Here is a 144179-nt window from a genome sequence, read left to right as displayed (position 1 = left end):
GAAGCCAATGTTTACTATAGGACAGGTTCATTGTTCAAACTAAGTGCAGCCTATGTAACAGCAGCATTAATTGGCAAGACACACTTAGTAGAAAATGCCACTTTAGAAACCTAGTATATTTCAGTTAATTGAGTAAAGTGTTGATTTAGCTAGCTATAATGAGGGCTAGGGAAGTATTTTAACTGAAACACCTTGGTAAAGTGAAACAAGCTGACCTTCATTGTCCTCTAGTACCCAGGAAAAAAGGTAAATGTGTTCTCTGTGTCATCAAGGACTAGTATTTCAGCGGGCATTTCAGTTTTTAACCTAGGGGTAGGTTAAAATAAATCTGTATACAATGTAACATACCTAAAATAGGTGCAATGATGACCAAGTAGTTGTCAGTCTCTACTTTTACTATTACAAGCCCAACAATTTTGGCACACAAGTATAGCCAATCTTTTAAGCTCAAATTCAACCATTCCAAGCCAGAGAGACCCATTTCAGAGATGGCTCTGGGATAGCATTCTGGACTGTAAAAGCATGCATATACCAGCTGCCCAGAAACACACAGCTAAAAGAAGTTGCTAGAAATAGCCACTGAACATACACATGCATGCCAGTGAGTTTCCCAATTAAAACGCTATTTACAAGCCATACTTCAATTTTTTGTAATTTGTAGTTTTCAACCCAACTTACACATATGAGTTCAAGTGAAGGACAAACAATACAACCTTTTGAAATATCCAAAGTGAAAATGAGTGCAAGTTATAAAGCTACAAAGAGGTTAGCAATGATTTCCTGGTCTTTTCAGGTGAAAAATTATTTACTAGATAAGCAACGCCAGAGAGGGGTGGAGTCCATGAAGGACATAACCTTTAGGTAAGCAAACACAGCCTCAACCAACAATACTGACTTTTTGAAAATTCTGAAAGTTTCTTTATACTGAAAACTGAAGTCCTCCACGAAGTTATCTGGTATCTTGCTGCATGTTGTAATGTTATTGCCCTACAAGTTGTGCAGAAACCCACAGCCAAGTATTAATGCACAAGAAATTTAGAAGTTACCGTGCATAAGATATGATTAAGCTGTATCATAATCTCAGGTATTGATTATGGCTTAGACCTGCATTGAAAGTGAACACTTAGACAAATATCCTTGCGTGGATGACATTGTCCATATGAAAGTGAGACAACTTTGCTACACTGAAGACTTACATGGTTAAAGTGACCTTCTGCTTAGAAGAAACAATAGACAATATATTCACAGATAACCATTGCAAGAATTAGCCCTGTAAAAAATTCAACAATACTTTTTACTTAAGTGTATATATTTGCAGATATTTTATAAGCAAGCTGTTTCTTGAACAGCCAGATATTTGATAGTTAATTCTTTATCCTACTTCCTCCCTCAACCAAATTTGCCAAATTCAAGACATTGTTTTAGCAGCATTCATGAAATCAATAGTGCAAAGCTGTTACAAAAACCTCTTTTCCCAAGCTATGACACACGTCAAGTTTTGTATTAGGTCAATAGCACTTCCCATGTATTTAGAGCTCTGGGGAAAGGCAGGAACAATAGATATGCTGAATCTAGCAAACAAACAATTGTTTGCCAAAGGCTTTTTTGTATTTTATTTTTGGGTGGATTTTTTTAAATTTGCTGCTCATACTGGCCCTTGTTACAACTTTGGTAACTAGTTCACTGCATTAAATTCACAATTCCTCATTTTGATATGCACCTATAACATGTGAATTGAACTGCACCACAATAATTGTAATGTCATCTCTATACATTCGAGCCAGCTCTTCAGGAAGACTAAGCATCTTGGACAGTCGCTCATGATCCACTGTTCCAAACTCATTGTTACCCACTGCATGACGTATCAGGTGAGTTGCTGCATTCTGATCTTCGAATACTGAAGAGATTCTTGCTCTCCTTTCTGTTAAGAGACCATGCATCTGTCCCAAAGTTACCTTATAGCCACCAACAGCTATTGGCTGCTGGTGGTGAACACCAGTGAGGTACTCCCCTACAATTCTAGCTACATCTTGCCTGTGCATTGTCTCCCACAGCCCATCTGTGGCCAAAACCAGGAACTTATCCTGTGGCCGTAATTTGTGATGTATGACTTCTGGTTCAGCTGTGAGGTATGGGGGAGTGTAATAGTTTGGAGGAATAAACTTTGTATATTCATTGTCATTCAGCTGATCTGGGCCTGATTCTATTACTCTCTTTTGCAGTTCAATACTCCATTTAAACTTTACGTCACCAAAAGCTCTGAAAGGCATCAGGAGACCCAAGAGACGATCTTGTTTCACAAGACTCTTCTCTTCAGACTTTGGATGCTCCATTTTCACACGTTCCACTTCATGTTCATTTTGTGCATTGTGGTCATAGGACAAATTAACTGCAGACCAAGATCCATCTTCTTCCTGAACGCCAAGCATTGCCCTACTGTCACCTGTGTTTGCAATGTGCAAGTCAACACCATCCACATGAGCTACACAGGCAGTTGCACCAGAAAATGCTACTCGCAGTACCAGGTAGTTGAGAAAAGAATTAGGATCTCCTACTTGAGCTTCCAAAGAAATATCATTATCAAGCCTCTTGAAGGCATTAATTAAAGCTTCTCTCACATCAGTAGTCTCTCCACTGTTGAGATCAATCAGCTCCTGCCAGTAAGTTCTTAGACTGTTGAAGTAAAGCTTGGAAGCCTCTTTGCTAAAATAATCATTGGGATGCTTGTGCCACTGTAAAATGGGCAAGAGAGCTCTGCCACTCTCCACAGCATTTTCTATTTCAAGTAAAGTCTCATGAGGTAACAAAGAGACAGCAATGTAGTAAAATAGTCTTTCACTGACAGCTTGAGCACAAGCACAGCCTGCGTGGCCATCAAACACACCCAGAAGCATCCCTCTTGTCTGTAAACAAGTGGCAGCACTTCTCCGGTCCTCTATCGGAGCATTAGCAGGCAACTGGTTGCTATCGAAGCCAAGAACAGAACTTACATTTTTACCATCAAATTCTGGGACTTTGAAACTGTATTCATTTGCCTTCAGAATGCTGTTGACTTGTGGAGGGGTGAGGTAAAACCTCTGTGGTGTAGAAGCATAATCCCTTGTGTGAATAAAGTGATTAAAGTGCTCCTTTGGCCTATAAAGTGCCGCAAATTTCTTCTGCGGTGCATATCTGAAGTGACTGTGAGCAAAATGAGATGACAAACAACACAGATGTCTATGGTGGCAGTAACACGCAGTACTGCCTATCCTGCTAATCTCACAGTTACGAATCAATGGGAACAGATGAGCTGGTGCTGGCATGGCATCAGACAACAATGGCAGCCTGGAGCTTCGGACTGGAATTGCTGAAAGACAAGAGAACAACTATGCTTAGCGGGACAGCTAACAGATTTTTTTTCCCCAGAATTCTGTTAAGATGTTTACAGCTCCTAACCGAGTTGCTTATTATATAGAGTTCATAGCTTCAAAGGACTTGACAAAAGAAAGGCATTACAAGGTGCTTGTTTATAGACACTACATTGGGCTGTAACCAAAAATCTATACCATACCTCAGCACAGGTATTTTGGCTCTTATACCCACTCAGATAGCAGGCATGAAGTGAAAGCATCACCCAGACAGTCAATGAAGCTTCAAACAACTTAGCACAATGGTTAGCATGGAGCACTCAACATAATTGCCACAGGACTTTTACAGCTATTTGCTTTCCTGGTGATTTCACAGCTGACAGAGACAAACATGGCACGCAAGGAAGAAAACTCTTTCTATAAGGCAGAAGAAGAGAAAGCATCTAACAGGAGGACTCAAGAAACAACTCTGAGATGACATACAGTGAAGACTGTTTAGACAACAGAAGCAAGCAGTAGGTGATAGAGAATGGATATTCTTTACACAATCAGAAGCCAGTAGCAGGTTTTGTTTCTTCTCCCCCCTTTCACATGTAAAACTTCAAACTTGTGTGACATATACTAAATAGCCACAGCAATCTATGCAGCAACTTTCTAGCTTAAGATATAAGTACAAGAGGTAGAAAGGAAATAATATATATTTCCAACAGCTACTCCATCCCAGTAAATTTTAAGATTACAAAGCACTTTAAAAAGCTACTCAATTGAAGGACTGTATGCAAATTATTTGCTTCCGTGTCTAGAACACAGGCTTGCACAATACTCTAATTCAGTGTTAAGATAAACCACTAGTATCTGAAAAAATATTCTACTGCTACTTGCCACATCTAAAAGCTTTCCTTACTTTTCACTTCCCTGAAGAAAGAGTATGCTAGCGTACTCTTTCTTGTCCCCATTTACATACCAAATCACAACGTCAGTGAGAGTGCCTCTCAAAAGCCTTATTCACTATGCCTCATTATCAGGAAGTCTTTCACAATGTAATACTTGAGAAACAATTCCAGAGTGGAATGGAGTTGAACTGTGCCTTGTGTGAAGTACACACATTTAAGGCAAATTCAATTTTCGCTTTTATGATCAAGTTTCATCATAAAAGCTTTTTCTCAGAAAAGACCATTAGAAGGCTTACTGCAATCATAAGTACTAATCTATCAGGACTACTAAATGTCATATTGTTTTACTGAAGAAATGGATATTGCTGTGTTATGCAAGGTGCTTCAGCTACTAAATGGATTTTTCAGCCAAGCAGGCATACCAGTATTTCAGATGAGACTCAACCCCACTAAAATAGGCAGCAAGCCCAAATACTCAGCCTAAAGGATCATACAACACAGGAGAAATTGCATTTTGCAATCACCCCATTCCATAAGCTTTCCATAGCTTCAGCCATAGGATTCTGATCACCTGGACCAGCTAAGAAGTGTCTGGAAACATATGAAGCTTTACCCCATTCTCTCTGTTTCAAAAAAGGGCAGCAAGTCACATTCTTCCCTCCAAGCTTCTTTGTTCTTTTTAAGTAAACCAGATTGGAGCCCATTTCTCTGTTACATGACATGTAAGTGCTGAAAGCAGAGCAGAATTTGTGTTGCTATCACTCCACTGACTTCCCAGTATTAGTGAGTGACTGTTGTATGTTGACAAAGACTCTCCCGAATCTCCCACTGACAGCTGTGAAGACTGAAGTTTTCTGCTGTGCAGGTACCAGGAAGAGCTTGGGCTGTAGTCCAGACACCCAGCAGCAGTGAATTGGCTCAAGCTTCCAGATGCATACTGAATTTATGTTAGCCATTTGCTTCTCCAGTCCAGGCTTCACACACACACACACAGCATGACAGCAATAGACTGCAACTCTAAATATAGATTTTAAATTCTATTCATTGCCTTCTAATTATATGGGAGCTATTTTGGTAACAGTTATGCATATTTCTTCACGTGACATTGAAAAGCAACAATTTTGCTTACAGAACAGTAACCTTAAGGTTCTATGGATGTGCCTGGCCTACAGCAGCACCTCAGTTTCAGTACTGGTCTCCCATTAGACTCCCACTGATCAAGTTCTCCTGACTGCTCAGCATTTGTGTTCAGTGCTGACCCACAGTGGTGCCTCAACTGTTCTGACAGTTTTGTTGGTCCATGATGTAGCAAAAATACAAATGTATTGCTGCTGTAACAGTTCTGCAGTGCCAGCAGAGAATATTTTGCTGATTTTTAATCATTAGTTTATCAAATGTTACATGAAATCCAAGAGAAAGTAGTAAAAAGTTGGCCTCCCATTTTCCCTGGCTCTTATCATTTACAGTAGATCTGTGTCAGTTTAAGAGATCAGTCTGTTTCACATACCAGATTCAATAATTCCAAGTTGATTAAGTAAATGCATAATTCCAAGTGTCCAAACCTGAATGGAAGTTAGTCTCCCCCATTCACCCCCACAACACAGATGCCCCAAATATAACCAGACACTTCAGCTAGCCTTTAAATAATTAAGATCCCAAGATCATTATGGCTGATCAAAAGATGGCAGAGAAGAAAAAGAAGTAGAAATTTTACAGTTCAAGCAAGATTCATTAAGATAGTAGAATCAATCCAGTGTAAACACCTCCCCAAGCCCAGAGCAGGGTACAAGTGTTATTTTTCAAACTGTAAACATATTATGACCAATAATGAGTCAGATGGTCAACTAAGGGGTTTTGTAGTACTACACTAAAAAAATAGAAAAGTGTTCCACTTTTCTTTAATAAAGGCTCGTTATAGCCATTCTATAAGGGCTAGTTGACACTGCACAGACAGGTTCCTCCAAAACACTGCGCCATGGCTTCGGGTAAAAACACTTACTCGGGTGCCTTTCCTACACCTGACAAACCTGAATGAGCCAGCTGGAGAGGACGGGGAGGTGGGGGAGGACGAACAATAAGCATTCAACACAAGCAGCACCGTTAATCCTTCCCTTCGGCTTCGGCCCTCAGACACAGCCCAGCCTAGCAGCCCCTTCCCGGGTCCCATCCGACCCCCGAACCCGTCGCTCCACGAAGGGAGATACATACCGATCCGCCTGGGCCCAGGACATACACACATTCTCCTGTCACAACATGAAGCCGCCAACATCCACAAAGCAGAAGCCCGGGGGGCGGGGGGAGAAGCAAGGCAGAGAGTTTGTTAGAGAAGACGTAGAGCTCCGGCACGGAGGTGGGACGGCAGACAGGAGGAGACACGCACACACAGCCGTTCTGCGGGCGCACGGCGCCGCCACTGCCGCTCGCCCGGCGATGGGACCGAGCCAGCTCCGCAGGGACCGCCCGCACCCGCCGCCCGCCCGGGCACCGAGCCGGCCCCGCTCTCCCTTCCGGCAGGGCGAGGGGCAGGGCCCGCCCGCGCTGCGCGCCGCCGGGCGGACACCGCTACCCGCTCAGGCACTGCGCGGCCCCGACATGGCCGCCCCTCCCCAGCTGCCCGCCCGCCTCCGGCACGACCACCTCCTCCTCCCTCCGCCCGTCCCGGGCACAGACCTGGGCCTTTCCCGGGCGGCTCAGGGAGACGGGTAGAAGGACCGTGCGGCGCAAGAAGAGAAGCGGGTGGAAGGACCGCGCCGCCCCGAACGCAACCACTGCTCCCAAACCCCCGACAGCCACCGCCTCACGCCCGCGGCCGCCGCGCCTTATAAAGGGCCCTGCAGCGCGCGGCGCGCCGCCTATTGGCTGCCGAGGAGGGCAAGGCGGGCACGTGACGCGGAGGCCGAGGGAGAGCGCGGGGGGCGGGAGGAGGAGGGGGCGTTGCGTGCGCGCGCACCGCGCAGGGGCAGGAAGGCGCGAACGCGCGAAGGCGGCGGCGGCGCGCGGTGTGCCCGCCCCATCCCCCGAGGTGTGCGTGAGGAGAGGGAGAGGCCCCCGGTGCGGTTTTCCGAGTGGGAAACGGGGCCGTGGGGGTTTTCCTCTGAAATGCTCGTGAAGGGTCTTTAACAGGTACGAAGCACGTTAACTCCACAAGGGACCGCTAAAGTCTGTTCCCTAAGCCGGGGACCTTTCTGCCCTGAAAAAGCCCCCCACATTCCTTCGGTCAGGAGTCAGAGTCACAAAACTGCTGACTGTTACGGAGACCGAATATGGGAAAATGTCTAAATTTTGTAGGGCGTATTGGCATTTACTCTGAATTCCTTTTAAAGAATGGTGCTCTGGTGTTTTTTTCCCCCCTTGAAATGTTCGAGTTGACTTGAACAGTCACAAAGCATGTTAACTCCGCAAGAGACCACTGAAGCTTGTACTGAAACGTCGGGGTTTGGGGGTTTTTTTTATTAATTTTTTTTATTAATTTTTTTTTATTAATTTGCCCCGTGGAGATTCCCGGTTTTTTTTTTTTATTAATTTGCCCCGGGGATTCTCCAGAATCCCTCCAGGCATAGCAAGCTGCTATGAAGTGCCAAAGACCAGGGACCTCTCTGCCCCGACATCGCCACCCCGCTGCCGGCAGTGCCAGCAATGAGCAGTCTGAGGGCAGTAGCTGCGAAGGAGGAGCAGCCCTTCCCTAGAAGGGCAGCAGCTGCCTGTCGTTCCTGCCGGCGCGGCAGCAGCAGTAGCCTCATTTCTCTCCCCTCTCTTAGTTACTGTCCTGTCCCTGTTCCACATCTCTACGGCAACACTCAATTTTGTACGTGCTTCTGAGATACTCTTATCCAGACTTGCTCGTCATGTACATTTCTGAATATGGAAAGTATATAAATTCGACAATATTTTGATTTCTTTGATCATCTCTCTGTTTATAGATGCCTGTGCTCTCACGCCTTACTATTTTTCACTATGTCCGGGATGCCCACTTTGCTGTGTGTTGTTGGCAGCAGATGTTAGCAAGCCTCGGGGTGTTGCAATTAGCATTCCCTCAGCAGCTGTAACAAAACATAGATTTTGACTATACTTATGTCTTTACCCAGTTGGTAGGATGTGTACAGCTGTGTACCAAAACCAGGAGAAGAAACAAAGGAAAATCTGCACATAGTGCCCAGAAGACTCAAGAGCTCTACTTGAAATTAAGAGTGTGGAAAGTACTGCCCTGTGACCCTCTGTGTGAAAACCAGCTAGAAAGATAAAATGATGCCATCCTTAGAAATGCAAGTCTTTCATGGTAGGAGTTGAAAACACAGAGTATTAAAATTTTCATTTATTGGTGTTCTGGGTGACTTTCGAGACATTTATTTGTTTATCCAGAATGGTAAAACATCATCTTCTCTTTGAGGCTTATTTTAGAAGTAAAAAAAAAAAGGCATCTGACAGACACCACTGTACATTAAAAACTTCATTAAACAGCATTGAAAACAAGTTATTTGCATGCCTTTTTAACGGTAGCACATGGTTAAAAATAGATTTCCAAAATGTGCTGAATCAACAACCATTTACATAATTTTCTATTTGCAGCAAGAATGATTGTAAAGCCCCAAAATTTAGAAAATTTCTTATAGACTATGTAAAGGGGTACTATCACGGCACCTTCTCACCCTGTCAGAAGCAAGAAAGCTGTGGGAGGACAGACCTCTGCCTGGGTGAATTTGAGTGATGGTTGTATGAGTAGATACACAGAAATGGACTGGGATGCAGTCACCACTGATCAGCTCATATTCCTCTAAGTAAGGAGTTTGTAGAGTGGCTTCATGTATGACTTCCACAGAGAATGTTGCTGTCCAGAGTTGCCTACCTAGAGAAAAAATTCCACAAAATAGTTAGCATTTAGCACTTTTGGTCTTCAGAACATCTTGTGCCCATTAGTTCAATTCTCCATAATTTGCTGTGAAATTGAAACGTTAGTGGTACAACTCCTTGTTTATTTATTTAATTATCCCTTTATTCCTGATTTAAGGCCAGGAGAGGAGCTACTTTTAGAGCTGGTCTTGGAAGTTGTAGCTCCCTGTCTCACAGTATCCTGTTGATATCGCTGAACTTTACAAAAAATTTGAATTTTAAAACACTGAGTGAGAAAAGATTTTGGCCTTAGCAGCCACATGTAAATCCCACAAATTAAAGACAAAATGCTAAAATTTGGCTGACATTTTGCTCCTCAAGCTGTGAGTTTGCTGGTGTGCTGCCAGAAGTTGGATGTTGCAATGTAACTGGAAAGTTAGGTTTTCCTTATCTTCATCTTGCTGCTGCCAAGACCTTTTTGTGCACTTTGAGCAACAGTCCAATTTTGCTGATTCTAAAGAATAAAAAATGTTTTAATGAATAAAAACATATTGTTCCACATTTAACATTTTACACCAGAGATTGATGGAAAAGCAATTACTTGTAACTACTTCAAGGTATGCAATTCTCTGTTTCCCTGGATGAAAGGATTATCAACAGAGTGTAAGAAGAGCCATCATTTCTTGTCTTACTGTGCCTGTTGCCAGTAGTGGCTAATTCTGCACTGCAAAACCAACAAGCAGCTATGCATTATCACTGCAGCTGAAGTGCTGCAGTACTTACCCTAACACACATTTCCAAAAAAATACATTTCCAGAGAAACTCTGTTACAAATCATCAAAATCCATTTTCATTTGAAATCAAGTGTTTGTAATAACCTTCTAGTTTAAATAGATTCTTATGCCTAATGTATAAAAATGGATTCATTTTTATTGACTAATTTTTACTGCAAGTTAGTTTGGGAGCACTGGGTAATATTTCACTTGTTTTTATATCCCCTGACTCCTTAACATTCTTCTGATATCCTTGCACACAATGTTCCAGAAATGCTGTGTTTCTCCTGTGCTTGTTGAAAAGAGCAGCTGCTCATTAAACCTGTCTTAAAACTGAGTGCATAGATCAAACACTTCCACTTGGCATGCTGCCATACCGATCTGGAGCGGGGAAAAAAAGGCAGAAGAGTCATGTAAGTTTTGAGAGCAGAAAGAAAAGCCTAACAAGGGAGAAAATAAGGGAGACAAGCATGCCAGGTACTGAATAAACAGGAAGGATTGGGCAGGACTAAACTGCGTTCTTTCCTTTCCTGAGAGCACTACAGAAGCAATGACAGCAGTCTGAGTATGCTGTTCCACAGAGAGCAATTTATTTTTAGCAGAAATCAGGAGCATTATGTGGCAAAAATAAATGTGTCGGTAGAGCTCAAAGCAGATGGAGTACCTGCAAACAGCGGTGGCCTGGGCTCTTCAGTCTGCTTCAAAGGGAGAGTTTGGTTGTGCATTCAGGTGTTCTGCTGCCCTCTCAGGGAGCATTTGCTGTGGGTGGTGTATCTGTCCTCCCTCAACACAGCTGGGTTTCTGAGTATAGTGAACATTTCCGAAGTTTTACAGTGAGCCGTGCAAAAGGTGATTTTTAAAGAACGTCTAAGAGTATCAACTTTAGAGTAAACCAGCAGCACCGAGCCACATGATTCATTTCTCCCCTGCCCTTTCTAAAGGCAATTCCAATGGCGAATCACAGACAAATTGCTTTCAGTGGGTATGCACAGATACCCCATTTCAGTGGGGATGCACAGATAGTTTAATTTATTTTGTCTGCCCTGCAGGCCCTTTGTATCTTCAGTCTTAATTCCTTTCCAAAATGAAGCAGTGGGTCTGACTCATTCAACAGTTCAGATTCAACTTCCTAGACTCAGAGAGTAATTGAGGTCAGACAAGACCTGCTGAAAGCAGGGCCACCTTCAAAGCTAGGTCAGGTTGTTCAGGGACTTGGTCAGTCCTGTTTTGGACATCTCTGAGGACTGAGGTGCTCCAGTCTGCCTGGGCCCCAGTACTTCATCACTTTAATTTTTAAGATTTTTAGTTTTTAGTTAATCAGAATTTTCCTTGTTAAGCTTGTATCTGTTGCTTCTTTCCCTTCAGGACTTCTTTGTACCATCCTATATGTTGATTCTCATCTCATGAGCAGAGAATTAAATGCATTTTTTTCATTTGGTAGTTGTTGTGCACTAGTTTGCACTTTTCACCTTGATTGGTTTATCAGGGTCTGGTGTCCAGTTTGGGGAATAGAGCATTCTAACTTGATGAAGTAAAGGAAATTCTGTAGCAAAATAATTTCTTGGCCAGCTTCAGGAACGATACTTAGGACATTATCAGTGGCTGGCTTTGAGGAAGTAGTTTCAGGATATCAGGAAGTTGGATCCAGCAATTACCTCAGTTCTGAAGGGTCTGATCCCTTTTCCAGCTGTAGTTCATCATGTGCATTTTTCATATTTCTTTGTTACAGTCATTTTAAAAAGTAACTACATTTGCAGTTATAATGGCTGCCATGCAAAAGATTCAATAGATTTCAGGGGAAATAGTGGAGATTAAAACTGGGAGGGGAATCTGCCTGCATTTTTCCATGCAGAGAATAGCTTACACTTTTCAACAGAAAAAATACTGTTTACGTAATGCTGCTGGAACAATGATATCCTGGGTTCATTTTATCAGATATGATACCCTCAAATAAAAGATTGCTCAGAGGCTGGTAACTGGATATAGCCTTTTGTCTTTACTTGAGGTCACTGGAGTCAAGAAATGGAAAGCCAGTGGATGGTCTATAGAAACAGCTGGCTTATTTGAGATCTTTCTATGCAAATGTGAATCTTAAGGACTAATAATTTCTCCAGCAATGAGGAAGAGCAACCAGTGCCAATTACTAGAAATACCGGTGTTACTGTCTTAGCATGAGGGGGTACTTTGAAGTGAAAAGTAGTTATGGAAGATAAAATTAGAAATTTTGATTTAGAACCAAGAGTAGGCTCTGAACAAATCTCTTAGATGTCTTGGGGCGCAGGGTTAGATCAGGTCACATTTCCACTTGTAACAAGGAAGTTTAGACAGAGTATCAAAGTGACCTCTCATTCCTATTTGCTTTCTCAGTTTAGCCTTACCTAAATGCTGGGAAAATAAGACCTTGTATCCTTTGGGGTTTATATTTGATGAAAAAAAATATAAGCATTTGTTATTTTTTTCTGTAGAAAAAAGATGAGTTGGGTTACTGGTTTCCTTGGCTGATAAATAGACTTATTTTCTCAAGTGACCCCATCTACATAAATATTTATGATTTGCTTTATACTGTATGTTTAATTTATCTTTTTAAACAACAAACCAAACATGTATTTGTTCTAACCTCTTCCCTTTCCCTGACTAGATCCAGTATCCTGTTCTTCCAGGCAGGTATCCTAAACAGAAGGTTACAGAGCCTCATTTGCTGCCTCTGAGCCAAGGAGTGGTGGATTCTTGTGTGAGTGACCAGTCTTCACTGCACGGTAAGGCACTGCCCTTGCCTCAGCTGACCTACAGCCAGACAGTAACAGGACTCACCTGGGAAAAGAGGCAGTGGGGAATGAAGGTGACAATTATACCAGCCTTTTACATTAAAAGCTTTAGCCACTAGGCTGTTACATGCTAAAATAAGAACAAGCAGAAGGAGGGCCACTGTGTCATACAAGTGGAGCTGGAGCTTTGTTTATGGTATTCAGGAACTGGAGGCAGCCAACTCCCTCTGAGAGATCTTGGCCATCTCAGCAGAACAAAGCTGTGCTTCTGTGCCAGGCTTTTAATCAAAAGAGAAGGCCTGACTGTGACCAGTTCCAGCAAGGCTGCTTTAGGGGTGTTTCTTGTCTTGGGGAATTTTTTATAATGTTGTTTAGGGATCCCCGCTCTAAGTTTGCCCTGCGTTGGCACTGGGGTGCTTTCCTTGAATCTGGATTCCAGCCCAGGGCTGGATTTGGCTAGCAAGTCTGAATAACCCTCATATTCAGTTGCACAGCTCAATAATGTCCCTGTGGCAGAGGCCAGGGAGGTGGTGCAAGATCACACGTTCCCCCATGGATGGGCTGTGACTCTGAGAAACCTCCATAAAGACCTAGGAGCACTGGGAGGACATTCAGTAAGCACAAGATGACTGCTACCCTGCTGCTTCTCAGGAGCTCAGGACGCACATTTCCTGCGAACCTTTTGGGCTTGCAAATGAGCAGTCCAGGCACCTTACTCCTTCCCCATGATCATTTTACTCAATGTGTTTCAAATGCCCTGGAGGAAATCCAGATTGCAAGCTAAGTGTTTTAGAGTAGTATTTTAAGAAGAAGGATTATTTATTCTATTAGTGTTGACTTTAAACACTGGGGCTAAACACCAGGCACATCAGGCTGTTTCTTTGAAACTTCTTTGAACTTTGGATGCATCTCTGCAGCCTGCAGAGGTTTGTGTAACTGCAGAGGTTTGTTCAGTTTGTCTGGTTGTTATATAAGCCGTCTTTTATTTTCCTTTTGCTTGTGATCATGTTATGTAGGCTGCCTTCTTAAATTTCAGGAACCCTAAGGCAGCCTGAGTCATGTGTATGAGGCTCTTTTTTGCACTGTTGTGTAAGGTAGTGAATTGCAAAGGTCATGGGAATGAGTTATTTAAAAACTGAAACATGCTGGGCTCTATCCAGCTTAGAATAGATGAGCTCAGAAAGGCATTTGCGTTTTAAATTACAGCTTGGGTTATCAAGGACTGATTTACCTAACTCATTATTTCAGTTTCCTTAGCAAACTGCTGTAGCACACTATATTTTTATTTCTTTTAAATGTGCTGCTGATACAATCATGCATTCACATGAGATAATGAATAAAATATTTACTTTCAATACTAGAAAACAAGTGCATTCACAAATATTGTCATCATAGGCACAGTCTTCATGCTCATTTGTTTTCAGTGCTCCCAGCAATTATCTCCCTTACCATGTGATGCCAATGGAAGACGTAAGATGCATGGTCGAAGTGCGCTGAGTGCTTTGATCTACTCAGTGGACGACTGGGTTGTGATGTGTCACTGTGCTCTTGTGTAATTTGGCTCAGTCATACCGATGCCATGCAGGTTAAAGGCACAATAACAGATAACTCTGGAGTCTCTAGGGCAGATCACTATATTTCTGTTCACTCTGTCTGCTGTCTGGTTTAAGCCATCCAACTGTACCCTCATTTGTAGAAAGACCTTTCTTGCTTCCTCTTCCATGTCCTCTTCCAGGCCCTCCAAGTCACCACCCATACAAGAGCGTGTCCAGCCACACTTTAAAGTGAAAGTGCTCTGAACTCTCCCAAAAGCACTTTTAAACTTGGATCATTTCACAGAGCAGTTCAGGGCACAACTCCACCAACTGCTCAGCATGCAGAGCAGGGCAGGCAGCAGTCTCTGGAAGCAGGGAAGGGCATTGAAGCGGGCCAGGGGAACAGGAGGGAATACAGAACTACACCCTGGGAGTGATTTTTGTTCTCTCCATCAGCCTGTGGAGCTATCCCAGTATCATTTTGGCCATTTGAAAAATTCATGTGTGCAATGCTAATTTCACGTAGCAAAATGTAATCAACTTGTGATCACATCAACTCTTGTTGAAAATAGTAAGAAAAAGCTATGTAATGAGAAAAAATACATTAAATTGGTTTGGCATAAGGAAACAGTTAAATGACTGATTACTGAAAACCAAACCAGTACAATCCACCTCCCCAAATATTGCACCAATATCACAAAATTAAGTAACAGCATGTCCCCATACAGGCTTGCAGTGCAATGTACTGGTAAATGATACAGATAGAAAGTGGTTAAGCCAGAAGTTGTGGAGTCATACGTGCATATAGGAGACGAAAAAAAAACCTTTAAAAAAAAGTATAGAAATGCTAAGGGCACAGTAAACTGAGTTCAGGGACGACACTGAAAGGAAGGAGAACACTGGGGCAAAGGGCTTCCTGGAAAGGGCTTGAATGTAAGCACAGGTGGGCTCTTGCTGTTTGCCTGCTTTTTGCTTTGTTCACAAAAACAAGAACATTTTAAATAAAGGAATTGTACATGTGAGTCTATTGCATTATACCCAGCATCATGACTCAAGGTGATTGCTAGGATTAAACAGGAACAGCTGAAGAGTTGGAATAAGGGAGAACAGGGTCTATGAAGATGTAAGGGTTTAAAGATGTTAGCAAAAAAAAAAAAATCCCAGTTCTTTTCCTGTATTCAAGTCATTCTGGTTTGTATTTGCATGTATCAGTGGATAAAATACATGAATCATGGGGTGGGGTTTTTTTCTTGCATGTTAATAATGAAGGGTCACCTTGCCCTGAGTCAAAAGGCAGTGCCTTAGGTTAATCCAGAAAACACTTCTTGGATCTGCCATCATGTGAAGACTGGCAACAAGCTTGCTTTCCCCAGAGAAGAGCTATAAAACCAAGCAAGAGAAATCTGCAAACAGAAAGTCTGTTCACTTCTCTAACACTGCTTTTATCCTCGTGGACTATCTTGGGTCGAGCAGCTGGAAGACAGCATGTTCTGTAGGCAGACAGCTCCTGGCAGGCAGTCAGTACAGCTGCAAATACAACACTGTGTGCCAAACATGAGTCTGTAATTTCTACTACTCTCCAATGGTCAGCTTTTTGAGGATAGCATTTAGTCATTTCCTGGGAAGACAAAGGGTGCCCATCAGAACTAATGATAGTTTACTTGCTCACGCATTGCCATGTGGGAGGTGGCTATAAAACACCCTTGGAAAATGAGCACAACTGATTCAAAATTACAGCAACGGTGTTGATGCAGGAATTTGCTGCCAGGCAGTTCTCAGAATCCCTGCACCCTTTGTCAGACAAGGAGGAATTTTCTTCTGACTTACTTTTCTCAGCTGTCTGAATAGAAGAGCAAATGAGCCTCAGGAGAAATAAGAAGTGTGTTAGTTTTCATTAACTTTTAATTTGAAGTCTGCATAACTGAATGAAACCACTGTAGTAATCTGGAAAGGGTGTCTGAAAACCCTGTTGAATCAGAGATAATTCCTCTCTTCTCTCTGAAAAGTACATATCAATAAGGTGCTTTGTTCAGAGGCACAGTATCCCCACCAGTACTTGCAAAAAACTCAAGCAGTGGAAGCAACTCTGGAAAGTCATTTCAGGCTGCTGCAGCATTCCCAGGGCTGTAGTAAAGGTCAGTGTGTGTGTGTCCTTCAGCCATGTGGAGTTTTGATTAGCAAATCTGCCTCGCTGACAACTCTGAACTGTTTCCAGACAGTGAAATATCAGGGCTCCCATGTGCACAAGAAGTGCACTCCCCATGCTCAGCTTGTGCTCAAAGGCATGGCACTTGCTGCACAGCGTTCAGGCTGTAACACATACTGCAGCAAGGCTCCCACCCAAACATTCCAATCATGTCAGGAAAGAAGTTCAAAAATGTTGTTTTGCTGCCAGGTCTTTCTTAAAAAAAAAAAAAAAAGTTTCAAAGAATACGTAAGTGAAAAGGGACTATAGCATAACTGAGTCTCTTCCCACACTGTACCATTTTCCAGGATCATTCATTAAGGCCATCTTTACAGCACTCAGAACACCAGACCATCATGTTTTCATGATTTTAGCTTGCCTGCAGCAATCATAATTCTGCCAGGTGCCTTGCCACCTTTACCTTTTGTTTTGTTCCTGTGGCCAACCCTGTTTGGTCTTGCTACCAAGGCCGAATCACCAGGTGTAGTGTGATACTGGGAAGCCAGATGTCCCTGACCTGGTTGGGATTCAGTGATGAGTCCCACCAGAAATGTGCCCATCCCTATGAATTAGAAGTATCTTCTTTGTTGCGTCCAAGCACCACTAACCAAACTTGTGTGGCTATGGATTAGCTTAAGTGTTTGTCAAACATATATGGTGCAGTTTCTCCACATGCTGCATTGGTATAGTGAATGCTGAAACAACGACAGCATCCAGAGCATTCTTCGGCTTCTCTTGGACATCAATAAGTAGCAAGCAGAAACTTGTTCACTGGCTGTCTCAAACCAAACACCTCTATTAAGAAAGGTTTGGTTTTGATGTTTGACAATTATTATTTTTTATCCTTTTGCTTTATCTTTTGTCAGTTACAGCCACTTTCTGTACCAGAAGAGTAGAGAAAAATGCTGTATGAAAAAAACAACAACAGGCTTGTGCCACATACTAGGGAGCAGCTGGTGAGTGAACAGCCCAGAACATCAGGGGAGCTGGATGCAGAGAGGAAATGTACTATATTGATCCATTGCTTCTGTTTTGTTTTGTTTTCTGTACCACACTACTCCTTTATTCCAGCTGGGAACTGGGACAATGCAGCAAGCTGAGGCTGCTGATGCCAGTGAAGGTGGGAGGGAAAAACACACATTTAAGGGAGAGAAAAATTTGGCCCAGTGTCCCCTTTTGACTCTATATAAAGCAGGAAAAGTAAAATACTGTTGCTGTCAGTGCCATCTTTTAACAGTAACTGCACAGTAACAGGACATTGTATTAGAATTTATGTTAATACTTAATTTTCTTAATTTTGTTTTTTTTTTTTTTTGCTTGTCCTCTTGAAATGTATCTCCCTGAACACTTGGCTACTCTGAAAAGACAAGTCCCTGTAGTCAACATGAACAGTCAATGCAGAGGTAATGTCAAATGATTTCTGCAAATACAACCTTCTTATAAAGTTTTATTCTTGTAAAAGTTCATGTCTTTGAAATGTTTGTAAGCCAGTGATGTAGTAATTTATTCAAGCTTGCTAGGTGCACTATTTTTCTATAGTCTCAGTTAAATACTGTGAATGAAGATTGCCATAGTTACAGCTGAGTTCAGAAATTGGCACTATTGTATTGCAATTCTGGTTTCCTACCTCGCTTATCTTGCTCTGGTATAGGGGGAAACACATTTCCATCTCTGTAATTAACTGTGATGTGAAAGATCTTGCACATTCATTTAAAAATGCTTGAGCAAATGTGAGGTGAGGGACATTTTCCATTGTCTTGTTTTCCCCCAAACCAGTGAGTGACATGGTACTTCCCACACCCAGTCTGCATACCTTCTGTGCACATCTTCAGCCTAGTCCTTGAAATTCAGTTTGGCATTTTTGGCATTTTCATTCATTGCAAAAATATACACCACCAAGTAAACAGGTACACTGACGGCTTCCTTTTATATAGGATATATTGCATGTAAAGACCTGCATTACGTTGGCATTTATTTTGACAAAAAACCAAAGGTCCCAATGTGACTGGAGCTGGCAGGTCTTAACACTGACTTCTGTGTGGTTTAGATAGGTCTCAGGATGGTGGCTGGTAAGCAGGAATCGTCAAGGACTTCACGTAGTATCCTCTGAAAAGCAAATGCCTTCTCCCCTAGCTGAGTAATAACAAGGTATGTCTTACTGTCAGAACAACTTGTCTCCATGAGCTGCTTTCTAACACATCAAAAATCACACATAGATAATTGGCAATGATTCAGGCGTTTTGTCAGGCTCCTGAGTCATTACAAAGCAGACTGGGATCTGGGTCGTACGGGCCTGCAGGTGAGGACTCGGCATATCTGGCTCTGCCCAGTGCTGACCGGTGAGAGCGACGCCTCCCCTGCTCACGGGCCCGAGCGGGGCAGCGGCTCCGCGGTACAGCAGCGACAGCGCATCCTCACCGCGCTCCCGCATTTCTCACCTGCAGCCCAGCCCCCTTCCTTGTGCCGGCTGTCATATTTCACAGACCCTTTGCCAGGACAACACAGCTTCCAAAGCTGGAAATAGATGACTATTCTTTTTTTTTTTTTTTCCTCACAGCATTGGATACTGCTGGTTCAGTGAATTGAATATGCCCATAGAGGAGGCAGGAGTAAGTGGGCCGGGGCGAGGGGAGCCAGGTCGCAAAGAGGAGCAAGGAGAGCAGGTCTGCTTGTCCTCTTAGCTCTTTTCCATCATCAAGCTGTGGCTTTTGAGCTTAAAAGTGTGTGCGTTACCATAGGATTTGTTAAACAATCAGCACCTCTTACTTAATACAGTAGCGAGAATAAATATGCTTTATTCTCCTGAGATGGTGGGTGGGAGGGAACACTCACAGCACAAGATGGGATAGGGCCAATCTTTGTCCTGTGAATATTTTCCTGGATTTTTTTTCCTAGACAGGATTATGCAGGTATGTGCCGTATAGAAGGGATCTCCTGGTTGTTTGGGACGAACCACCAAAAACTGACATGAACAGAGCTTTGTTTTGAATGTTTGATACAATCCTGGTAGAACTATAAGGAAAACCAGCATTCACCATGCTTTAGTGTTGTAATCAAGCTCTCTGAGGTTATATGCCCAGCACATCTGCATAGTGGACATAATGAAATATGCATTTCATACCCATAGTGAAATAAATCTTCAGTTTGCTTGCTGCCTGTGATTGTGATGCCATATGCTTGGCTGAGCATTGCTCCTGATGGATCACTGTGCAAGGATGCCTTACACTGGGGGCTGAGTTCCTTGGTGAGTCACTGCAGTAGAACGCACGGTGGAAAAAGCTCATTTCCCCAGTTACTCAGAGGTAAAATATTTTTGGATCCATGCCTGGTTTGTGCTAGGATTATTAAGGATGTTTTTGTTTTTCTGATAAAGTTCTGTTATGAGAGAGAGCGATCATTGCTCCAGTTAGCACTGAATTCTCTCAAACTGTAGCTGAGTTTTCCTTTCTAAATCAGTTATGTGGCCGTGTCTGAAACATGCCTTGAAACAGTATGGTTGGCTTCTGTATTGAACACACAGGACTGCATTTACTCTTTCATCTTTGCTTTATCTTTAGTCCCCAGTGGAAAACTGGCATTGAGCCCTCATCTGAAGCATGGACTGTAGCAAATCTATAATTTTTTAAGCTTTGATGCAGTAATTATAAAATGAAAAATCATGTGGGTTGTTTTTTTTTTTAAAGCTCTGTTAAAATTATCGAAGTTCTTAAAAATTATGAGTAGAACTAAAGCTACTTTCTTAATCAACAGTAAAGCAGTGGAAGGAGTGCTGTGGTGGAAATCTGATGAGGCCCAGAGCGAAGTAGTGCTGGAGATGGAGGTCAGTCAGTAAAGGCATGTTCTGTGCACAGGTGTCTGTGCAAAGTGCTGATCATGACATGACAACTGGATGTGAGGACTGAGTGCAGAACTCACTCTGCCAGCAGCAAACACAGCAAAAGCAGACAACCAACGAGAAAGTGGTGAAGGACTGAGCAGTCCTGTGTCTCTGAGTTCAGTAAACCTATGTCATCAGGATGGGAAAAGGACAGGCCATTCCCCAAATCAAAGTGTTTGTCTCTCCATTTATTGAATCCTAACCTCTTCTAAACATTTTTTTTTTTCATCTGTTCTGTTTCTGAGGGTGTGGCCACCTGGATACAGAGGGCAGCATTGTCATCTGAGCTGCCTGCGGTTCTGATGGTTTTTTGACCAAAAAAGGCACCATGCTGAGCATGGTGATGATTTCTGCTGGTTTCTGCTGAAGGCACAATACTACAACCTTGAGGCAGGTGCTTTTAATGCACAAGGTGGTCTGGTAATCAAGTAATTGTAAGGAAAATAGGGTGGTGCATCAGGCCACGATTTATTTGACATCAGAAGTCATTTCATCATCCCTGCTATAGGCACAAAGCCTTTGTGGTGACAATGGGGAAACCTTTTCTCTCCCCATCACCTTTCCTCATATTCTCTTCTGTTGCTCCCTATGTCACTCACTGCTTTTACTTCCCACAAGCAAAAGAAATGGGATGTATTTAGTGCCTTTCCTCAAAACCTTGTGGAACTCTGGGACACCTTCTCTGCTCTCAGCTTGGGTCTGACACCCTTTGTAGCTGGTGCTCCTTTATGCCCTCCAGCACCATGTGAGGCTGAACCAGAGCTCTGGAGGAATGTGTGGATATCTGATATGGTTGTTAATAAGAATTTCAAGCTTAAGCAGATGGTTAGCCACAGGTAATAATCCAGAAACATCAATGGAAGCACTCCAGGTTATAAGGGAGGTTATAAATGTGTGCCTTGTCCCTTTGGAGTCTGGAAAGTGTGTCTGTCAGAGCTAGGCACCTGCATGTCTACAAAATGCCCCTGAATGTCACCTTTCGTGTAAGCCCTGGAGACCAGTTTTCTCTGAGCTGTGGGTTTGAAAGGCATCCAAACAGCTCTGCATGGGTAAGACAATGAGGGCTGTGGGCTTGTCACCTTGCATGAAAAGTCCTTGGACTGCACAGAGTAGCCTTTGCTCCCTCCAGCAGCATTAAATGACCCACCCAACTGGACATCCAGTCACACTCTGGATGGTAGAAGGAAACATCTATCCAGAAGAAGAGACTATCATAGCCAGTATGCCCCTTTTTTGCCCTATCTCTGGATCTTCATACAAGCAATTTCACTCTGGCATACATAAAGGAAGCAACACCTGTTATTAAAACACCTTGGAAATCGTTGGCAAATAGCTCTTATAAACATCAAACACAGGAGAGATAAGTGCTTGGATAAAACGACAAATTGTGTGCCCTCAATACCATGAAGGCAGCACTGAGGTAAATGTATTTTCCCATAAGAAATGTGCAGGAATGCCTGCAGATACTGCAAGAAGTGAGAGAAAAGGATGGAGAATTAGAAAGCACAAGTATTCTCCTTTCTCAGGGCTGGGAGGACAGATGGTGGGTCTGTTCCTCACAGACAACACAGGAGATGTTTAATTTCAAAATCAAGTTTTGATAGTATGAAACATGAATGGAGATCCTGGGGTTTAAATTTAGGTAGTTTAGGGTTTGGTGTTCCTATAAACTTCCTTTAGTCCAGGAATTTAATTTTGTGTTATCCAAGTCCTCTTCAATGTGTCCAGGCTCCTTGTTCCCTGGGCATGGGAACCTTTATGTCCTTGGTGTGATATGATATCCTCCAGGATGCCAGGCTCTGTTCTGTGCTGCAGGGACCCATAAGCCCTATTCCCGCTAGGCATTTCCAGGCTTCTCAGCCCTGGAAAATAAAAAGTCTGAGATATTAGCCACCCTGCAGAGCTGTGGATGGGTGAGTCCTTGGCAAATGTGCAGCTCAAGAAACCAGGAAGGAATTAGGCAGGTTCTGAAAAGAATCTGTTTCTTTTTTTCTTTAAGTTCATTAGAAACTGCTCTGCTGGTTCAAAGATGGCTGAATTTGATGAACTGGCATTTTCTGATAAAAACCTGTTGTTTTGAAGACAATTCCTGCCAGCTGTAGGACATCCATTATTGCCTGGCGGAGCTGCAGTGACCAGTGGGAGCCAGGCCAACAAACTCTGAGCCACCATACCCAGGGAGCATAGCCCTGCTCAGTCTGCACCTCACCAGGCTCCACGAACTAGGTCCTGCCTTCACACCAGGCCAGCAGCAGAGAGGAGCAGCGTTACAGGCAGCCAGGTCCTTCATATCCCTGCAGCCGGTGGCCTTTCACTGTTGACGCAATGGGGCTACCAAAGCTCTGTCTCTCCAGAGCAGTTTCTAATTTGTTTATTGATGTTGACAGAAGCCTATTTTTACTTCTGTCAGCAGAGGTGATGCGGCTGTAAATGAACTGGCTGCTCTGCCTCCCTCATTATCAGCAAAATTGCCAGCTAAGCACTAACTTCTGGACCCTCTGTGGCTGATACACGGAGCAGAGCAGCAAAACACGTGGCCTATTTACATTTCACTACACTGGGGGTGAGAAAAAATGTGGGTTTTAACCCCTGAATTGATTGAGTTCATGACCAGGGAATGTATGTGTATGCAGGTGGCTATATGGCCCCATGGAAGTGTATTCTGATCATAATTGATCTAAAATAACTGAGGCTTTGTTAAGGTCTAGCTATTTTGCCTCAATTCATACTTTCAGAATAAAATTCATAAGATATAGATGGAGATGACAAGAAGCTGATAACCCTGAAGTGATTTGCAGGTTGTTCTTTATAACAATATATATAACATATACATAAAAGAACATTAGCTCAGATTATTGTAGGCATGACATTACAAAATGACCATTAACTTCAGATAATTACAGGGAGATTGGCTTTAATTAAGACTATATTTTCATGTTTATGTCTCTCCCTCACTGAGATCCTATTCCAAGCATGTTGTTTTGAAGTTCCTTTAATATACATTTTATGTTTTTGCTGGGCACTTAATAACTCGACTGGAGTTCAGTGGAGAGATTGTCACAAGCAGAAGTGGAAGGCTGTTCCTTTGGCTTTGGCCCCTTGGCAGCCAGCAGAAGCAGAGTCTGATACACAGCCAATGGATGGGATGGTCAGAGAAGGTCATGGTTTTGTTCACTTTGAAGAAGCCTTAGCATTGAAACCCTGCTGGCAGTGTTGGGATCACTGCTGGAAAGGCAGTATTTGGGCTAGAACTTGTCCTTGTGCAAGAGCAGGCTGCACAGAGAAGGTTTGGGCCAGGGACCTCCAAGTGCTTGGCAGATACTCAATGGCAAAGAGGTGATACAACATTTTGCAAAGTATCTGGGAGTATTCCGGCGTGTTTCAACCACCATTCTCTGTGGGCATCCCCAGCTCTCTGTGCTGCAGTTGCGTCACATAAATTAAATTGCCACACCAAAGCTTTCAGCAATCAGCCCAGTTATTTTTTGAAAACAATAGCTAATTTCATCAAAAGGCATTTCTCCTATGTTCCCAGATGTTTTTACCCTCTTCGTCCCAGTGCTCTCTATCCAAGGAAACAAGATAAAATCCTGTATTGGTCATGGATGGAGAATTTTCCTGGGCCAAGGGTGGTCCTGTAATTCCTTTATGTCCAAGAAGATGCTTGGCTTTGTCTGGCCTGACTTCTGTCAGCAGTTGAGTGTAATGGACAGGATGGTGGTAGCCAGAGCTGCCCAGCAGCACCCGTTCTCAGTGGTCCGCCGTGTCCTTGCAAAGAGACTGCAAGGCAGTGGGACTGTCTGCTGTGGGACACAGGGACAGGAAGACGCTCTGAGCCTTGTAGTATGGGATTTAGGATAGGCAGGTGCATAAAGTGAGCAAGTGTCCTTAGAGAGGCTGAACGAGTGGACTTGGGAGCTTAGGAGGGAAGAGGAGTTTGGGGCAATAGCCAAGCAACCCCCAGCAACATGTCTAAGACCAGCGTGACAGCTGCTCCTTGTCCCTCGGGCGCTGCCCAGAGCCTCTGCGGCTCCTCGTTCTGCAGCTGTGAGGAGTTTCCTGCTGACCAGAGCTCGGCCTGACAGCAGAGCTGCTGCTGCGCAATGGCTTTGATCCTAACGCGGCGCTTCCCTGTCAAAAGGGCCCTTTCGGAGGCAGGTGGGTGGAGCACGGGTGTGCGAGCGCTGCTGCGGCTGCGCTGGAAGCAGCAGCTGGAGAGAGGAAGGGACGGCAGAAAACACCCTTTCTCCTTCATCCTCCAGAGCTTACACAAGTGTGCCTTTTGTCGCACAGTTTTACACGCTCCCAAAGATGCCCCTGCATACATCGCCGCTTTCAGCTCTCTTCCGTGATTTGGGAGTGCAGTCCCCTGACCCAGGAGACAGCCCAACCCCAGCAGGGCTCCAGCACTGGCCCAGCCTTCCAAAAGCACTGCTCTGAAGCTGCATCTCATTTAAACGTGCATGCTCAGGTATAGGTAATTCTACCAGCTACTTTAATTTGTGCTTTTCCAGAGCCCTCCATTTTTTTCCTATGATGAGTCAATGCAGCCTTCCAGGAGAATTAATGGGCACAGCTGGCTGCCTGGGGAGTGCCAACCTCTGCCACTGCTGGGACTGAGAGGCAGAGAGAGGCCTTCACTGAGAGGCCCTCTTTTCTCTCCAGGTTGTGAAAGAAATTTAAACTTTTCCATCAGGTCACCATCAAGACAATACTCTTAAATCAATACTGCTCTGGGACTGAGCAAACAAGAGGGAGGTTGGTTGAAACATTTCTGTTCCAGGTTTGGCTTGAGTACAGCCTTTTTTATGCGTGTGTAAACCCAGAGGAAAATTGTGTTTAACAGTGTAGTCTGTTGGGAGCATGAATACTGTCCTCTGCTCAGTAATTAACCCTAAAAATAAATACCTTGGGAGCAAACTGTGCAAGAGCCTGTGCTATGACACAGCAAGGTTGATCAGGCCACCAGTGGGGTTTCAGCATGTGCTTGGTGCGTTTCTTTGAGAAAAACATTTCCAGCCAAAGTAAATGGGGTGGTTTCCCATTTCCTTTAGTTAAATCACTCCTTGGCAACAAAGGAGACACAGACCTGCAGCATCCCCAGATTTTGGACAGCAATATGAACTTTGGAGCATTTTATATTGCTTACAGCCCTCCTTTAAACTCTTAAGCAATGCCTTGGGGCCAGGAAGGTCACTGGTCTCTGCTGGCTCTTGGGCTAATGATTAGAGACACCTAGGGGCCAGGTACCTTTTACCTGCCAGCATGGCCACCCTGCTGGGAAACATCAGGTTTGTTTGCAGAGGTGGTTTGCAGGAGGAAAGTGCAATTTGGGGTTACCCAGACCCACTGCTGGGAGCCCTAGACGTTTCTCTCCACTCTCCACCTTGCTGATGGCTCCAGTCCTCCCACAGAGTTTAATTTGGTGCATATACCCTTCTGCACCGTGGATCTGCACGTGGAAAATCTTGAAGATGGTAACTTCCTGGACTGTAGGCACCTTTCTCAAGAAATGCCTTTCTCATATACTTGCTGGGACAATGGAATCTGGTAATTCTTGGCTAAGGTCTGAATACAAAACCATGTGAGAAGGCGTCATCACTGGGTGATTGTCCCTGCTGCATTGGCTTGGGACCCTCACTGTAGGCCCAGCTTGCCCACGTTGGGTGTGCGGATTGCTGGCAGCCAGGGATGGGGCGGTACCGTGTGTTCAGCATTCACATTTACTGCACGCTCTCCTCGTGACATCTGCTGAAGAGATGGAGCACACAAGAATGGGCTGCCTTATATTTCCTGTGCAATGCCAAAAAACAGCTGAAAGAGCTCATGATTCTAGGCTGATCCTGTGCTTTGCTCCAGTGTCTCTGGGTAAAACTGAGGCCTGCTGTCCCAGGCATCTCTTCCCAGGCCTGGTTCCTCCACTTTTTCTCCCCTCACCTGGTGCCACCAGCATCATCCTTGCCCTGCAGGACAGCAAACCCTGTCGGGATTCTTTGCTCACAAACAACCCTCTGAGCCACTTGCCCAGTTAGATCCATTTCAGTGCCACTGCACAGATAATATCAGGGGCTGAGGCTTGTTCCCAGCTGTGAGCTGAGTTCTAGCTCATGCTCCTTGCAGATGTCTATTATGCCATCCTTGAGCTGAGAGACTGAAAAGACGTGTGAAGAGCAGCCAGGATTTTACACTCCTGCATACACACAGAGAATGTGAAAACATGCAACTCCTCTAATTATACACTGTGGTTTCCAGTACAGCTTTTGTAACTGTGGATGGCATGGCAATGACTGGCGGGAAGTGAAGCTTCCTGAATTCTCTTAACTTCTGCCCTTACCTACTGCACCCATTTCAAGCTCTCCCAGGTAAAGCAGCTGCAACCAAACAGTGCTGGAGAGAAAGGGGAAGCAGAGAAAGCTAGAAGCCTCAGGAAACAGAAGTCATTCCCCAGAGCAGACCAACTCCTTTCTGTTCCCTCATCTAGATACATTTAAATGTCTCCTACTTAATTGCATTGAAAAGAATCCCAGCCCTTCCCTGGCAATGGTTGCTGAGAAGGCAGCGTTTCCCTTGATGACACGGGATGGGAAATCAGTGTGACCGTGCCAGGGGAGCCAAGAGCCCTGAGTGGCCACCAGGGGAAGCTCCATTACCTCATGGTCTCTTCTGGCTTCTCGTCTGGTGAGCATGGGCAATGAATATTATTATTTCCAAGAAGCACGTCATCAAAGCACTGCTCTGCATTTATTCAGACTGTCAGAAATAAACCACTGGAGAGCAATGCTAAACAGCTAAAGAGATTGAGGAAATTGTGGTTTGGTCACGGTATTTGGGGTGAGGAAGCAAAACTTCCTCACTGACAGCAGCCAACCCTTCCTTACAACCTGTATAACAGGGGTGTCACAGCTGCACATCTGCAGCTGCAAACCAGACAGCATCACTTTAGGATCCTGCTCTTGCTGTTGACAGACCAGATGGTCCTGATCCACAGGTCTCAGACTCAATGCTTTCCCATCACCATGCTCACAAATCCCTGAGACTCATCACAGCATTTGCAGCCTTCAAAGGAATTCAGTTGTGTTGCCTTCCCAACAGCACGGTGCTGGCTTTTCTGCACAAGCAAAGGCATGGTGTCACCTAAGAGAAATAATAGGCAGTAAGATCAGCTGGCAGTGAGAGCTGCAGCTGCCTGTGCAAGCTGGGCAGCCATATTCCTTCTCTGTCTTTTTTTTTTTAAGAACTGTAACCATGTCTACACAGATGAATTTGTCAGGCTTTGCCTCCATCCTTATAAAAAGATATACTTCCCTGTCCCTGTGGGTTTAGGTTGATGTGGGGAGAACCCAGAATCTCATCAAGTTCTGCACTGAGCTTTGGGTGCCCCATGTCACAACACCCTCTGCATTGTAATCCCCACAGAAAGCCATCTGCATATCCTGTCATGTACCTGGCCATGCAGTAATATTTTCCAGTGTTTGTAGAGAGAATAACTTCCACTATGAGGTACAGGAGAGCAATTTTGGTCTTTTCAATAGTGAAGCTCATCACTTAATATCCACATACACAAAAAAAAGAAAATATTGCAAATGAGAAATGCAGCCTTTTCCTTCCCTGTCTCAAACTGTCAAAAAACCAGAAACTAGTTTCTGACTGTATGCTTTTAGGAGAAATGAACACCTGAGGGGTCCCTCTCTCAGCACCATTGCTGCTCTGACCTTCCAGGATAGTGCAATAAATACTGAGCTTTCAGCACAGCTGTTGCTAAACATAAATACTTCAGCTTAACTCCTGCAATCCCCTTGACAAGGTTTCTGGGGCTTGGCTCTCTTGCAGGCCCAGGTGAACCTGAAAAGGAAGAGGTGAGGAGAAGGGCTGGTGCAGGTAGGGCAGCAGCCTGGGGATGTGCCCTAAAGCCAGTGCCCAGATCCATCCTCTGAGAGGCCGCGGAGGGGGGGATGCTGCCCCAACAGCTCCATGGAGTGTGTAGAGGATTCAGGGGGAACTATAGCACATGAAAGTGCAAAATTTATTCATCCCAGGTTGGCTGCTGGTGGCAGGGCATGGATAGGAAAGGGGATCAGGCTCTGGGATGTACTGAGCTGTTTGCTTGGAAGGTCAGTTGGTACAACTCTTCTTGTCCCAGAGATCAGGCAAAGCCAAAAGCAAATATCTCCATTCAGCATTTGCAGGAAGAACTGGAGACGTATTTCTTGTATGGTTTGAAGGGGATTATTTTCCTGCAGCTGTAAATCAGGGTGAGAAGATTATGGAGACCATGGGGTTACAGGTCATTTTACCCATTCCCGTTTCCTCCATACTGCCTGAGCCTTTCTGCCACCCTGACACACAGACCTGTAAAATGGAAATTCAATAATTCTGTAATAAAAGGCACATATGTAAAAAACCCCAAATCTAAACCCAGCCACTGAAAGAAACCATCTAGATCTGTCTCTTATTTGCTGCATGTTTTCTAGGAGTAACAGCTTTAGTACTATGGCAAGTATATTTCCTTCTCTCTGCTCAGATTCAGCCTCTGGTTTGATTCCATGCACACCACAGGTTGTGAGGAGATTGACAGGTGTGGGCTCAGCTTTTGCAGATTAACAAAAGAACAATTCTGAACATTCAAAGGGAAATTCTCCATGTCAGCTAACGCAGTGCTGCCTCCTGATCTCTGCAGAGCTATTCCACAGACAAGCTTTGAAAATCAAGTATTTCCTCACTAACCCCAAGGGCCGCCTTACCTCTCCCCAGCTCCCAGGCTTGGAGCTACTCCTGCTGTGACTGAAGTGACAGGGGAAAACTAAAGGGGTGACAAGTCTTGAGTAGCACCAGTGGTTTGGTAAAGCAGTCTGCAACAGAGAGGGATAAAACTGGTCAGGGCTCTGGACCATCACAGCTTACTGAAGCTCTACCAGGGTAAAATGTAACTCAGCTTGTGGAGAGGCAAATGCATCTCCCATGGAGTTTCCTGGGGGTTGTTCCACAGGCTCCAGGATCCCCAGCCCAACCTGTGGATCCAGGTCCTCCCCATGGGCACTGGAGCCCAGACCTGCCCACACACTTCTGCCCATGGAGGCTGGCACAGCTCAGCCACCTGCAGGATGTCATCCACAGCTCCGCTCCCTTTGGCAGCCAGTGGTGGGCCAGCAAGGACTGTGACTTTCTCAAGCCCCCTATGGCGGGGGTCATCTGTCTGCTGTGTCATGGTAAGAGGCTGGGAAGGAAGGAAAGCGGTGTTCTGGGATGGAGATGGTATGTAGGCAATGCTGGAGGAAGCCAATGCTCAAAGAGCAGGTTTTTTGGAGGCATCTTGGTTTCATACCTTCTTCCTTTTAGACATATGAACCTGGGACTTCATACTTTTAAACTGACTTTTAAGGCTATGTTTGGATTTTCATTCTTCTCACCAAAGAACCTGTGCTGCAACCCTAAGGCACAGCTTGGCGCACAGTGCTGCCCAGCTCGGCAGCAACTGCCCCGGCAGAGCCTGGCTGCCAGACCTGCAGGAAGGGAGGGGCAGGATCTGCATCTCAGCTGACAGTGATGGGGTGAAGAAGGCTGTGTCAGGCACTGCCTGAAGGCAGTGGCTTGGGGCGCAGGAGAGTTGAACAGGGGATTAGGGCTTTTAATTAGTGAAAAGGTACAGGAGAAACGGGCATGGTACTGGATAGAGAAGAAAAGTTAGGAGAAAGCAGGTAGTGTTGAGGGAGACCAGTTTTGAGAGGTTTGGTAGTTACCTCCTTCCACCATCTGTTTACTTGTGATTTTCTTAGGAGTGTGTCACAATGCCATTGTCCCCTTCACCCACTGCTCAAACGCTCCTGCTGAGCCTGAAAACAAACCAAAACCCCTGGAGCTCAGCTTGGCTGGCATCACTGTGCTGCCCACGCTGCAGCAGCTGATGGGAGAGTGGAAGCTGAGCACCCTGCCAGCTCCCCTTCTCACCTCTGGTAGGGTTTGCCTCAGTCACACATCTGCCCCTACCATTCAAGTGAATGTTGCAGTAAAATGGCAAGTCCTCACTAGTAAATGAAACTTGTAAATTTTAACATATTTTTGAAGTTACTGTACCTTTGGTCTCTAACTTGGCAAAAAACATCCATCTCATTCCATTAGTTTTGGCTATCCAAAATCATATCCTTTGTTGTTGCACTGACTGCAAAACCCATTTCTCACTCTTGTTCTGACAGAGCTTCTCTGGACTGTAGAGCCGGCAGCAGCCTCTGGCCAGACTCTCGTGCATGGAAGGAGAAACACGTTGTAGGTTTGGGTCAACTCAATTAACAAGTGGGAAAAAACCCATCTCCAATATTTGACTTTTTTTTTATTGCTCAGAGAAACAGACAGGAGAGACTGAAATACCACGTGGGCAAACAGAACATTTAGAAACCTGAAAGACACTCATCACATGAACAACACATTGTAGATGCATATTAATTAAAAAAACCCAAAACCATTAAGCTGGAAATACAATCACAAGAGATATTTATTGAACAAATACCGAGCTTGGTATTTCCTGAAAAAATATCACGGAATAGGGGAACAAAGCTCAGTCAACCTGTTCCAGGTGTTCACTGGACAGCAAGAATGAAGAAAAGCTTCTATGAATTCCTGGAGCTTTTGACTCCTGTAATTATTTCCTAAATCATGCAGAGTGCCTATGTTAGCTATATTAACATATTAACAAATGATCTGGAAAAATAAAACAGAGTAGTGTGTACACTGAGGAGAAAGAGAGGGCCAAGTGACTGAACTGTTTTGACAGGATGTTTTTAGATTAATTTATCATTTTTCTGTAAGAAGAGTTGCTTTTAGCAGTAGTTCTTGCAAAATTCAAGGTCATTAAAGCTTTCACGTGCCTTTCTGTGCAGCAGATAATTAAAGGCATATCTAAAGCAAACTCAAAGCAGGAGTTTTGTATGGACAAGTGTACCTGGTTAGCACAAGCAATGAGAAGAGAGCCCAGAGTGAGAGCCCACATGGTGAAATGTCTCCATTTCTGCTGGTACAGAACTGATAAAAACCGAATGAATTAAAACCACACATCTACAGATGCCACAACTACATCTTCATTCTGCTTTCAGACATTCTCTGATTCACCCAAGTCTAGTTAGTTTAGTTATTCTGACTGCAGTTGGTCATAAATCTGACCACTCTGGAGAACGTATGGTTGAGGTGTGGTTCTGTTCCCTGGAAAAACTGCATAATCATGAATACATCATCAGAATTCACAGAGAACAAGCCTGTGCCTGTGACCACTGACAGTGACGCACAGTTCTATTGGACCAGTGTTAGGACACTTCATCAGGGTCACCCTCGCTCATTAATGCACCACAGCAATGCCCTACACCCCTTCAGTCACATCTGTTAGCTTGAGTAAATACGGTCACATGACAAAGATTTTATTTTCTCTCGTTCACTGACTTTGCAGTAGAACTTGTAAGGACTTAAGTTCAGTGAAGCTGTGCAAAGATATCCACCAAAGAAATACCTGGACACCAGGTGAGGCTAACTTTGCTTTGTGAATGTCCTACTGCAGACTCTTTTTCAGATGGCTCCTTAGCTTAATTTACAGTTTTGGCTCTCAGTAGATCACTGACAAGAAACCTCACAACTAATGAGGTCATACAGTCATGGTTCCCAGTGGAAATACGATTTTTGGCTGTTTAAACAGATCCAGAACCTAATGGACACTTCAATTACTACATTCACCATAAATGCAACAACCTTATTTTTATTTATCTTGGACAATCCACTCCATTAGAAGCTTTGTATTCACACCTTTTCTGAGGCATAGTATGCACCAACTAATTAAGAATTGTGTCCTTAAGCAGACAAAAGCATGACATGGAAATGCCCATGCTAAACTGCACATTAATAAATGGATGTCCCACTGGAAATCAACTTTTCAGTTATCTCTCTGGTCACAGCCTTACTGGCAGGCACATTCTATCAGTCAATAGCAACTGTATAGGACTAGGAAGTGACACAGGCTTTGCAACACCAAAAGCAAATGCAGTGCAGCAGTAGCGACTGTGAGATTTACGTCCATGTTACTCTAAGTTTCATATGATATGACATGGTACCAACATGAGAACATGTTCCTCTTTATGAAGCCAAAAACCATCTGAAATGCAATGCTGCTCCAACTCAGATAAGCACGTCTGAACTGGAAATCTGCTAAGTTAAACCAACCATGTCCTCAGTCTCTGTTTCAGAATAAACATGAGATGATGTTGACTTGTATTTTTCTGGTATTTTTGCTCATGTAAGTCTCTTGTTGAATCATCTAAAGACAAGTAACAGCTATAAACCCAGCAAACACTATTCACGTTTAACCATTTACTGAAAAGACATTAAGTATAAAAAGGTCGGGAGACTTTTCAGTGATAAATATGGGAGGTAGACATCTCAGTTTAAGGTGGTTTGAAGGCCATTCATAACCTCCCTTAACACTTAGTAGTGGCACTTGAGTAATTATTAACTTGCCTAAATTACAAAAATATGATGATGGTAAAATGATTATGGTCTCTGTTATATCTAAAGATAATAAAGTCAGAAAATTAAGAGACCAAAGGTACATGAGCACCTGTGAAAACAATTCTAAAAAGATTTTAAAAAATTGTTTCCATTTCACTCGTGTGGAAAAAGTGAACAGAATAATTACTGCTGTTTCCCTGAGCATCTTGCATCACATGACAGAAGATCAGGAAAAAATCCGAAATGCTGATGACCATCTCCTCTGCTCCATCATAGCCTCTTTTTCTACATCACTGTAACACCACTGTACCTCAAACACATGGGACATCATGTGTAGGCCACACCCACGAAAAACAATGATAAACTCCAAGAGAAGAGACAGAATCATACAATACTGTATGACACAAGAAAGAAAAGTAAATTTTCAAGTGGGAGTCGCTGCAAATAAGTGATCTTTAAAAAGTCCTCCTAAAATACTACCTTAATTCAGAATAAAAGCCATGCTGTGTAAAACTCGACATATATTTGGTAAACATCACACCTCAAAATTACTTAAAGAAAAAAGATTGAAGGTATTTTCACAGAACTTCAGAGTTGGCAACCTCTGCTGTCAATCAGATGCTCAAATTGTTGCCTCAAAGTCAGTGGTCCATATCTTATCAAAAGCCATAAAATAATTTTTATCTTTTTTTAATAAAAACAGTAGTAAGTTTACTTCTGTCTTGTTCACATGTACCTTTCTTTTTAAAGGCCTATGGCTTAGTGTTCAGAAATTAAAAAAAAAAACCCCTATAAATACAGAAAAATAAAGCTTAATAGCACACAACATGTTATTGTTGAAAAGTGCACTACAATTAATCTGCAGGTCAGAGACGCTTCGATCATGTTCGTATTTTCCATGATTAAATCCTTAACAGTTCTTCATCTTCTTAATTAAATGAGAAATCTTTGATCCACCAAGGTTTTGGATGCCAAATTCTTCTGCCCAAGTGTATTACGAATAAACCTAAATATCTAAGAGCATTTTAGTAAACATGTATTAATGAAGAAATACTTACATCAGTATGTTTCAGTATCTAAGATAAAATAGTAACTTCAGATTGTCTTTAAATTGTGAATAATATGAATGTATTAGGTGCTTAACTTCCTTTAGCATTTTTAAAAAGTTTCCACTACCTTTCCACCCTAAATTACGATAGAATTACGTGTGATTAATTTTAACAGGTATTTGTGTTTTCTACTACAAATTATTTGTAACCTCTTCATTCAGGATCACCATGTGAACAAAATTAATTTCTCACAAGTCTATTTGACAAAATAAATAAAAAAACTATTTTATAAGTTCTCAGTATAATCTTCTGTCACTGCATACTGCTAACTCTATTATCTAGTTAACTATTTAAACTGCCATACTGACTCCCATTTAAAAAATATTACTGTGTTCTTAAATTGAAATTTACCTCTTGTTGCAAGTATGTTAGAATAGCTGCTAAAACAAAACTTTGGGAAGCTAAATCCACAACGGAGAAAAACAGGATATCAAAGATGAGCAGTGTTGTTTCATTGCCATAATAGAGAACATCACTGAAAGAGTGTCCTTCATCTGTGGAAAGAGAATATTCTTTTACAAATTATTATTTTTAAGTTGCAAGTTTGTGGAGTTTCATCAGTCTATGCTGAGAGAGCTGATAAGAAAAAGGAAAATCAGAGATATAGCAATTTATGGCATTCTACGGCAACATAGAGATAGTTCTGTCATTCTATTGAAAAATAACACAAACTTTTCACTTACAAAATGGCATCATACTGATGAACACAACAGGTAAAACCCATGTGTCACACTCAACTCTATTTACTCCTGAAATCTCAATTAGGTTATTTTAAAAAATTGTTTTAAACCGAGAAGCAGATGTAACTTCCTCGTCACTGAAATTTTTAGTAACTATTAGCTCTGGCCCCAACTCAACAAAATCATAAAAACATATACTTAATGCCTTACTATGGAGGAGGTTCAGAGCATTATTTTTGTTTAATGGTTAACAGTGCTCCAAAAAATGGGTCTTTTAAGGTGAAAGTACGTTTTTCATAGGCAAAGTACTCTAGACCATTTATCTACCTCTTTATTTTATCAAAAAGCACCACTTTTAAAAGAGAAAAGAAAATGTAAACAATTAAAGGAAACCTACTCTTTTCCCTCTTCCTACTTTTTCAAAAAATGTCCAATACAGGTTTGATTTGAAACAGTGTATTTTCATTACAAATTGTGTATTTCAGTGCCATGAAATCCTGATTTGTATCTAAACTTCTGGGAACTATGGCAGTCCAGACTATCAAACAATGTATTTCTGTCAGTGCTTATGATTATGAACTTCATAAACACGTGCACATCTGTATATCCTTTCAGCTGCCTTAAATAAAAAACATCACAGTCAAATGACAAATTATAAATAGGATTTCTGTAACCTAAAGAACTTCTCTTAAATACCTCCCTCACAAGCAGTCACTGAATGATCCCTCCTGCTGTAAAGTCCATTTTAGATTGTAAATACTGGGAAAGGAATCTACACAGAAACTGGGATACTTAAAATAATACAAACACCACACGTCTTTTTACCATTATAAAAAATACTTTTGTCTATTGGTTCCATGAACTCCATGCCAAGGATTCGTTCAAGCAGCAACTTATCTTTAACAATATAATCCATTTCTTTGTGAACCTGTAAGAAAAGGCAAAACAACACTTCTTGTTTTATGATTTCAAAATTGCTACGAAGTGAAGTACAGCTACTTATATCTTTATGAATGAAACAAAACCCACTGGTCTATTCCAAGATGAAAATAAGTACATAACAAAAAGGATTTGTCACTTTTAAGTGCAGTCTGCACTGCTGGACAGCATTCCAATTGTTTCTTTTTTTTTTGAATGAAGCACTGTTCTGGTTGCCATAGAACAACAAATCTTAAAGCACATATGCTTGAAGAGGAATTACAGTTCCTTTGGATTTACAATTTTTAGTATCTACTTAGAATAAGTATATTTTCCTTAATACAGTAATGTCAACATACATACGTGATCAATAAAAGAACTGAGAAATTTGTTCATGGCATTGTAGGCCCTTGTACTTTGTTCGAAAGTATTTGCAAACGAGTCCAAAAGCCTGGCAGGACCACGTTTCTGAAATAGAACAAGACCAAGACTTCAGCAGAAAAAAATCGTATTTTAAATAACATTTAAAGAATACCAATATCTCACTTACTCTTGGTAAGGTTTCATGAATCCAGTCATAGTGCAGTCGCATTTTTCTTGAAATGGAAATCTGAAATGTCTGGCCATCTGTGTTTGGTAACAAACCTCTCTGACTACACAGATTTTCCTATACAATTAAAGCAATTGTAAATTAACATTATTAATGCCATTCATAGACCCAAAAATAGTCAAAAAGCTTTTCATTTCCTCTCTTTCATGTATACATAATATTTAATATCTCTAAATATTTGAATCCACTGCACTCTTGTTCTATTGCAGCAAGATTTCCATAGGACATGAAATCCTGACCCCTGCTGTCACAAAGTCATAGTTCTCTTTTCACCTGTGTTCGGTTCATTACCTTCTAATAATACATATTCTGATATTCATTCTCAAGACCTTTCTTTTAGGTCTATAATTTATTCTAGACTTGTCTCGCTTTTTTTGTTTCTTTGTTTTGGATTCCTGACTTTTTCCATATGTTTTTCAGGTCACATTTTAGAAATCTGAGAAACCCCAAGAAAATAAAAAAATTGACATCTTCATAGGGAAAACCCCCTGCTTTTCCCAAAATTATATGAAAATAAGAAATTAGGAAAAAAATTGTAGGAACACACAAGTCAAAAACATTATTAATAAAATTCCTCTATATTTCAGTGTTTGAGATTTAATTTTCACATGGTTATGGTTTTTTTCTGTCCACTTAACATTGAAATAGCAATATCCTTATTTAAGGTACTTTCATAGTTGTCCCTAAAAAGATACAAGATGTCATGAAATTTAGTGCAGTTTCTGATCTTGTATTAGACCTTTTATATTTGCCTGATCTTGAAGCAAAGATACAACATAAGACAAACTAGAAAAAATACTTATGCAAATTAACTTATATAAAGAATGGGTTGTATCACCGCAGTAGAAGAGATGGACTAAAAGAATTAATTGGAAGGTTACGTGTTTCTGCATTAGTTTTTCAGATCTGTCTCTTTACAAAAGCTTTTTGGTATGCACCATTTTGAATGTGGCTGTGACCTTATGAAAAGCTTAAATATTGAAAAGAAGGTTCTTAAATACGTGAAAAAATCTTTCTACAGAAACAGGAATTTTATATCCTTGAAATCTGAAGAAGTAACAAGAAGAAATAGTGAAGAAAAAGAAAGATAAAGAGCTAGTTAAAAGAACTACTGAGTCATATATTTACATACTAACAGCTGCTATCTTTAGGTAACATGGTTCAATGCAGTGCACAACTGCAGATCCATAATGCAAAGGTGCAGGGTCTTTATATAAAATAAATAATTGAGCAGGTATAAACTTGAATACTTTTACTTACTGCTTCTCTCTTCAGGTTCATATTCATTTCTTCCATATTGGTATCTGCATGTCCATGCACTGAGCGACCATGGATATAATGACCAAAGCAGTTGTGTGACAAGAGAAACACTGAAATCTAAGAGATGGGGGAAGAAAAGAACACTTTAATCAACAATTATCATTTTACTTTTGATCTTCTGAATTCACAGTGAAGATCAGTCAAACCAGCCAGCCCTGCTACAAATACACAGTAGGCAGGTACCAAAAAAACATGGGAGAAAAATATTTACCAACTCTTTTACTAATGAGTTTTATCTACATGTAACTAGAAACACATACCAGCTTCAAGTTTAGTTTATCACAGCAAGGATCCCTGCTTAATTCCATTGAGCCAAGAAGTTAAAGTGCTTAGATTTTATTTTGATTCAAAGGTTATTTCTGTGCTACATAATACACAGGCATGATTCCAGCTGAACTCCTAAAAGACTGTACTTAACAGAGCTTCATTCAGTATGATACTATGCTTATCATTCAGTATGATACAATCTTACATCACATGAACTCCAAAAGTAACTCTCTACAACCCAGGTGCTACATGGGTGTTTCACAGAAGAGGAATAACTAAGGCTGGAAAGATTGATAAAAGGGGCGAATCGGTATTTTTAAGAAGTTCTGGACAAATGAGGTAATCCGGTCTGCTCTGACTGCACTCTTCTTTGGTTAAAAGGGAATTTCTGCAGTACAAAGCTTCAAGACCCATATGTAAAGAAGAGAAAGGGAAGTAGTTCAGATATGAGTAAATGAAAATACATGCAAAAGGTGGTAACTGTTAAGAGGGACAAAAGGAAGTTCAGCAGTTGAGGGACAAACACAAGATAGGAGCAGAAAGTGAACACAAGTGTATTAAATAAAACCAAGACAACCTGCAAGTCAGAAGGATTAAAACACAAACCAATATACAGAATGGCAGCAAATGCTTCCACACCTAATTTCTGTTATAACGTGTTATTTTTGAATTCTGTATCAGCACATGCAACCAATTTAAATAAAAAAAAGAAAAACAACCCCTAAAAATCAGAGGTATAAAAGAACATATCGACACCTATGCTTCTGGAATCTTTTTCCAATTAAAGTTTAACTGAAATCTTACAGAGTTCACCAATAAAATGAGCTGTAAGAAACATCAGCTTTGGCTGTCAGCTAGTAATCTAAATTAAATGAATAAATATTATTTATTATTCTTAAAACTATCTTATGTACTATTCTATTTAAAATGCCACTCTACAAATGAGACTAAGAAATACTTACATTGCTCACGCAACACAAATCAACAAATTGGCTTATCTTATCCTCAACAAATCTTTCATAAAACACAGCAAAAAATGTAACCTGAAATAAATCAACCAAATTTTCTTTTATTAGCTCATCAGATTTGACATTATTAAGCAATTAATTTCACCACTTAACACCCACAAATAATAGACTTCTGTAGTGGCCACTGTTGCACTGGACTTAATGAAACAGGATCGACATAATACTTCCTTTAAGAAGGAAAGTTGTAGCAAGAACCCGCTTTTCATTTTGAACTTGTCAGATGCTTCAGAGTAATTTAAAATAAAACAAAGCATTTGCATAAATTCACGTCTTTGAGAGGATCAAAATTCTGATTCCAAACTGAGATGTCTCATATCTCAGAAGATTAATTTTGAGTCCCAAAGGTGTACTATGCTAAAACAACTAAACATAACGGTTAAGAACATACCCAGTGCTATGATAAGCAGTTTGGACAGCCTAGTGACTTATTCTAGCTTCCAAGAACCAGCCTGAAAATGATAATTCAGGATGTCATGTGTTTCACATACTTGTAAGAGGGCAATGGCTACCCAGAGTGCAGCAGACACACCAAATCTTAAAATGCGGCTCCAAGGAGCTACATAGCTCTCACTGCTTCTTGTAAGACTGGAAGAAGCATCCATTAAAGCCAGGTTAGAAAATCCCACCACCTGAAGAGACAAGAAGGTCAATATAACAGCAGGAGACAATGAAAAGTATTAATTAGGATCCTGTTGTTTCCATCACAACAGGAACTAAGAAAAAATAATGAAAAATGGACCTGGGAGTAGTAGCATGCTCACTATGACAGAGGTCAATTGTGTGATCCAGTGTTGTTACTGAGAAACATAATTAAAACATAACCTGTACATATATGGGTTGATACATAAATTAAAAAACATGCAGCTAAATCTCACAGAAAGACAATATTGGTTTTTACTGAAAAACTCCAGAAGATTCTACTGCTGTATTGCATAGGGATATAATTTCTGCAAAATTTCAGCTCTTTAGTCCTATATATTCCAGTGTTAAAGCACTTTAGTAACGTATTTTGCAAGTCTTAAAAGACTTATTTTTTTTTTGCTTTTATTTAATAGAAAAATATCTTCCTCCACCATCTGTATGGTTGAATCTATTTTAAACAAAAAATCTAGAAAAAGTTCCGAACTAAAAAAGATGAGAGGAACACTATGTGTTGAAACACTTAAGAGGAGAAAAATGAGTGAAAATCTTTCAGAACAGAAGTTGCACCAAAATATACTGGTGGTGGGTTGACCATTTCCTCATGTCCTAGTGCTTAATACTTGGGAGAAGAGACACCCACCTCACTACACCCTCCTTTCAGGTAGCTGCAGAATGCAGTAAGAACAGGTGCTCTCTTTTCTCCCATTCCTCTTATGTAACATGGCACTAAGTTGGTCCTGGCTGGTATTTACCAACAGCAAAAATGCTCACGTAGTGAATGAGGAAAGTTTCAGGACTTTCATTATTTAATTTAAAGGACAAATTTAAAAATTGACTATAAAATTGAATAAGAGTATTAAAATATGTATACGAACCTCACAAAAACAGCTATATGCTAAACACTAAGAATACTTCCCAAGATACAAAAAATTACTAAACTATAAAAGAAACAAACCAAAACATTTTTTAAAAGCTAAAGCACAGTTTCTCACATATCCTGAAGCTGTAACTGAAGGCATACTGCCATCAGGAACAGAACTGGCACATTTTATTTCCTGCATTAGAAAAGGGCACTGCAGCAAATTAGCAGGAAGGAATTAGCAAATTCTGCAGCAAATTAGCAGTTCAGACAAATATGAAATCAGAAATAAAGCAATAGACTGTGGCAGGAATGGGCTAGTAGGCAAATAAAGAATTGAGTGTGTACACAGATTTATCAGTCTCTTAAGCCCTTTAAGGTAACTCATTACCTTAAAAGAAACCCCAAACAAAACTAACAAAGGTCTCTAAGGTATTTAAAGGTTGGATTTTTTTTTTTAAGTCTTCCTTAATGAAATATTGCAATGACTTGTAAAATAATTATTTTGATTTTACATGATTTCAAGTGAATTTAAAGGTGATTCCCTATTACCACACAGAATGCAAGAATTAAAAACCAGACCCTTATGTTACACTCTGCTTATGAATTATAAATAATAATAGTAATAATAATAATAGTAATATTACCTCCAGAAAAAAAAGAACTGCAAGCACTTGAAAGAGAGGATTTATTTTCCTCATTGTCTGAATTTCATTCCATTCATTTGCTATAAAGTATGTCCTCCATATGCTCACAGGCGCAGCTGCACTTTTAATAACACCTTCACCTAAAAAGAGTACATACAGTAAAGCTCTAAAATTAAATATCTGAGAGTAATATCTGAATTTCACCAAAGCTGCTTATACAAACAAGTGTAGTTTGAGTTACCTTCAACTGCTTTAAGAACTTTGCCCTTAGGTCTTTCCCAGTCAATAAAGAAAATATCAATAGTAAGTTGTGAAACCAGCAAGTGTAAAAATTGTAGAGCCTAAGAGAGAAAATGGAGAAACACAAGAAGTAAGGACAGAAATGGCATATACACAGTGATGAAGGAATAGTCATTGCATAGATTATTCATTAAACATAACAAGCAATATCTTGACTATACATGAGACTGCAACTTTATTACCAGCTTTTGATAATTTTTATGTTTGTTTAAAAGCTTGGAATATGGTAAGTCATGTGATGATGTCCAAAATTACGAAGAAAATACAGCAAAGTAACAAATTAAAAAAACTGACTAAATATTTCCCCGTAACATGCTAACCTGCACTACGAATTCCAATTCAATACAATACCCATAATTTATACAATATTTGTATGTGCCATGAAGGCAGAACAGTGATCTCAGAATTCTACATATTTGAACATAATTATTTAAATCTGTCTTCTTTCTAATCAGGAACTCACAGCACTTCCATTCTGCTTTAAACAAAAGTACTTGCTTTCTTGACACGATGCTATTTTATTTGGGTTTCTTTATACCTTTATCCTTGAAAGAATGATTTTTCAGTCTTTCTTTTGTAACCATCTTGAGATACTTATTTTCCTATAAGGACTCCACAAAATAAACTTCTATGGAAAAATGACTTAATTCTTAGAAGAATATAACTATTAGGACATAACATCTACACACTAACAACTAATAACTATACAAGATACTTAAAAACAAGCCTACTGAAAATATACAGAAGCATGTTGACATATATTTTATGGCGAGGAAAAAATTATTTACCTTTAAACTAAACGCACACGCTATGTATGTAACAAAATCTTCTTCTTGAGATGGAAGAGGTAAAAGGACAGATACAAACTGCTGAGCCTATAATCGAGAAGTTACATTGAAACAGTTCACCTGGCATATGTGACAACTGTAATAAATGCTTAAGTGTGAATAAGCTTTTCCACAAAAAGATCAATATTTAATGTGCAATCATTTTGAATGTGTAAATTATTTTAAGTGACTATTAAGCAGACTGAAAGTACAATGAATCCTAAGGAAAAGAAACAGGTGAACACAAAATTTAAGCACACAAAACAGAATATTATATAGAACTTGCCTCAATAGTCTGACAAGAAAAAAAAAAAAGAACAGAAGAAAAAAGAAAATTAGTGTTAATGTAAAAACAGATTTAATATTACTAAGTTTTTATACATCCAAATCTGGAAAAACACTTACTTTGAAGAACACAAGCCAATAAATCCCTGTGCCCAAGGTGATGATAAAGAAAACGTTGGCAAGGTCTCCAGCATAGAACAGTAAGAACTTGAAAACCGTCTGCAATTAGAAAAACAGCTGTAGACATCTGTAAAGCTAATTAAGTAATGCATATGCTCATAATGCATTCATATAAAATGTTATGCAGCTCACATAGGAAACTCTAGTACTGAAAAGTAGCCCTGAACAAAAGTTTTCCACTCTAGTTATATATTTATTGTATATTGACTAGCTGAAACTCCTACATGCTGGTCTTTGTTCAAAGAAGAATTAATCTGAAAACTAAGTCCACTCAACTGATCAGAATAGCTCTGTAATACCTTTTTTTTTAGAGCAGCATTTCCTGAATGACAATACCAGCATCAAAAAGAATGCAAAAACCTACTTTCTCAAGTGAGCCTAACTCTGGGGCACAGTTCTATGCAGCTAGGCTAGAAATTATTTCAGTTACCTTATGAAGATGAATAGTTATAATCACAGGGAACAACAGCAAAGGTATCCTTAAAGAGAGGAAGAGATATCCCATCTCAGTTTGCCAGCTGTTCATACCTGCAAGTCAATTATGGAGCTTCCTGTCCGCCTCTTCCAGCCTGCAGTCTTGAGAAGGGACCATAACACTGCCAGTCCACCCAACACACCCAATGCAATCTGAAAATAACAAAAAATTACTTGCAGATATTTTTAAAAAAACACAAAATAGAAGTAAATCATTATATTAACAAATTAAATGGAATTACAACTTACATCAGTCTGAATCTGAGCCTCTGACTGATTCATCTCGTAGCTGACTGCGAAAGAAACCTGAATATTAAAGTACAAAAAGTAAACACGCATAGAACTCTGAAGTGCTACAACCATTACAGACAGTGATAGCTGTCACAGTTTCAGTTGGTGGGAATTCCCATCTAGGGCTACTATACAAGTACCACATACATCTTTTTTTACTGCATATGACCTGGTGTGCTCTGGTGCCAGCTTAGTACTGGCATATGCTATGCTACTCTTACTGCAGATTTTACCAGCAGCAATGCTGGGGATGGGTGCCTGCCATCTGCAAGTTACCAGCTATACCTATTTGGAATTCTTTCAAATGTGCATGATTTTTTTCCTCCTGAAAGGAGACACTGAATGTTTGATACTTTCCCTTTCATCAGTGATTAAAGGCAACCTTGATGTAATTACACCAATGTGCAAAATCATATGGTAAACTTGCATAGCTCAGATACTGGGGTTTTTTCAGCTTGAATGAAATAAAAATTGTCATGCAGCATCGAAATTGTTCCCTCTAGCTTAAATTTAACCCAAGACCTCTTTTGACTTTGGTCTGAAAAATTTGTACATGGAAGAGAAAATGTTTGGCTTGGTTTTGTAATATTCTGGCCTGAGTCTTTGTCACTACACAGCTAGATTTAACACAAATATGATAATAAATAGTATTTTTAATTAAGTTTAAAAGAACTATCAACCCTCCGTGCCCCCAAAACAATCCATCCTTCCCTACACCTTGTCTTCCCCAAACACTTGTTCCTGTCAGACCTCCTTCTATCACTGCACTTGGACTTAAGTCTAGATATCCTCAGTTACTAGAAGCTCAGTGTTTACAGAAACTGGTAACAAAATTCAGTGTCTCTCTTTAGTTGCATAAAATTTGTTAAATGCAACAAGACATCCAAAATTGACAATACCCAAATAGATCTCACATAGATGTAAGGATGAAATCATATGACAGAAAGCTGAGGAACTGAAAACAATTGTTCCTACCATCACTATTTGAATGAATTACTTTGTAGATACAGCGCTGTTTCAGTGGTTAAACAAAGATATCACTTAAGCATGCAAAAACTGTCTTGATTTTTCTACTTTCTAATTCTCTTGCTTTCATGCAACTAATATGGAACTCAAGGAATGCTTCTAGCACCACAAATTTCTTCTAGCTAGATATCTCTTTGTACTGGAAGTCTGAACTGTTGAAGGTTGACAAGCAGAAAATGCTAATATTCTTTTTTTTTTAATAGGTGAATGATTATTCTACCATCCTAAGATCAACATTTTTACTTTTTAAAGCAGTGTGATCTAACACACAAACAAGGCAGAAGAATGGGACATCTGAGCTGCTGCCCATGAAGGCAGGCGAAAGGGCAAGTAGGAAATGCCCCTTCTCCATCTGCTACAGCAGAATTTGGTGGTTTTCAGTACAGAAAGACAAAACACTACAGGATGTTTTAAATACATTACCAATATTTTAACCTAAACTACAGGTGACCTGAAATGTTTGTGTCATAACAACCTCCCCTTAATGCATTGTTTAAATAAAAATAATAATTCCTTGCATAAATTGTTTGCAGTGTTTTATAGAGTCCTTTATCTGTTATTTTCCTATTACTGTGTGTATAATTTTATTTGAACTGTGGCCTAATTTAGCATTATAAAACCAACTTCAAATTCTAAGTATTTTAAGTTAAAAAAGACTGAAGAAAAATTGAAAAGAGAATTCTTTTAACTGATTTGTCTTAAAAGGTGTTAGTGAAAACTTGTAACTTCAAAACTGATCAGAATGAGAAACTGCTTATTAGATTTTTATAACCCACTGCCAAAAACCAGAATTTCAACAGAACTAAAAGTATAATTAAGGTAGCACAAAGATCTCACCATGACACTCTGGGTTTCAGGGTTTTGGATAAGCACATCTGTGTAAGCAACAGTAACTAGAGGAGGGTAGATAGTTCCTCTCTGTGTATGGGATACCAGACGAATACTGCAGAAATAGAGAGTATGATTTTTAATACAAAAAAATGGATGAGTGCTTGGAAAGCAATCATTGAAACTTGTAAGAAAATACTAAATGAACAGAACAGCCTGATCAATAAAATGTGAATTTCTAACCCAATGACATGGCACTTCACATTTTAAAAGCAACTGGAGTGTACAAAGGCATGTACACAAATATATAAAAAGAAAAACATGGGAAGGGTTGTTTACTTGTAAGAAAATACCTGAATCAATCTTTACCTGTCTGCATCTCACAGGAGGACATCACAAAAAGAAGGAGAAAAGAAGTTTCTTCCAAAATATATTCCAGCTGAGATGAGCAATTAGTATTGACTCTAACAGGTAGTCTCACAATTTCAGTTAAATGACTACAAGCCTACTCTGGATTGTATAACAGAATAAGCAACAGGTTGTAAAAATACTGCAAAAAATAATATGGAGTATGAAATAACGCCCTTGTATAGTCAGCAACACACACATTGAAAAAGAATGAACAGAGGAGTTTTTAGGCCTTTCCAGACAACACCTGCTTCTATGAGGTGACTGAACACCTGCTAAATTGCATTATGCAAACACGGTCTGATCCTTGTACCTGGAAGGGAATCATGGTGATTTTAACTCCCACAAGTCAATGTTGTTTTCTTTCACTCATCAGAACAACCTATGGAAATTCATGCTATTTCAAAATATGCAATGGAAAAAGCAGCATATATTACATATTAGACATATTAGAAAATACATAATAAAACCACTTTAAGACAATAAAATGCAGACTGTGCAACACTGGCTTTATTTCCTATGTACCATATATTATATGAGTTAATCACCTTATTGTTATTTTGCTAGCAATCCGAATTACCCTTGGTGGTTTTCCCAAGTCATTCTCTTTTCCACTAAGTGTATCCACCAAAAAAAATCGCCGAGTCAAAAGCCAGTTGTTCATATTACTGCCTATGAAAAAACATAACAGTTTCGCACACATTATTCAACACACAAAAAGAATGAAATGTGTTAGAAACAACACATATGATTGTATAACACATGGTAACTACTTAGGATATAAAATTGTTTATTTTCAATTTATACAAATGCATAATGAAATAAGATTATTCTACTTGTGCATATTACTGATTGGAACAGTGTATGCAACCAAAGCTTGCACTTAAACTATCAGAACTTGCCCTGCCCACAAAATACTAAATTTTTTAAATGGAAACAAGTTATGGCGTGTTGTGGTATCTTTAAAAACAACATAGTAACAGTAATTAATATAGATTATTTCTACTTGAAGTTTTCAGCTTGTTTAATTTCAGACATGTTACTAGCATCATCTTACCTTGATTAACAAACTTTTCATTGTATTGAAGATTCAAATTTAAAACTGGCACGGCCCAAAGATGTCGTTGTCCATTACCACCATTATATTCAAGGAACAGGTCATAAAAGACTGGATTAGCAAAATCCAATAAAATCTTAGAAACTGAAATTTTGCACTACAGGAAAAAATGTGAAAATAAAAAGATCACTTTAACTGTTTAATTATTTTGTCAAGCTGTGGATTCCTTCCCTACAAAATTATTGTGGAATCTGTCCCACTTCTTCACAAAAGAGACTATCACAGAATCATCAAGGTCCCACATAAGCCTCCTTTTCTCCAGGCTAAATACTCTCAGCTCCCTCACAGGACTTTGCTCCAGACCCTTCACCAGCTCCGCTGCCCTTCTCTCCATGCTCCAGCACCTCAATGTCCTTTTTCAGTGAGGGGCCCAGAACTGGACACAGCACTTGAGGTGTGGCCTCACCAGTGCCCAGTACAGGGGAACAATCACTGCCCTGGTCCAGCTGCACAATCCCTTGTACAGGCCAGGATGCCATTGGCCTTCTTGGCCACCTGGGCACATGCTGGCTCATGTTTGACCAGCTGGCTGTCAACCAGCAACCTCAGTTCTTCTTCTGCTGGGCAGCTTCCCAGCCACTCTTCCTCAAGTCTGAGCACTGCGGGTTGTTGTGACCCAAGTGCAGGACCTGGCACTAGGCCTTGTTGAACCTCATGCAACTGGCCTTGGCCCATCAATCCTGCCTGTCCAGATCCCTCTGCAGAGCCTTCCTGCCCTCCAGCACATCAACATCCCATCCAACCTGGTGTCATCTGCAAACTTGCTGAGGGGTGCCCTTGATCCCCTTGTCGAGGTCATTCATAAAGATGTAAAACAGGACCAGACTCACTACCGAGCCCTGGGAAACACCACCAGTGACCAGCTGCCAACTGGATTTAGTTCCATTCACCACTCTCTGGGCCTGACATCCAGTCATTTTTTCATCCAGTGAAGAGTGCACCTGTCAAAGCCACGAGCAGCCAGTTTCTTGAGAATGCTGCGGGAAACGGTGTCAAAACACTTTAGTGAAGTACTGATAGACAAGGCATTCCAGCTATCTGCAAACAATTACAAAGTACTAATGATTTTATGCAAACTTCTCGGAAATGGTTGCAATTAACTGGAATGACTAATGTGGAGAATGAAGCTCTTAACATTTTTCAAGAGATTTGGAAAAAATATCCTAGTGAACCTCACAGACATAAAATTTGAAACAGTGTAAACATTAAAGTCAAGAAACATAAATGCTGAAGTCATGGAGTACTGAATCTGGTTCTGGGCCCACCAGTACAGGAGAGAAAATAAGCTACTTGATACAGTCCAGCACAGGCCACTATGGTGAGGAAGGGACTGAAGCATCTCTGCTATGAAGAAAAGCTGAGACTCTTTTACCTGGAGATAAGAAGGCTCAGGGGGATCCTATCAATGTGTACAAATATTGTGCAAGGGAGGGTGTACAAGACAGAGCCAGGCTCTTTTCAACAGCACCCAGTGACAAGACCAGAGGCAATGGGCATAAACTGAAACAGGAGGCTCCCTCTGAGCATCAGAAGACAGAGGTTTTCACTGTCACAGTGACCAAGCACTAACACAGGCTGTCCAGGGTGGCTGTGGAGTCTCTCTCCCTGGAGATAAAGACCTATGTGGATATGGTCCTAGGCAACCTGCTCTATATGGCCCTGCTTGAGCAGGGCTGTGGACAAGACAGCCTCCTGAGGTCCCCGACTACCTCAACCATTCTATGATTGTGTGAAGAAATTACATGTGAAAGTAGGTAACTTTTTGCATATGTGAACAACCATGCATGTTTAAATACTCATATAATTTGTCAACCATGTTTTCTCCAAAGCCATATGGAAAAAAAAAAGTAATGTATACAATGGATGAAAATAATTATACTAAAAAATACTCAGTAAGTTATTGATGTATCTATTCAAACCCAACCATATTAACTGCTATTAATACTGAATAACAGGTAATAACAGACTCAAGACCAAATAATCAAGATTTTAAAAAGAAAAAAAACCCCATACTTGACTAGTTCAGTGATCCTAAATAGAACATGTTTTCATTCTGTCTGAAATACTGAAATATGGATTAAACAACATTAAACAATATGGAAGAATAAAAATATTTAACAAAGATTTGTCAATGTTGTTTGGTAAACACTTTAAATTTCCCAGACTAAGCTTTGACAGCCTTCCAAGACTTTCACACCACCTAAATAGCATCCAGAGTTTATATATTTTTGCACTTCAACACATAATGTGGGGAATGGTTTTCAATGTTAGATGGTAATTAATAAACAATATTCATATAGAGGTATGAGATGCTGTGCACACATATGGAGTTTTATAAAGATGCTTCTTTCTCCACTCCCTTGCCAAAGAGAGTACCACCTTCCCATTCAACACATTAAGTGACAAAAATTGAAACTTTATCACTGGCAGAACCATTTCTGCAGCTGACATGATTTAGTGTTCTATCCCCTCTTCCTTTCCTGGTGTTTAGTAAAGTAGGAAAACCCCAATGGTTTTTTTCATAGTTAAGACAGCTAAAGAATCTCTTTCCTCTGATGAGTCACCTATTCTATTAAAACACATTTTCAATCTCTTTACTGAATTCACTAAAATCAGGGCATACAATAAAAAGTAAATGGGAACAATATAGAGGCACCACATGACTGGATTTGCCTTCTTTCCCTATGAAAACTGACCAAAGATGGTGGTAGGAAAATTAGGAGATATGATACAAAGCATATGGCTGTCATTATTTAGGCACTGTGTTCTTCAACTGCTAAGTCAGCGACCTCACAAATACAAATGCCAGTTTAACTTATTGTGATTATGCTATGTAGTAAACAAGTTTTGTGATATAGTTAAATAATTTAAAAAACCCCACACTTACTTTACTCAATTTCACAAGAAGGAACTCCATGTTGCAGCTTATGCCTAAACTCCAAACGTTCTTCAATATGCACTGAATAACTAATGACATATAAGGCAGCTTAATTCAAAATAGCATTTTATATATTACTTACACTTTGTTGGTAAGTTGTTCCAAAAGCAAAAGCTGCATTCAATTTAGTTTGGGTATCAGGACAAAGCTGAATAAAACATGGTTATAATTAGGTTAATTCAAAGGTCTCATTTTCTCATGCAAAAAATATTTACAGGCACCTCAAGCACTTACGCATTCAGAGTTCTCACAAAAGATATTTTGTTCTATTTTTTAATAAGAGAAGGATTGATTTTGGAGTAAATACAGTTATTTATTTCACTAATATTGATGTTCTTAAAACGCTGGTTTAGTTTATTCATACTTGCATAGCATTTTTCAGTTCCATCGCAGAAATCTGTGGACAGCAGCATCCAACCAGGCAAGAACAATCTTTCTGTGGACTGAATATTAAATGCACTGTGCTGCCTCAAGCTCAATCAGTGGCTTCTGCTAAATTCAAGAATCCCATAAGAAAAGAAGTCCACATTCACACAGCCCTGTTTCTCTTAAGCTGGCATTCTCAGAGGATCAAAGTTATAGCAAATAACAGATTTTTTTTTCTTTTTTTAATACAACATTTATACTTTCAGCAAAGAACAGCAGATTCAGCTGAATCTGGAAAAAAATGGGCCAAAGTCTAATTAAAGGAGTATGGCATTTCGTGGAGGGCACAGCCATTTTCCCAAAATGAAAATCAAGTCTAAATTTTCATAAAACACAATTCTATTAGTGTGAAACTGAAATTCTGGGAATTGCTACAATTATGCATTGAGACCACTTTAGCACTGTAATGTCTTATCATCATGCACAACCTACTACATTAAAAGAGGCTTTGAATGGGAAAGCTATTCCTTTCCCATTTGCTCTGGATAGCTGTTAAAAGCTTTGCCCTAGAAAATGTGCCCCAATAAACCTAAACTTCTATGTCAATATATAATTTTCTAGGCATAGTAACTATCTTAGTAACCTGTTCTGTCAGACACTACTTTTCCTTAAAACTGGAGATGCAGATGCAAGATGGCTCATCCTGAGGCAACAACAAAATAAATCCTGAATGTCAGCTGCTCTTCTGTAGACACTGGAGTGTCTGAAGTGACGTGCTCCAATAGAAAAGAGACGGACAATTCCCAACTGTTCTTGCTAGTGTTCCTATTGTTGTCTGCCTAGAGAAGTACTGAGTGCCTAGATCACCACTGGACTGCTAAACAAATTCTATTCTGCAACATGTTGCAGCTGCCAATTGTTCTCTCTGATAGACTAATTACTATTGCACTTTCTAATTGCTGCTAACTTGCATTTTTCACCACCTAACTATGCAGCATGGTACTGCTGAAGTAGAATGTCCGTGTCCCTGAAATCTAAGGGCGTAGTGTCCAAGGGTACTTCTACCCAGTAGTCCCCCTTCCTATGTAAAGTCTCCCACCAAGTATTTATAACTTTCTGTTATTAAAAAGACAGGCACATGTTGGTCAAAGTGCACATTTTATATTTAAAAACAAAAGAAATAAGAAAGCAAAAAATTCCAAGACGACACAAAGAAAATAGTGTAGATCAGCTTTCCTACCTGCCTTGACAGTGACATAACCACTGATTTGGTTGTCACCCCCATGACGTGTGCAAATAGGTGACAGCATCTAATAGGGACATACTCATAGAATCATCTATAAACACGTGGACAAAGAGCTAAAGAATACACTTTTCTCAACAAGAAAAATAGGTTTAATAAGAAACTACCCACGTGAGCAACTATGCTGAATGGAAGACAGAGATAGTTGGTTCTAAATTACTAACACTGTTTTTCAGAGCTTTCCAATATGCCAGATTTATGCTGGTCCAAAGGATGAAGGCAGTGTTGATGAATTTATACTTTTGATTTTGTAGAGATCATTGTGAGCGAGAATAAAGGGCTATTTTCCCTAACCTAGCTCTACAGTTATGAACTGTCATTAGTGTAGTAACCAAACTCTTGGCCTTTGCCTTAATTGGGCTAAAGACACTCAGAACGTTGTGTTATCAAGAAAAGATAATTAAAATCAAACATACCTGTAAGATGCCTCCTTCCAAACTTTGCCACTTTAGAAAGTTTCCTGCAGCATCAAATGAGGCTGCAATAAATTGCAGCTTTACATCCTGATGATGAAAAAAAGATTAAGAACAATGAAACTGCCCTGAAGTGGACATTCACATTTTAGAGACTGCTCTCCAACTGTTTGACGTTTCCTAAAACTTCCAGCACAATCCTTCATTTTTTCCCCCCTTCTGATTTTGTTTTTAATCTTGGGTTTTGTAGTTTACTTTTTTAAAAAAACCATACCATTCTTCTGCAGCTTTACTGGTGAATGGAAAAAGTTCCAGAGGAACTTCGACACAGGTGGACATGCCCTAAACTAATTCAAAATCTATGCAGATTTCTGATGTATACTATGCTGGAATATTGAGGGCTTCCAGGACCTTCAGTGTTAGGAGGAATAACAAGTATTTTAGTAATTAAAACAACTGCTGCATTGCAACATTGTTCAATTTAAAACACAGCCTTGTAGAATATGGCTGAAAAAGGCTATCATTTTATTTCTGAGACAGGAAGAAAACTCTAGATAAATTGGCAGTACAACTGACAAACAGGTTATCACTAATACTACTTTCTGGGATTACCTGAACTTGAATAACCTATTCCAGCTACTCTATTTTTACAGTGAATTTGGAAAAATAAATCACTTTACTGTTTATTTACTCTCCGATTTCTTCATAAAACTGTGCCAGTTAACAAGCTACTTAAGCAGTCCGTTCCTCCCAGGGATGGATATCTGGCTTTGATAACATTAAAATTATTTCGTCACCTCTTTTTTTTTTCTCTAATTGACTGCAGTAAGAGGTTCTAATACACTGACTCCACCTCTGATACAATCAGCTTGTAGAGATTTGTAACAGAAATATTACAAGTGGTATAAATCAAATAGGGAGAGAAAAGTGTGTGTGAGCAATAGAAAGGGTTAAACACCACAAAATGGTGATGAAGAACACTGTTCCCAGCTACAGAGACGATAAATGGGTTGTGATAAAACCTGGCATAGACAACTTGTCAGCAAAAGACCCTGCACTTTGGCACACCAGAAGGGTGGCAGCAAAGATACAGCATGTCACATTTACCCCTCTTTTTCACATTAGTTCACCACAAAATCTGACAAAAGGATGGACATATTTCAAACATAGAAAAAAGACAAAGACAACTTTGCCTCAGATTTATGAAGAGGGAAGTAAACAAGACTCTGAAACAAAAGACAATGTCAAAACAACTATGAATTCCTAAGGTGTCTAAAAGGTTTGTCTAATTACAAATTTACCACTGCCAATCCAGATCCTTGGGGACACACCGAACAGTTAAAAGATGGCATCCTGTGCTCCTTGTGCCCTGGTCAGACCACTCAGGCAAGCACACCTTGGCCTTATGAGAATGTGGCTATGAGAGTGTAAGCAAAGGAAGTGACTAGACATTATTTTACGTAAATAACACCTTCCTCTTCCATAAGATCTCATACTGAGTTTTGTTACATTCACTGCCTAAAATTTACCTTCAGTAGAGTCACATCTATAATAAATCTAAACCTTTTTATGTGATTATGTCCTCTTCCTAACGTATGCTTCCCTATGTCTACTACCCAACACCTACCTTATCTGTTCCCTTAAAACTGAAGGCTGTAGGAAAATGATTTTTCTCAAGCACTTGGGATGCTAATCCAGGCTGGTCACCATAATACAGCCATGGAAGATTATGTCTCCTGAAAAGAATAACAATGTTTTCTCTAAAGAAACATAATCTTTTTCATCAAATAACATTTAGAATAATAATTTCCATACAAAGCTATTAAAGACCAAAACTTATGGAAAAGGCAACTTACCAGTAGGGTATTGAATGAACGATGCCTACTCTGGCTGTACTGACAAAAATATACTGAAACAAACCACAGGCATCAGTACTTGAAGAACTCAATGAGTTCATATTCATCACACACATATTTCCAAGAGCTTGGCATGCTGTTAGATTAGAGTACAACTGCAGTGGAGAAACACAAGAACACAGAAAAAAGTATTTAATCACCTCTCCTTTTTGTGAGGCAGCCAGAAAATTAATGTTATTTTTAAGAAGCCACTCCTAAACCCTTGTTTTCACTTGAAAGTAATTTCATTTTGTCAACACCTAATATTTTCTCCCAGGTATTCAGGTACCATATTTTTATAGATCTGCAGATGGCAGCATGAAATCAATATTCTCACTTTTTCAGCTTATTTTAGTTGCATCAGCTGGATGGTAAAAAGTGACAGAAATGTCAAAATCTGCACTTAGAAAACAAGGTAAAAATCAAAATGTTTAATACCATTTAGGCTGTATGGCAAAGATGACTCCAGCAAAGACCTCAGACTGACAACTACAGATGCATGTAGTCTAAGTATTTTCTCTTCAGTTTTATGTTCAATTTTGTTAAACACAGCAGTGCCAAGTGATATGCAGAGGTGACACCTGGCATCTGTGTGCAGTGGCCATTGCACTGGTATTAACTTGCCACCTCCTTACCCCCATTTGTGTGGGTCAGACCAGCAGCTGCTCATCACATTGAGGCAGCACCTCTGAATTGCTGAGCAGGGTGAGGCAGACAAACAGGATAAACTGATGTCAGTGGTAAAGAATGGGACCAGTGGGGGAATACATCTCAGAGCTGTGTTTATGAGATGGTGATGGGAGCAGCCACAAAGGTGATCTGGGAAAATTCTGAACAGAAGTCTGCTGAAACACTGACTGAGAGGACACCTGCCAGCCTGTGAACATGGCCTGGGAGTCTGAAACATCCTTGAGAAGTGCAGCTGGGCACTCGAACTTCAGAGACCTTCTGAGATACCATCAATAAGCACAAACTCAAGGAATAGTAACGGCAACCTATCATCTGGAAAGATGAAAAAGAGTCTAGAACAGGCTTAGGGTTTAGAAGGGGGAAAACATTCCAAAGGAGTAGACATAGGCAAGTGCTGTTGTTTGTTGTACATGAAAGAGTAGAAAAAGAGTCTGGAAAAAACAAAATGTAGCCTGAGAGAATTTAAAACATTGTCATCTATTGGCTGCTCCAGGTGGTGCTGTCCTACACCACCTTATGTCTCTCTGATATAAAAATTACTTTTTACCCAAAATGGGGAATGAATCCGTCCCTGTCTCTCTCTCTCAATCTCTACACACAGAGAAGGTCCCCTACACAAATTTTTCTATGAGCTCTCCTAGGCCAGTTATCAGACTGTGGCTAGGGATGCCTGACTGACTCCAGATTCTGCAATGTTGATCATCTTTGAAGTGAAACTTCATCTGTCATCAGTTTTGAGGCCCCACTGCTGGCAGTGTAGTACCTGCACTGATACTATTGGAATAATATACACGCATAGGGGTAATTCATCATAAGCACATTTGCTGCTTTCCTAGTGATCATTCTGCAGCAACCTGTAATATTGAAATGTATGTCTGCTGCTACTATTGACTGCTGCTACCACTGCAGTACATACACACTTGCTTTACTAATCATAACTATACTCACTTTACCAGGAATAATTTGTAATAATTTCTAATAAAGAAATGCAGGAAATAAAGACTCCATGTGCTTGTGTACTACAGAATCCTGCAAATCTATATTGTGATCTTTAGAGATGTCTAGGCCAAGTAACCCTTTGGGTTGTGACCCACAGGGACAAAATGTAGAACCTGAGAAGTATAAAATCTGATTTCAAGAGAGCAGTACAGAAGGAAAATGAGCATGTGTGATAACAGAGTTGGTAAAAGGGAGGCAGAGGCACATGCCCTTCACAAGTGTCTGTGATTCTGTTGCTGCAGCCACTCTTTCACCCATGGTTACTGTCACCCAGAGCAACATAATGGTACGTAACACTTGCATAACATAAAGCAAAGCTAAAAAGGGTGGTTCTGTGGTTATGAATAACTGAAAATCAACTAAGAGGTAAAGAGCAGGTGCCAATAAATACTGAATATATAAGAAATTAATTTTCAGAGTGACCCCTTTATATCCACATATATGGATAGTAGGTCACATGCTACTGAATATTGAAGGATTTTTTCTTTAACACCATTCATCTTGTGAAAATTCCAACCCTGTAGACTTGCAGTAACATTGACTAGCCCTCAATATTTCTAAGCACTCTATATATATAATTATTTCTTTTCTATTCTCACCTCAAAATAAAATTATTTAAAACTAAGCAAGGTAACTTCCAAAAATAAAAGTGACATGCTTTTATAGAATACCATTCTGTATAAAAAAGCAAACTGCAAACATTAATGAAACTCACCCAACAGGCAAAGGCTGAGGACTGCAGGTTTTTCAGAAACCATGCTGATGTCAGTGTTATACCCTGTAAATAAGGAACTTTTTCACTGTCTTTGTTCACAACAACTCATCCATAAGGTAACAGTCTGGAAAACTGTGTCTGCTAGAAGATGCTACTTATTTTTTTCTAAGAGCTTTCTGTCCTTCGTAAATATCTCAGTCTAACAGTATCAGTTCAAAACGCAATCAAAATGCAATGATTTCTTTCACTTCACTAAATTAGACAAAGTATACAGAACAAGAGCTGAAATATTTAAGCTTTGAACATGGATTCTGTGACACAGAAGTCTTCTTTACTGCACAAGGGAAGTACTAACAATTTCAAGGGTAAGAAGTAGACTTGATGGTAAATCTAATTCAGGACCAAATTTGCCAAATTAATTATTCCACAACCTCCTTTCTACAACTACTCGCATTCGAACTACACATAGCATTCATACATACTGTAAGCAAATGAAAAGACATATTTTCAATAAAATGTTACTTAGAAGATGGCATTTTCAGGGAGCAAAACAATGTTTGATATCAGAAAAACTGAAGACTGCTCTTTACTTTCTTTCAAGCAGTAGCTTTTAACATTAATTCATTTGAGATCAAAGTACATTTCTTAGCCACATGGCATTTCCTGAATTCAGAACTACTTGGCAAATGGTCCTAACTTTGAGCAGATTTCATAACTAATGAAAGTTCATTAGATAAAACAATGAAAACCCCTTCGTTCTTCTCAATAGAACATATTTTCATTCATTAGCTAATTCAAGGAGTTCAGCAATTTCATACACAATCTCATTTTCTTCTATAAGCTCTAAGATCAAGCAGTAAGCTCAACCCTTATATCTTTTTTCAAATATTTTACACAAATACAAATTTTATAGTAAAAAAGTCCAGAGGCACTCATGGACTCTTCAGTATATTTTTGTGATACAAGGGTATGCTTCAAATGCACACAGTTAATACAAAAGGCCACACGCTACTTGTTTTGATACTAAAGTAATGTAAATTACTTCCCTTTTTCAGTTTCCAAGAGGGCATGAATTTTTAGAAGTTAATTCCATTAGAACAATGCTTGCTTGGTGTCCATACCTACACTCCATCTTGATGCAAATGACCTTACAATCACCGTGATCAGACAAAAAGTTCCACCTTTGTTTTCCAAGAATGGGAATTTGAAATACATACTGAAAGTAAGTAATGAGAAAGCTTAGAAGTGTTTTACAATAAATGCACTTACTAGCTGTGCAAAACGAACAGTTGCAACTCCCTTTGGGGGTAAGCCTTCACGAGCCAAAAAACACAATCCCCCGGTCTGAAAGAAATAAAAGAATAAAAAAATACTGATATGATATTGATACACTTGTAAAAATCACTTTGCTTTTTCTGAACTTTCTTCTACTTACTTCTGAACATTCTTCTACTTACTAAAATGTTTGGGCTGTTGCAGTCACAAGACTTGCTTACTTGGATGAATGTCTTTTCACATCTTACACACCTATGGATCACAAACATGAAGAATGCACTTAAAACATAGCTAAGTATGAGATTTAGTACTCAGTGAAAGTTGATTACATAGTATGCCTGGGAACAGTGTCAGCAACTTCACTAGTTTGAACTGAAATTCAAAAGTTATTATTGATTTGTTTCTACTATCAGTGAAGTAGAAAATAAATCAAATAATTAATTATCAAAATAAGGATTCTGTTCTGCTTCCAATCCAAAGCATGCTTTTTAGTCACACAAAAGCAAGACAAAAAACCAAGCTGCTGGCCTTATAAGGACTTCAGTCAGCACAAAACACGGTGGGTTTGATATGGGTTGAGAATTTCCAATTCCCTGCCTTCAAAACTGTCATCCCAAAGATACAGTCTGTTCCTCAGCAATATTCCATTTGAATGGTAGCATGACACGTTCAAATTTATCATCACAAAAGGCAAAGAGCACCCACCTACTTCCTGATGCATCTGAGGCAGAGAATGACTGCTCACTTCCATTACAATGTAAGCACAATGCTTCATTAAGCAAAATGCCATTGATGCTTCTTTCCACTAAGTAGAAAAGAAAAGCAACTGTGATAAAATTGCCTGATGCAAAGTGTCACACAGGTTAAGATAAGTGAAAAAATTCAGCATCTGTGCAGATCTAAAATAAATTCAAAGAGTTTATTTTGAAAAAATCAAGAGCAAAACTTGCAAATAACATCCACTATGAAATGCACATTCATGTATGTATGTGTGCACTGCTTGTAGCTGTGCACATGCAGTTTAGTTTTAATGAGTAATGCAACATTTCCTGTCTAGTTTGGCTGTTCCTCTGTTATTTATTCTGAGTCAAATTTCAAACAAAGGCCTCACTGCAAAGCAAAAATTCAAAACAACAAGTTTGCAAATTACTGGGGAAAAAAAACTAAATTTCATCTGAAATGATTCACGGAAATGTCACAATTTCCAAGTTTCAAAATGGCATCTTCCACCAACTGTATAATCCGGCAAGAGATTTCAAATCTAATTATTAAAAAAAAAAATCCAAATCAAAGAGAATCAAAAAAATACAATACTAATGTTCTTCCTGCATGTCAAATTATGGATTCAGCTTTGCTCTCAGTATTTTACCATAAAGGCCCAGAAAACATTTTGTAACTCTCATAAAGTTTAAGGTAGAAGACTGGTATTCACTGTTTTCCAGATTCCTAGGAAAATTAAAAATTATTGATCTGGAAAACAGTGATTCTCCAATATACCCTGTTGGAAATGTAACCAAAGTGGACATTTATAATACTTATTCAGAGAATTATAGGCATTCCACGTCTTTGAAAATAAGGAAAAGTAGAGGTCCCAAGAGCTTTTATGTTTTACACCAGTGATGTGACTTTGCTCTCAGGTCTATACTATGCAAAATAAGCAGAAATCCATTTAATACAAACACTAAAATTTTTTTTCTATCTACTGGAAATCATCTGCAACTACTAGAGAGCATCAAGTAAGAAGCACAGACATAGGGAAGCATAGGTATAGGGAAGCACATCTCAGAAAGCCACAGGTACAGGTGTCTCAGGGAGGCATGAAATGCACTGACACTAATGCACAGCCATTGCTTGACTTGCTCAGGCTGTTCTCTTCCACCTACTCACGTAGGTATAATTCCTTTACTGCTTTTTATACTTCAAAACACTGTAATATTTTTATAGTCTATATTGACATTGTTTTTATTCCAACTCCATCTGCTGCCAAGGAGCTTGAAGTATTCGTTGAGCAATATTCATTTATGGAATGTTTGCATAATAGTTTTTATTGAAATGAGCAATGGTACAGATTTATCCATCATCTTTCAGAAATGACGATTAAGATCAAGAGGAATGTTGAATTTTTACATTAGATATGTAAACATATGCAAAATTTTCTTTCTTATTTAACGGAAAAGCATAACTTAGTAAACTTAAATATCTAAAACAAGTGCTATCATCTCATAATTGGCATATATTTTTTACCTAGTATTTCGTTATTGGGGCATTTACAATTTCCTTTCGAAGTCAGGCCTTTGGGGCAAGTAATACAATTCCACCCATCTTGAGTAACTCCGCTCTAAAATAAAACACAAAACTATTAGGATTTTCAAAAATATAGACATCACCCAGTATCTGTGAAGAATGCCTTATCCAGCCATTAGTTACTAGAAAATGTGTTCAGATAAAACATTGATAACATTCATGAAGCTTTTAAAGACTAAAAAAGGCTAAACAATCTGGCAAAAGTAGTTCCTATGCAGACACAGAAAAAAATGTTATGATCTTCTGAACCTGTTAGCTTACACCTTCAGTAAAAATTCAAAGTGGAATGTTTAAAAAGAGATATAGAAGTCTTACACTGAATAAACATAATAATGCATACATAGACAATTACATATAAATATACAGAAGTAATGGAAATGGAGGAGTTCTAAGTGAAGCAGCTTAAATAACTGCTTGGAATTTTGTACCTACCCAGACAGTTCACATCCACACTTATTATATACTATGAAGTAACTGCACAACAGATAAAAACCGCTGAGGAAAATGAAGATAATTGCTTATCCTCAAGTGCTACTGCTGTTTCTCTCTTCCCCACTATCATCATTTTATCTTTGCAAAAGCCTTGGCAGTAGACCAAAGGCAAATGCCACCATTGCAGGAAAGAGGAAGAAACAGCAAAATATCACAACACAAAGGAATGTGTGCCAAAGTCTTTGTCTAACACAGCAAGAAGATGAGAAGAAAAGGGAAATTACCTACATTGCCCATTAGCCACTAAACACATAACTCAGGCAACTAAGCTGCTCTCCTGAGAGTTATTCTAGAGTTATTGAAGGGAAAGAAGTATTCAGGAAGGCTTCACCCTCAAAAGTTGGTTTGCTGGAAAAATACATTCCTTTGTTTACTACAGTGGGAAAAATCTGGTTAAGCCTGGTGTCTCTGGCTCAATGCTGTGATTATGACACAAAATTGTAACTTAATTTGTCAAGGAAGGTTAAAAGAACTGACCAAACTATATTTATAATTAAAGTAACATCACAGAAGCAGCTCATTTTGAAGTAAGAGGATGAAATATCAGGGATTATAAAGACACAGCCTAAATATTACAATAATAGTATTTATATAAGTAATCAGTTAAGATACCTATGAGCTGAAAAGCATCTTTAACACTGTACAGAGTTGTGCTGTCTGGGCAAGGACAAAGAAGAGAAGAAAAGCAGTGGAAGGAACTTAAACACTTTAAAAAATTCTTATTTTGTCTGTGGAGTCAAACTCGTAATGAAAAAATGCCTGCAAAATAACAGTAATAGACAATTCTAAGTTGAAAAAAATAATAGCTATAAGCATGGTCTTAAAAATTCCCAAGCAAAGACTATTATGTAAATATATTTTAAATTAATGAAAAATAACTTGCAATCAGGATAAAATTTAAAATTAAAAAACCATAATGATTATGGTTTGTATGATTATGATTTGTATGATTATGATTAGTATTATATCATTATGGCAAACATGAAAAGTTCAATACTTACCATATTTTCTGGGCATTTTTCACAAGTAACAGAGAACCCACCATTACTAGAAATCATCCTGTATCCTGGCTCACATACACAGGAACTACCTTAAAAAACCAAAACAGATGCACTTTTAATCTATATAAAACTGACTGGTTGTAACAGAATACTAAGAACAACTGCTATTGTTCTCAAGAGATGAAGATGAGATAGACACATAAGAATATTTACATGAGATGTGGACGAAAATCATCTTGCTTTTTAAAAAACTTACCTTCAGTAGAGTGTTACAGTTTGCACACAGACGTTTGAGGAGAATGTTACAAGGCTGACTGATCTACCAGGGTGAAACAGGGACCTGGAGCTTGTATTTTGTGGCCTTTTTTAATTAAACCAAACTTTACCAGTTGGTCTGTAATAGATATAATCTCTCAATCTAAATCTTGCCACAGCCTTCCCTCTCTACAACACCAGCATTATATGTTTGTATATAGGTTTTATTTTTTTCAATATGAAGTCAGTCCTAAAACCAAAATGTGTTCCTAGGAAAAGGTTTTTCAAAATATAACTGTTGTATGGAAAGCTGTTTTAAACTCGAGGCTTTTAAAACTGTGCATGGGGATCAAGGTTTATATTGAATGGTTTTCAGTGAGTGAACAGAACACAGTTAACATTTTATATGAAATTAAACACAACTTTCATGGCACAGTACAATGCTCATCTGCTAGTGCTCAACAACTTTTTTTTAGGAACTTTTCCAGTCTCACTCTCGTGAATTTCTCTCTGTACATACTACAAACCAAAACAGATTACATATACTAATAAACTGTTTTTATCATTTAAGCTTATTGAACTGTGCGGGTAAAAATAATGTCAAATTGTGTGAAAAGCTTTATAACCTTAAAGTACATTCTAATGAGACCAGTTGTACAGAAACATTTGTCAAAAAGATCAACCATTTATACTTAATTCTAAAGAAGAAAAAGCCCAATTGGATTATATCAATGAAAAGTTTGAGTTGTGACACTCACGATGACAATACCTAGATTTTTAGGCATGTCACTTGAAAGCAGAATCCACAGTGATGAGCTAGCCAGGGAGAATATGGGCAATCAAAAGTGGAATTCAGTCAAGATGCAAAGTGCACCAGGTGGCGCCTACCTACACTGCTCCAGACAGATCTGAAGGAAAAAATAAATCCCTGACCTCCCCTTGGAATTTTCCTCTCCTTGAAGCCCTTGATTTAGAGGAAGATTCAGCCTAAAAGGGAGTTATGGATCTAGATACCCATGTCATCAGGAGATCTGAAAAAAAATAATGTATTTTTTTTCAGTAAGTGCACTATGGGATTACTCTTTAGGGTACCATGGTGGCGGTGGAAAAGGTGACCAGCTTTTATGCAGCAGTTGTGAACACAGCCATTCACATCACTGCTTCTGACTGAAGTACCAGTTCTGAAGAGAGATGCTGCTGGGTCTTAGTCTCAAATTTGTGTCTGTACAAACAACAGGGAACCCCCCACTCTTGTTGGACTGTGTATTTATAAAAGATGGACTCTTTAATGCCTCCTTATGTCCTAAAGAAAGCAACCAATTATCTGTATTTTCTATTTAGTACTGTCCAGCTGTGCTGTAGCTGCTCCAAGTTCCCACGTGCGACGCGGACGAGCATGGGCACAGCCTGAGGATCTCAGACATTTGGTATCTCAGACCAATTCAAGTTTTGACAATGAGTTTCAAGTTACAGAAGTGTTCGAGAACATAAATTCAGGGTCCTGTGTAGTTTTACAGATGAAAATGCAAATACCTATAATGTTTGAGGAAAAAAAAGATTATTAAAAAAGGTGTACAGTCATTTCTCTGAGCTGTATCTCAGATACAACATAGCTGTGCTGGGGGCTCTTAGGTCTTTGCGGGACCCTGGCCCTTTCGCGGCTTTCCCAGACGTGCCCGAGGGCTGCTGTTTTACCGCCACAGCCTGAGCCCCGACTGTGCATCTCCCGCTGCTTGCGAGCGGATTCAGCGCGGAGCCGCCCGAGTCCCGCCTGCCCCGAGGCGCCGGCGGCGCCGCCTCCCCCATCGCTCACCGCCGGCGCTCTGCCGCTGGTGGGCCCCGCAGGGCGCGCAGGCCAGGCGGGAGCTGTCGAAGTAGCGGTCGGCGCCGCAGTCGGCGGGGCGCTGGAGCGGGACGGAGAAGCCGCGGGCGGGAGGCAGCGCCGCCGACAGCGCCATGAACAGCGCGGCAGCAGCGGTCCCGCGGCCCTGCGTCGCCATGGCCACCGCACGCCCCCCCCCCCGCGCACGCCGATTGGCCAGAGCCGCGCGGTACGGCGAGCGCCCAGGGCCCGTCGCCGCAGCACGCAAAGCGTCCGCTTTGCACAAGCCCGGGTTTATCTATGCGGTCTGCAGAGGGTTTTGTTCGTCTTGTGCGAGAGCGGGAGCAAGAACCGAGAGGACTCCGAGCCCCGTGCATGTTCCGGTACCTCGTCTCTAGAACTGGTGCACAGTATATCATACAAATGTAACACGTGTTTGTAATTTCTCCCCAGAACGGAAAGTTGTAACAAGGTGAAAACACAGAATATGCTTAGAGCAATGGATGCACAACCAAAGTTACTCCCCTTTACCTTTTACACCTTTGTCAGCCCACTTCTGTTCACATTCCACAGAATCACAGAATGTGTCAGGTTGGAAGGGAGCACAGTGGCTCGTCTGGTCCAACCTCCCTCCTCAAGCAGGGCCATCCCAGAGCACACGGCACAGGACTGGGACAGTTCTTGAATCAGTGAGCAACCTGTTCTTGAGCAGTAAAGTTCTTCATGCTCAGGTGGAAATTTCTGTGCATGTTTCTGCCTCTTGCCTCTTGTCCTATTCCCTCAGATGTTACCAAAACTTGGCAAGACACCGTGTCCTGGATTTTAATTATTTCTCATTGTCTCCCTCCTGCATGCTAATTCCCTATTATGATTTTCGACATTAGCATGGTTTATTTATCACTGAATATATTTTGCTGGCTCAACAAATGTTTAAAAGTTGAGTTGATGTTTTCAAGTCAAAATACCTGTCCGGAGGCTCAAGTTTATGTAAATTTGACTGTGTAAAGATGTAACTTTTTACCGCTTGGTGTGCTTGATTTGTGGAAACCTCCACCTTGTACCCTGCACAGAATAAACAATGTCTTTTTTCTAAACAAGACTCTGCCTGTGTTGAGAAAGCTCCTAAAATCGGCAACATTGCTAGGTGAATCTATCATAAATAGTACAGATTTTTTTTTTCTATGTAAAATGGAGCAGGCAAATACTGATAAGCATAGGAAGACAGGGGAGAACAAGCAAAGACAGGGAAAGGCAGGTAGGATAAACATTAGGATAAAATACCTTGCTTGCACAACCAAAGTACTCTGCCTCTGCCCTTCCCTTTCCTCCACCTTGAACCTTTCCTTCTCCTCTTCCATTCCTCCATCCCTGCCTTCCTTTCCTCTCACAACTCAGACTTGAGCTAGCCCCGAGATGTGTCAGAAACCGTGTCTGTAGGTCCTGGAGGAGCAGCGCTGAGGGGCGCCTGAGGCTCGGCACGCGCCTGCACGAACGGGAACGAGCCTGAGGACAGCGCACAGCACGGCAGCGGCACTCGGCCACCGTGTGATCGATGTCTATATGCAGATCTATCATCGTACAGGTCTATCACTATACAAATCTATAATCATACAGATCTATTATTATACAGCTCCATCCGATCTACTTAGACGGGGACCGCAGACGCACGTCCGGGGCAGACAGCGCATGCGCACTACCTGCAGCGCCTCGCCCCTCGCCGACGGGGGCGCGCGGCCCGCGCAGGCGCGGCTGCGCGGAGGGGGCGGGGTCGCGGGGCCGCGGCGTTCTGCGCTCCGCCCGGAGGGTGCGCGCGCAGGCCCGCGCTCGCGGGCCGGAAGCGCTCGCGCAGCGCAGCTTCTCCTCAGCGTTGGGGGGGGGTAGTGGAGGCGGCGCCATCTTGGCGGAGCCGTGCCGGGAGCTGCGGGCCCCGTCCGAGCGGCGTGTCCGGTGGGTGCGTGGATGAATTGCGTGAGGGACAGAGCACGCGGGCGGCGCGGAGTTTGCCGGTTCTCAGTTGCCCGACCCCCGCGGAACCGCTGCGCGGCCGCTCCGTGTGCCCCGGCCCCCTCCTGTCCCTGGGCTTCCCACCCCCCTTTCCCGCTCCCGGTGCCTCCCTCAGTCCTGTCCCGATGTCGGGCAGCAGACGGGCTTCTTCGTGGGGGCGGAGCACCGGCGGCTCTGGCGGGCCGAAGCGCGTGTGGCGCGGGGCGGCCTCCCCTCGCCCCGTCCCCTCGCCCGTTCCCTGCCCTGCCGCCCGCGGCCGGGCCCTCCAGCAGCGCTGGTGCCGGCAGGGCCACTTGCTTGGAAGCGGTTCCGTGCTGCATTCGACCGTGTAGCGGGCCCAGCTGCAAAGCTCACTCACGTTTTCCCTCTGCACTGTGAAAACTGCTATTAGTAGCAGGCTGCTTCCTCTATTTAAGGCTTATTTTGAGGAACAGAGTAAGAAACCTTTCCCTGTTCCGCTGGTTATTCTATACTGCTCCAGTTTCATAGTCGGGGTGTTTCTGTGGGTGTTCTTTCTAGCTTGCATACAGTCTGTGTAATCTTTCAGTGTTATGATAAAAATATTAGTCTAGTGCAGACTTAGTTTCCTACTGTGTTACAAGATGTGGATTACTTAAACGGTTTTAATGATGTTTGGAATTTCCCGAGGCCGTGGAAGAATAGGTATTGTACTGTTTTCTAGCCAATTTTGCTTATATATAAAATTTCATGAAACTGTATGTACTTCTGTGCTTTTAACTTGTGGCATGAAGTTGTCTGTTCTCCAAATCCTTGTTCTCTGAAGTCCTTGTTTAGTTAATGAATTGCTCTTACTTTTCATGACAAGTCAACTTTTTTTGATTATGCACTTTAAATTGTTGGATGGCTTGTCTATGCTTTCTACCCATGCTTGATTGTTTATTATACAGTCAGTAAGAGCTGATTATTTGAACTTGTATTTGTTTGTGGACTTCTTAGAGATGGCATTATGATCTGGAATCAGTGTGTCTGGTTTTCACCACTGAAGGTTGTGTATTGTATCCCTGGTGCATCGTGGAGAACTTGCTGTTTATCACCGAAGAATTATGGAGGAGAGCTGTTGTGAATGATGTTTAAAAATTGGGATAAGAAAACGGAGTTGTGAATCCAGAAGTACTACAGATTAAATACGTCATGAAGTAGCAGGGCAGCGGATTTGCTTTTTCAAGACACGAAGGTGCCGTATGAAAATTCTTCCCTTGAATTCTCCATGCTTTTTGGCACTGCCATTGCATCTGTTGAGAAGACACGTTGTAAAGTGTTCTGGGTCTGGCTGGGATGGAGTTAACGTTCTTCACAGCAGCCCATACAGTTCAGTTTGGATTTGTGGCTAAAAGAATGTTGACAACACATCGGTGTTTTGGCTGTGGCTGAACAGCACTTGCACAGTATCAAGGCTTTATCTATTTTCCCTACTCTGTTCCTCAAGTGAGTGTGCTCAGAGTAGGTGAGAAGCTGGGAGGGAATATGGCTGGGACAGCTGACCCAAACTCATCAAAGCGATATTCTGTGACATGTAACATCGTGCTTGGCAACAAAAACTGAGGTAGAGGAAGAAGTATTTTGTTTGATGGTTTTGGTTTCTTTGGGGGGATTTTTTTCTTGGCTCCCAAGGCAGTTATTTGGAGGAAGGCTGGACATCAGTCAGCTTGTGGAAGGTGGTGAGAGATTTCCTTTGTTCTGCATTTTTCGTTCCACTGATGAAACTGTCTCTATCTTGACCCACAAGTTTTCTTGACTTTGTTCTTTCCCATCCTGCTGATGGGGACGAGGAGTGAACAATCAGCTGTGTGGGTGCTTGGCTGCTGGCTGGGGTCGACTCACCACAAAAGTACAGAGAACAGATGGTCTTTAGTGAAGTTTCTAAATGGGCAGTTGTTTTCGGTTTGTTGTGCTTACAGAGTACTGGTGCAGAAGTGAGACACAGTCCATTAGTTACAGAATTTGGATTTTGGTCTTGTTTTGCTAAGTTCAGGTGTAGTGACAGTTATGGTTATTGACCGATAACTCGTCATCAGGATCTAGTGCTTTATAGAGCAAGGTTTGTAGGGGAGTGTTCTCAAACAATCAGAGTGTTGGGCTGTTGTGTTTGTTTTAAAGGGATGCAGTAATCTGCTACAGAGGCTTGTGTTTGTTCTGAGAATATTGTGCTATTTATTGTGTGATGTTAGAAAATGTTGAAAATCAGGGTATGTTTAAGTCAGTGTTTTCAAGCTTTTCTTGTTCTTATGTTTGAAAGGCAGTAATGATATAAGGAAAATACTGAAGTTGGCTTTGTAAATTCAGGTACTTTCTGAAGTTTCTCCTTGTTGGATATTTTTGCTCTTTCATTTGATGGTCTTCACTGTGTATGTTAAGTGCAGTGCTGGACTGGTCAGTAGCATACTCTTGTTGTGAACTTTGAAACCAGGTGGATTTCAGAAGAATGGACATGTCCTGTAATCCTGAGATGGACCTAAGCAACTTTGAAGAGCTCAGTTGAGAACTGTTCCCTCGATACACTGTCAGTCTGTTTCATTGCAACAGTTCAGTGGCACAATTGATGACCAAGTAATCTCATCGTATTTTCATCATTTCCAGAAGTCAACTTAAATTTTGAATTTCTTTTGCTTCTAAAATGGAAACAGAAAGATGCAGTGCATGGCATCTTGGAACATGGAAGGAATTCTTCACATGGGTTTATAACATGCTTGGTTTTAGTATTAGCCACTGCTATGGATGGGCTGCAGCAGTGTAGCACAGTGTGTAAAGCGAAGTACAGGTATCGGCCATTAATTATGTTTCGTTTTCTTTCCACAGTTAAGTTGATTTTACAGAATTTATCAGGTCTCCAAAGCAGAAACAGGTAAGCTGCCAAAAGCTTAACACTTCTCACTGAGTATTGTGACAAGATCATACACAGCCTTTTTTCCTCACAGACTTGTGGCTGGCACCTAGGATATGCTTGTGGCCGCTGCAATTTATACTCTGACTACGTCAAAGATACAACATTTTTGAATGCTGAGAAAACATACGTTATTGAACAGAACTGATCATTGGGTAGAGGAAGTTGTCAAAGCAGTAAAGTCATCACTGTTTCTGAATTACTTCATTTTCCAGTGACATAGTTATTCTTTTTCCTTTGTCCTTTTATCAGCTAGTGTCCTGTTCAAAAGTAAACTGGATTTCTTTTGTTGCTTAGGACTGGGCAGAGATCTCTGGCATGTAGTAACTATGCCGTGAAAGACCTGAGGTGTTCTTTAGGTATTGTGGACGGTGCGGAGTGACTTAGGTTGATTTTGTTGCCCTTAGGGCAGGGAATAGTGATAGATTTGTGCACGTGTGCTGGTGGAGTAGCTAATTGTTTTGACTAATCAACGTTCAGTGAATTGTGTTTTAATCTTGTTCTTGTGAACTTGTGGGTTTTTTGATACTTTCTCTCTTGATGAGACAAGGGCATTCATTAAAAAGGCTCTAGCTTCTTAAGTGATAAGATACTGTAATAGCTGAGTACTAAAGACGTGCTATCATGTGTACCTTTTTGTCTGCAGGTGATTTTTGCTGTGGGTTGAGCTCAGCATGGCTGTAGTCATCCGTTTACAGGGGCTTCCTGTTGTTGCGGGTCCTCCAGATATTCGTCGTTTCTTCTTGGGATTGAATATTCCTGATGGAGGTGTGCATATTATTGGAGGAGAGATTGGGGAGGCTTTTATTATATTTGCAACAGATGAAGATGCACGGCGTGCCATGAGCTGTTCGGGAGGGTTTATCAAGGACTCGCGCATAGAGCTCTTTCTCAGCAGCAAGGCAGAGATGCAGAATACCATAGAAATGAGCCGGAAACGATTTGACCGTGGGGGACGAGAAACTATGTCTGGCTCTAGAAGAACAGGTACTAATGGTTCTAGTACATCAAGTGTTGGAGATATACCACATTTAGTTACAGCTTCTCCAAAAGGAATAAGAAAACCTACTTACGGACCACCAAGTCGCCTGGAGGCTGGTTTCCATACCAACGGCACAAGATACGGTGATATGGGTATACCTAAGTCAAACTATCAGTTAAGAAAGGATTCTCACCCATTTAACCCAGATGATCGTTACCTATTTCTACGTGGTATACCTTACTCTGCAACGGAAGTTGAAGTACGTGCTTTCCTTTCGGGGATACGTGTGGATGGGGTGATTCTGATAAAGCACCGCAACGGTTTAAACAATGGTGATTGCTTGGTAAAATGTGCTACACCTGGTGATGCCTTAGAAGGACTTAAGCGTCATAGACAATACATGGATCAGAGGTTTATAGAGATTAGTCCAACTACAGAGGAACGGTGGATTGAATGTGGTGGGAGGATAGACATGCCAGATGAAATGGATCACTTTTTGTGCGAAGACCATTCTCCAAAAAGTTCAGGCTACATGCATTCAAGGAAGCATTCTCGTTCAAGGTCACCAAGGAGACAAAGAACACATTCTCGTTCATCTCCCAGCCAGGAATATTACATACACTTAAGAAATCTATCTTTTAATGTGGAGAAGAGAGATTTGAGAGATTTTTTTCCTGATCTGGATATACACAGCAAACAGATCAAGATTCTAACAGATAAGCATCAGAAAAGGACTAGAGATGCCTTTGTAGTGTTAAGGAGTGAGAGAGAATATCAGGCTGCTTTGGAATGTCATAGAAAGGTTCTTCTCAATCGTCCTGTGTACATTTTCCCAATTTCAAGAAAGTCAATGTTGAAAATAATTGACTCTTGTGAGAGGAAAAGATCACCGGACAGAGATCATTTTGGACAGGCCATATCAGAAAAGAGTTACCGGGAAGGTCATTCCAGCCCTAAGACGTGTGTTTATGTAAGGAATTTTCCATTTGATGTGTCAAAAATTGAAGTGCAAAAGTTCTTTGCAAGATTTGATATTGATGAAGATGATATCTACTTGCTCTATGATGAAAAAGGAGTTGGACTGGGAGAAGCACTAGTGAAATTTAAATCTGAAGAACAAGCCATGAAAGCAGAAAATTTAAATCGTCAGACATTTCTGGGAACAGAAGTATTAATAAGACTTATATCTCAAGACCAGATGCAGAAGTTTGGTGTAGCAGCACCATTATCTGCACCAAATGAAATGCATGGTCGTTCACATCTGTATGATAGAGGTGACCTCTCCCGTCCAGTTGGTTCACCATCTGGGCCACCACAAGGGCCACCCATGCATTCGTTTGGTCCCCCTGGGAACTTTAGGCATCATTCTGAATTTAGAAATCCTCCTGAGGACTTCATGTGCCCTCCTAAGAATTTTAGGGGTCCACCACCCCTCATGGATTTTGGTGGTGACAATGAACCTTTTGGCAGAATGGAGTTTGGGAATAATAAAATGGGAAATTTTCCTGAAGGAAGATTTATGCCAGATCCAAATTTCAGTGGTGGTTCTGAGCGTGTTGTTCCTATTCTATTGAAAAATTTACCTTTTAAAGCTACTCCTAATGAGATTCTGGATTTTTTCTATGGCTACAGAGTGATACCGGAATCAGTTTCTGTGCAGTACAATGAACAAGGATTACCTTCCGGTGATGCCATCGTTGCTATGACAAACTATGAGGAAGCTATGGCTGCTATTAATGAACTGAATGATAGGCCCATTGGTCCACGGAAAGTTAAGTTGAGTTTGTTGTAAAGGAGGACAAGATGCTCTAATAGCACATTCTAGGTTTGACAGTATTGACAGTTATTTTAACTTCTAATTACTGGAAAATGCAAAAGAAACAGTTTCCATCAATAGTTGTAAATAATACGCAGTTCAGTTGTTTAGCTCTTGGTTGAAATATCTGTAGGATACTGAATGTCATACATCAAGGTGTAAAGGGATGGAGCTGTATTGCTTTGGTTTTTTTTTTTTTGGTTTTTTTTTTTTAAGATTAATTCCAGTTTTATGTCTTTGCATCAAATAAAAACTAAGTGCTGGTTGACTGACCACACAAACGGTTCAAATAGAAGATTTTCAGTGCTATCTGCATTAGTAAATGACAATTCTTACTGAAGTTAGCTTAATAAAATTTTAAAAATTACTGAGGATTTTTTTTGGTTGTTTCCTTTTGTGTAAACTCTTCAGGTTTTATTCGGTTTCATGTGTTTGCAGGCATTCCTGTTAAAGAGCTTCCTGTTCTCATTAGCTGGCTTTGCAACTTTTTTAAAATAAAAAGGAAATTGCCATTTAAATGTGTGTCTTATATTTAAAACTTGTATACTTAATGATCTCAACTATTATGCTCAGCAGATCTGGGTCCTGGTGAGAATGATGCTGGCTGCTTCCTCTGGAAAGAGTGAACTGGTAGTTTGTCAACACAGCAAAGGATGGGGTAGTTTACAGAGATTGCAGAGGCTGTATTAATCAGGCTTTTTTCTTGTTCTCTGTAGTACCTTGAGGCAGAAGATGAATGTTGGAATCAGATCAAGAATTCTGACTTCAGTGGTCTTTGTTTTATCTTCACATGCTGCATAATATGAATACTAACTTGCTAATGATGTCTGGATGCATTCCAGGTCAATCTCTGATTAGTTTTAAGTAACATCTGTCACTGGCAACCAAGCTGACAGCCAACTATGTTATTTTCTTATGTAATAAATGCTTGTGTCAGCATTTAGAACGGGTTGTTTTCATTGGTTTTGTACCAGCATATTTAAATTTTAGGAAGAAAAAAAAAGGTAGCTTGGAAAAGCTGTGTCTTCAAAATTTAGGCTTAGTAGGAAACTTCCATTGTGTGGGTGAGGAGTTTCCTTGACATTGCAACTGTGCAAGATAGTATCTGTAGTATTAAAGAATTAAGTCTCAGTCCCCTCAAACAAAGTTGCAACTTGGCAGTGAAAACTTTTAATCTTTGCTTGGGCAATACCAAAAAATTCTAAATTCATGGAGAAGTCTCTATTCCAATCCCCTCATCAAAGCAGTTTAAGTTAGAATGGGCTACTCAAGGCCTTGTCCATTGCATCTTTAATAGCTTTAAGGCTAGATCTGTCTGGGCAGCCTTTCCAGTGAATGATCTCCCCTCACTGGTGGTCAAGTCTTAATTACTTTATGTAAAGTCGTCAATATGAATGCAAGCAAGACTTCCATGCCAACTGTTTGGTACAAGCAAACAAAATGAGTGGAATTTTTTGTTCTGTAATTTTCAAAAGGTTAGTGTAGCTTTATTTCTTCTGCATATTATTTGTTCTGTGTTTTAAGTGTCAGGAAAAAAGCTTTTTGAATGATAATGCAAGGTCTGTATATGTAGAGTCCTCTGAGCAAAGAAATGTAATGGCCAAGTTTTCAAATTCTGAACACCAATACTGGTTTTTGCTCTCCGGTAGGAATTAGCTTCAGAATCATACAGTTTTGAATCCTCTGAACTTAAAAGGAATTAAAACTCAACAATTTTGTGCTTTATTAAATAGCTACTGTAAAAGAGATGAAGAAGCCAGAAGATGTTGCAGGGAAAATAAAGACATGAGAATCCTCAAACTTCACATACGTTACCATCATGTTGAAAACTTCATTGTGACTGTTTTTGTAAGCTAGTATCTTTACTACTAAGGTGAGTTGAAAATGTGGATACAACTAACTTCTCCAGTTAAACATTTTTGATGATATGTTGATTTTAAAGCTCTTCTAGCTACAACACAACAGGAGATTTCAAACTTGCAGGCTGGAAAGGTAAGGGTGTTTAGTAGGTTGTTTTGCCAATAAAGTGAGATTTTCTTTTAGAAAAACCATTATCTGTTCTCAGAAAAGGTTAAGAGTAATTACTGGTAAGATAGCATTAGTTTTTGGGATGGTAAAAGTTTTTTCCCCCTTAGTGAACATATAAAAAGTATCATAAAGCTTGTAATAGCAGAGGTCATAATTAAGGCATTTAAAAATGGTCTTCTGTTTGCCCTGTAGCTGATTTGTATTTCATTTAAAGCCAGATTAGAGTTTATGAGTACTTTAGGTTAATCTGAAATGTTTGATTGGTAGGCCAAAAAAAATTATTTTTTCAAGGTCTATACAGAGAAGAGCTGTACCCCGAAGTATGTACAGATGCACTGAAGCATAGGAAAATTGGGAAGGGATGCCAATACATCAGTTAAATAATACGGTTAATAGAACAGTTGATTCTTAGTTTATAGCTGTTACCTGGTTGGTGTTTTGGGTCTATGTGTGTCTGTCTGTCTCTGTTCCCCCTGCCTCTCCAGACTGGGCATTATATTCTGCTTCTGCCTGAATAGGTGGTACAGGTGCATGGTGTGGTGACAGCATTTCCTGATAATTGGGTTTTATAATATCAGATGTTTAGTAATTTGGAGGCACTGTATTTCCAGTACAAAGGACAAATCAGAGACTGTCTATAATTAACATGGCTTGAAATACTGTTCTTCCTTTTTAAGTACCATCCATATAGTAAAGAGTAACAAATGAAATGCTACAGTTTGTGATGTTGATATAAAACATAGCAAGTTTCCTTAGTTATGCCTTCTCTGAAGTTGCTTTTGCTACTACTGTCCAAAAATTCTGATGTAACGGAGAACAGTTTCTGTTGTCAAAAACTAGAAATAGTGATCGCTATGAAAGCACCTTGAGGCATTTAGGGAAGGTCTAACTGGACAGTCTGATGACCATGCTTAATCCCAAAGGAATGTGCCAGTGTGTTCAACAGAGCGGCAAAATAGTTTAGGCGAGAATGGATACAAACCTGCCTCACCTAGGTGCCAGTAATAAAAAATACAAATGAGTGAATGGAATAACTGCAAGTCAGTCTTGCAGCATGCACCATAAGAAAATTCTCTGCAGAAGTATCTTTAGGTAATATTTAACTGTTTAGTAACATTCTAAATTATTCTGGCTGTGAAGTATTTTAATCAGGGACTTTTCATATATAGTTTTGAGGTCACAATTTCTGTGCACGTGCAAACTTAAGACATCACACATGCAGGACAAAATTGCCCAACACTGTACTTCTTTTCTGTAAGTTTTTCTGTAATTCTTAAAGTTGACTTTTTTTTGTGACGTAGGGAGAAGGAATTTGATGCTGCTGGGGAAAACAAAAATCTCTTTCTGTACCCTAGCTGCCAATCTTTTAGAGGGCAATTAATCTAAACACATCTGCCTTTTTTTTCAGAATTGCTTTCTCAAGACATAGTACACAAATAATTGCTATTTGCATATGTGTATATGAAAACCTGAAATTGTTATGAAGTTAGCCATCTGTTTTGGAGACGGACTACTTCATTCTGTATGAAATGATAAAGTGGTGATCACCAGAATTCTGATGTGATACAACTATTTATTGAAGTGCCTTAGTTGCTGAAATAGATGGGAATAAATTACCTAGATACTTTTAAAATTTTGCTCATTGGTATTTACTGCAACAATAATTCAGTGTCAATAGTATGTAATGCTGGTGTAAAATTATTTTCTGGGTTTAAAACAACCCTATATTGTGAACTTTTCACTTTCATCACATTAATTTTTGGCAAAACCTTTTTTTTCACATGTCAAAACAGGTATGCATTGCATACTTCGCATCAGTGGAGAAAAGTAGCATCAATATTATAAATGAACTTCCTGATTTAGTTCTGTAACTAAAAGAATATTTCATTGTAATTTAAAATAGTTTTCCCAGTGACGAATTTGAATTCTTCTGCGTTCGTTCTTTAGCAGATACTAAAGCTGGAGGTGAACAGTGTGGTATCTATCAGCTTTCTGGCAGACAACCATACACTGTTAAAAAATGAACACACATAACCACCATCTCCAAACAGGGTAAGAAATTACACTCAAAATGTGTAATTTCTTGTATATTTGATGGAATCAGTAACTGAATAATGTAGCTAAACACATGAAATTTGAACTATGTATAGCATGTCAACTAATATAATAAACATCAACTACATAAAATATCCACTAGTTTTATCATGAAGGCACTTTTATTTAAAAGCAAAGCAGCATTAAACATAGATACTGGGCCAGGTCCTTATTTGTGACTGTTCATTCTGTATGTGTAAAGGAATCAAAAATCATTTGAGCCTGATGAAAGCCTGAGGAAAATGAAAAGTAAGAAAAAAGTACACCTCACCCTGCCTTCTGCCATCCAGGGTGGATAGCAAAATGAAATCTTAACAGGTTGTTGCTGCAAACAGTTTCTTGATTACTACAGTTACTTTAGGATGGATAAACCCAATTATAACAGGTACAGCTAGAGTGCTTAATAAATTCAAGAGGTGTGTAGCTAGAGAGGTAATGGCAAAGTAACAAGAAAACAATGTTCATAACTGCTTGAAAGCTTAGTGCAGTGTTTGGACACTGTTCATCATGTAAGCTTAAGCAAATGTGATTACAATATAACATCTATGCAAATATTATACAGGCATCTATTTAAATACTTAATTTTCTAGCTACTGAAATTCTCCACTTTCAGCAGATTTTTTTCCATTCTTTGAAATGGGTCATTTGTTATCTGACACTCCAGAATCAGTGCTGATTCCTGCTCCTGTTGGAATTTTAAATATATAGCCCTGGTAAAATTTTAGATCCAACACACAAAAGCCTTTAGGTAAAGGTTTTTTTTTTTTTTTTCCCCCCGTAAAAGAACCCCCCTCTTGAACAGCTTTGTTATCTCACTTCCTTAGTAGCACCAGATTCATCCTCCTCATCTTCTTCTACCTCATCTTCATCTTCTTCGTCCTCCTCTTCTTCATCTTTTCTTAGCATTCTGTGGGAAATCTGCTAAAACAAAAATGAAAAAAAGGGATAGCAACTGTTTGTTCTCTGCAAACAAAAACCAATTCTCCATTGGCATTTTCAGTCTAAATGTTTGTAGGGTTTTCATTTGCAGGAGGCTGTAAGTTGCTTATTTATTAACCCTTTCTAACGTGCATGCCACTGGAAAGATACATGACACAGAATAAAAATACCGTAATGATTTTTAAAAGCTAAAAAAACCCCTGTAAGTCCTTGACAACTATTACAGGATAGGGAAAATGGTATTTTGATCCAATTAATGCTTGAAATTGAGATACAAATCAGTTTTTTCTTGGGTTGGCTGTTGAAACAGCAGGCTGAAGATGAGTATTAAGTAATTTTATCTTGAAGACATCAGACCTCTTACATTAAAAGCTCAAAACTATGCTGCTCTAAGCTTTTTATTTTTGTTTTCAAGAATGAATTAGACAAACTGATTAAAAGAGTCTTGATTCATAGATGAATTCTTTGCCTGCCCTGCTTGCCTTCAGAGTGACTCCTCTGGTTCATCAAACATTTAAAAACAAGTGCCAGCTGCCAAGCTTTCATCTCATTTGACAGATTTTGCAGTCTGTACTTTCTTCTAACGAGGGCTCAATCTAATTCCTATTGAAGATAGATTCTTCACAGACAATGCAACATTTACAATTTAAAGAAAGATATATGGGGTTTTTTTTCTTTCCCCATGAGAAAGAGAATGTTGAAGACAGTTATCCAAGTCATCTGGAATGCTTTTGAAAAATTATTTCAGGTTCAGTAGTTCTCTAAGGGCATCTGCAGTTCTAACTGTGGTTGTATTTTCTGTGTCTTCTCACATACAGTGATATAATAAAACTTCTGTACTGAAGAAAAATCTTGCCCTTTTTTTTAAGCAGCCCCCTATTTTAAAAGTCCTTAAATGCTCATTATTAAACTGACTTCTGAGATGTTATAATTCATATTGCCATGAATATAATGTAAGGTTTTTTGTGTGTGCATAAAGCAAACTGTAGCATTGAACTTCTGAAAGCAGTAAAGTTCTTAAATCTTGTTGATGCTCACAAAATACATAATTTAGCTTGAAGCAAATGCTTGCTTACAAATTCCTGAACACAACAGAAAATTGAGTTAATCATTGGATGAAGCTGGGTTAACTTGAGTTGAAATGTCTGAAGTAGCAGTCTCTCATTCTGTGAAAGAAGAAAAACACAAATGGCACTGATTTGTAATTGGAGATAAAGGAATGCTGCAGATTGAGCCTGTTAAGGTAGCTTCATTTCAATGGGATAGACTAATTTTCTACAGTTTTTTTCTAGTTCAGAGCATCTGAAATTCTTCAGCAGAACTTGTATCATGTTTCTGAAGAAAAGCTCCCCCTTACCTTTTCCTCAAATAAGAAGTGTTTTGGCTTTACGTCTTTTTTCTGCTCACTACTCAAATACCTCTGACCATGCAGCAATTAACTGAATAGTGTATTAAATATTATCACTAGTGGTGCTAAGATGGCTATCCCTAAGAACCCACCTGGATCAGGGAAGGAAAGTGAGAAAAGAAATTACACAGTTAAACCAAGTTACTGTGCCAAAGAATTAAAACACACCAGTACTGAAATTTAATTTTTTGTAACTTAATGCAAAAAAATAAAAATTGTTGATCATAAATAATTTTATGTAAAAATTAATTCTATGAGTTGCATGTAGGTGATGACTGTCCTTGCTTAAGCAGTTCAGCGCCATGTTTCACTGCAGATGCTACTACAGAAGCATGGCAATTCTCATGTCTTAGTGTTGGAACATTCGGATGTGGACATTTTCAGTAATGGTTAAAATGATCCTGTGCTGTCCTACAGAGTCAGTGCAAAAGTTTGTTGATATACCAACCTGAATCAGTAAACCAAAACGCTGAGGATAAATTGCCAAGTAAAGTGTAAAATAAAGGCTGTAGGTCTTTGTGAAAAAATGAATCAAGCTCAAGGAGTACTTTAGATTTTTAACATACAGGTAATACAGAAAGTTAGTCCACAGAACCAGAAATACATTCAAGGATGGTATGTGTTATATCCTCTGAAAAGACCTGAATTGTGTTACTGGCACACTTCATTCCATCTGGTATGCAGTGACTTCCAACGCTGTACCTCACCTACAGGTTAGTGTTTGTGTGTGTGTCTGTCCTCCCCTGCCCCACAGACTTAGGCCGTGTGATTGTGTGAACTGCTTAGCACATTATTTATACCGCTTTACATTGGAAATCGCAAAGTACTGCATTACAGTCAGTAAAGGATTACTGTGTAGCAGGAAACTAGATTTGTGAGAAACTCCAGAGTGAAAGATCCACGCAAAAGATAGAAAAAGTCACCTGAAGGTTTTTCTGAATACAGCATTTTTTTCTCATGAGATGTTTGGTGGTTCCAGAGATTAGAGCGCTTAGTGTAACTCAGCACCATGCTATTTGCACAATCAGGAAGGGCAACATGGGGGGTATGTGGAACAGGCTGCCCTTTCTTCACTGCCCTATGGTGACTGCATTAGTAGGGTGTTCCACCCCTTTTTTCTGCCACATGATCCTCCTCTGCAGATACACTGCACAGCCAAGTAAGATGACATTATTTTGAATTGCATTGCAGTTTCCCTCTAGGTCTAGGTGACTTTCTGTTCTTTTCAGGTAAGTGAGAGGTTATGAGAACACTAAGACCCAAAGTTATAATTAAGACAGCAGTCTAAGAAAAGAGAAAGGTTAACTTGCAAGTTAGTCAAAATGGAGTCCCACTCCATCTCTGGGAGAAATCACAGTGTACATACACTCAGTTTTCTGTTGTTTTTTGTTTTTTCTCTCTTATGTTTTCTGAAGTAGCCTGAACATGAAATTTGCTTGAGTGATAGAGAGGACTGGTAAGTTACTCAGTCAAGGTAGTACTTCATGCACTGCCTCACTAAGTTGTATCTCTTCAGATGACACAATTCATACTTTCAACAACAGAACAGCTCAACTGTAGTAACTGATCCATTCTGTGTTGAGAGCATAGGTGTAAAGTGTGTATTAAGTCAAGAAAAGTTTTCCTTACTACTATATCAATGCATTATTCTATTCAAAGAAGAAAAGTAACATGCATACATTTTAAACGTGGCTTTGTCTTTAACTTCAACACTGGTAAGAATCGTCGTAGTTACAGGATTACAGTTGCAATAAATTAAAAATAACTTCGCCATTTTGCAATGTCTGCAAGTTTACTGCTGTAAACAAGTGGCAAAGATATTTGCAAGGTAGCTGATCCAAAAGGAGTGGCACTGTCTTCAACTGTTTCACTCATTTTCAGAGTATAAAAGGAGAGGTCTGTTGGTCAGAGGTTTGTTCTGCTGCTAGAAGATATCACTACTCTGAATTAGGATCTGGTAGTCCACACTCTAGAATCTGAATACTAAGAATATACAAGTGTATTTAAAGAATGTTTCTACTCTTTCAAATAAGCTCCCAGATGTCTTCTCTGCAAGATGCCACAGTTTGTTAATGGAAGACAAAGTATCACTGGAAATGGCATTTGTCAAAAGTAAGCAACACAGCTTTAAAAGCTGAGGTTTTTTTTCCTTCAATGATAAAGCTGGTATTGATACCCTTGAAAGTTTCTTCACCCTTCGGATGGTCCTGAACTGAGTAAAGACAGTGGATCCATGTGCATTAGTGTGTTGCAACAATTAGCTAAAAGATTATCTTAAGTAGAGCTTTAATACAGTGATTTAGTATGTAATTTTTCTGTCTTACCTGTACTGTTCTCAATGAAGATTTTGAGGAGCCAGTTCTTTGCAGGGGGGACTTGGAATTTGCACGAACTATGTCTAAGCGAGACTGATAGTCTGGTGGATAAAGTGAGCTCCGAAAAACCTAATCAAATGGAGAAAGCTGTGACTTGGATGCTTGCAAGCTAAGAATCACCAAGACTTGAAGCTAGCAGAAATGCAGCATTGGACAATGTGCATCAGCTGTAGTTTGGATTGATCACTTTTAGCTGAAACAATGTCCTTGCTTAACCTGAGACACATCACCATACTTATGTGGTCAAAGTACACATTCTTCAGAGATTTGAGGGCATTTACACAGGGAAAACTGCAATGGTTTCCCACCAACATATGTAGCTGAGTTTCAGGCTGAGCTAGAAGTATGAACCCCAGCAACTCCTTCAGGGGCTCTCTATTTCTTGCAAAGATGAACTCTTGGCCTCTTCACAAGCAAATCCTTGCTGTCGGTCACAACTGCATCAGGAAAATTTTACTTGAAATGTACAGGAGATGTTCAACTCAAGAAAAATTTGGGAAACCTCTTAGAATACAGGGGAGACCATAACATCCATTATATTTTCAAGTTATTTCAATAACCAATAAAGCTATTTGTGCAAGACTTTAAGTCAAGAAGATGGTAAATTATGGTCAGTATTTTTATGAAAAGTAAGTAATTGTCCAAGTAACAGGAAATCTAAAATTATATTAGAAATTTGGTTGTGAAAGACGAAGTATTGACTTAAAGGAGATTTCTGAATCTGGTGACATCATAATTGTGAAACTAGAATAGTACAAAATTGCCATGGCATAGTTTATATTATGTAAAATTACCAAGTAGTCTCAAATATGACTGTCACTGAAGAATTGTGGTTTTTAAAGTCTTGTGCTAACTTGATTCTGAGCTATATCATAGACAAAATTATGACTGGGAGGATTTACAAAAAAAGACTGAAAATGATCCAACTTTTTTGACAAACATACATACACAACACACATTTCAATGATATTAAGTTTAAAGGCCCAATATCCAGAAGAACTGCAATAATGAATAAAGGACTGAAAAGCATGTCTTGGGAAAGAGAAACTATAATTCAAGTAGAAAAGAAAGTGTGACTTGAAGCAGTTAACTGCCACAGGGCAAAAAACCCCAATGCAGTAAATAAAAAATGTCTCTTAATTCTAGAACAGCCTAATAAAAAATGACTAGAAGATGAAAACAAGCAAACAGAATTTAGGTTAGAGAGAGATCTTTAATGCAGTAATTAGTCTTTACATCATCTTATCACAGCAGTGTAAGATTTTTTCTTTGTGCATCTTTAGAACAAGATTCACTGGAGAAGTGTTCTTTAAAAACTGTGATTAGCTGAGTTTGGAGTGGCAGGTAATTTTGTGAGTCTCTTTTCTGTATTTTATGGAAAAGATTAGATTGCCATTGCAGTTGCTCTCTCTGTTCTGAGATTATAAACATGTATGCTTTTACTGAAAAAGTGCTAAAAAAAGGCTTGGTATACATGCGGTTGTTCTGGGAGCCTGAAATATTTGTTGCATTTTTCTGCATTGGACATGTGTAGCCCAACTCTGAAAACTGTTTTTTATATAGGAAGTAAACAGAAAAGCAGATCTTAATCACTCTTACCTCCAAATCTTCATTTTCATCAATATTTTGGATGTTTTGGTAGGCAGCAGTATATATCTCTAAAGCTTTCCCATGGAACAACATTTCAATAGTTATAAATTCAGAAAATATGTTCTGAAAGCAAAAGAAAGATTTTCTTAATGCAATAAAGTACATTTCCACTTCAAAAAATTACTGTATTCTGTGTTTGGTATTTATATGATATAAATAACTGCATGATACTTAGTACTTTTAAATAGTCAGACCTGAATTTTAAAAATTAAACATATATCCTGGCTGGGCTATCACTTATGCAGTTATTATTTCATAGTAAATTTTAAATAAATACTTTGAAAAGGAAAGAGGAAATGTATTAGGAATGACATGTCTTACGGAAAAGTCACTTGATAATCTCCAATATGTATTCACAAGATGTAGTCAGTCAGAAGTTTTGCTGTTTTGAAGACAGTCTTTTATAACAGGTTGGGGATAAATTATCTGTAAATTCTATACATATCTATAATTTACAAATCTGTGAAATATTCATGAATACCATGAGATTTGCATTTCAGTGAATACTGAATGTTGCTAATCTTGCCCCTGACTAACTATAGTAATTTTATTATGCAAGATGAAATGAGAGCACACATACTTTGATGTCCTTTATTTTCTTTTTCTCAAAATTATCAATGGTTTCCTCTAAGTGCCGAGTTGTTCGAGTAGTCTCCAGTGTTGCTCTGTGCAGTTCATTTTCAGCCTGGTAAAGTAACACAAAGGCGAAATTAGTCTTGTATTTGATACAAAACTATTTGCTGTAATTTCTATGAAAACATTTAAGTCTGAGTTTTCAAACCAGTATCTGTGTTACAGTATTTGAAATCTGTAGCTTAATGAACATATAAAGATGCTTTCTACATTGTTGTGACTTTGATGTGAAACATGAAAAATGACCAGCTGCAGCCAGTCAGGAAAGTCCCTCTGCCCTGATTCATTTTCTGTAATAATCGTGATAGTTTTACTGAGCCAGCCCTGACGCCCTGCTGACAACACAGTGACTGGGTTTAGGTACTTAACCCAGCACAGGCCAGAGTGGTGGGTGAATAGGAAAGATCACCCTTTGTTTTCTAGGGCAGATCAACCTGCTGGGTCCAGAATCTTTTCCAGTATCATGTGCTGAACCTCATCTTAGTAAGTATTTATAAATTATTTAAATAGACAATTATAGCAGCAGCTGTAATTAATGTGCTTATCCTGTAAATATCTCAATCTGCAGGCTGGAGTTACTGTAAATTTTAGATTCAAAGGCATTTCAGGTATTTTATATTTTTAATATTTTTGTATTATTAAAACAACTTGTAAAAAACATCTTCAACAGGGCACTGGGGACACATCAACCAATTCCTAACACGTAACTACAAAGAATTTCTTATTTTGTTACTACAGAAAGCATTTTAGATAGCTATTTTAATTAGATATAATTATGAATTTTATAGAAAGTTCACTACCATTTAATGAAAGATGTTGAAACTGTTCTCAGTAAGTCAAGTCTGAGAACTGTGTACTATTACAAATTAACAACGTAGTTGTAAAAGCTTGCACTTGAAGTCTACAAAATTTGGGTCTAAACTTCTGTTATTTTCTGTGCATTATTGGTCAAGCACCATATACTAGTAGTAATTACAGGCTCAGTCAGTAAGTATCATCACAAATCTATTTTGTTGTGAGATTCAAAAGTAGTATATGAATCAAGTATTGTATCCTATGATCAGGTTGTAGGGTTCTTTCCATTTCTACAAAACTGCAGCGTAAGAGAGGATTTTTTTTAATGGAAAAAGACACCACAGGTCCATTTCCTGTGATCTAGCTTTTAGTGTTACATATATAGAAACCTAAGGCATAAGGGATGCTCTGTTCACTTCTTTGATTATAATCTGCTAATTTTATATTGCAGGATAATCAACTTGGAACAATCTCCTTTCAAAAGCAGCCTAAAGTCACAGACACAATTCTGCAATTACTGGGCAAACAAAATTGATAATGATCTTTAGTAGTACGTAAGGTCACATGTTCATTTCTCTTTATTGATTTTGCCCAAAACACAGGAGGGAAGGACAGAAAGAAAAGAGATTTTGTGTATTTTCAATTAGTTCAATCAGTCATTCTCTGTAAGTGAAGGCAGCTATTATGCATAAGCAGCCCTTACATATACAAATACACTATGTTATTTCTATGATAATCAAATAGGTCTTCTCAATACATCTTAAATAGATTGGACATAATTTGTGCACAGATGCTTTGGGAGAGGAATTGTTTTTTGTAGAGCGAAGTGTCTGAAGTTGCAGAGCCTGCATAGTTTGCACAACAGCAGTTTGGTATTTTCTCTTCTGAACACTCACCTGTGACTGGAAATATGAGTAAAGGAAAAAATGGCAATGTAACAATCAATATTCATGGAAGTTGACTTCCACTTTTAATATACTGTGAACTATTTACCTCAGTTATTTCAAAACATCTATGTATTTAGTGCTATTATTATGTTGTCTGAAGCTTCTGGCTGTAAGCTGTACAGTTTGTTAGAGCTTTGCTAGAATTCAAGTATCCAGGCGAAAACATTTCAGGACAGCTGTATGTATTGGATGAGGGTTTAGTTATTTATTTTTGAGAGAATAAAATAAAAAGCAGGCAACCTAGGCAGACTACTTAAAAAAAAAAAATAGATTTTGATTAATAAAAATATGTTTTTGTATTTTTAAAAATCTGGCAATGTTTTCTTTCCAAAGCTGTGCTAACGTCCCATTTGTAAGATGGGAGTGAGTACAGATCCTTTGCTATCTGTGGCCAAAGTCGTTCACTGCTGCAACATCACAGGTGCTCAAGAAACAGTATGAAAACCCCGCAGGAGCCCAGCTGATGTGCTCTAATGTGGTAAAGCCTCTCTCAGAGCTCAAAGCTAACCTGCACAAACCTTCAAAAGCAAATGAACACATTCCTGCTCCTAATACCTTTTTATGCGCTTTGTGTCAAATCACTTGAAAATGCAAATATGCAGCATTTGGTGCCTTTGTCCATGTGCAGAATCAGACTACTGAGATTTTATAACTCTTCAGGCAAAGCCTTAAGAACAGAAAACAGGTGTTACAAGAAGCTAAGTCACAGAAGGGTATTTGGGAGAAGCTTAGAAAAGAAATTAGAAGAAATGAATTAGGTGCTGGTGACACACCCATGAAATGAAATGGCAATTAGCTTGAGGGAGAAAAATGGGACCGGTCTCCCTCTGGGGAAACAGCTTACTGTTATAATTTAGTCCCTTAATTCCAACAAAAGAGAACTTTGCAACACAGCTCAAGTTCTAACCCTGTGGCTAACATGCATCTGTCTTTGTTATATGAGGAATTCTAATTAGTCATCACTTGATTTAACTGATTTGATTAATATTAAATGGAAATTCTCTAGCAGAGACAAAAATAAAATGTAGTTCTCCTGTGTTGCATTTGACCAACACAGTCATTTTCACTCTTTCTACAGTCTCATGCCCCAGTCACTATAAAGATCCTGAAGATTCTGAAATAGTTGATAAAATCCAACAACAAACAGGATTGCTTAATTCCCAAGTCCAATACTAAAATGTAATAAAAAGTAAACAGCACATCATGAACCTAGTATCTGTATCATAATAAGTAAGCATAAAGGGACTGAAGTAGGATTGCCTTGATCCTGTTTATTCTGGCATTCCTTAGATTCTGATTGCTTCAAACTTTGAAACTTCAATGAGATTTCAATGGAAATTCTAATTCAGTTTGATGGAGGCTTAATTTTTACCGCTGTGGTACAAAATAGTATACTGGGGAGGTGACTAGTCTTTGGAAAGGAAGAGTAGTCTAGTTGAGTATTCTACTATCAGAAAAACAACTTTTCCTTTCATGCAGCTGGAGGAAACTCATATCCCATCTAGGTACCAGGAAGCACAATTACCGAAATGGCAGGGAGAAAAACAATAAACCAAAAAATCCACAGAAATAAAAAAGAAATTGTCTGATTACACTTACTTTCAAAAACTTCCAAATTCCTAGATGTAATCTATGCCTACCTCTCTTGAATAAACGTAACAAATAATACATAGTTTCTTTTCAATTCAAAAGTGAGTAACAAAGCAGCTGTAACTCATCATAAAGTTTAAGAAAAGATTCAAACATTGGAAACAGTTCCTCTAAGGAGCATTATTGTTACTACTACTTCTTAAATACAACAGTTTAATTCCGAAGAATTTTAAAAACTATTTCTCATAGTGACTAGAAATGCAGGATACGATAATGTGTAGATCTGATGGATTCCGCTGACGGGTCTTTTCCAGTTGAGATAATTGCTTGGCTTCTCGGTGCTTTGCTGTTAAAGTTGCTTTAAGATCATCCTGGAAATAAAATGTTTTAGACATGTTTGAAATACATCTAGGATAATACAAAATATGCTCTCCTTCATACATGCATTGCCTAGAAAACATGGACAAAACTTCTGCTTTGAACAAAAACAGATTTTACTGATCTTATTCTGTTAATTAATCCTCTGAAAGAGAAGTTAATGGGCATTGATAAAGTTTGTGCAACTCCCTATAGCACACACTATAATTTAAAATGTGGGAAGGAAAGAAAAGGATATTCACAGCTTTTCGTGAAAAGTACAGTAGGTGGTCACAGGCTGAGATCCCCAAAGCATTAAGAAGACAGACTCATTCCTAACTTAGCAACAGAATAAATGTGGTACTTAGAAATAAAAAGCAGCATCAAATAAAGTGGCATCAGTAAGAAAAAACCCAAAGCAGGCAGCAGTCTGCTGCCTGGCATGGTCTGACATAACTGCTGTCACTGCTGGCAGTGGAGCTGCTGAAGGGGCAGGAGCAGAAGTCTGATGAGGACCGGCTGAGGGAGCTGGGGGTGCTTAGCCTGGAGGAGGCTCAGGGGGAACCGTAGCACTCTCTACAACTCCCTGAAAGGAGGCTGTAGCCAGGTGGCTACAGGTGGTGGGGTCAGCCTCTTCTCCCAGGCAACCAGTGACAGATGAGGTCATATAAGCTGCACCAGGGAAGGTTTAGATGAAATATCAGGAAATTTTTTTCCACTGGAGGGGTGGTCAGGCATTGGAATAGGCTGCCCAGGGAACTGGTAGAATCACCATTCTGGAAGTGTTCAAAAAAGGTGTGGATATGGCACTTAGGGACATTGTTTACTGGTGAACATGGTGGGCTAATGGTTGGACTCAATGATCACAGAGGTCTTTTTCAACCTAAACAATTCTATAGTTCTGTGCTACACAGATTTTAAGGTACCACAGGAGTTCTATGGTTGAAAGGGTTAAACTGGCTATTTATATATATGCATTTAGTAAAGTGTTTAAAACCATTTGAAACAAAATACATCCAAGTAATGATGTAGCTGGAGAAGATAAAACTTAACTGATCTAGAAAAGGCAGAAACTGTTGAAAACCATTTTTGCCCCTCATTTCTAAAGGAGTAGTAGCATGTACTTCTAGGAAGACTTGTGACAATTTAAGAATGTTTATCTATCAGTCTTCTCAAATTATTGTTCATGGTATAAAACTGTGTTTTGCAAATTGTTTGACATTCATGGAATGTAAGGTTATCAGTCAAGTATTTATCACTCCATTGACACTGGTATGGAAAAGGACATTAATTTTGATGGCTCCAGTTTAAAGGAGTAGTAGTTTAGAACAAGCAGAAATACAGGCTAAAGTCTAACAAAATCTGAGGCAGGATTTGGCCTGCACTTCAAATGACCTTTTACTCTAAAAATGCCATTTCCATTTACTACTCCAGAATGGAGGGAGTTAGAGCTATTAGAAACTATCATATTGTGAAGTTGTCTGTGCCCCGTCCGTGAATTTCAGAATTTTAATGCGTGTATATCTCCATCACTCAGAAGGACATGCAACTAAGAATGTGTCTTTCAGCAAGTTTTGTGATCCTGTGACCAGATCACTAGTCAGTGACAAGCCCAAGACTGCCAAGTTTCACAGTGCTGTGTGTTCCTTCAATAATGAGGCTGTACATGAATTTGGGGTCAAAACATGCAGTTTCTTCCCTGTTTCTATCCTTACTACCTGTATGTCCTTGTATATAACTGTCATTTTGCTTCATCACTACAGAGACAGAGCTGTTTTCTGATAATAAAAACTACTTCATTTTCAGCCCATCGAAACTAGTTTTACTGCTCGGCTTTCAGAAGGGCATCTACGCTACCTCTAAGGTCAAAGACTGCTGAAAAGGCCTTTTGCCTTTATGAAAATCATTTGGCCGCAAGAAAAGCAATAACAGAATTTTTAAAAATTGTTTTGCATTTTAAATTTTAAAGGTAGAGAAAAGAATGTATTTATTTTTGAAACAGAACGAAGTTTTCTATCTAATGGTCACAGCTGCATGTTTAGTGCTATTCAATGACTGAGCCCTGTTAACAGCACTGACTTTCTAGGCCTATTTAAAACAATCAGATTTAACACTGTGGCTTGAAAGGTTTCTGACTTTCATGCAAAGTGTACTTGAGAATGCAAAGTTCTAGAGTTGCCGTTATTAAATTCAGCAGTTTCTTTCTAGCGCAGTGACTTTGGAAATACCTACAGGGACTGGACTGTTCCCTCCTCTACCTCTGTTTTCTGTAGCAACAGCCACCATGAAACATACATCTCTTCTACCCAAAGTGTGACAAAGAATTAGTGCTACTGTGGCTGTAGTGGTGAAGCTGTGTACAAGTTTTGGATGTACAAAAGTAGGGCCCAGTTAGTTACATACATATTTTGTCTAAGATGTTGAAAAACTGAAAAGGGTGCAGAAAAAACCCCAATAAAAATACTAAAAATCTGGGAAAAATGCAATTTATGGTGAAAGAATCAAGGTATACATTATTACCTAACAGAAAAAAAAAAAGGAAAAATTCATTTTACTAACATCTAAATACTTTCATCCAGAAAAAACTCAGAGCATTACAGAGCTCTTTCATCTCAGTGGAGCATATAACAAGAACCAAAGATTAGGTGAAGTCTTTCACTTAAAACAAAACACCACAAATATCAACTAACCACTAACTACCACAAACAGTCCTACATTCACCTCCACTGTTTTTAGACCAAGTTTTGACATGTTTTTGGAAAATATGCTTTAATGACACTCAAGAAAAAATGGAATGGAAAGGAATAGGCAATGAGATAAAAGGTACAGAGAATATAAAATTATTCACAGTCCTTCTAGGTTTTACCTATGAATTCAAGTCACATGTAAGAACTCTGGTCACCCATCTAATTTCAAATAATACAGAAATACAGCTACAGTTCATCCACCAAACAATGAGCTGGCAGAGCCTCATCACTGTACTGTTACCTGCTTTAGTCACTGAAGTTATTAAAGCAAATCAATCCTTTCTTCTGCACGTGGATCACCTTGGTTTTATGATGTCCTGTTTTACATGAAGAAAAGGAACCAGGAACAGAGTTGCCAAAAAGCAGAAAAGCGAAGATTGATATACAGAACAATGAAACAGAAAGAAATCCTCATATCCTACATTTAAGCTGTGTTACAGGACAAGAATATTGTATTCGCTTCCATTGAAGCTATTCAGCATCGTGAACCAGAACGAGTGAATGAAACAATTTTATTGCATTAGCAGATAAACGACAGCACTACCCTGATTGACCTGAGCCTCTTCAAAGCATTTAGTAGCCATATATATTTCCTTTCCGTGGGGATACTGCAACATAGTAGCACAGGACATTGATGGCTTACACCACAGAAAAAGCAACAGTTGTATTTAGACAAAGCACAGAAATACTCCTGTGTAGATCCTGGAACAGATCCAGTAAGTAAGCAGCAGTGAGAACATCCCCTTTATAGAAAGTGCTGTAATGACATACCCTGCCTGGTTTTACTTAGCTAATGTAGGTACAGGTAAAGCAGTCCTAGAACTAGCAGCTTGTGCTAGATTTACATGAGTGACAGAATTTCCTTTGTCAGTCAATATGTCCCAGTGATTAGAGATGATAACTGAAGACCAGACAGTTGAAGTTTTAACCAAGGTTTATAGTGAACATGCAGTGGGAAAAAAATAACCATTTAATGGCCTACATCTTTAGTGAACTCTCTTAGTTCAGAGGTAAACTAGTAAAATAGTTAATCCCATCTACAGTTTAAGAATGCTCTTGTACTCCTCACTGTAGCTAAAATAAACATGCAATGCTTTCTGACATTCTGAAAGGCAAAGACCACAGGAAATTCCTTCCATTCACTGTTGCAAGCAATGACTTGGTTTCAGTTGCTTCTGTCCTCAGCATTACTGGCTATCAGTGGCAATGCACCTAAAGGCAGGCTCTTCAATGCTTTGGAAGCCCCAGGCACTGCTGTAACATTTTGTGTCTCCTCAGCAACCCTACTGCCACAAACACATGAAACTTGTTTCCCATCCTTAACATGTATATCCTACAGCATATTCAGTTCTAGATCTCACAAACTGGGTTTCAGAGTGACCATTAGGATACCAGGTTTTAGGCTCTGTAGTCTACAGCTCTGCTAAGGACTACCATGGGTAGTCCTACTCAAGAGCAGGATACATTTCCTTCACAATTGTTTCTCTGACCACCAACTGAGGTAGGCTTCTCTAACCACTAAGTGAGGTTGCAGAAGGTTCCAAACACTCTACTTGGTTCTTCACCATATGGAAAGAAAACAGGAAAAAAAATATGAAAACTGCTTGCTTGAGATGCAGTGCCACAATCTACTCAAATTAACCATGATGAACACATCTCAAGATTTTTGTACATAAAATACCATCAGATAATAATAATAATTTAATATTTTGATTTATATAGATTATGGTACAGACTTATACATCAATTGCAGATTTGAGTTTGCAGGATTAAGGTATTCCCTGTATAAAATCCAAGTATTATGAATACTACTTTCATCTTATAAACTAGTATGTGCTTATTAAAAATTACTTGCTCAAGCTTATCCTTTCTGGAGGAAAGAAACTCACAGATATTTTAAGGGAATACTTCAAACCCCTGTAAACACTGTTTCTAAAATATAGTGAATGAAGAGACCTCAGATTTTTGTATATCTTCAGGTCATCATGACGACTTAGCAGAGAGGGATTTAGGCCACTGCCTACTTATCAGGTTCAAATGTGTTTTCTAAATTATGAACTTTAATGTAGAATGTAATCTGAGTTAGAAAGCTGTTAAAGGCAGCATATTGATGACTAAGAGTCAAAGTAGTAGTAGTAATAACAATAACAGTAATAATAATATCACCATCATCATCAAAATCAAACAATAATAAATGACATTATTTATAAATAAAAAAGTCTTGAATTTACACTATCCAGGAAGTTTCATACTAATGCCTTTTCTGAGCATTTGCTTGTGTTTAAAGAGCTTGAATATCCTTGTCTTCACATCAAAGCTTTTTCCTCCAATATATATAGAGCTTCAGTTCAGATGTCTAACTACATAATTAAGTTGAACTGATTACTGAAATATGAAAATTCAGAACCATTTTCCCCACAAATTAAAAGTTTTCAACTGAGTGGCCAGGACACTGAAATGTACCTTGTGAGAAAACAGGTTTTTAACCTACCCTTTTAAGTTTCACTATGGTCCCATAACATTTCAGAGGTTCAACAACCTTTGCTTCCAGCCTGTCAACCTAAAAAAGAAATCACATGATTGCTAAAATAAGCTATATCCATGGTGTGCAGAAATGGGAAACAATTAATTTAATAGTGACTCATCTTATTAGGAATTAAGTCCATATATGCTGAAAAAATATTAGGATAAAAGTTTTTAAAAATTCTGTAAAAACTACAGTCAAGCACATTAACCAAGAAGTAATTTGTTTTCTGAAGAGCTCAACCTGATTTCTAGTAGAATTCCTTTTTTCTTAATTAGATCAGGATAAATGAAACATGGAAAATTCTGAATACATCAAACTGAGTACTAAATACATCCAACATTGCATCTTGGAGTTCTGTAGCCTTCTACCTAAAGACCAGTGTATTTGCTCTACACTTACTGATAGGTTACAGACTAAGCCATCTTTGCTATCAAATATACTGCACAAAATGGAACACTTCTTAAGAATAATGGAAACAGCATCACTGGTACTGAGTGCACTAAAAATACCAATAACAGGGTGTGTAAAATGCATAAATGCTCTCACAGATGAATGGTTGTGAATTTTTGTTTCAGTTCTCCTAGTCAGAAAAACAGCTACATATGGTCAGACAGGCAATAGGATAAGACCTGCTTGTCAAATCTGACAAAACTGTCTGAGTGGCCCCAGCGTAATCTGCCAATGACTTATGGACCATGAGTGAGTCCTGTGGCCCATCGCTGCTACATCCAGATTAGGACAAGATGCATACCTCTACAAGGAAGGGACAGCTCCCTCTATACTGGTAGTCACCATTCAGCCAAAATCTATGCCAGCAGAGCAAACATTTCTCCTTGGTACCATCTACCAGTGTGCTGTCAAACAATTTCACTTGAACTGCCAATTGAATAGAAAGGAATAGGGCAATAAGGCTCTAAACAACACACATGTTACAGATGTACCAAATAACCTGCCCATCTTGCTTACTTAACCTTCCACATGTTGTGGTACCTCACACCTCAGTATTTATATATCGAGCACTGCAGCTAAAGACCAGAAATTGATAATTCTTATAAGCTAATCTTCTCTGGTCCACTTTGTCAGCAAACAGGAAAACTGTTAAGTGACTTGATGCCCAGAAGAAACAAAGCTGAGATCATATATTTTGTTTTCAGGAGCAAAGGAGAACTTGATTTAAAAACTAAAAGCTTCTCTTTTCCTTTGCTGCTTCTGCCTTTTTTCCTTCACAGGGCAGTGTTGGTTTGCAGACAGGCATGGTAGGTGAATGTAGGCCAAATGTCAGTTTTTAAAAACACATTTAAAATCGAAAGAAGCAAAATTCAAGTTGTTACATATGTACCTCAGAATTACAGGTTCATTGTTTAATGACAAAAACAGAGAGCTCATACAGTCTGAGTTCACATTCACCTTTGGCCACAATATAAATTTAATCTTTTAGCAGAGGATTATTTGCTATTACATCAATTGAAGCATAAGGACCTGTGTATGGCTCAGCTGGAGCCAAATGTAGAAGAGCTTATGGAAAAAATAAAAATCACACACACCTTAAAGTTTCTTATTACTTCTTAAAAATCCCTCCCTAAATAGGTTGTTAAAAATCCTCACATATTTCTTGTATTTGAAACTCTGCTTCCCATATTAACTGCTTTTAAAAGGTTTTCTTTTTCCACTTTGTTATTATGGAGAGATGACTTGCAACACTCTCCAAAATAAGAAAGTCCTGTCTGAAAACATAAAGAATGTCAACTACTTCAGTCTCTTTTGTGAATTATAGTGGGTCTTGGCTGTTCAAAACTATAAATGGGAATTTTCTACGTTCTACTAAAAGAATAGACACATACTCCAAAAACTAGTTTGAGTACACGTGAATGAATTTTTTTTTTAACCTCAGTATTTGGAATTCTGCATTGTAAGTTACAGTTTCACTGGCACCACACATAAATGTGTAAGTGGCATAAACACCTTTCTTTACACTCTCACTCATCCAGCAGAAATGTGACTATGTAGTCACATATGGTCCAGATCAAGTTTGTACTTTTAGTGTTGAACTACAAACTTATGAAATTGACAGTGTTCCCTGACAGCACCTCTTCAATACTATTTCTGATAATCTCAGCAAAAGGAAAATGACTGACTTTACCTCAGCTGCTGCTAGCCAACTCAAGTCAAACAACTAAAAAAGAACACTTTGTTAACCATAAATCATAACCCAAAGTCTAAGACAATAAAAAAAAAACGTGCTCTCTCTCAACTACTTCGAGTGTTCATAGGGATAGTCTTGCCGACTTCAACAGGACTAATTTTAGGTAGTTTTTCAATGAAGTTATTAGGAGGGTAAATGAAGAATGCTTTGGCAGCCTGCTCAGACACTAATATATTTAGACATGTTTTCTCCTATGTTTCTCTTTCAATTGCAGAGTATATGATTTCCCTTTTAATCACAGATAAGTAACTGAAAAGTTCAGATGGCAAACACAACATGTACAGTTTTAATTTTGTACCTCTGCCTGGCGATAATCCTGAAGTCTGGAAAATTCATCTGCAAAGTTTTTCAGTCCAACTTTTAAGTTTGGTGTCTCTGTAGCTGCATATGCATATATTTCATTTACTAGAAGATCTGCTTTGTCTCGTAGTCTGGCAGTTTTACGTACATATCCAGCAAATATTTGGCACAATTCACCAAAATGTTTTTCCACATTTGAAACAGCATCTTGTATTTGTCTAGTCTGATTGTCCCTGGATACCAAAGAAAAGTAAATGAAAAATAAGAAGGGCACAAATGTTTACAACGCATACAGAAGAAAAACTATATAATTATACTATTAATAATTTGGATATCTCGTTTCAGTGCAAAGCAGAAATTTATTCTTAAAAAGAGAATGTTGTAAGTGATGTAATATGTGATTATTTATGAATGAATAACAAACAAACAAAAAAGCAGATTTACACTTAAAGATCCAATAGATGAAAACCCAAATCACAAAAATCTGCTTGGAAGTCTTCCTCCTGCAGTTAAGCCAAAGCTCACTATTACTACTGGTATTAGTTACTAACACAGTGGTAACACCTGCAGTCTCAAACAAGACTCCTGCAAGACCACCCCTTCCTGCAACAGTTTACAATCTAAACAGGCAAGTCAGTGGCTGGAGAAATTAGGCAGTAGAGGAAAAATTGGTAAAGGTATTACATGTTTTTTAAATTGTGAACAGTTACCAAACTGCTCCTGATCAGTACTACAGAGGATAAACACCACTGAGAATTAAAGAAGAAAAGTGCATGAACACAAGAGGTGAAAACTCTAATACCACTGAAAGGATATTAAGCACAAAAATTATTATCTTTTAAACTACATAAACCTAATTAATTTATGTAGTTTAAAAGATAATAATTTACAATGCCTGTATGTTTCATTATTAATGATTTAGGTAAGTCATTCCAGTAACTCACATACTTCATTTTGTACTTTGCTTTCATATTCCTATATTATTTGATGGTCATGTGAACTCATGCCAGTTGTTTTTGATCTGACTGAATCAGCTGTAAGACAATTCAGCTAACAGTACCTGCCAGATACTGGGTCCTAGGAAGTCTCTGCAGTCTAACACAAGTTACTGGTGTGAAGTGCTAGAATTCTCAGCAAGAGAATTCACTCCTACCACTATCTTGGCAAAGGACAGAAACAAACACTTCCGTCATATCCTACTATCCGAATACTTAAATACCAATATTTAAACACTGACTTCGTATTGGGATACATGATGATCAGAAAAATTTGAAGTATTCTGGTACTTTGAGACTAAACAACAATGCTATCAATTCAAATGAGGAACACCTTTACTTCAGGAAAAGTATTTCATGCCGAAGTTCTGCCTTGGGCAAAAACCCAGCTGAGTTGCTTCATGGCAAGCTGTCTGGAAGACTGTTCAAAAGAGATTCTGTTAAGGTTAAAAAAAATCCAAGGGAGTTTTCAGTCCTCCAGGACATTCTGGAGCACAGAACCACTTGAATAGCGAAGGTTTCACCTGGTGAGTAGGCAAGTAAGAATTTCATTAAGTACTAATAAAGCTGTTTTTCAAAATTAATACTACCTGATAAGATCTTCAGTAAAAGGTATATCTTTCCTATTTTCTTGAAAGGTCTTCATGTCAGAAAGTGTTTCCCTCCAGGCGGAAGCCATAATCACCCACTTTACAATTCAGATCTCACAGTACACCCATGCAACTAGTATTTAATTTTGGGACACGAAACACTACACTTTCTTATATGGGGGTGGAAGTTTTTATTCCCCCCCATTATCGCGACCGCTTAGAATTCTCTACAGAATTATTCGCGAGAGGTCCAAATAAGTATCGGCAGCACATCTTTACGCCATCTCTGCATAGCACACTAGGCCTGGAAAAGTTTTGCGGCCATTACCAGAGGAAGGCAGAGGCGGCCCCCATCCCCTAAGGAAGGCAGATGCGCTGAGACGGACCGGGCCTGCATCGCTCCCCGACCCCCGCGCCACCCCCGGGCACGCTGCCCGAAGCGGGGCCTCCCCCCCCGCAGCACCGCGGGGCTCCCCCGGCCCTCCGCGCCCCCGTACCTGGCGTCCAGCCCGCGGCCCAGGAGCATCATGGTGGCGACTGCGGCGGCGGCCCGGCGGGAAGCAGGGAAGGAGGGCGGCGCTCCGCGTGCGCTCGGTTTCCATGGACACCGCCCGCCCGCCCGCCCGCCCGCGAGCCGGGCCGGGCCGGTCCCGCCCCTCGGCCTGCGGGACGGGCTGCGGCAGCTCCGCGGCCGGCGGGCGGCGCGGGGGGAGCACGCAGTCCCCGAATCTGACAATCCCGGGATCACTGCGGTTCGAAAGGAACGCTGAGATCATCCAGTCCAGCCTCTGACCGAACACCACCGTGTCAGCTAGACCATGGCGCTGAGTGCCACGTCCAGTCCTTCCTTAAGCACCTCCAGGCACGGTTACTCCACCACCTCCCTGGGCAGCCCATTCTAGTATCTAATCAGCCTTTCTGTGAAAAAAGTCTTCTTATGTCCCACCTAAACCTCCTCTGGTGCATCTTAAGACTATGTCTTCTTGTCCTATCACTTGTTACCCGGGAGAAGAGGCCGACCCTCCCCTGGCTACAACCTCCTTTCAGGGAGCTGTCCAGAGCAGTGAGGTCCCCCGTGAGCCTCCCTTTCTCCAGGCTAAACACCCCGGCTCCCTCAGCCGTTCCTCACAGGACTTGTGCTCCAGACCCTTTACCAGCTCCATTGCCCTCCTCTGGACTCGCTCCAGCACCTCAATGTCTTTCCTGTACTGAGGGGCCCAGAACCGGACAGAGCACTCGAGGTGTGGCCTCGCAAGTGCCTGGTATAGGGGGATGATCACTGTCCTGGTGTTGCTGGCCACGCTATTGCTGATACAGGCCAGGACGCCATTGACCCTCTTGGCCATCTGGATGCACGGTGGCTTATATTCAGCCACTGTCAACCAGCACCCCCAGGTCCTTTGCCACTGGGCAGCTTTCCAGACACTCTTCCCCCAGCCTGTAGCACTGCAGGGGGTTGTTGTGACCCAAGTGTGGGACCTGGCACTTGGCCCTGTTCAATCTCATACAGTTGGTCTTGGCCTGTGGATCCAGCCTGTCTGGGTCTCTTTGCAGATCCTTTCAACACTCTTGCCCAACTTACTGTCATCTGCAAGTTTATTAAGGGTGCATTTGATTCCCTCATCCAGATCATCAGATACTGACTAGGACTGGGCCTAATGCTGATCCCTGGGGGACACCACTTAGTGACTGGAGTCATCCAGATGCTCCCCACACTGAGCATGCCCAAGGGCAGGAGCTGGGTCTGTTCAAGGACAAGCACAGTGTCAAGGCCTGGGCTGGTAGAGGAGCAGAAAAAAAAAATAGGGAACTTTTTTTGGTAAAGTCCCTGTTTTTGCATGTCCAGCCTTGGCAAGTGGCAGGGAGTACCGGGGGAACTGGCCAACCTGACTTCACCTAAGGGAGAGCTCTCGAGGTTGAGCAGCCATGGGAAAAATCCCGTGGAGCACCAGGAAATGTCTTGAAAAAAAAGAAGAACCAAACCAAACCAAACCAAAACCATTTAAAAAACTCAACCCTCTCTGTAGTGGTAATGTATTGGGAATGTGACTTCAGGACTTTGTGGCCGTGGTCCTGTCTCAGAGTCCCTGCACTTGCTTGTATGAGATCAATGTGAAAAAGACTCTTAAACAGGGAAGGTGGGAACTATGCTGTGTCCAACACAAACCCCTCTGATATTACAGCAGTCTGTGGGAGCTAAGGACTCAGACAGTTGTCAGAATGCTGGCTGTACAGAAGTACATGGCAACAATTTCATGCAGATAACAAACTTTAATTTGCAACCAAAACCAATGGCCAAAAGTAATGAACAAAGTGGGTAGGGGTGATGCTCCCATGGCATTTAACAGGTTACAGGTTTGGTATACCCACTGGGATTATGTTACTACACAAAATATACATGTGCACACACACACACACACACACACACACAAAAAGAAGAGGCTTCTCACTCTTCTGGGTACCCAGAAGATCTAAGGGTCAAAGGATCACTCAGGGATATCCAGTAGGAAAATAGTCACTGCCCTGGGAGAGAGTGGTGAGGGGCACTCAGTCTGGGAAGTCTCCTTGGGTATCTGACTTCCCCTCACAGACCCTCTGCTCCAAGGAAAACCACACCTGGGGGTGTCTAGCAGGGCCTGGTCTGGTCATACCTGGTCATGGTGCAGAAATGTCTCTGCCCCCTTGGCTGGGGACCCTGTCTGTGGGCCAAGGGTTCTGCTCTTCCCATTCTCACCTTGGGTCATGAAAGGTTGGTTGTCCCCATGTGTCAGCCAGGGAGAAAGTGAGTGCTACTGCCACACATACATGAAAATAATTTTATAGGCTTGCATGAGTATGTGAATAGAAATTGGTTTAGTTAAAATTTTGTTTTTAACTTTTCATCTTGGTTTTTCTGTTGAAAGTAGATAATTTAGATCACTTCAACAAAAACTTTAATTCGCATAAAGCAAAATATTCTTCTGTAGTGGGTTCGGTTTGTAACTGGGCAGAAACATCAATCTAGTATAGTGGTTTGGTCCAAAATACTCATTACTGTTTATCTTCTGTGAGATAAGAATTAGGAGAAATGCAAAGCAGGCACCAAACTTGAAAGAATATAAAGAAGTTTATTAACAGACCTAAAAGAGGGGAAAAAAAAATCATACTACACCTTCAGAACTCTTCTCCTCCCCCCACCTTCCTCCCTTCTCCCACTGACAATGTAAAAAGACAACCCTTCAGATGTTCAGTCTGTTTACCACTTCCATAATAACCTTGTTCAGTCCATTTAGAAAGAGAAGTCTCTTCTTGCTTGTGCTATGAAATCATTATCACAACGAGACAGCCGCCCACTTCCAAATAACTTTGTTCAGTCCATTTAGGAAGAGGAGTCTCTCTGCTTGCATGTGAGTCTCTTCCCCCGACTTGCAGCTTTTCCCGCAACTGCTTTCAAGGGTCCACTCTTGAAGTTTTTTGGGGTACAACTTTAAGGTTGAGCCATTCAGAAACAGAAGTTCTCTTCACCCATCTCTGGGAGCATTTCATCTCTAAGAACAGAGGCCCTTCTCCTTCCCTGGGAGCAAAGGGTCTTCCTCATCTTCATCGTTAGGACTATCTCTGGGAGCATCACTAGGTACTGAGGTTTTCTCCTTTCCTATTTGGAGCAAAAGTCCTCATCGCTTCCATCTCTCCCTGTCCAAACTTCTCATGAAATTACAGCTGCGTCAGCATCTGCCTATCTCAGCGCAGGTGCTTTTGCTCACAAGTATAAGTTGAACACTCCACCCCCCATATCTTCATGAAATTACAACGGGTACTCTGATACATCATAGCTTCACAACAGACTTTCAGCTTTAAGCATCTCCTCTTTCTCTTCCCTCAGGTTTTCAGCTCTTCACAGCAATAAAAGGGTTAATCTCACCTAGGCCTTGCAGCTGGAATGTGGTTTATCGAAGTGGAGAGGGGGGGGAGCCGAGCTGCTCCAGCTGCCCACAGCAGGGCTGTGGGGGGAGTTCCGTGGGTGGAACAGGGCCCATCGGCTCCAGGATGGCCGTGGCCTGGCCCGGCCTGGCCCAAGCAGGGCCTGGCCGGGCCCGCTGGCCCCCACACGGGGCCCGCAGCCACCTGTGCCAGTGACGGAAACGAGAGAGCTTGGGGGGGAGTTTGTCTATTCTTAAGTGTGGATCACAGAGGTGGCCACAATTTTAAGTGAATTGTCCATATTCAAACTGGCCAGCTGATAGGTTCTGTCAGGTCATGGGGAAAATTGTAAGCACTCCTTTGCGAGGACATCACTTCTGAGACCAGGCTAGCTAACCCATGACATCTTCAAATAATGAGGATCTTATTAGTGGTTTGCACCAACTAAAGCTAAAACAAAACCAAAATGTTGCCAGTTTTTCTTAAGGCAAATTTGTGAAATCATTGGTAAAACTCACTCTAAAGGCTTGCAGCCCTTAAGGACTTGGCAGACTAATATATCTAAACCAAAAATATCTTTCAGAGGATGCAAGGGTGAGAGGGCAGCTGTTACCTGGAGATCTTAATTTGTCTCACTGCAGGCCTGAGAGGAGAGGCTTCAATGTTTACTGTTAAATCCACCCACTACTAATAATCTAATAAATCAGCTAAATGACCTAGCAAATAATGACATCACTATTATTACTGTGCAATCTTGTAATTCCCCACAATGTAGCAAGATCCAAATTTATCACTCTTAGATCTTATTCATTATAGACAACTACCACTGAATTACAGCTCCATCACCCCTCTCTTGACTGCGTCACAGTGCTTGTTATCAGGGTGCAGTACAGGCTGTCTCTGGATGGATTTTTTGAGGGAGATTTTTTCCCCAAATTCCCCTTCAGTAATGTATTTTCTACTGTCTGCATGTTGTTTATGTAGCACACTTTCTGAGACATACCATTCCATTTTATTCTTTTCTTCACCTAACTCCACTTACATCTAAGCACTTTGTCCTATATGCAGGAAATTGACATACCAGAGCAAGGCTTATCCTGTTAATTTATTTTTTTCCCCACCGTTTTTGTGCTCAGATAGCATCCTGCTCTCAAATGCTTAATTACAAGTCATTGCCCTTGACATGTTCTTTGGACAGCCTCCTGGTCTCTTGAGGTATTTTTGTCTCTTCACAAGGACCTGTACTCCAGCAGGACCTCTCACTCACAAATTCTAAGAGCTCTGAAAGTTGAAAACATCTATTCTGCTCCTTAGAGCATGTTTGGACTTCATTACCCAGGAAAGGTCAAGCAAAGCAAGTTCCAGAATACCCAGAAATTCTTAATAAACAGCAGAGTGGTGCTGTATGAGGTGCTATACAAACAGTAAAAAGAAGTACAATTCTATTTACTTCAAATTATGCGTCAATGAGAAACAGAGACTGCCACTTAATGAGAGGCTAAAGGACTGAAAATAAGAAAAAGTTACTTGTGATTAAAGTTCAAGAAGTACTTGTCATTGGAATAAGACATGAAAGAAGAATGACAGCTCATCCTCAGTTATTGCAAACTAATTCTGCTTCAGTCCTGAAGTATGGTACTTGGCATAGACATTAAAAAACTTAATTTGTATATGCTGATTTCACACATGGTTTGACTTAATAGTTCTTAATATCATGCTGTAGATAGTCCTGGAATATATGGCCCACCAGCTCCAGCTGCACATAGAAAGTTGAAAATAATGTCATGAGGGCCTGTTGAAATTTTGAGTCATCAGAGTGTACAAGAGCACAAGCTGCATAAATCATGGAGTGGAAAAATATTTTTGTACTATGATTTAGAAATAATTATGGAGAATTATGTTGAAAGTAATGCCAAATTTCCTGCTCATTACCTCTAAGTAAGTTTCCAGAATAACATACTAAAGATGATGACATCTTATAAATGACAAATTCTGCAGATAAGAAAGTTCTGAAATACCCAATTGACAGTGTTTTCCAATATTCCTCCAGAGGATAAGCAACAGACTCCTCCTGACTTAAATCAGCTTGAGTAAATTCTCTGTACTGTTTTGTTGAACAACAGTATGTAACTCCAGCAGTGTTCAGCAGTAGTGAAGAATTGCTTGCCATTGCTGGGTAGAAAAAACAGGGTATGCCTAAGGCTGTGGAAACTTCAGGAACACAAATTGGGATAGAATTTCTTCCATCATATTTAGGGAATGCCTTAGCCATTTGTAAGGTAAAGCCATATTTCTGGGTTGGAATTTCATCAATGAGTGTGTCCTAGATATATGTAAAATATCAAGAGAATGTTCAGTCAACTTCTGTTTTATTTAACTGACATTAATTTACGTGGTATAGTAATTACCGAGTGATCCATACAGGTCCAGAGGGTCATCTGTGCACTGCAGTTTATGTGATTAAGTCTGCATGTAGTTGATGAGCTGCCTATATATTCATGTTACTACTTCTTTTCTCACACTGTGTTCGTAAGTTTAGAATATCTTTTTTGCAATCTTTAAACTTTTTATATAACGTTCCATTTTCATGTTCACCTATGCTATCAAATCTTATTGTATGTATTGAAAGGCAATCACTGTAGACCTTGGATGTCAAATGACACTAATTTTAGCAGAGAGGTTTAGCTCCTAGCAGATTGGGCATTATAGACTTTTAATAATTCAAGTGTTTTCTCCTTCTGCAACAGTTTCCCTCTTCCTGCTATTTCACTTCTTTGGGTCTGCAGTTCCCTTACTTAATGCAGGAGCTAGACCACCTCTTATTCCTAGTTCAGTGTTTTGTTAGGAACAGCTAGGGACAAGAGGCAGCTTTTGGGAAACATCCTTCTCTGATGCACAAGTCTCCAATATCAAGTTTCAGATATCTTAATTAAAAACCAGTTAGTTTGTTAGAGAAAAAATTGTCAACATAATTAGAAAAACAGTAAAACATTGTTTCCTCGGGCTAATACCCGCAGGCCGGTATAACCTTCTGTCATCCATTTCGTCAGTACTGGTGAAAGCATAGCAGCCTCTTGATGATTTATGCATTTGCCTGTTGTTTCCTTATTTCTGTAAAAGAGCTTTAGCTGCTGTGAGAGGCAGGATGTTGGGCTAGCAGGGTCTTTGTTCAGCACAGGCACTTATGTGTTATGTTTTTTATAAACTACGAGGAGTTCTTTTGTTTGGTTCCTTGTTTACCTTTGTGTAAGTATTTCTGCTCCCGTGCTTCTCTTTATGCAAACTGAGTTCAAAGGTGAAATGCAAAATATGTCTGGAACATGCTGCTGTACAAGTTTTTTTTGATGTGTCTTGTTTTCAGTGGTTTGTCAGACAGTAAGGTTTTGTTCAGTGTTACTGCCACTTTATTCTACCATGTAAACTTTCGGACTTGTTTCTCTCAGACTCTTGTTTATGTAGTAGGACCCTAAGTCCTTGGCTTGCTTCCCCAGCCTGACCTATCCACGTTGTTGCTGGTTTATCATTAAGACCTATTGCTCAGTATGGACATATGAAAATGTTCTGTGTTGACAATGGTTTATGATGCTTGATACTCTATCTCAGGTAATCATATTTGTTGTGATGCAGACCATGATCTCAGTAATGTTTGGTGAGTACTGATTCATATTCCAGGGAAGGAATTGGAAAACATCTGTTTCTTGGAATCATGGTCTACATGATTCTGAATGTTCTTATTCATTAGTATCAACAAATGGTGTTCCAGTTTTTGTTGGTTGCACTGTAGAAATCCAAGATTAGGCTGTCAGAATGCTTCACCTGAAGCCTGCTCAAGGTTCCTGAGTTGTGTGGGCACATTGTGAACATTGCCAAAGACAAAGGGCCTGTGCCAATCTACTTCTGTTGTTGGAAGGACAGAGCAGAGGGGACTTTTGGAAAGAGACTATTACTACACATCTCCATGGACATCTTTAGTAAAAACGAAAGTATTTATTTGAACTTAGTGTATAGATGGTGAGGAGAAGAAGTTTTGAAGAGTGGGTCTGCTCCTCGTTCTGCAGTAGTGTCCCTTGTTCCTTCAGTGGCAGTAGCACTGTCAAAGCCTGCTCAGCTTTCCAGGGCTCTGATTGATGAAGGTAGGCAGTGGAGCCAGGCTGTTTTGCCATTCCCCTCAGGCTAGTGCCAGAAGCAATCTAATCTGCCTTTTGTTTTCAGATAACTGTGTTAATAAACACATTAATTAAATAGACACTTGTATTATTAACATAGTACATAATTTTAATTAGTAAATAGTTATTTTCCAGACATACTTTATTATTGAAATGAGTATGAGTCAACAAGAACAAGCAAGTCAGAATTATTCACTTTCAATTTGGTATTTATTAAACTACAAAACTGGTGGCAAGTCACTTTACTGCCTGAAAAGTAGAGCAGAAAGTACAGAGTTCTTTGATTGCTCCATTCAGCAGGCAGGGAATGTCTCCTAGGTCCTTCACAAGTGAAATGAGTGAGGTTGGAAGAGTGGTGATGTGGATGGAGCTCATGTATTTGAACAGGTATCTCCAGCATGTACCAGGTGCAATACCTTTGATGGAAGGTTCTTCATGTCTTCTATGCCAGACTTATGCTGGTAGTTGTGGGAAAATTCCTGAAGGATGTCTATAATGCTCTCCAAGAATGAGAACATAGGGCATGTTTCTAAATTGCTTCTCACATAAGCAACTTCTTCCCAGAAATCCCAACAATGAGTGGCAGGGGTTGTCTTATACCCTTACTGTAATTCCTGGCTCGGTAGGGTAGTGGAGCAGGCTGCCCACCTCTGTGATGTGTGCCTGGATGAATCCTGTTGGGCCTCTTGCTGAGTCACCATGGCTGAAATAATGCAAAGGCATGAAATAACCCTCATGAGTGCTCTTGTGGCATGGAACTGAGGCTATATATGTCCTGAGATGTGGTTTATGAGATATTTGCAAACCTTGCTGCAATAATGTTGAAGGATGGTAGAAAACGCAGGGAGTTAATCTCAGAGCAAATGGGCATGGCAAACCTGGAGCAATTTCAGCCAAGTGGCTTTTGTGATCATTCACTGGAGGAAATTGTTCCCAGCACTGTGCCTATACTTTGTCTGAGAGAGAACAATTTGCAACTGCCAAAAATAGGGTAATGATAAGACAATTAAGCAATACTTGGATTTGTCTCATGGCCCTATGGCATTTATGTATGTATACCCAAAGAATCAGTTATGCACAGAGGGTCTCTTCCAGGTACACTGGGCATCCATCTGGCAGGTTTCCTGTAAATCTGAACTGCAGATCTGGTCTCTTGATCAACCTTGAATTTGTTCTCAGAAGATTATAAATATTTTACAAGGTTTCAAAAGGAAGTTGGTATTGCTTTCAGTTAAGTCCATGACAGTTCTGCCATTAGCAGTAGAAATCAAATCTTTTCTTTAGAGAATTCTTTTCCTCTTTTTGCAATAGTAATATTCCATTCCTGACAAATGCCTGTACCAGGAATATGTTCTGCAGCTGAAGTGTTAGCCCAGAGTGAGGTCCTGCCGAAGACGCTGGTGTGTGATAACAGCTACCACTTGGTGGCATCCACACCATACTTTATTTAGCTGAAAACTCCACAGCTAGCAATCTGAGAAAAACTTTGGGAGTACCTGGCTTGACATTCACTCCTTAAGGGTGTTTAAAATAGTTAACCTTACCCTGGTCTGGATTGGTCGGGGCCTGACATGCATGACCCACCTTCTGTTTGTATTTTAGTGTGGGAGTATACACATTTATTGACCTTGTGGTTGATTCAAATAATCAAAGTGATTAAACTCTATCTTGCTGCCATTCTTTGGAAGACTGTTCAACTATTTTTTATTCACAGGAAAGCTGCTTAAACCCTTGGACCCTGGGTCTTGACCTTGCTGCTTACCTTACCTCAGTTTAAAATAAGGTTTGATTTTAGACAAGTCAATTAGAAGCAAAAAAAGCATAGATCTGGTTAGGGGGAGAGTGTACTTGAAAAGACTTCTTGAATCTTTGATTTACACTTCAAAGGAAAAATACTCAGATTTATTCTGGAAAGTGTGAAACATTTGCATTACTAACAAATGTTTATGAGGAGATATAAGCAACTGCAGATTCACTTTACCTGAATTTTGACATTTAAATGAGATATCAGAAATATATTTCACCTGCCAAAATCTTAATTTGAAGGTCTCTGTCTGTCTCTGAAATATCATATAGCAACAACAGTCACATTCAGTTTGAATCTTATGAGTACCTAACTTCAGATTTAAAGTTGCAAGCCTGACCTGCTTGTATTTGTTGTCAAAGTTACTGAGAAGAGAAGCAAGCGCAGGGTAAATGGTTGGGCTTGATAGGTTGGAAAAGATTTTTCCAATGTAAACAGTTCGGTGATTCTAAGACAAATCTTTTTAAATGGCTGCTAAATATGAATTGATTTTTGGTAGGTTGGTGCATATATCCTTAAGTGGGCAATTTTTCTGATAGTATTAGTCAGATGTAAGGAGAATCAAGAACGTTTCAGCTGTTCCAAACTTGGTCTGCAAGTCCTTTGTCACTTCAGGGAACATAATATAGCAGTGAGCAAGGTGTGAGATATAACTTAGTGGCATTTGGCTGCTTGTGGACTGGTACTAGAACAATATTTCTACTTTTACATATTTCAGACATAAAATCCACTTGTGATGGAAGTGAAATATTAAATAAATGAATAAATAAAAATCTAAGAAAACCATATACTTGTAACTTGTAATCTAATTGCATTGCATGATGATGGTTGACTAGTATCTTGACATTTGAGTGCTATTCATTCATTGCTTTCATGCTTAGATTCTTTAACCTCTTGGAGCTGAAGTTAGAAGGTTTGGGGTTGGTTTTTCGTTTTCTTTTTTTCTTAATAAATTTTAATTTTAAACAAATTTCATTCCTAGGCCATTGGGGAGTTTGTGGAAACCAGACACTTCCCAGTGGTTTTTAGGCTTGTTTTTCCCCTACTAATAAAACCAAAATAAAATTGAAAAAGAAAATTCTAAAGACTTGATAAATAATTATTATTAATAGATGAGATTGGAGGCAATAAAGGATTTAACTATCAAAACATTCCACATAATTGAAACTCAGTGACTTATTTTGTGATTTTTTTTGTCCTAACCTGATGAATCTCCCATTCCTCTCAGTGTCCTGTATCAGTGTGGTGAGGGTTGGGCTTTAAATAAAGCACTCCTGATTCTATTCTGTTAATTTTCAGTTTTATTAAGCAGGATAAAGCAATAATCTGAGTTAATTTCTTCTTGAAAGTTTGATAATCCCAGGAGCAATACATGACACTGTTACATGTTTCAAACAGAATAATCGATGATGTTATAAAATAACTCAATTTAGAGAAAACTTCAAAATTCTCAGTACCTCGTAGTTCCTCCCATCCCTCTAGTCCTTCGACATTGCTCTTCACTGTTGTTAGGTACGTTTTTAAAGTTACAGCGAGAAGGCCTGTACTGAAGTGTATGTGTCAGCCTGCTTCTAGAGGGCAGCAAATGACTGTGTTTTAGCCACAAGAGGAACAAAAGCTCACATACAGTTCTGCCAGCAACACCAAAGGCACCATCCAGCATCTTAATGGCAAACTTCCCACTTTCTTTGATGGGAGCAGGATCAGGCCCCTGATGCTTTCCTTGCTTTCTTCCCACCCCCACTTTTAAGTGGATAAATAGTGTGCATAAAACGCATTGGACTCCTGTTATCAATTGCAAGTTTTTTAAACTATGAACTGTGCATGCAAACATTATGGTTTTTGTTAACATTCTAAGGCTACAGTTCATCGGATATAAGAAGTACATGACACAAATGTAATAGTATTTATATGAATATGAGCTCATTGGGGTTTTTTATCTGTTTTGTTTTGTGGTATTTAAAGGAATGTGAATGATTTTTTTGCTTTGTAGAGAACACTGGGGGGTGCCCCTTCTTTTTGGAAAAAAACCCCACTACTGATAAATTCAAAAGTGCTCCTTAATGCAATCAAAAGGAAGAAAGAAATAAATATTGTCAGTAAAAGTTTTATTTTAAATGTATTTCACTTTTATTTACATAGAGCTATAGCCTGGGTTTTTCTATAGCCCTCCTTATCACAGCCCTGGTATATTCTCATACGCTTATACCGATGTAGTGTAATCTAAATGGTGATGAGTTGCCTAAGCATCTCATACCTACTATATTTTTCTCAGTCAGTGATCTATCTCTACAGAAGGTGCTATCACTTTGTAGCCCTCAGTATCCCTTCCTCTTCCTTTTTTTTTCATAAAAAAGACAAAATTTATTCTCAATATTTCATTAGTTGAATTTGAGCAGAGCTAGAGGAATGGGAACAGGTCAGATAGCAACTTCTTTAGAGAGCTTGTTTTGACTCTTTATCTCTTTGGCCCTTTGCTTAGAAAAAGCTGAAGTTTTGTGCTCCACATACTTAGGGGACAACCTGGCTGCAGATATGAGCTGATGAAATTGTCGAGCTTCTCTAATGTGTGATTTACTCCTCATGGCTACCTATGAATGTAGAAGACTGAAACCAGCAACAGTTCCGTACATTCTGCTAATGCAAACTCTGTGTTCTTGGCTGGGAACATGGGTTGTATACCCTCCAGCCTAGAGGGCATTTTTACCAAGTATCAGATATCAGAAATAGCAGTGAAACAGAATCAGGCTCCGGCTGTCACCATTTCAGTGCTATGCAGGTCAAGAAAGGGGATTGTTCCAATAGAGATGGAGAAACTCTCTTTTAGCTGAGAACATCCCAAAGCATTAGATTGGATGCCTCTGGTTGAGGGAGAACCACCATGGATCATGTATGCACCACTCTTGCCAGTGGTGACCTTTCTGGGAAGAGTTGGTTCCCTTGAGGGTGCTCAGAGTCCAGAGCTGTGGCAGGAGGATGCATGATGTAGAACACGTCTCTTCTGGAGTCTAATGAAGCCTGCAGCTATTATTTTTTGTCTCAGAGATAGCCCTTACTTCTTTCACTAGTGAACAATTCTAGCGGCAATCCTGGTGCAAATCAGGTCTCATTTCAGTTGCATTTTAAAACATTACTATGGAACTGCATTAGTTTTTGCTCTGTTTCCAGTGCTGGTCCTGGGTATCTGTGTCTGAAACCATTTACTGTTCTGATTCAATTTTCTAATAGAAAAGTCTAAAGAGTGACTCACACCAGAGTTCCAATTTTTCTTTTCAATGTTTATGAATAAAGCATAACATAAAGGAAAAAAGAAAGGCTTTTGTTGTCTACTTCTGAGGGTACAAAGGAAACATAGAATATTCTATGTGACTTAGTGCCTGAAAAAATCACAGCAAGGCTTCTAGAAAAGTCAAGAGGTGAAATACTTTAGCTAGATATGATATCTTTGAGATGCCTCAAACAGGGCACTGTAGAATTTTGCACCCATAAAAAGAGAGGTTTTGCTCTCCAAAGTTTAGTTTTTGGCAGTCTGCATATCTAGAAATGATGATGTTTGCAATCATGTAGTTGTTTCTCGGAATAGTTATTAGTTACTCATTTCTGAAATATTTGCACAGATACTGGACCACAGCATACTGTAGTTTAGGCTACTAAGTGCATTACTTCTTGCCTGCTGACTACTCCAGCATATGGTACTTTATTTTGTTGGCCACAGAAATGTTCTATAGCCTTGCAGTAGCTTTGAGTGTGGTTCGTGGCATTCAACTTTAATTATGCTTAATAACATAATACAAATACAGCAAATAACATTTCCCATATTTAAAGTGTGGTTCTACTCTGAAATGTGATGATTTAAAGATAATTCAACAAATAAGTTCCTTGTGCTAGTCAAATCATAACTTACTACTAACAACAATAAATTTCCCTATCTGCCTTTCCCTTATGTAGTGGGTTGATGCTGGCCAGACTCCAGGCACCCACAAAAGCCTCTCTATCATTCCCCTCCACAGCTGGACAGGGGAGAGAAAATATAATGAAGGATTCATGAGCTGAGATAAGGACTAGGAGAGATCACTCACCAAATATCAGCACAGGCAAAATGGGCTGGAATTAGAGATATTAATTGAATTTATTACTAACAAAATTAGAGCAGGATAATGAGAAGCAAAATAAGACCTTAAAAACATCTTCCGCTCACCCCTCCCTCCTTCCCAGCTCTGTCTCCTTCCCCCAACAGTGCAGGGAGACAGGGAATGGGGGTTATGGTCAGTTCATCACCTGTGGTTTCTCCTGCTGCTCAGGGAGAGGAGCCCTTCCCCTGCTGAACTATGGGGTCCCTCCCATGGGAGACAGTTCTCTGTGAACTCTGATGTGGCTCCATCTCATGAACAACAGCTCTCTGTGAACTGCTCCAGTGTGAGTCCATCCCATGGGCAACAGTCCCACTCAAACTGCTGCAGCGTGGGTCACTCTCCCACAGTGTACCCCTTGAAGGGGTACAGTCCTTCAAGGACAGGCTGCTCCAGTGTAGGCTCCTCTCTCCACATTCCCACTGGGTCACAGCCTCCTCCAGGCATCCACCCACTCTGGTGTGGGTCTTCTCCATGGGTTGCAGATGGATCTCTGCACCCCCATGGACCTCCATGGGCTGCAGGGGCACAGCTTGACCATGGTCTGCACCATGGTCTGCACCAGGGTCTGCAGGGGAATCTCAGCTCCAACGCTGGGAGCATCTCCTCCCCCTCCTTCTTCACTGACCTTGGTGCCTGCAGAGTGTTCTCATCCCACTCTTCTCTGGACTCAATTATAACCATGCAATAACTTGTTTTTTTTTCTTCTTAAGTATGTTATTGCAGATGTGTTCCCACCATCTCTAATTGGCCGAGCCTTTACCAGCAGCACGTGCATCTTTGGACCAACCAGGGCTTGGCTCTGTTGGACAAAGAGGAAGCTTTTAGCAGGTTCTCATAGAAGCCACCTCTGTAGGCCCCTGGCTACCAAAGCTTGGCCATGCAAACCCAATACACCGTAGCAGGGCAGAACCAGCAGAGTTGGTGCCCATGCTGGTACTCTTCCCTTCAACCGCCATGCATAAATGCATCTGATGTATTCAAGAGTGAGTATACTTCCCTGTGGCAGCTCTAGGAACTCTTCCTTTATTATAAAGATACCTTTTAGGGTCTCTGCCTCCACCCAGCCAAGTTTTTTATACAGTTATTATTTGTTAAGCTATCAGAAAAGTCTTGAATAGACCTCAGTAAATGACTCAATCTTTTATTCACATTTCAGCAAGGACATCAATGAGAATCAATAAAAATAATTTAAAAATCTGCGGAGTGCTGTCACTTTTTTCTTTCTCATGCTGTAGAGAGATGATTATGCTGAGGTAGAGTTTTTGTTTTGTTTTGATTTGCTTTCTTTCATTTAGACTAGAGGATTTTGTTGTCAGCCCTTTTAAACTAGCCATGCTTTCATTTTGATACAGAAGAAGACAAGTAAGCCAGCTTGACAGGCACAAGCTCAAACACAAAGCGATTGGGAAGTCAATGACTGGGATAACCAAGGTAAAGTTGAGACTTAGCTTAGAGCTGTCAATAACTTCTTAGTATATATCTTACCTTATATCAGGGCTTAAGTATGCTGTGGGCACAAGAGACAGTGGGGCTGTGTGCTGCCCTTGGAGCTGGAGGTGCAGCAAGGGATGGGGAGGACAGTGCTGGCTCCAAGGGCCATCCAGGCAAAGCGTGTGCTGGCTGTGGGCTGATGGGTGTGAGCTGGTGCCTCTGCACAGCAGTGCGTTGTGCACAGGGCAGCTCACCTGGAGGTCCCTGAAAGAGGCTCCCTTCTTTGGACACGAGATGGCTTAATTTTCCTACAGAGAAATGGTTACGAGCAGTTCCCAGTTTTTTTGCACAAAACTGAGAAAAACAGGAAGTTGGTCCTTTTACTGTAATAAACATGGCCACCTTTACAAGCTAACAAAACCCCCCAAACTACCTCAGATTGACAGTAGTGAAATAAGCAAAATAAGTTGTTGCTTTGTTGCTGCTTTGAATTTCCTAAAAAATCCATCCAATATCTCACTCAGAGCACATGTGGAGGCAGTCTTGCTGTACTGTAACATGAACTGCAATAAACTCATCCCAGTACATGCTGGAGTTTCACGTGCACACACGCACACACACGCATATATAAAAATAAACCCTTTAACTTAAGCAGAAAGTAATTGAAAATGGAGATTTTGTTTAATTACATTGAAAATAACTTTGTTTTAAATGGTCTACCAGTTTTCATTTCAAGTCTCCTAGAGACAGTGATACTGGATGAAGAATTCATGCTGCACTTCTTCTACAGCTTCCTCAGCATAACAATCTCTAGTTTGTTATATGAGTATGGTAAAAGTTGATTTGAAAAGTAGCACTAAGCAGAGCAACGGTTGCTTAAACTTTGTTTCAGTGATCAAGGCAGCCCAAAGAAACGAAATCTTTTGGCAAAAACTAAACTCAAAGCTAAGAAGAAAATGCCATACCCTAAAAATAATTTCATAAAAGATTTTCCTTGTGTCTCTAGCCAAGGTTGCAATAAAGTTCACGCACAAAAAAGAGAAATCATTGTTCATTTTTGCCCTTTAAAAGATTGCATTAACCCTGGCTTCTCTGCTGTTTTAAACTGAGATCAGACACTGGCACTCAGGAATACCCCTGGAAAGGTGTGCTAACGGCTTTGTGGGTAGGGATATTCTCTGCAGAGGTTCAGCTACTGCCTGCCACAAGGCTTGGAAATGTAGTACCAAGGGTTGTTTCGACTGGGCCTGGACATCTCGAGGTCATGTTCTTCCCACAGATTTTGTCATCCTGGCTGCACAGATGCCAGCCAGGGAGCACCTTGGCATGTCACCTTGTTGGTGTGATACTGAATGCTCAACCCTTAATGCTTTCCAGGTGCAAGGAGAAATGGGAAGCTTGGTTCAGTGCAGACAATAATGGAATGTGCCACTTCAGACTTGCTGTAGCTTATGCAGAAATTTCGCAGTTAATCGTAGTGGGTTGCCAGATACAAGGCAAAAGCAGGTCTTAAAAGTTTCAGCATGGCTTCAAGTAAAACATACAGAAATTTTTCCTGAACTCTCTAAAAATAAAATTCCTTAAGAGTGAACAAAAAATGCACAATAGAATTTATGCTCACGTCCAAAGCTTGAGTAATGACAATGACAAATTAGTGTTGTTTTCTAAGGTTCTCTTTGCTACAATGATAGATCCCAGTACAGCAGATATTGTCTGTTAACAATATATTATATAATTTTTTTTATTTGAGAAAATGAAGACTTTTGAAATTGGCATGTCTTTATTTTGGACTCAAATAATGGAAATATTAAAATGTTTCCCATAATTGTTTTTATCTACACAGTTTAAAGCAGAATCATCCACCATATGCATGATTATTTTTGAGACATTAATAATACCTCATTATTAGTGTCTCCAGCTCTTAGAGACTCCAGCTCTAAGAGACTCCAGCTTTGAACTTTGATAATACATCATCATGATATTGTATCATTTGCAACAGATAATGCTGAAGGAAAGTGTATACAAATTAATGGAAAATGGAAAAGTTATTTGTTTTCAACTAACTGTTTAGTTCTTGTACTACATAGTACATGAATAAATGTGTTAGCTGCATTATTATTTCTTCTTGAGGTTGTGTGATTTAAGTTTTTGCATACTGCATCGTGTCTGTCAAAGAGCTTAAAAATTACAAGGGAGATTTAATGTTGTCAGCCTTGAAGATGAGAAAATAATGAAGCATGTCCCCACAAGGTGGTTAATTCTATATTGCTCATTTTAAAGAAACTTAAAATGTTCTTTATCTCATATAAATGACTGTTAGGTATGAACTGCACAACTGCAATTTTATATTCTACCAGGAAAAGGAAATTGATTGGAAAACTGGTGGGTCTGAGGGATTCAGCTGTTTGGTCTTCTTTTGGGAGTTAGAAAGTCCCTTCTTATCTCTAGTATGGCAGCAGGAGGATACATTCCTGATGCAAAAATACTTGGACAGTTTCCAGAAGTCAGCTGAAGACTGATTGTGATAAAGGTGAACTTCAATTAAATTTCTCTTGGTTTTATATACAAGGAGGTCTAAGAAACTATTAGAAAACCAAAATTAGAAAGAAATTACTAGAAAACCAAAAAGAGAGTGAACGATGCAATAAATGTTAAATATAATTTAAATAATAATTTAACCTTTTATTTCATAGTAACAGGAATGCATATTTAACAGGAAAGTGAATGACATACTAAAAATAATAATATTTTTATAATATTTTCTTTAAAGTAAAGAGTTATTCCTTATATTTTAAAAGAGCTAATATTGGTTTATTTGGTTGGGGTTTCTTTTTTAGCATCTCAGTTCACAAGTTCTTGTTTTTCCATCTTCCAAAATTTCAATAACTTATTTCAGGGTGACACCAAATAAAAATAGAGAGGACACTTGCCTGAATAATTAAATTATAGTAAATTACACTTGTTGCATTGGCTCTATACTTCTGCTAGAGAAAATGCAAACAGAACTAAACAGGATTTTCTCTTCTGTCAACCTTCTGCTCTCTGAGTAGGAGCTTGATATTTTTACTTAGGTTTTGAATTAAACTAACTGCCTGTTTCATCACCACCCTTAGTTAGTTGGGGGCATGGCGTATTTTATTTTCAAATGGCAGCTATATGAGCACTTACAGATATCTGTCTTTGTGGATGGAAAGAAACTTCAATGAGAAGGTGCAATGAAGTGCTTGTGAGTTGGGCTGTAAAGGAGCAGGGGGCTTGGATAGGAGAGGTTACAGGCTTAGCTGGATGTAGAGGTCCGGAGGCATTGGACAGTTCCAGTAAGCAGCTTGCTCCTTGGTGAGTCATGTACTCTGCAAGGCTGGGAAACTTCCACCTTTCTGTGGAACCTTGCCTTTCTGTCAAGGAGTCACCTGATGCTCCTGTTTTTCTTCTGCTCCACATCCGATCAGTCGCCACATTTCTGAGAAGGCTCATGAAGCTGTCAGGCACAAGGCTGCAGCCTCAGCTGCCCGGGGGATGCAGCAGGAGAGCTTTCTCCAGCAGCTTGTGGGGTCCTCTTGGTTCCTTCAAGGTCCCTGGCTAGGCCTCAGAGTGTGACACCATCTGATCAACGGCTTTGTGCATGGGTGTCTGTCCAGAGGAGAGGCACACCTGTGAATATTATTCTCACTAGTTACAAGTTGTTTGTGCTGGGACAAGTTGAAGTCAAGACCTCATGGGCAGCCACTGGATTTGCATCACCTGAGTGAAGCGCAGGGCAGGCATGCTGGGTGGCAAAAGAAGGCTGATGGTTGAAATTACAGCTGAAAGCATTCAGGGAAATACATCCAGCTCCTGGGAACTCATTTGAAGGCAACAGGGTGAAGGATAACTTTGCAATTGAAAGTTGACATTTTGCTTTCCGTTAAGTTTCTGGCATATCATTAGTGTTGGTCACAGTTTTGCAGCAGTGAGAAGGTGTGATCAGAGACCCCACACCTGAGCTTGCCTCCCTGGAGGCTGGGCATCCCACTGAGGCACACAGGTCCTGTGAGATGCGTTGTCTGTCACAGGCTTTTAGGTTTGCAGGAAACCCCCACAGCTTTTATGAGATGCAGGTAGAGCAGCAAACCTGGTTGCTACTAGTGACAGAATCAGGCCTTTATGTGGTTAATAATATGCTCTGTGGAGCTTTAGTAATAAGTTAAGAGAAATTTTGGCTTCTTTAGAAAAATCAAAGTGATCATTAGCTTACACTGAGCTGACATCAGAAATGAGTCAGAAAGGATCTTGATCTGAAAGCTTCCCTGTAGGGCACGTACATGCATCCTCAAGCTTTTCTCTTCTTTCCCTGGGAGGGCTTGCCCTCATCCAGTTCATAACGCTTTGACTTTCTGCCTGATATTGGTAACTTTTGAAAAGTTGCCAAGAGGCAGAATTGTCTGATTCACAGGAACATTTGCAGGTTCTCCAAAAACCCATTTTATTTCTCAATAAAAAAGATTTTTGTGAAATCTCATAGGAGAGTGATCATCATTTCCTGCTCAGACCATGGGAAAAAAGGCAACTGAAGCACTTAGCCTGTCTATAATCGTGATTTGTCATACTGTCTGTAAGCTTTTGTTGAAGTGGATGAGTGGAGCAATATTGAATAAACAAAAATTTGAGGAAGGGGCTTTCCAATCTGTACTGATCTATTTATATTCACACTTCATAGAATTTAACTGATATGTTAGGCAACTATTTGCTTCCCCACATCTCTTTTGGACTGCTGTATGTAGTAAAGACCCAGGCAGAGGGCTGAAGAATTATGAGGCCATTTTGCAGTGGAAATTATTTTGCTGCAATGATTATTAACAAGAAGGAGAGCAAAATGGGTCAAATAAATCGCTGGTTTCTCCCATAAATGCCAGAATGTTACTTCTTTTAGCATAATCAGGAGCTGTAAGGAACAAAAGTTACATTTTAAGACCCTTCTTGGTTTCCAGGATAAGCACTGTGGCGTGAGGAGAGGGATAGTTCAAGCTTCATGCTCCTCTCCATATTTGACTTGTGAGATATTTGAGTGAAAAATAAAATTTGCAGACAATATGAAAATAAACAACAGGAAAGCAGGACTTCACCTTTTCTTTTAGTTTGAGAGCTGCTAGAACCAGATCTTTGATTCTTCCTCTGTAAAAGGCCTCTCAACTTCCTGTGAAGTGACAGTCTACAGTTCATCATCTCATTTCTTTGGAAAGAAGAACCTGAATCGTTTCACTGCATGAGAGCATCTCTCTTCATGACGTCCTGGTTGTCAGTATCTGTGAGCAGATGCCAATGCTCTCCCCAGGGTGGGCAGGCTTACTGCTCCTGTCCTTTCACAAGAGGATACTTTCCAACATTGTTTCTGCATGTGTGTGCGCATGCCTTCTCTCTAAATTCTCTCAAGGGCTATTAACTAGCAGTTAAACAAAGTTCTCCAGCTGAGACCAAACAGATCTGTTGCTGAATAGAATTCCATAGCATTGCTTTTAGAGACAGAAAGAGAGGAACAAGTTCAGGGTGGATACAGACAACAGCAACTTTGCAGATTTAATAGATCTATAGCCCTAAAGCTAAAAAATATCCATCTTGTTTTGAAGCTTTTGTATCTTTGTGTAATCTCTTATGGGAATTTTTTTCCCACTCACTATCTAGTTTCTGGAATTTTACAGGTTTAGTATTTGCTGAGGCCTCTTTATGAGACCAGTACCTTCAGCAGAAACCTGTTTGGTTGCTAAACAGAGTAAATGTTTGGTTGTTATGACAGGGTAAAGGGACAGGTGCTAGGCTGTTCCCAGCTGGAAAAGGCGGTTGCTCTTGGGAACCATTCAAATAAGTCTGCACGATCTAGGAGAGACTGAGCAATTTTTAATAACTGACTGGACATTAAATCCTCCTGTAGCAACCCACTACCCCCTTTCTTCTGGTTCTGGTCTTTAATTTCTGATGTAAATTTATTCATGGCCGTTTGTGTTGGTGTTTTGCTTTGATTTATATAGCTCTTTCCAGCCCTGATGTCACTCCTTTTACATTCCTAGAGAGAAACTGTATCTCACCTGAGACTTTGTTTTGCTGAGTTAATAACTTGAGCTCTTTGACTCTTCCCCCTTCCCCCCCCCACCCCCCAATGGTTCTTTTAGACCATCGCATCATTTTTCCCTTTTTTTGTGGAAATCGGTCACCAAGCTGATGCACAGCATTCCAGTTTAGAATTTACTGTTGACAGTACTGCCAATGGCAGTAATGACAATCCTCTGTTTGCATTACCTAGAAATTCTAAATTTCATGATTTGTCATGCCAAAATCACCTCCAGTGTTGACACCTTCGCTTAGGATCAACCATATAATCAGTTTAAAAACCCTATTTTTTTTAATCTCTAGGTATTAGTAAACCAACTGGTAAAAAAATTTCTTGTTGTTAGCCCCAAAGTGCAGTAATTCACATTTAATACTATACCTGGTGTTCTCATTCCTGCCTATCAGGCCTGAAGGATGCTCAAGAGTATCATGGGCACATCACAATAAAATAGAAGACATGCTCATTGTCATAAGAAACTTGTAAACTTATTCGAAGCATGACACTATTTAATGGTATCAAAACTGAAAGAGGGTAATCTTAGATTAGATATTAGGAAGAAATTATTTACTGCAAGGGTGGTGAGGCAGTGAAACAGGTTGCCCGGAAAAGTTGTGGATACCCCGTCCCTGGAGGTGTTCAAGGTCAGGCTGGATGGAACTCTGAGCAACGTGGTCTAGTGGAAAGTGTCCCTGCCCATGGCAGGAGGGTTGGAACTAGATGAGCCTTAAGGTCCTTTCCAATCCAAACCTTTCCATGAATTTATGACTGAAGCTGAGGTAAATAAATCGGCCCACAGTGTAACTCAGAAAGACTAATAAATGGCATGATGGGATTAATAATTTTTAATTTCATTACTAAACCAAATATAATTTTTTATTGATGTGAAGCAGCAAAAATAGCTGACAGAATGTTGGAAATCATCAGAAAGGGTATTCAGAATAAGGCAGGGGATTCTGAATGCCATTCTGCTCTCTGCATATCAAAGAGTGTGGAGAAGGTACAAAGACAGCTAAAATGACTAAGAGGATGGAGTAGTTTCCTTATGAGGAGGAACTATAAAGGCTGATACACTTCAAACAGGAGACAAGAAGGTTGATGTACGGGTATGATTAAGCTTTTGGAAATTGTGGAGATATTGGATAAGCTGAACGCAGAGTGGCTTTTTAGCAAACTTCTTGGTGTTAGAAATACAGGGAGCTTGGTGAAGGCAGTAGGGGGCTGGTTTAAAATATAAAACAATACTATTTTTACTTCAAAGACAGGGACTTGCTGAATTTACTTACTAGAGAAGCCTGTGTACACAGTGTCAGCAAGCTCAAAATAGTTTAGTTTGTGGACATCAGGTCCAATTAGATCAAATGACTCAGAGCCATATACACTCAAATTGTGAACAGCTCCAAATACAGAGGATCCATAATTTAGGGCTACCTGGTCCAGTGCTTGACCACCCTTGCAGTGGAAGAGATTTTTCTAATCTTTAATGGAAGTTTTGCATGTTTCAGCTTGTGTCTGTTGCCTCTGGTTGAATCACTGTTCTCCTCTGAGAAGAGAGTGACTCTATCTTGTCAGTACTCTTCCATCAGGTAGCTGAAGAGAGCAGTATGATGTTCCATGGAGCCTTCTGTCTGCAGGTAGAACAAATTCAGGTTTCTCATCCTGTCTTTCTACTAGCTCTCAATCATATTGCTGGCCCTTCATTGGTCGTGCTGCAGCGTGTCCATGTTTTTCCATTGTTTATTTCAAAGAAACATGTTAATTTGAAGTAATAGCATTTTGAACTGATTATCTTCCTTTTAAAAACTTCCATAAAACTCATCTCAAGGAGTTTTTAAATCTGGAGAGACACTAATATCATACTCATCCCCAGCACTGAAGTGTATGACATCTGGTCACTGATGTTGCTGATCCTACAATTCGGGTTTTCAACTTGAGAGCACTATAACCCTCCAAATATTCAAAGTGACATTTGAAAAAATATTCTTCTTCCACCTTCTAGAAATAATATCATAAACCTTGTCAAAATTCATTAAGTTTAAAGGGCAAGAAGGTCTAATCTCTTCATAAAGGACAGGATGAAAGCCATACTCCAGAATTATAATGAGAATTCCACCGTTGACTTAAGATGGCTGTTCCAGTAATAGAAAAGTTCCAGGTATTATCTGCATCTCCTGTAGAGACTTTCCTTCTTTTACTTCTGAGGTAGAAATCCATTTTGTAGCTTGAACAATGATGCTTGTGATACTTCTGGGATTAAGGCTGCAATAATGATGGTACAGTCAATCCACTGAAGAAAAAACATTTAATTATCCTATGAAATCTAAGAGCCAAATATAGTTCGAAGGTGCATATCTGTATTGTATATACCCGAAAGAATGTAGCAACTTACAGGTTTTCATCCCTGCAAACCAGCAATAAAAGTCAGATATCTGCTATGTATTGATTTACTCTACTGCTCCTAGACTGAATTGGGTAATAGCTCACCATTAGCTGGCAGTTCATCATCTTGTGGCATCTAATCAATAGATCAAGTGGTAGCTGCAGTTAATCTTATTTCTACATATCAATGTAGAGATCAGTGCAGACTTTTGTTTGTTTCTCTTCATCCTCTTCAAGACTGATCCAGGAATTCCCATTCTTGATGGCAGGATGGATCAAAAAACCTGCTGCATTCCCTTCTTCCCCTTCTGTAATTTCCTCATAACCAGACTTGAGCAATTCACAGCACTATCTAAACTCAAATTTAATCTTAATCAAAACTCAGACACTCAATCTTCTTTTTCTTTCATCCTTTCAGACATATCATCAGCTCTTTCTGTACCTGATTGGCACTTAGTTTCCTCTGCCCATCTCTTTTCTGGAGCCTTCTTTCCAGTCCTCTCTCTTACAGTTTCCCACAAACCTCTACTTGAGCAGATATTTTTGTCCTTCCTTTCATGAAAACAGTAGGCTTTCACTTATAATAATTTTTGTTCTGGACTGCTCTTTGATGTTTCTGACTTTCTTGTTGAGATACCTGTACAAAACTTAATCCATAGAATCACAGAATCATAGAATGGCTTGGGTTGGAAGGGACCTTAAAGATCATCTGGTTGCAACCCTCCTGACATGGGCAGGGACACCTTCCACTAGACCAGGTTGCTCAGAGCCCCATCCAACCTGGCCTTCAACACTTTCAGGGATGGTGCATCCACAGCTTCTCTGGTCAGCCTCACCACACTCACAGTAAAGAATTTCATGGGACAGATCCTCTTAGAAGCTGTGCTAAGGCACACGGAGAACAGGGAGGTGATTCAGGACATCCAGCACAGCTTCACCAAGGGCAAGTCCTGCCTGACCAAACTAGAGGCCTTCTATGATGGGGTGACTACATCAGTGGACAAGGGGAGGGTTACAGATGTCATTTATCTGGACTTTTGTAAAGCCATTGACACAGCCCCCCCAACATCCTTCTCTCAAAACTGCAGAGGGGTGGCTTTGATGGGTGGACTGATGAATGAGGAAGTGGTTGAACAGCCAAAGGGTAGTGGACAACAGCTCAAATTCCAGTGGATATCTGTGACAAATGGTGACCCTCAGGAGACTATATTAGGAAAAGTGTTATTTAATATTATTAGTGGCATAGATAAAGGGATTGAGTGCAGCCTCAGTAAATTTGCAGATGACACCAAGCTGAGTGGTGTGGTTGACACATCTGAAGAAGGGGATGCCCTCCAGAGGGACGTGGACAAGCTCTAGAAGTGGGCCTAAGGGAATCTCATGAGGCTTAACAAGACTAAGAGCAAGGTGCTGGGGATGAACATATGGAGAGCAGCCTTGCTGAGAAGGACTCAGGGGTGCTGGTGGATGAGAGGCTGGACATGACCTGGCAGTGTGCCCTTGCAGCCAAGAAAGGCAATTGTGTCCTGGGCTGTAGCAGAAGAGATGTGTGCAGCAGGTCAAGGGAGGGGATTCTGCCCCTCTACTCCATGCTGGTGATACCCCACCTGCAGTGCTGCATCCAGCTCTGGGGTCCCCAGCACAGGAAGGACATCGATCTGTTGGAGCAAGTCCAGAGGAGGCCACCAAGATGACTGGAGGGATGGAGTACCCCTCCTATGAGGAGAGGCTGAGAGAATTGGGATTGTTCAGCCTGGATAAGAGACAGCTTCAAATTGACCTAATTCCAACCTTCTAGTATGTGAAGGGTCAAGAGAGACAGAGAGGGACTTTTTACAAGAGCACGTAGTGGTAGGACAAGGGGGAATATCTCATATGGTCCAATAATTTTGTTTATTTTTCTAATGCTGTGTGTAAATGAATTGGTGTATGTGTTACAGCAGCACCTCTGCATTCACAGTCCCCTAAAGGTTCAGGTCATGAGTAGATCTGACTCATGTATTCTGGCTTTCACCCCAGGGAAAACAGGGGATATCAGCATGAAGGAGCTGGTGTGTGTGCCTGCCTTTTGCCCAAGTCCAAATTTCTGGAGTGTATATTACAGCCCAAGGAGACTGGAAGTGCTCCAAGGTGCCCCAGCTTGGACACAGCTTAAAAGACAAGATCACTCAGGGATTTTGTTATTTTGTTTTTGCTACTTATCTATATTTGGACCCAATTCAGACAAAATAGAAACAAAACATGAGGCTGCGTTTGTGTTACCTGCTTTGCAAGTAACTGCTTTTAGTAAAAATACATTCAGATATATTACACAAAGCAAAGAAATAATGTTCCTAGAAATAACTGTAAGGCTTCTTGTTGAGAATATCAATAAAAACTGAAACAAATAAAAATTAAAACAAAGATATATCTGATCTAAATTTGACATTTACAAGCCATTGACTTCAGGTTGCATTTGACAGGTCTGTATAGATCCATCAGAAAAAAAAAGCTCCTTCACTCTGAAGAAAATGAGATTAAAAAGTATTATAATAAGAAAGTGTGTGAGTCACATGAAATGGCACTTAGACCCACAAATGAGTAGTGTGGGCAAATTATCTGAGGACATGTGGCACAAGTTATGAAATGACAGCAACAACAACAACAAAAAAGGATGAGATGAGAGGGATGCAGTGAAAAGAAGGAACTGAACAGCAATGGTTGTGCTTGCTTTGGATTGGCTGCTAGCTGGTGGGAAAAGTAATGGATGAATTACTGAGTTTCGGATGAATTTTGCAGCTGGGGTGGTGACATAAACTACTTGTCACCAGGGCTATTTTCCTTCATTTATAACCTGGTCACCCATCCATCTCCAAACATCACTTTCTTTATAGTGTACACTTCTGAAATTGTGCCCCTCAAAACTGGGGAAGTCATTGGAACAATAAAGAAAAATATAGAGTTCTTTCAAGAACTAATAGTTTTGTTATCTTGTGTGAGTCAGCTTGTGTGGGAGTTGAAGAGCTTTGTAGCACATTTGTTAACTCTGTGCAGCTAGTGAAGTTTAGTGTTTAAATGAATGCCTATGAAAGTTGTCTCATCCAACTAAATCAATTTATTTTAAGTCTTTGCAACAAATCTGTTCTTACAATCTCTTTGGTATTGGGTTAAATTCCTCAGTGTAAAATGAATTGCATATCAGATTTTGCACATTATGAAAGCTGTACGCACAGTGTTTCCAGGCTTGAGAATATTAATTGGTGGAATTTAAAGATGAATACAGATGGTAAGCCTATTAATAAATGATGGGTAGGGAAGTACACACCACTTCTTAGAAAAATATTGTATGTGGAGTGTATGGTGTAGTTTAAGATAAGCACGATTTTCATCCCCAAAGAATTTTTATATATACTTGCAAATTAGACCTAATATATGTATGTAATAGAAAAGGATAACTCTGCAGCAGGTTGAAATTGCTCACTTTTAGTGAAAAATAGAAATATTCTCATTAAGACAGAATATTAAACAACTGGCAGAGTGAACATCTCTTGGCTGAGTACAAGGAAAAAAAATTAATTACACCATCTCTCTATCCAGTGTAACACTGTGAAGAGGCAGTCCTGTAACATCCAAGCATGTGCTCTCAGAGCTCAGTGCAGATGTGCATGTGCTTTGCAAGGATTTATGGGCTGTGACAGAGACAGTGCAACATTTTATGGGAATATCGTGAGTGCCAGGACCACTGACCAACCTAATGCTGCTGCTGCAGTCCTCCCTGGTGGTAACCTTGGTCCCAGCAGGGGTACATGTGGGTGAGAAGCCGATAGCAAAATGGCACTCAGTGAAGTCTACTTTGGAGTACAATGTGTATGTGTTGTCCAGGAAAGTGAAAAGCTGCTGTGCTACTGAGGTGATGCAAGTATGTGCAGAGCCTCCTGGCTCCTGGCACCCACACCACAGCCTCAAGAGAGGAGCACCCTGTGGGTAACTTGGTGTTGACCCAGATTGCTCTCCATGCACTACTAGGAACTCTGAAGAGTTACTTTTGCTTCTGTGACACAGACAGCAGTAAGGACTTGAGTTTAGCTGCTTAAAAAGAAGCCTTTCCTTACTGAAATGTCCTGCAGAAGTTAATCTGGGAAATGAAATTAAGGAATTCAAACTAGTCAAATAGTAGTTTTATAAAAGTGGTTCAAAACCCCAAAAGTGTTATAGGCAGTCATATTACCAGTGAAAAAATCTTCAGGATCAGCTAAACTGTCTGTAGACCATGCTCTGTTTAACTGTGTCACTGTTACTCCAGTAAGAAAAAAATGCAGTTGGAAATAAATACTAATATGTTATGAATAATAAATGGTTGTATCCTAACCCTTCCCAAGTATGTTTGCAGCATTTAATTTAGCCTGGGAAATGGTATCTAAGCCTTTAATTGCAGTCTCTCTTCTGGAACTTTTGTTGCCTGAGCTAACTTCTGCAGGCTTTGTCTTAGTTTGACAGTCAAAGATGTTTTCAGCTGAGCTCTGACTGAAGTTACAGTTCTGTAAACAGCTCAACTAAAGACAGTACTTATGTTCATTGGCTCACCAAACTCCCTGCTAACTTCCCAGGCTTGTAGTGTTGCCCATATCTGGTAAGGATTTAAGATAAAGTAGTCAGGTATGGCTGTACAGTATTATCATTCACGCTCCTGTAAGCCTTTAGAATATAGTAGGCCCATTACAAAACAGGAATGTGTCCTTGTCCTAAGAGCTGCATTCATGGTGACACAGATGCCTATCACATGCTAGAAAGTTAGATAACAGAGAATGCATGAGAAGAAAGAGTAGAATAATAACACAGCGACATGCACTGAGGTACAAATACAACAATGCAGCTTCTTTTTATTACTTCTCCTGCCCTAGAATTCTCAAAGGAATAATAATGGAATTCTACTATGAAACAAGCACCTGGATGGATGAAGGGAGAACAGGGGATATTTTCTACCTCAACTTCAGCAAGACTTTTGACGCTGTCTCTCACAACCTCCTCACAGGCACACTCAGGAAGTGTGGACTGGGTGAGTGGACAGAGAGGTGCTTTGAGAAGTGGCTGAACCGCAGATCCCAGAGGGTTGTAATCAGTGGCACAGGGTCTAGTTGGAGGCCTGCCACTAGTGGTGTCCCCTAAGGTTCAGTACTGGGCCCAGTATTGTTGAATATTTCATCAGTGACTTAGATGAAGGGGCAGAGGCCTCCTCAGCAAGTTCCCCAACAACACAGAGCTGGGAGGAGCGGCTGATACCCCAGAGTGCTGTGCAGCCCTTCAGAAGGACCTCGACAGGCTGGAGAGATGGGCAGAGAAGAACTGCCTGAAATTCAACAGAGGCAACTGCAGGGTCCTGCACCTGGGGAGGAACAACCCCAGGCACCAGCACAGGCTGGGGTGACCTGCTGGAGACCAGTTCTGCAGAGAACGACCTGGAGGACAACAAACTGTCCATGAGCCAGCACTGGTCAAGAAAGACAAAGGTATCTTGGGGTGCATTAGGAAAAGCATTGCCAGCAGGTTGAGGGAGGTGATCCTGTCCCTCTGCTCAGCCCTAGTGAGGCCACATCTGGAGTGCTGTGTCCAGTTCTGGGCTCCTCAGTACAAGAGAGACATGGAGCTACTGGAGTGGGTCCAGAGGAGGGCTGCAAAGATGATGGGGGAACTGCAGCATTTCTCTTATGAGGAAATGCTGAGGGTGCTGGGCCTGTTCAGCCACAAGAAGAGGCAACTGGGAGGGGACCTCATCACTGTCTATCAGTCTCTGAAGGGAGGGTGTTGAGGATGGAGAAGGCTCTTGTCAGTGGTGCCAAGCAATAGGACAAGAGGCAATGGGCAGAAACTGATGCACAGGAAGCTCCACCTGAACATGAGGGAGAACTTCTTTACTTGTGCAGTTGCACCAGAACAGGCTGCCCAGAGAGGTGGTAGAGTCTCCCTCACTGGAAATATTCAAGAACCATCTGGACACAACCCTGTGCCATGTGCTCTGGGATGGCCCTGCTTGAGCAGGGAGGTTGGACCAGATGACCCATTGTGGTCCTTTCCCATCTGACCATTCTGTGATTTTGTGAAATTTTGGTATTGACTTGAGGGGAAGGGAGCTGATGGATAGAAGGGAGGTTGGAAAGAAAACATCCTTCATGCTATAAAATTACAGAAAAACAGATAAATATAAGTTAAATTTGATATATACTTCTTTCATCCTGAATGCCAATGTGCAAATTTCCCTGTATATTATAAATGTAGAACATTTCTTACAACACTTAAGTTACCAAGCTCCCATTGGCATAACTGCAGCCTAAATTTTACTCATTTTCTTCACGGGTTTAAAATCTCTTGATCAAATCCAAATCACTTTTTTAAGACTCTGGGATAATCCTTCAGGAATACTTTCAGTAGTTCAGGGCTTTAGTTTGTGCTGCTTTATGATCAGTCTTTTGTATTTCCTGTACCTAATTATGCATTTTAATGAAGCTTGCCTCTATAACTTTCATCTCCCATAGAGATGATAATTTTCACTTAGAATAATTTTAGAATTCTTTCAGATGATTAGTATTCTTTAGAATATATAATTTTTTTACTCTGGCAGTTGGAAAGATCATACTAGTAATTTATGCTTGTTCTAGCCTCAAAACCTTCCTGAGTTTAACCAAGCCAATTTTGAGTCACACTGTGGAAATCTACCTGCAAATATTCTTTCACATTGACTGAATTTTGGGTTGGATTGATAGATATCAGTACAAACAAAAAGATGCAAGCTGGGTTTAAGTGGATCTGACAGCGTCCGCAGTACACAATTGCAGTGATTCCCCTGTATTGGTTTGTACATCAGTTTAAGTTTTACTGCTGGAATGGGCTTCAAGACCTTCAGCTTTTTCCATTTTACACAGAGAAGAAGCTAACCTTTCAGCCCTGTGCAGCAGTAGGTCTGGTTCCTATGGATGTCACCACCCACAGTCTCCATTAAGGTGGATGGCCCCAAGGTACCAGTGGCAAAAGGTTGGGGGCAACAAGCACGTGGTGGGGAAGATGTGGTGGTGGCTGGGTGTGATGGGCTGCTTATTAGCACAGGCACAAAGACTGGAAATCACTGAGTGAACACAGCCAGCTTAAGAAGCCTCCTATGAATTTTTGACTTATACCTGTCAATGTTTCCAGCTATTTTTAATGCTTGCCTCATGGACAGAGACAGAAGTATGAGTTTGATTGCAGGCACAGGTGGTGCCATGACCTATCCTACATTGTCCTTGGTCATGGAGGTAGAGGAGGATATTACTGCCTGGAGTTCTCTTCAGCTAGGTGGGGAGCTGAAAGTGGGGGTGAATGTAAGGAGCATTCCTTAATTGAGACTGTATGTTTGTTAGGGAGGGCTGGAACAGCTGGAAGAGTTGACACAGAAGCTTTGAAATCCTGCTGGGATCATCATCCTTGAAATGGATTTTCGTAATTGGAAGAGTATGAATAACATAAATAAAAGGTGGTTATTTACCTTGCTTTTCTTCCTTTTTTTTCTTTTTGATGGAGTTTTATACAATAGTTGTGAGCCATCTCTGTTAGTAGTTGGTTGATAGTCTGCTCATATGAATTATTAATAATCTCTCTCTAATTATTGTTTGAAAAAAACTTTTATAATGAAAGCACTGAGGATGAGTGTTATTCATGGGGCTTGCATTTTTCTGTGAAGATATCTTTATTTTGCTTGCTTAAGGAAATAAGACAATATGGTAGCAGACATACACATGTATGTCTATTATATTTGTGAAGGCATATGAATACAGCAACCTTAGTGCCTTGATGTTTGCCTGACCAATTTCTACCAAATTTAATGAAGGGATAGAAGTCTTACAGTCACTGTGTTCTTAAAAATTCTGTGAAAAAATAGAAATCCTTGTAGAGGAAAGAAGCCCTTTTAAGGACCTTGCCAAGAGACAAAAGACATCAAAGAATCCCAGTGGAAGGCTTCGCCCTTGAGACGTAAATCAGCAGGGTGTTGTTGGCTACACTGCAGAGAAAGCTACTTGTTTGCTCTATTTGGAGAACTTCTGTGCCTTCTTCAAGTCAGAAGACAATTTTTTAGTTAATTGTAATGCCAACTTGAAAGATACTTGAGGAAGTGATTTTTTTTTTTGTGGTTTGTTTTAGACAGTGCATAAGTCTATGTATAAAATGGCAAATCTACTTCTTTCCCTTCAAAAGTGTAGCTGAATTAACAGGTGGTGTGTTAATATAATTTATTCTGGAGAAAAAAAAGCCAGCCCAACTTGTGTAAATAATAGGGGCTACATAGTGTTGCTGTCTCCTCTCACAAAAGCAGAGGGAGAATGGATGGAACACAACAGTCAATGTTCTCAATTACTGATGCCTTTTCCTGGTCTTAAAATCAAGAGTCATACCTGGTTAGAAAGGGAAAAGGGATTTTACCTTGGTATTTATTTTAAGGATCCTTAGGTGCACACATCCAGGTCATATGCACCGAGATGCACCCACCGAGTCTCTCCCCCAAAGATTGGGTATAACGTTATAGGTTTTACTAATTAGCATATCTATCAAAGATTCCCCAATGAGAGACTTGAGTGAGCCCCCCTCCCCAAGGAAGCCTTCCCTGGATGGTTCTATCTTGGCTTACAGAACGTGTTCTGGAGAGGACCTTGGAGTCTGGGGCACACTGATCCCTAGCTACGAAGCTTCTAAAATGTTGAGTCTCTTAGCTTGACAAACAAGTCCAAGAATGTAGGCAAAAAGCATTAGGAATACAGAAGTTGTAAAAAGGTATAACAGGGGTATAAAAGAAAAGGCAAAAAATCTTCATGGCATCATTACCAGAGTGGAAATTCAGAGTCACTCAGCAGTCATGCTGGGCTGCCAGAGAGAAACATTTCAAAAGAGAAGAGGAGGTCTGAATGTGATCTGATCTGTGAGAAGGAGAACTCCTAAAACTGTCACTGTCTCACTACCCTCCTCCTACTGATCACTAATAATGGGAGAGGATGCAGGTGAAGTTTAAATACCAGCTATGAAATATGATTGCTTTACAGAAGACATACCTGAACTGTCTTTAGCTTAGGCACCATATATACAGGTGCTATATATAGCAACCAGCTGCTGAGAAGCACCCAGCTTCTGACTCAGAGAAATAAACTGATTCACAGAAGCTGTTGAACCCTATTAATGGTGTGCATCATCTCAGCCCTTCAAGTTTATTTCTAGGACAGCTGTCAATGTAAAAAAAATCATGTTATAGGAATAGGAGTTATTCGGGAAATTTTGATTGCAAAGAAAAATTTCAGAGAAAGTGGAAGGGACTTACCAAGGTGGATGTATAATATTTACTGATGGAGGTTGGAATGAAGTCTTGAAGAAGGCCCAAAAAGATCAGCTTATTCAGCAGTGTCTGGTTAAGATTTGAACAGCTCCAAAGATGGGGGATCCATAAACCCTTAGGGTCCAGTATTTGACTGCCCTTGTAGTAGAAGAGGTTATCCTAATATATAACTGGAATTTTGTATGTTCCAGCTTGTGTCTACTGCCTTTGGTCACCTCCCTGTTCACCTCTGAGAAGAGAGTTGCTGCATCTTCTCTGTAGTCAGGTAGCTGAAGACAGCAGTAAAATGCTCCTGTGTGGCTTTGTCCAGGCAGATTCAAGTCAGGTTTCTCATCCTGTTCTCGTGTGTCTGGTGCTCCAGCCCTGACCATACTGATGGCCCTTTTCTGGCCTTGCTCAAAGTGTCCATTTTTTGCTTGGACTGGCAACCCCTACTGGACATAGTCCTCCAGACATGACTTTATTAGTGCCAAACAGATGAGGAACCACTGGATTAAACCTGCTGGCTACACTCCTGTTAGAACAGACTAACGTGTTGGTGATGTTCATTGTACTGCTTACCAAAACACCTAAGTCCTTTTTGGCAAAACTTCTTTTTTTTACCACTTTCTTCATTTACCCAGATTGTACTATTGCTTAGTGTTTTTACATCTGCATCGGAAGATTTGGCATTTGGCTTCTATGAATCTCTGAAGATTCCTGCCAACCCTTTTCTGAAAGCTGTTGAAATCTCTGCATAGCGGCTCTACCTGCAGCATATTAACTGCTCCACTCAGTTTGATCATCTCTGCTTTTACTGAGTCTTCTGGGTCTTTCATGTACAGTATTGGCTCCAGTATCAATCTCTAAGGGTTGCCACTGGTAACGAGCTGCTGGTTAGGCTTTGTGGCGCTGATCATAATGCTTTTAGCCTGGTGATCCAGACTATTTTCTCCTCATCATCCACTCATCCAGCCAATATCTCACCAACTTGACCACACATTACCATAAGATAAAGACCTTCGTAAAGTCATTCTATAAATTATCCTACTTTCTTCTTGCCCACAGCGCCAATCATTTCACCATACAAAGCTATTCTGTTAGGCAGAATTTGCCTTTGGTAAATCCATGAGAACTGTTTCTATTCATGTTCTTTTTTTCCCATGTTTTTTAACATATGTTTACATATTTGAATTGTTTCCTTGTGTTGTTTGGAGTACATATTAATTAAAGTCTCATTTTTTCTCCTAATTAAACAGGATATAGTGAATCACTCTATGGAGACATTAGCACAAACAACAAAAAACTTTTGAGTATGTCAAGAACAACAAACCCACAAAGGAAGTGATGGTTTTTGCCAGCTTTTGAAGAATAACAAATGGTTATGACAGATACACGAGCTGCCAAAAACTGGAATAATTTCTTTGTCCCCTCTTCAGAAGGTGTCGGGGAGTTCACTACATTGATCTTACTTGTGTCAGGTAAAGATGGAATTATGTCAAGGAACAATTTTTCAAAGGAAATGGTAAAGTATCTCCAGGACTCTGAGGGAACACCCAGGTTCCAGAGCTGCTGTTACTTTATGCTCAGGTTGACAGATGGCAGCATTAGAAGACACCCTGGTGGATCAGCCACTGCTAGGATCCTGTTTCAGCTTGTGTAGTGAGGCACCAGCTCTTGCCCTGCAGGAAAGGGGCATGCAGTCAGCAAATAGCACACCTCCTTCAGCTTTAGCATTCAAGGCTGTAAGTCTTTAAGAGATGGCCTGCTCCATCATCTTGAGGAAGGACAGAGAGTTTTTGCAAGATAGTATTGCAAGACACCCAGTACTGAGGATATGGTTAAAGCTTCCTGCAGTAACACATGACCTGGATTGAAACTGCCACTGATTAAAACCACCACACAACGGAAGACAATAGTAGCAAATTTGGGGATGATCCTAGAAAAGTCAATAAAACTTGTATTAGTTAAACTGGAAGAAAGGCTAGCTAGAAATAGTTATAAAGCATCCAGATGACATGACATGACAGAGCATGAATGACAGTTATAAAAAGCAAAATCTTGCATCTGTAGAGCAAGAATATTTTAAGTACTTCAACAGAAAACAGATAAGCAGAATTCATAGGCACAATTTACTTGGATTTTAAAAGGCATTGATATCTGTTGAAATACTGAAGAAGCAAAGAATTATTAGTGATGAGTTAGTGTGACTAGATTTAAACAATTAAAAGCTAAATTTAAATTAGTCTATAATTTATTTTAAGTCAGTAGACTGCAGGCCAAGTAGTCTGTAGCCAGCACAAGCAAGAGCTGACATAATTATTTTATGGTTGAACCCTCCTCCCCCTCTCCTAAGGAGCAGGAGTAGCTGTTCCCTCTGCATTATCTAGGACTCCATAAGCAAAACAGGAGATAAGGAAAGCAAAAAAAAAGCCTCCTTGGATCGATAAAGAAAGGAATGCAACAGCTCAGGGAAGAAAAGTGACTGCTGAGGTAAGATGAGGAGTTACCAGCTTTAAACAAAGAACTGGAAAAAAAATTGTAAAAGGTGACCAGAACAGAGGAGTTGTGGATGCTTTGAACTTGTGAATGCTTTGAACTTTAAGGAGTTGAATCTACATGATCTCTGCTGTAGACCATCTCCAGTCTCATGACTCACAGGACATCTGGCCAACAGACCAGTGAGAGTTTATTAACAGAGGCTACATATCACTGATTAGCTCTGCATAGTTGTGTGTGTTTGAGTAAAGCTTGTCTGTTAGAGGATGGACTTTTTTATCTCAGCTGTTGGTTGCCCACTACCCATGTTTATCACTTTGGCATCAGATTTGACATTTCTGGGTGGGCTTGAAAGTTAAGTGAAGCAAGAAAGATGAGATCCCAGGCAGGACTAGATGTCTGAAGGATGATTGTTTCCTTCTCTGAATGCAAGGAAGGTGGAAGTGCCAAGATAACTTTGTTTTGAAATAGGAGCAGTTTTCTTCCTTACTATAAAATAGATTGGAAATAACTGGAAGTTAGCAATGCGTGCTTCAAAAGTGCCTCCCACCCAGTCTGTAAAGAGGCACTGTGACACACCTGGTGATGCATCTGCTGTCAGGAAAGGCTCTTAAGAGTCACATCAAACCCTGGGCTAACCAAGCAGCCACTTCCTCAGCTGAACAAAGTGGAAGAGGTCAGGATCTGTCTCCATCGCTGTCTCTGTGTTTGATTTGTTAGTAGATGAAGAAAAAGCAATGGAAGGCTATGAGGGCTTCCTGCCCAAACCAAAACCACAGAAACTACTCTTTTTAGATGGCACTGTAAAAGTGACAAAGCCAAAAAACTAGAGGGTATGTTTCTTGGTTTGTAGGTGGCCCAGATTATGATGGCAGGGGAGTACCTCATGTGGGGTGTGTGATGGGGGCTGTAAGTATTAGCAAAATGATCTAGAAAAAGTTGCTGTTACTTTATGCTCAGGTTGACAGATGGCAGCATTAGAAGACACCTTGGTGGATCAGCCACTGCTAGGATCCTGTTTCAGCTTGTGTAGTGAGGCACCAGCTCTTGCCCTGCAGGAAAGGGGCATGCAGTCAGCAAATAGCACACCTCCTTCAGCTTTAGCATTCAAGGCTGTAAGTCTTTAAGAGATGGCCTGCTCCATCATCTTGAGGAAGGACAAAGAGTTTTGGCAAGATAGTATTGCAAGCACCAGATCTAACCCTCTCCGATTTAGTGGGAAAGTTTGGGATGGAAAGTGGTATGGTGTCACAAGCCTATCGACTTAGATAAAAACTCAACAGTGCCTAAACACACAAATCAGGTTGTTAACATGTGTTTACCCTCAGGGAAATTCAAGAATGAATAAAACCTTCAGAAGATTATGAAGTGGTGCATGATGGTCTAAGATGAGTGAAGATGTAGCGATGTGTGTTAGGAATGTAACATGTATAACCACCAGTCACATGCAAAAGTAATAAACTCACAAGAGGATGTCTAGACTATAGAGCAGGTTGTGAAATGGACCCTTCTTATCCCAAACTTAGAATAGTTTCACCAATTGACTGAAGTATTTCCAACTTAAAGGAAGACAGCCAGCACAGCTGCTCAGACAATGAAAGGACAGATGTTTCTCTGACAGAAGCTGGCTATGACTTGGGCCTGTATGTCACAGAAAAAATTATAAATGATTGTGTCTGGCATTAGGGTTTGCATAAAGGCTTTGCATTGCTGGATATCTCCAGGGAGAAGTGCTGAATGCTGAGGATGGCTCTGAAAGAGGTTGTAAAGCAGCAAGGGAAAGCCTGAGAAATGAATCTCCCCAATAATCCTAATGCTGGAATGAGGAACTGCTGCATCTCCTGGAATACAAGAGACTTTAGGATGCTCCATTTGTGATTAGGAGCCTGGCTGCCAAATAAATTACAACCATATGGTCCAACAGACAGATGGATTCAAGGCATGTTAAAGACAGTGTCAGCTACACACCACCAGGTAGCTGAGCATACATTAGAAGCAAATGTTCAAAAGATGGATAAAGTAGAATGCTTGTTGCACCTGGCAGAATGAAATATTGGAGACTGAGTAATGGAGAGTCAAAGGAAAATAAAAACACATGCTGACATTTCAGGGGATGAGACTTCCTAGAAATGTCAATTAGGCCAGCCCCACCAACTAAATCTAAAAAGAGGAAGGAAGACTAGAAAAACTTGTTCTATTGTTCAAATTCAAATGCATGGAAAAGATCATGAAGCTGAGGATTTGACTTTCATTTTGCAGAAAAATCAAAATGTAGCCTGACTGGAACAGAGAAAATGATAAACATCACAGCATCTCTGGCCTTGTTTGAGTGCAAGTGCTTTTGAATTTGTGATTTCAGGCTTTCCTCTGGTTCCTGGTACACTGAGGATACAATACACCTGACTAAACTTACACACCTGTGAGAAGTTTAGCAGGAAAGGTAATAGTTCCCAGTTGAAAAAACATTCTGACAAAGGAGTTGGAGTCCAGGACATACTTAAATAAAAGACAGATAAAGAGTGGCACGTATTGGTCAAGGTATAAAGGCTGCATGAGAAGATACTGGAAATATGAAAATAAAATTTTAAAAAGGGTGCTTAAACTTGTCAAATATTTAACATTCAGGCTACATGTCACATCTTTTCTGTCTAATGTAAACACAGCTGCTTCATATATGAAGTCTGGCTGATCCTACTTGTTGGCCATGGCACTGAGAGGAGTGGGAAACAGGGAACTCAGGCAGATCAGTAGCATGAATGCTGGAGCCCCTGGAGTGTTGTACAAGATCTCTAAGTCCTCCTAACTGAACAGAAGCCAAGCCACAGTACTGGAACAATGATTCATAGGAGATATGTTGCCTGTCTGGAAAAAAAAAACCAATCCACAAATGAAAAGATCTAATGTTATTGAAAGTACTGAAAGGATAGAAAGTAAAAACAAAAACGCAAACCAAACTGTCTTGTTCTTGGTTGCAAACAGCACTTGCAGCAGATGTGCTGAGATGGAGACTGTCCTCCCCACTGAGATCAGAAGGATTGTGTTGGATTCAGCTATGGACAAAGAGTGGCAAGCACAGACTTGATGGAAACCATTCACTTTTATCCAGGATCAAGTTCTCAGTTAAATGATTGCTTGGTGTGTCTTTTTAAGATCACTCTGCAGAAGTATAGGAAAACATCAGTAGAGTATGTATGAAAAAGATGTGTGTGAAAAAGATGGGTGTGTTTCAGAACAACGTGTGAATCTGATTTAATTAATGACATTTCCAATCAAACTGTGTTTACTGACTCCAGTGTAGCAGTTATTGGATGCTTTTTTTGTAAAACCACCTGTGTTTTCTGGTTGATTAATCATTAAATACTGTACCCAGTACCAAAATATAACCCCAAATGCAACTGATATGAAATTGTCTGATGTAAAAGAAATATTAGAACACAGAGATTTTCAATAACTATCAGAAGTGCTATGAAAGCAGCCAGAACGGCCTTGATAGTTGTGTATCACAGTGGTAGATACTGGAATGAATTGGAAGAAGGAAGAATATCAATAGTATGGTTTTCTTTGACTGCTCAGTCACCCACAGTTCCTGAAGTCTTAAATGCCTCTGTCTTGGCCACCAAGAAGTGTTGGCTGCATTACTCGGCACCTCCCAGTAAGCCTTAAATGGCATAGACACATGCCATGCCAGGCCTTGATGTTGATAATAGTCTCATTTATTAAAGGAGGACCTTCAAGGAAGGTGGGACAAACAGGTGGTAGCTGACATGGGTTGCAGTTAGTGTAATAACTTTTGCCTTTAACATTTTCTCTTGCAAAGTCAAACATAGGTTGCTTCCATGTGCTGCATATGTGACACAGGGCACAGAACAGGAAACTGGGAGAAAATGTCCCTAGAAAAATAGAGAAAGTAGCGTAACAGCTGAGAGAGAAAAAACAACACTAAAGCGAGCCTCAAAAACAAAATTGGGAAGAAAGTCAAAAGATCCAGAAGAAAGAAGCAGTGAACCCTTTGAACTCGAAGGAGCTGAATCCACTTAGATCCCTGCAGGTGACTGCTGCCAGACCCCCAAGCCTCCCAGGATGTTTGAGTAAGAGATTGGTGAGATCTGCTACAAAACAGTGCTTGGGTCATTATCATTGTGGATGTATCTTGTGAAATTAATCTGTCCCTGTATCAGGTGTGTAGTGCCTGCTGTGCAGATTTACCATTTTAGCAACAAGGGCTGATTCTGCTCTCAAAGCCACTCGAGTCTCTGGAGTAATACAAAGACAAAAGAGAGTAATTAATATCAGAACCTGTGCTGCATCAGTTCTTCTAACTTCTGTGAAATCAAGAGGATATTGAAAGTGTCATGAATTTTCAGCACAGGATGTGTTCATTTCAATTGATGTACTGCGAATGGACAGTTTATACCAATAAATTACTTATTGAATTATTGGATGCAAAAATTACCTACTGTATTGTGTTGTATTTAATTATTTTCTGTCTGCTATCAGTTTCACAGTCTCTGAATAACTCTTGGTGTTGTGCTCCTTTTCAAATATCTTTGACATTATATCCATGACTATGTATTTTTCTCTTTGTTTAACTCATTAACTTTCTGTTTTGCCTCTTAGACGATTTTTTTCCCCTGAGATTGTTCCAGTGGGCTTTTCTGCAAGTTTTTTCTTTGGAAGGTAATTTAAAGTTTTCATAGTGAAAATTCAGTTTCATTGCTTACAGAAGCCTTGTTATATAAGAACAAAAAATGACGGATATACTAACCCTTTTTTCATCCACTTTGGTTATTAAACAGGTCTTCTGGGGCTTATACAAGTTCAGAGATTCTTGAACTTCTGCCAGAACATGGTACACTTCCAGTGGGTATATATAACTCCTTAATGCCTAGAATGCAGCTGGATGTGTTGGGTTTACACACACCCAGAGTCTAGTGCACACTGTCTGCTCCAAAACCGATTTGTTGTTTTGCTGTAACTCTTACTGGATTGTTACGCGATAAAGAGCCAGGTGCCAACAATCTTAGCAATGATGCCCCAGCTAAATGTGCTTTAGATGAAAGTGCACCTGCTAGAAGTGTTTCCCAGGACATGCAGTCATTTAGCCTATAAATTCAAATAATGCTTATTCTCTTGGTTAAATTACACCTAGCAGTTTAATCAGATATGTGAAGAAAAGTTGGTGGGTATGCCAAAAAATGGATAAATTTGAGTCTCTGATTCCTGATACAGATTTTACAGCCCTGGAGCTCCATGAATTCTAGCGGAGTTACTTCAGATTTATACCATTTAAGCATGAAAAGGTTTGGAATCACTTGTAAGGATTTTCTATTATTATCTGGGAAAATATTTACAAAGATGTGTTCCCTTGCTGTTTTACTGAATTGTATGCAGTAGTATTGGGTATGTGGCTTCTGTCTCGAGCCCTAGATACCAGATTTTAGGGCTGGATAACTTTCTAACTGTGAACTGTTTCAGAGCTAACCAAGTGAAAGGCTGTCGGTGCTGTAGGGAAATTTTATTGCCTTTAATGGATGCAGAATTTCCCCACTGACTTCACCGAGCAACAACACAGGGTACAAAGCCACCAAAGGTAGTCTGCCTTTTGTAAGAGCTTCTGTTGAATACTTACAACTTAGGCCTGGAGTACAGCATTTAAAGTCTAAATGCTTCTTCTTGTGATGTGGTGTAACTCATATATTGTTCCTTAGAAATCACCCTCTTGAAGAGCTTGTTTCCTTCCTCTGAATACACGGTGCTAAACTAAGTTTAGGTGGTGAAAGTACAGACTTGTGTTAAAAGTGGCCGGGGCTGTAGGTGCCTTAGGGAATTTAAGGAGTACAAAGGACTTTGTTTGCAGATCTGTTCAAATCCATATTCTGGATTTTTGCATTGCCTGCAATGCCTGCAAAGTCTTATGCTGCCCAGAGTTGCCTAACTAGTACTCCTGCTGGGATGTCCAGGAGAAAAGAAGGGCTGGATGGAGACAGACTGGTTTATTGTCCCAAGTCTTATTGCTATCATGATGTCTGTGATTAAAAGTACATTTATAGTGCTGCTCTCACAGGCAGTCCTTTTCTCTCTGAATTTGATGGTTTTGTTTTTAAGCTGAAATCCAGTTTTATGCTGTGTGAACAGTAGGTAATAATAGGTCTTCTGGAATGGTGTTATCTAATGGCATAATTAGAATTTTAAATACAAAGGTTCCTTTTTCAAACCATTACAGAGTCTTCAAAAGTCTCTGCTTGCTTTATTATGAGTAAAACTTCTGTGTGAGGATGAAATAACAGCACATTTTCAGAAGCTGTGAACCCAGATTTGAATAAAAGAGAATAAGAGTATAATAGTACTTCTTTGATGATAAAGAACTAATTAAAACAAATTAATAAATGGTTTTATTTGCATAATTTAAAGTAAGTGTAGCATGGCTTGCTGTGTTAGTTAGCAAAGGCTGTGCTATAGAGACACGCAGCCTCTTCTGCTGAGGAGTTGGACCTGTCTGGCTTCTATTAGATTTACCATGGTCTTTGTTTCCAATATCTGCAGGATTATGGGGGTCTGCTATGCCCAAGGAGGCTTTTCTGTACAGGGGTTGTCCTTAAAGAGTAGATGTTCCTTTAGATTTTAGGCTGGCAAATATAAAATCTGAGTGGCCCAAAATGTCTTTTTAACAGTACTGGAACTAGAAGTGGAGAAGAAGTAGATTCAGAGTCATGGAGTCAAACCTGACTCTCTGCAGCAGCTTTTCCTTAGCTATGCCCAGCAGATCCTGGGCAGACCTGAGAATAATTAAAAAAAAGCGATAAACATGTTTATACTGGTAATATTGCCTGCTCTTTTGGCACTTAGCTTTCCTCTTGGAGAAAAGCCAGCTCATTTTCTGGTTTTTTTCCATGTTATAGATTCTCCTGAGATGCTACATACTGAGGTCAGGCTTTGTGATTTGTGTTAAAGCGGTGGAGCTGAGAGTAAATCTATTAATTTATTTCAATGTAGGAAGTAAGAATCGGAACACTTACAGCTGTTGCTGGATCAGTAAACACAGGTTAATAAATGGTGCCACTCTGCAGTTTTTTTCTGCAGACAGCACCTGGAATAATCTTACAGGTATTTGTAGGGCATTAAGTATGAGTGAATTCAATATAATTTTAAACTTGCAGACTTTCAGGTATCAGTGTGGAAGAAAACAGATTTTACAGGGGTTTTTATTGTAATTCTGAAGCTGGAGACTTGAAACCATTTTTGAGAGACTAAGTTTTGCTGTGAAAATAAATGTTTTAATTGCAGATCAGGGTAATTTTGAAAAACAAACTTAGATGCTGCGCAAAAGTTATATCTGCAAGGGTTGTAAAAAATACATCATGTACAGGGGACCAGAAGTGAAGTATTACGAAGGTGAGAAATAAAATGAATAAGCCAGGAATTAAAAAGGTTATAGTCTGGCTAGAAAGTAAGTGTTGAGTGGTCTAGGCATCTGCACACTGCAGATGGGACTGATGTACTGTAAGCTTTTGTACATATCAAGAACTACTTAAGATTACAAAGTTTATTGCTATACAATTTTTTTTTTCTGTGAGCACTGTTAGCAAAATTCACAGATGGATTCAAGAGAGAAGTAGATTTGCTCCGAGAGATAGATGTATGATAGTGATGGGCTGAAAATTGTCAGTAAGGGAAAAACTGGGATGAGAGACAGCTTACTGAGTAGCACAGCACTGCAGGAGAGACCAGTAATGGAAAGGTTGTCAGTGACCAAGAGTTAAAAGATGAAGCTAAGTACAGTATAACTTTTTGGAAAAACCTGTAGTGGCACCATTCCAGATCTAAGCCTGGGATACTTCAACATTGTCCATCAGAACAATAATTAATAGATCCCACCTTGCTCTAACTGGAGCAATGTAGAATTCACCCATTTCTTGTCTCCTGAGCACCAACACCAAACGGGTGACTGTGACTGCAGTGATATTTGTTATTAGCTGGTACAGCTGGTACAACCTTTAGACAGCTCTGGTGCATGTCATGAGTCCTGATTAGGTCATGCATAAAAGAGGTGATGAGGAGAAGAACCTGGGTACTATTACATGTTTTCTCTAATAAAATAAAGCTGATATGAGTGCAATTTACTTGACTACTCCCATAATCTGAGTCTTGTTGTATGATTTGATTTAGAAAGTGGAAAAGGAAGCAGAAATTAAAGAGGAACAGGAAAAAATTAAAGGGTAAAAGGCATGAACGATTCAAAATGTGGCTCTAACATTTTTACTGCAAAATGAAGCAAATGAAGTTTCAGTCTGGATTTTTGAAGGGATTCAGAGACTTCACAAAGTTACAGAAAGGAAGGGCTTTTATTAAGGTAATGGGAATCATTATAGTGTGGTTTTGGGAAACATTACTGAGTTTGCTTAAGTGCAAAATAGTTAAGGGGGGATGTATATAAGACCTTAAAGAGATCAAGCAGCAATATAGGTGGGGGATTTGGCTATCAAAATTATTTAGGATTCTCCAGCTTTTCCAAATACTCCCTGTGACTAAAAGGAAAATGAGGAGGAACAATAGTTTACAGTCAGTTAGTATAATCTTATTGGTCAAATCACTAAAACTAGAAGCATGTGCTTGGAATGGGAAATAGACTTGGAATGACAGAGTTGTGTTTTATTAATACATCAGCAGGAAGGTGGAGTTATCACGGCTGAGGGTTGGGAAGTGGAGAGACAAAACAAGGGGGGAAAAGTGTCTATTCTACACCAATAGGTTTGAATGAAATTGCATTAGGGTGTTATTTAACTAAAATAAAAAAACAACACATAATCCTGGTCTATTTCAGGACTTTGTTACCAAAACCAGAAGTTAATATCTTTGAGCTACTGTTTTCATTCTGGTTCATACACAAGCAAACAAAAAAATTTGTGTTAGTGACTCCCTTGTCCAAAGTAGAACAAAACTGCAACAACTAACTTAAATTCAGACAAAACAGGAACTTTGTTGTGCAGGAACATTATTTATATTTATTTCTTTGTTAAAGTACCTTAAATATATGACAAATTGTCAATATCAAAACCCATTAAGGGATTTAGCAGGTTATGTATCTGTTCTGCACAAAAATTTGTCTCTGATTGTCACCATGCTTTAGAATAGTCTAGACACCACAGAAATCTTTTACCTCCAAACATTACCTGACCCAGTAGGAAACATGGAGAGAGAAAATTCTCGGTGTTTGGATTGTTTTTGCTGCTTGAACTTCCATCTCTGTCTTGTCTAAGAAAGATATAGTATGTTGGATGGAAAGCACCTGTGGCCTGGACCCGAGCCACAGGCAGCTAGTTGGACTTTGGGGACTGAATTATTGAGAATGGCAAGTGATGTGAAATGAAGAATGTAGATAATTTCAGGAGAGTGCTTGGTGGGACAGAGAAAAGTTAAATCTCATGGTGAAGGTGTAATGATGTTGAACAAATACAGAGTGTGAGGTAGTGTGAAGTTACCTGGTGTTTTTGTGCTCAAAACCGCATTGTTTCCTGAAGCATTCTCATTCAGATCAGCTGTTTGTTAAATGTGGTGTATGCAGCTTGGGAAATATACTGTAAGAAATACTTCTGTACTTGGTAAGGTCATTCCCTTATTGTTCACTAACCTGCTGTCATCACTACAAGCTCTGACCTAGACCTGTCATTAATCATAGCTGAAGAGCTTTGTAGTTCTCACACCAGGGAAGGAAGTCAGGGTTTTAGTTCCCAGCAATCTTCTCTTGTTCATAAATGTTCTTGTTAGTTTCGTGGGGAAAAGGAAAATTAAATTTCTGCTCCTCTCTCTTTGACTATACTTGTTCCTTTTGGTGAAGATATCATCAACAGTAATGGGCAAAGAAAGTTCAACAATTGTGCTACTCAAATTTCTTTTGTAGAAAAAATACTAAAAACCAAATGTTTACAAACCAGAACAGTACAAAAGTGCTAAAAAATCACCAATCATGAGAAAAGGTAGGATGCAGACCTAGGTACATTCTGCTTTTGGTTGCACTGAAGGTTCAGCATGATGAAATTAATTTCGGGTTACTCTAGATTTTTCTTTTTGCGAGAAAGAATAAAATTTAGCACATTTGTTAAATCAGTTGCCTTCCTTATGGTATCAAAACTTGAAGAGTAAAATGCTCTGTTTTTAGGTCTTATAAATTCCTGATTGTGCAGAATTCAACATACTGAGCTGGAACTTAAGAGCATGACAGGTGCAGATTTATGAATCTAATAGTATTGCGATCTTAGATTTAGTTTTTGCTGTTGATTGAACCAAGTACTATTAAAATATTGTACTTTTATGTATATAAGAATGGTTCTTTAAAGAATATTGCACTGCTGAGCTGAGAGGTACTTAGCATATCGAAGCAGCAGTATGATTGTAATACCCTGTTTAAATTAAACTGGGACGTAAGCAGAAAATAAAATAAACCATGTATTTTTCTTGAAAGGTCTTTATTTTTTAAGGTCAGATCTAAAAAACATTTCCAAAGTCAAAATTGAGGGTATTCTGTGCTATAAGAGGTTGTTTTTTCAGTTGCATGACTCTTTGTCCAAAAACTTTTTAAAGTTTCACGATGAACTCCATCAAGAGGCTTTTCTATTGAAATCTAATGCATTCTGTCACATCTTTTGCCTGAAGACTGAGAACTTGACTAACCATAGCCAGAGGCAGGGCAGCAGAAGACATGTACAGTGACTGTAAGTGGAAGTGAATGACTAGTGACCGCCTGGGCATGGGACGGGAAGGAGAGCTCAGCTCAGGCTGAGGCATGCTAGCAGGGTTGTCTTGTTCCCTGAAGACGTCCTTTGTGACCCTTCTCCTTTCCTCTCCCTTTTCCCGGGGCAAGAGGCCCCAGCAGGCAGGAGCAAGGACAGGGGAAATGGTGGATCTGGAGGCAGGGGCTTAAACACGGCTGTCTGTGCTTTCCCAGCAACAACTGAGGACAGAGCAAAAGCCTGTCTTGCATCTGCTCTTGAAGGGGGGCTGCTGTAGGGCACACCCCTGTACATGCTGAGGAGGAGAGGAATGCCCTCATGGGCAGACAAAGATGCCAGAAAGCACTTCTGCCATGGTCCCTGCATCCTCTGGCAGTCCACACAAACAACACAATTTGTCTGCTCTCCAGACATTTATTTTTCGAGTGGAGAGGAGGGCTGAGCACCCACAGGACAGCAAAGCAGAGAAATTACCAGGATGCTTAGAGAACAACTAATGTCATGTAGAGCTACTCCTGATTTAGTAACCAGATGAAAAGTGGCTCAATCAATTAAACGGCCCTCAAACCATCCTGTGCCTGACTGGCCTCTGTGACAATAGTTTGCATGAAATCCAGTTTTGAATGCACAGATATCACTCTTGTTAAGATCAATTTACCCATTTAGTACAAACTGGAACTCCTGTTGTCCCTCTTAAGAATTAGACTAATAATGAAATAGCACCAAAGACATTTCTATCCAGGCATCATCCCATTAGTTCAGTTTTTGGATTTTAGTCCTTTCTAAAAATTCTGGAAGATGCCTACATTTTAATGTTATACATTTCTTCGTGAATGGAGAGATGGGGATTTGCAGGTGCACTTTGTGTGTACGTGTCATTGAGAGAGAGGCGGCTGGTTCATTGCACAGGTGTCTGTGCAATGCAGCAAACCTCTCAAGTTGGTGGAATCAAATTACATTCAGCATTGTGCAGAGCAAATGAGCTTTCTTTTCTTGGCAAATGTGAGGTTTTCTAGTATATAGATATTTAAGTGGGTTTTTTTTGGAAGTCAAACCACCAGGCTGTGTGAGGACAGGCTGAAAAAGGGATGTGAGGTACAGGCAGCAGCTGCATCTGTACTGTTGTCATTGCTCAGCCTTTCACCTTGCACGTGCTTACTGTATTGTAAAGGTAATTGTAAAATAGTAACAATTTCTTCCATCTCTCTTCCCCTGTAAAATGCTGAGTGACAAAGTAGTGTCTGGAGAACAGGCATTTTTGTGGTTGAGGAGAAGAAAAGAAGATAAGACCGGGGAAAACACTGATGAAGGGGCATTATCCTTATTTCACTTTGGTGTTAAGAAAAGCCTTAATAAGCCTGGAGCCTGTGTGCAAAAAATGTGCTGGTTAAGTATGTGACCAGCCCATGCACACCTGCTGCTGCAGCTGGGTGGGAAAGCAGGAGCTGCTGGAGGTTCCAGTGTTTCCCCTGTAATGGTTTGCATTGCTGAGGCTGCTGCACTCAGCAGTAGCAGAGCATAGCTGGAGGAGAAAGCAGGGCACCAGCAGAGAGCAAAGCCCTGGGATGGTTGTGTGGCTTAACCCCAGTAGACAGCAAAGCCACACACGGCTGCTTGCTCACTCCCCCACCCCGTGGGATGCGGGGGAGCAACTGGAAGGGTAAAGTGAGAAAACTTGTGGATCGAGACAAAGGCAGTTTAATAATATTTAACACCACCCCATCCCCACCGCCCCCCACAGTAAAACAAAGGAAGTAAAAAACAACAGAGGAAGGGACTCCTCCCCCTCTGCTCCCCCCGCCCCCGCCACTCCCTGCCAAGAAGCACAAATGATGCAAAAGCAAACAATTTCTCACTGCAAACTGGTTGGTGCCCAGAGCAACAGCAGTCTCCACCAACCTCCACCTCTGTCCAGTTTTATTGCTGAGCATGATACTATATGGTTTGGAATAGCTCTTTGGTCAGCTGCAGACAACTGTCTCAGCTGTGTCCCCTCCCAGCCCCTTGTGCATCCCCAGCCTCCTCACTGGTGAGGAGGGGTGGGAAGCAGAAAAGTCCCTGCCCCTATGTAAGCCCCACTTAGCCATAGTTAAAACATCCCTGTGTTGTCAACGCTTTTCATCACATATCCAAAACACTGCCCCATACCAGCTACTGTTAAGAAAATTAACTATCCCAGCCCAAACCAGTACAAATTGTTAGGGATGCTGAGCCATTGTGTTGGGTCCAATCAGTGTTCCTGTGTTCAAGGGATAGGCTTCAATCTCTGGTGCTCTGTTGTGTAGGAGAAAGAATGAATCAGTGCTTGCTCCAACACTGGTCCTGATCCTTCAGCCAAGGCTTGCACAAATCTCCCCCCTGCAGGTGGTGGCATTTTTTTGATGTATATGGGCAAGGGGAGGGGAGCCAGTGTAATTAGAAGAATAAAAAAGCTGAAGGAGAACTAATTAATGTAGTCATTTTTTTTCCTGGCTTTGTTAATGAGGAAATGGAACTGGGAAACACAGATACTGTATATGAAGCACTTTGACAGTTTAAAAACTGTTAGCCTCATCTAGTGAGACTGCTTATTTTTTAGTACTAATAGTGAAGCAATTCCCAGAACAACGGTTCTCTGAGCTGCAGTGGTACTCTGGGGATGCTGCTGCTGTTTGTAACAATATTACTCCTCTTAATCTTTTCTTTTTTATTTTTTTTAGTCTCATCACTCCCCATTTATTGTGATACTTGCTGTGTGTGATGAGAACAAGGGAGGTTCACATTTGGAGTGGCTCCTAGATGTCTTGCCACATCCCTGCCAGCTCTCCCAAGGATCAGCAGATCAGGTAACTCCCTCCTCCATCCCCTCCCATGCCAATACTTCAGCAGTCACCAACTTTCACGCAGTGTCAAAGGCAGGTGAGGGG

The 144179-nt window shown here is 40.1% G+C and overlaps 4 protein-coding genes across 20 annotated transcripts in view; 1 reads left to right on the top strand and 3 right to left on the bottom strand.

The window, feature by feature from the left end:
* Window positions 1-7063, bottom strand: part of PDP1 (pyruvate dehyrogenase phosphatase catalytic subunit 1) — a 9582-nt gene extending 2519 nt beyond the window's left edge. Inside the window, exons 1-3 of one of the 4 annotated variants that reach the window (XM_032129360.1) lie at window positions 6911-7063; window positions 6449-6483; window positions 1-3346 (exon numbers count right to left, since the gene is read on the bottom strand). The exon at window positions 1-3346 is cut by the window's left edge and continues 2519 nt beyond it. In XM_032129360.1, coding sequence (XP_031985251.1) covers window positions 1695-3346; window positions 6449-6479 — 1683 coding nt within the window. In that variant the 5' untranslated portion in view covers window positions 6480-6483; window positions 6911-7063 and the 3' untranslated portion in view covers window positions 1-1694. Of the gene's footprint in view, window positions 3347-6448; window positions 6840-6910 lie in introns of those variants that run through there. The other 3 variants (XM_032129369.1, XM_032129364.1, XM_032129350.1) reach the window with 3 other exon arrangements.
* Window positions 7064-30506: 23443 nt separating this feature from the next.
* Window positions 30507-64545, bottom strand: TMEM67 (transmembrane protein 67). Of its 3 annotated transcripts, none has more exons than XM_032129338.1 (29): window positions 64248-64545; window positions 60890-60978; window positions 59337-59430; window positions 57798-57897; window positions 57275-57344; window positions 57087-57161; window positions 55818-55880; window positions 53375-53529; window positions 53146-53254; window positions 51522-51608; window positions 49519-49584; window positions 46439-46595; window positions 45930-46053; window positions 44983-45088; window positions 43078-43134; window positions 42883-42981; window positions 42295-42393; window positions 42176-42184; window positions 41851-41937; window positions 41004-41103; window positions 40763-40902; window positions 39103-39243; window positions 38549-38629; window positions 37260-37376; window positions 35940-36056; window positions 35753-35857; window positions 35297-35399; window positions 34143-34285; window positions 30507-33696 (listed from the first exon to the last, which is right to left on the bottom strand). In XM_032129338.1, exons 1-29 carry the CDS (start codon window positions 64330-64332, stop codon window positions 33616-33618), a joined length of 2859 nt encoding a protein of 952 aa, XP_031985229.1. In that variant the 5' UTR covers window positions 64333-64545; the 3' UTR covers window positions 30507-33615. The 3 variants fall into 3 exon arrangements, with proteins under 3 accessions (XP_031985229.1, XP_031985216.1, XP_031985220.1); XM_032129325.1 differs by lacking the exon at window positions 64248-64545 and adding an exon at window positions 62958-63156; XM_032129329.1 differs by lacking the exons at window positions 42176-42184; window positions 64248-64545 and adding an exon at window positions 62958-63156.
* Window positions 64546-64741: 196 nt separating this feature from the next.
* On the top strand, window positions 64742-75591 carry RBM12B (RNA binding motif protein 12B). Of its 9 annotated transcripts, none has more exons than XR_004243867.1 (3): window positions 64742-64913; window positions 67788-67833; window positions 71387-75591. XR_004243867.1 is itself a non-coding variant. In XM_032129224.1 (3 exons), the coding sequence occupies exon 3, from the start codon at window positions 68547-68549 to the stop codon at window positions 70644-70646; it is 2100 nt and encodes a 699-aa protein (XP_031985115.1). In that variant the 5' UTR covers window positions 64770-64913; window positions 67788-67833; window positions 68519-68546; the 3' UTR covers window positions 70647-71188. The 9 variants fall into 9 exon arrangements, 5 of the variants coding, with proteins under 5 accessions (XP_031985115.1, XP_031985123.1, XP_031985142.1 ...); XR_004243868.1 differs by having other exon boundaries at window positions 64742-64917; window positions 71387-75568; XM_032129224.1 differs by lacking the exon at window positions 71387-75591 and adding an exon at window positions 68519-71188 and having other exon boundaries at window positions 64770-64913.
* Window positions 74893-95639, bottom strand: CIBAR1 (CBY1 interacting BAR domain containing 1). 4 transcript variants are annotated; one of them, XM_032129288.1, is made up of 9 exons: window positions 95346-95451; window positions 93262-93496; window positions 90725-90793; window positions 85399-85500; window positions 83489-83494; window positions 81745-81849; window positions 81114-81227; window positions 79464-79583; window positions 74893-75713 (listed from the first exon to the last, which is right to left on the bottom strand). In XM_032129288.1, exons 1-9 carry the CDS (start codon window positions 95375-95377, stop codon window positions 75600-75602), a joined length of 897 nt encoding a protein of 298 aa, XP_031985179.1. In that variant the 5' UTR covers window positions 95378-95451; the 3' UTR covers window positions 74893-75599. The 4 variants fall into 4 exon arrangements, with proteins under 4 accessions (XP_031985179.1, XP_031985188.1, XP_031985197.1 ...); XM_032129297.1 differs by having other exon boundaries at window positions 74893-75710; XM_032129306.1 differs by lacking the exon at window positions 83489-83494.
* Between the last annotated feature and the right edge of the window lie 48540 nt (window positions 95640-144179).

The sequence above is a fragment of the Corvus moneduloides genome, chromosome 1 (assembly GCF_009650955.1).
Source record: "Corvus moneduloides isolate bCorMon1 chromosome 1, bCorMon1.pri, whole genome shotgun sequence".
Taxonomy (NCBI): Eukaryota; Metazoa; Chordata; class Aves; order Passeriformes; family Corvidae; genus Corvus; species Corvus moneduloides.
This window is presented reverse-complemented; position numbering and strand designations above follow the sequence as displayed.

What these genes read in the sequence shown, in the direction of transcription:
- TMEM67 (XM_032129325.1), bottom strand. Translation starts at nt 63,144, where the DNA reads ATGGCGACGCAGGGCCGCGGGACCGCTGCTGCCGCGCTGTTCATGGCG. An exon ending in CCAGCGGCAGAGCGCCGGCG is followed by an intron (nt 60,979 to 62,957) that starts GTGAGCGATGGG and finishes TGGTTTTTTAAG; the next exon opens with GTAGTTCCTGTGTATGTGAG. An exon ending in AGGCTCAGATTCAGACTGAT is followed by an intron (nt 42,982 to 43,077) that starts GTAAGTTGTAAT and finishes TGTTATTTTCAG; the next exon opens with ATTGCATTGGGTGTGTTGGG.
- CIBAR1 (XM_032129288.1), bottom strand. Translation starts at nt 95,377, where the DNA reads ATGATGCTCCTGGGCCGCGGGCTGGACGCCAG. An exon ending in CCATAGTGAAACTTAAAAGG is followed by an intron (nt 85,501 to 90,724) that starts GTAGGTTAAAAA and finishes TTTTATTTCCAG; the next exon opens with GATGATCTTAAAGCAACTTT. An exon ending in ATGAAAATGAAGATTTGGAG is followed by an intron (nt 79,584 to 81,113) that starts GTAAGAGTGATT and finishes CCATTTGATTAG; the next exon opens with GTTTTTCGGAGCTCACTTTA.
- RBM12B (XM_032129260.1), top strand. Translation starts at nt 68,547, where the DNA reads ATGGCTGTAGTCATCCGTTTACAGGGGCTTCCTGTTGTTGCGGGTCCT.